Source organism: Nuphar pumila, chromosome 16 (assembly GCF_984573655.1).
Source record: "Nuphar pumila chromosome 16, dmNupPumi1.hap1.1, whole genome shotgun sequence".
NCBI classification, from domain to species: Eukaryota; Viridiplantae; Streptophyta; class Magnoliopsida; order Nymphaeales; family Nymphaeaceae; genus Nuphar; species Nuphar pumila.
Genome location: NC_143264.1, coordinates 78,457,845 through 78,582,840, shown reverse-complemented (window position 1 = coordinate 78,582,840; position 124,996 = coordinate 78,457,845). Strand labels below are relative to the sequence as shown.

General features: G+C 38.1%; 5 protein-coding genes and 1 pseudogene across 5 annotated transcripts; 4 read left to right on the top strand and 2 right to left on the bottom strand.

Annotated features, from left to right (window-relative positions):
- The first annotated feature begins 19,773 nt into the window (after window positions 1–19,773).
- LOC149813738 (GDSL esterase/lipase At5g33370-like) lies at window positions 19,774–23,515 on the top strand. The gene is made up of 5 exons (XM_089991925.1): window positions 19,774–20,008; window positions 20,194–20,321; window positions 20,474–20,716; window positions 20,876–21,128; window positions 23,292–23,515. The coding sequence occupies exons 1-5, from the start codon at window positions 19,774–19,776 to the stop codon at window positions 23,513–23,515; spliced, it is 1,083 nt and encodes a 360-aa protein (XP_089848051.1).
- A 45,643-nt stretch (window positions 23,516–69,158) lies between these two features.
- LOC149813737 (ABC transporter C family member 5-like) lies at window positions 69,159–83,266 on the top strand. Its single transcript, XM_089991194.1, has 11 exons — window positions 69,159–71,261; window positions 71,391–71,711; window positions 71,876–71,962; window positions 73,283–73,975; window positions 74,114–74,278; window positions 75,203–75,497; window positions 75,965–76,179; window positions 79,244–79,549; window positions 79,635–79,698; window positions 81,095–81,334; window positions 82,782–83,266. Exons 1-11 carry the CDS (start codon window positions 69,159–69,161, stop codon window positions 82,910–82,912), a joined length of 4,620 nt encoding a protein of 1,539 aa, XP_089847320.1. The 3' UTR covers window positions 82,913–83,266.
- Window positions 83,267–84,963: 1,697 nt separating this feature from the next.
- LOC149813736 (subtilisin-like protease SBT1.2 pseudogene) lies at window positions 84,964–87,315 on the bottom strand (annotated as a pseudogene).
- Window positions 87,316–95,639: 8,324 nt separating this feature from the next.
- Window positions 95,640–97,607, top strand: LOC149813735 (uncharacterized). Its single transcript, XM_089991193.1, has 2 exons — window positions 95,640–96,121; window positions 97,402–97,607. The coding sequence occupies exons 1-2, from the start codon at window positions 95,640–95,642 to the stop codon at window positions 97,553–97,555; spliced, it is 636 nt and encodes a 211-aa protein (XP_089847319.1). The 3' UTR covers window positions 97,556–97,607.
- A 499-nt stretch (window positions 97,608–98,106) lies between these two features.
- Window positions 98,107–104,361, bottom strand: GATB (GLU-ADT subunit B). The gene is made up of 8 exons (XM_089990990.1): window positions 103,725–104,361; window positions 102,859–103,068; window positions 101,230–101,370; window positions 100,921–101,124; window positions 100,622–100,819; window positions 100,300–100,368; window positions 98,567–98,683; window positions 98,107–98,474 (listed from the first exon to the last, which is right to left on the bottom strand). The coding sequence occupies exons 1-8, from the start codon at window positions 104,310–104,312 to the stop codon at window positions 98,394–98,396; spliced, it is 1,608 nt and encodes a 535-aa protein (XP_089847116.1). The 5' UTR covers window positions 104,313–104,361; the 3' UTR covers window positions 98,107–98,393.
- Window positions 104,362–117,307: 12,946 nt separating this feature from the next.
- On the top strand, window positions 117,308–124,431 carry LOC149813733 (bifunctional riboflavin kinase/FMN phosphatase-like). The gene is made up of 11 exons (XM_089991835.1): window positions 117,308–117,322; window positions 120,705–120,809; window positions 120,991–121,177; window positions 121,443–121,573; window positions 121,714–121,783; window positions 121,904–121,969; window positions 122,726–122,880; window positions 123,025–123,120; window positions 123,397–123,548; window positions 123,922–124,005; window positions 124,083–124,431. The coding sequence occupies exons 2-11, from the start codon at window positions 120,758–120,760 to the stop codon at window positions 124,224–124,226; spliced, it is 1,137 nt and encodes a 378-aa protein (XP_089847961.1). The 5' UTR covers window positions 117,308–117,322; window positions 120,705–120,757; the 3' UTR covers window positions 124,227–124,431.
- The last annotated feature ends 565 nt before the right edge of the window (window positions 124,432–124,996 follow it).

Below are 124,996 nucleotides of genomic sequence, written 5' to 3'. Positions count from 1 at the left end.
AAAAAGTATTATTTTATTATGTTTTGTTTATGTTATCCTTATAAAACCTAAGTATGGGTTCGCCCAATGGTTGTGAGTCCGGACCTGACTGGTGAAAGTCCAACCCGTTGACAGTCCTAACTGACATGAATGCAAATCAGCCTCACCAAGAGTGAAGGACCTTGGTCCTCAAGTCACGTTCAATTCTTGCAGCCAGGCTTGCAAATGACTCAACCCTGGCTCATGAAGGGTACGGTATCGGGTGGGCGACCCAAAGAAGCAAGAAGAGTCACAACAAAGAAGAAAATACACGCCAGGACGACTCGGAATTTCAAGACAATGCAAGTTGTTGTTTTTTTCTCACGTCTTCAATCAAGGGCTTCTTTTGCACAGAGAGAGAGAGAGAGCAGGCTTTGCCAAAACAAGACACCTCTAAATCAGCAATACGTCGGGTCGTTTTGTGCAGTAGAGACAGCACACTTGTACAATCCACAAATGTACAAAATGCATTGGCGTTAGAGCGTACGCAAACGCGGGACTCACGGACAGGGATTTGGTGTGTCCCGTGGATGCTAATTTGGCGTCTGCCGCATCTCCATTCCACCTCCCCACCCCATGGAACAGTGGTGGACGGACACTCTCAGACAAAAAAAAAATTTTTTTTTGGGGGAGGTGCGTAGACATCGATTCAAACGCATATCCGGGTCGTCCCAGTGGCAGCGAGCTTGGGGGAGAAGGTGCTGACCTCTTTGTTACAGGTTCAACTCCCACCAGGCGTGCAGGTGCCTTTAACTGGTGGGCTAAGGGCATGGATGTTGGTGACCCCACCCTAGGTTTACCTTGCAGTGGGGTGGGCTCATTAACTGAACCGAGTCGCGACAAGGGTTCAGAGAGAGAGAGAGATCAATTTATGCAAATGTGGATATTGGGTCGGGTACCCAATGAGATGGGCCCGGTTTGGGCTCCTTGTGTGGCAGGAATTCTGATAGTGCTTGGCCCTAGCCCAGCCCGGGTAGAAAATAGGCCCAGATTCAACTAGGGACAGATGACCGTGACAACAGAAGCCTGACCGAAGGGTTTGATCTGACCTGACCCAAACTCTACCTGATAAGACCGGGTAGAACCCAAATCCGACAAGAGGGGAGTTGGGGTTGCGGCGGGTCAGGTTGGTTTGGCTCCATGTCCACGCCTAAGTTTATGAGTGGCAAACTAGGAATACAGTTACACCTCTACTGGATCTGGTGGACAAAATGGGCCAAGCCCAAGTGTTTAGCATGCGGGGCAGAAACATCAGATGTGAGACTTTGTGTGGCTAGCTGTACTCATTGCTGGCTTTGAATCTCATCGGACCAATCACGTAGAAACTGGTATCCTGGCGTAGATCCGATCCAGCATCCAACATTTGATATCTGTCAAATTTGGGGATGTAAACAATTTAGATTCAGGTCAGATATTGCCAAAACCAGATCTGATTAATCGGATATTGACAAAATGAGTTCGGGTTCAGATTCTTCTTAGAATGGTGAAAAACTCATACCAAATCCAAATTTTTACATGTAATCGGCTTCAGATATCCATCCAATATGATTATCTGTCTGATTCTGCAGCAAAAAATTTAAACCATATCTGCATCCAATTATAATTGGATATGGTTTTGGCTTACCAAAACCTACTAAAACAGAGTCAGATTCAGTCGGATATTGGATAAAATTCTGATCCACTCACATCCCTACCCACATTATAAAAGGTTGGATCCGGGTTTGTTTTCAACCGTTTGGTATCTCTTGCGAGAGGACAGAAAAGGCTGGGATGGCTTCATTGGATCATCTTCACAAAACCATAGTCACAAATATTGTTGACACTCTAAAAATATCGTGGTTTTATCACAATATGTTTGAAAAATGGCAAAATCTTGATAAAGCTGAGATAATTTCAAGATATCATAATTTAATTATGGCATTGTTTTTTTTTCCATTTTTATATTGTTTCTTCTTGTTTTTATATGTTCTAATTATCCACAATTTGTACATTCCTCTTTTTTGAATTATTTTTTTTTCTGAAAAAATGGTAAGATTCTCCCTCACCAAGAAAACCCCAATACCGACATTCCGGACGGTGGTTAGAACCATACATGTGGACAATTTTGGGACCCTACCAAACTTGGTTCCTTTTGGAACAAGAAGACAGCTTTTATACCTTTATACAAAACTGAGACACAAGGGTTTCGCTCATCTGGTATGGGCGACTTATGAATGTCACACAAGTTCGAAACCCAGGGGTGGCATCCGTTGCTGCAAGATCGACACTCGGTGGTCAGGGGGACCTCAAGGGTTTTACAAACTGGAGGCGAGCCAATGTGCGGTCAGTAAAAATCTATTTATTACTGAATATATTTTTAAAATATTAAACAATATTAAAATATTATCAACGTATCATGATGTGTGGTGTCGTGTTGTGTCCCTGTAAAAAAACTAGAGCCAGTATTCTGTACAGAGGAAAATCTGATAAGCAACGCCTGACCTACCGAACATCAAGCATCACATTTTTGAGAAGCCACCGACGGTAAAGCACTATATTGGTACTGTTGAGGCCATAGGCCAATGTTCACCAATGATCTTGTGGGGCTAAGTCAGAACAATTCACTATCACTATATATATATATATATATATATATATATATATATATATATATATATATATATATATATATAGAGAGAGAGAGAGAGAGAGAGAGAGAGAGGTGCTTGCGATACATGCTTGATGGGTTTTTCAGAGTTTTTTTGTTTTATTTTTAAATTCTGCCCGTACAGATGCGATCTATGTACTCGATTTGATAAGGATCAGCTCTTGAAGTGTTCGATTTCAACACGGGGATGGGGTTTTATAGGGCTCAAAAAATCAATGGGGATGGGGTTTTATAGGGCTCAAAAAATCAATGGTCCAAAATCCTTGTAAAATTTTGAGGCTCTAAATATAATTTTTTTCATCTGTCTAACACATTTATGGCATCGAAACTGCAAAAAATACCGAAAGAGCAGAAAAACTCATCAAACACCTATCACAAGCACCAAATGTTCAAGCTCTCTCTCTCTCTCTCTCTATATATATATATATATATATATATATATATATATATATCCTTCTTAGAATCTAAAACCACCCATCCTTGAGATCTAATGGGAGCATGGTCTTGTCCCAACTCCCAAAAACTTTTTGAGGAAGAAAAGTCTTCCATGGTTCTATTTGTTCTGATTAAGACTTCTCACCCTACAAATATTAATAACACCAAAGTATCTTTAAAGTTTGAGATAATGATGACCAAGAATATAATTATCATTTCCAAACCATTGGCTAAAAGATTTGCTCCTGATTTGATACGAAGCTCAATGTTAGGTTGTACTTGGATGACAATTAAAACCCAAAATTCACTGGATTTCTGAATTCCCATCATTAACAAGAAAGATGAATCTTGAGGAAAACATTGGCTATTTTAAAAAGAGCAGTCAATACTATCCTATAGGCTATAGATATTAAAGCAAGCTGGTATTAGGCAACCCCCCACAGGTTATTATTCAACATACCACTGAGTTTTGAACCTGCAACGTCCCACCACAAGAGACATGCACTGACAGCTCCTACCAACCATGCGGAGCCCCCATTGGTAAACTTATGGTATTATTTTGCTTATATGTCTTTCCAGTTGTTTCATATTTTCTTTATTTATCGACATGCACTTAATAAATTTCTTTATTTTTGTAATTTTCACCCTTTTCATTTTTTTAGACATATCCAAAATCTCTAGAAACGAAGCTTTTAAATTCATGACTACATAAAACAAGATCTTCGACCTTACCTGCTAGCCAAACTTATTGGTTTTGGAATAATTCTTCATTATTAAACTACGGTGACAATTTTCTCATATTTTCTTTTCTTTTTTGGTTTAGAAAACATGGTTTTTTCATAACAAAGGCATGATCCAAAAGGCCAATTGTTAACATTTATTTATAAACAAAAGGTATAGATTGCTAGCAAATTAACTATATTGAACACATCTATGATATTAGATTGAGTCAAAAGAACTTGCACCTATGAGTTTCTAGATCCAATTTTATATACATGGATGTTCAGTTTTTTTTTTATAGGCAAGCTGGGGAAGGAAAAACCCATTAAAATATTGTACAAAATTTAATTTTAAGCATTTTTTTACAATTATTAAAAATAGCCGATTCAGGTTAGTATCGTATCAATTTCCTGCCGATACAATACGAATTGGCTGATTCACACTGATACTGACAATATTGCTCAGGGTGTCGGACGATGGCATTCTGCCAAAGTGGCAAACACGTTACAAATGCGTCCTACTTTGGCGAGACTACCATGTACCACTTTTAATGCATGATATGGGGCCCACAAAAGGCAGGAAAAGCTTGTCCCTATAAAAAAAAGTGCGTCCCCCAATTCAAACACACCCTTGGGTTAAAATTTGGAGCAACTCCAACTTCATGAAGTTGCATGTTATTAGGGGCTAGGGATAGAATGAGATGGCTAAAACAAGGTTTCATGTATGTATTGTATCGTAACCCGTATCGGTCGGGCCCATAGTTACACTGTATTGTATTCTAAATATATTGTAAAATTCAATTAAAAAATTACAAAAAATAAAAAAAAAAAACAGAAAAAATAGCAAAAAAATCTCAACACATTAAATATTGATGAATTTCAGAAAATACAATCATAAAATCACATATGATGCATTTATGTCTTGATATGAATGGCATGCATAAGACATTGAACCTTAAATAATCAAGATAATATACTATAAATGGCAATCTACGAAATGCAAACTATGAAAACTTATGCATATTAAATAACAATTCTAAGCTAATAAGTTACAAGATTCATAATAATGTGTGCTTACATAAAAAAACCCATTGTTTTTTAATGTTTACAAATTTTACATAACTAATTTTTTAAAATTTCAAACAAAAATGAATTAGATAACGTCAATCATTGAGTATCATCAACATCTTTTTTTTTTTGAAAAAAATCTCTCTAAAACACTCTTAAGCTCTTTAAGGATGAATATGAACTAGCCAGGAGCTTTTATATTTTCAAATAAAATAAAATAAAATAAGTGCATTTAAACTGCATTTATGGCATATCTTAAAATATGCTGAGTATTGTAATGTATCATAAGATACAAGGGCATATTGTAAGATACGGTGGTGTATCGTACGATACACACCCATATTTATCGTATTGAAACACCCCATAATAATGATAAGTATCGTACGATGCAGTGCCATACGGACAACCTTGGGCTAAATAGTTATATCTAAGTATTATAAATGAAGGGACTAGGGTTCAAATACAATCAAGTTATCACATGGCTTGACTATCAATGGAAAAGAAAGAAATCCTATCGACTATATGTACAATCTTGTTGAAAATTCTTAGGAAAAAGTTGTATTTACCCAATCTGACTTCAAATGTGTGTTAAACATGGTTTTGCTTGCCATCACACCTTGGATCATTTTCTTTTGATGTAAAAATAAAATTTTGTCATTAATTTTTGGTACATTGTATCCACTTGTTTTTTGAAACCTTTGAAAAACTTGTTTATATGTTGCAAACACATCATCAAACTTGATTTCAATTCTGTAAACCATGTAGACCACATCTTTAAAGGTTAAATCAACAAAAAATGTGAAAAAAATTTGCATTTTCTACTAAATTGTACGTATAAAGTTCTAGTAAATATGTGTCCCTTATCTATAAATTTAGAATATCACATGTTTTGTATGTTGGACATTATTATCGTATGTTAAGGTGGCGGGTAATACTCTTCACATACAAAATTAGAGCAGAGTGTGGGACATTTTTTTTTTGTCCATGAAAGATGGAAAAACCACCATCCAGATCAAAGACCTAATTGCACTAGGCTCAACTTGCTGTACTTACTGTCACCTTTCCGACAGTGTAAACCCATGACACACCCTTTGCCCCCAGGTAGTCTAGCCTGAGTAGGGATGGCAGTGGACAGGGGGAAAGCGGGGCCCCGCCCCACCCCGCCTCGCCCCGTTTGGACCGGGGATGAAGGGTATGAAATGGGGATGGAGGCGGGGACGAAGGTTAAAATCCATCCCCGTCCGGGGGTGGAGGCGGGGATGGATGTGCACTTTTCTCCGCCTCAACCCCGCCCCGACCACTTTTCCCCGCAATATCCCTGCCCTGCCTCATCCCCGTTTGAACCGGGGATGGAGGACATGAAACGGGGATGAAGGCGGGGGTGGAGGATAAAATCTTGAGGCGGGGCGGGGGTGGAGACCTTGTCTCCCGCCCCGCCCCACTGCCATCCCTAAGCCTGAGCAAGGGCTTATCCCTTGCCCTCATTAATGCAAGGGGTTTGACAGTCATGAGAATGGAACCCTAACCATCCGTCTAGTGGCTAAAGGCACCCTTCACTGTGCCAAACCCCTCGGGGGGCTCAAAGAGCGAGGAACTTTGTTCCTGTAATGCCCACCGAGGAGAGGTGGAACACAATAGACAGAAGGGACGCATACCATCACCGATAGGGCTTCGCCGTTTGTGCATCACATCATCATGATGTGGACCCCACAGAGAAGCTCCCTTTACCACAAAAACAGGGCTTTTTCTATGGCATGAAAACATGCCCCCAAATGTTAAGTAGCATTTTATGATCATTAATTTCCAAGTCCGAACTAGTTTTACATGTAGAACATACTGATATTATGAATGAGGTGGTGTAAGAACATTGGAGTCTGGAGATGAACCAACTCCATGAGGCTATAACATCCCAGGGGCTAACAATGGGCTTGAGACTAAAAACAATACATCTCCAACTAATTGGTAATCCAAGGCCTCAGCAGGGCTACTTAATTAAGTCCCATGTTGGTTCAATGGCTTAAAATAGGGATGGCAGTGGACCGGGGGAAATGGGGCCTCGCCCCGCCTCGTTCTATTTGGACCGGGGATAGACAACATGAAACTGGGATGGACTTATGCTTTCCCCCGCCTCGCCCTGCCCTATCCCCGTTCCGATCCCCGCACCCAGAGCCGTACCTGTGTTTTATGGGGCCTGAGGCGGAGGGAAAAAATGGGCCTCCTATTAATATTAGGAGTTCAGGGCCAGGGCCTCCGATTTTTTTTTTAAAGAATCAAAATAACAATAAAATTTGCATTCACATTAAACAAATATAATATTTCAAATATTTATATTATATTAAATAAAAATGTATAAAATATTTATATAAACTACCTAAACAATACTCATTGGCCTTAAAAATGGGCCCCTAATTTTTTTTTGGGCCGAGAGGCCCAAGCCTCATTGGCCTCTTTACAGGTCCGGCTCTGCCCGCACCGCCCCGTCCCCAATTCTTCTTTAGGGATGGCAATGAAACTAAAATGCAGGACATAAAACGGGGATGAAAGTTAAAATCAAAACTCGTGCAAGGATGGAGGGCAGAATTTTGAGATGGGGGCGGAGGTGGAGACCTTGTCCCCCGCCCTGGTCCCACTACCATCCCTACTTAGAAGGTTAAATGGCAAAACAAGGGCCACCATGACATGAAGTCTGATGCAGAGTTAAAAGTATAAATGAGAGAGAAAGAGAGAGCTGTTGACAATGGTTTAGTCAAATAAAACAATTAAAATGTCTTCAACAATTATTTCTTTGCCTGGAAAGTGAGAGTGCCTCCTTCAGGAGGGTAAAATTTATAGGTACTTTATTAGTGAAGGGTTAATACACTAATCTTCAATATTAAGCAATCATCCACAACGCATGAAGAAAAGTCATAACACAAAAGTTGGGCAGCTTTCTGTACTTTCACATAGTTTTTAATTTGGTCATGACAAAGTCGCGCCAAAGGAAAAATAATAAAGGAACAACATTATATAAGAAGGGGGCCTAATCTCATGACGTGGCCACATTAAGTAGTATTAAAACAATCCCTGGCATCCCTTCTCGACAAAGTCCTATTTGTCCCTTTTTATGTAGGAAATGAAAGGAGGCATCAGAATATGCTAAAAAAGAAAAAGGGAACGACATGGTCATGATTGAATCAAAGCCTAAGCATCTCTCTCTCTCTCTCTTTATATATATATATATATATATATATATATATACACACGCCTGTGCGTGTCTGCAAGTGCTTGGAAATATTTAAAAACAATTTATCTGTTTCAGACTATCAAGTTTTTCACTTTGTTTCACTGAAGTAATATCTTTTCGCCCTCTCTAAGTGTTGTATGTACTAAATGATAGATAACTTTTGTACATGCTTACTTTTGCTATAAAAAGTTTATGTATTCTTGCTCTCTGCCTTCTTTATCTTTATGTGATTGTATAGGCATATGCTTGTGTTATTGTGCCCATGCGTCGATCGAGTGACTGCTTGCATCATTCGCGATGCACTCTTGAGGCCAGCATTCAGTGTTGAGAAGCATCGAAGCCTTCGCTTTCAGCCCATGACAAAGTGATATCAGAGCCTTGTGGAGACTGAGAAAGAGATCTGATAGCCAGTGTCGAGCAATTACACAACAGTCGTTGATCATGTCTTTGAAGACGACCAAACCGCCTTTCAAGGGAACTCACAATCATAAGCAAAGGAAAAAATGCTTCGAGGAGTCAGGAATTCCTTTCGAAGAAGAGTTCGTGGTATATGATAGTATAGCAACTCTGATGAACAATATTGCCAAGCTGACGAATATTGTGATCAACATGGAGCAGTTGATTTGCGATGCAAACAATGCTTTTTTGATGCTTGATCACAAGATCTAATTTGTAGTGAAAGGTGTAGAAGACTCTCTAGATAGTCTTACCACCAAATTTGATGATCCATTGAAAAGATTTATCATTGAAAAATAGTCGAGGTCTGCAAGAAGAATGACCAGTTAGAGCGACAATTGAGAATTGTCTCAGCTCAAAGAAGTGCAACACATGAGAATAGGCCGTGTATCAAGTTGCCTAAGCTTGCGAAGTACAAGGGTACTCACAATTCGAAAGACCTAGATTAATGGATCAATACCTCGATGCTAATGGAGTCAAAGTTATCTAGGCATCATTCTCATACCAACCTAACCAAAAGACAACAAGGAACGATCCATGGTTAACTTCAACCATCTGATATTACCTCAACCTACACAACCGATGATACTCAGTGCAACCATGATCATCAATAATTCAATGATGACATTTGTACCACCATAAAACACAATGACTCTAAGCAAAGATCTTGCAAAGAATGTCACCATTTCATCCAAGAAACCACCATGCAGAAAGTTGAACTTACGTTTTTAGCAGCTCAAATTAAACAGACACATGCAGCTATAATCCAAAAAATATCTAAAAAACAAACAGGAATCGTCTATAAAAAAATTTGTGACAATGTAAACATATACTAACAACATAATCTTAGGTTGAATTTTATGGCTGGATCAATTACGCTTCACTGCTTAAGTTCTTAACCACACCTTGAGGTCAAATCCTACCTTCCTTATGATGCGATCAGGGGTGTAGCTAGGGGGGGGCAGGACTGGGCTGTAGCCCAGTCCTGCCTCCCCAAACAGTTAAAAATAAAATAAAATTTAAAAGCTCAGTCCTAGCCCTGCCCTGATTCCATATGAAATAGATTTTTATCCATTTTTTAGCCCAGCCCTGACTGGAGCAAATAGTTTGATTTGTCCATATGAAATAGATTTTTATTAATAATTGTAGCCATTTTTTATTTTATCTCAAAAAAAAAAAAATTTCGGGGGCGCCCGAACCCCCGACTATCACACAAATATTTTTTTTTGCGACACCCCTGTAAGCTCCCCCCCCCTCACATGAATCATAGCTACGTCCCTGGATACGATGTTGTGGTGGAGATGTTGGGAGTGGTCTTGTTATGATTGATTCATGAGACGATCTCAAGTGAGAATTGCATAAGCATTTCTTGCGAAAGAATGGTGAAATAATGGCACTTAACAAGTTGATGTCATTGAAACAAATCAAGTCAATTCAGGACTACATCAAGGCTTTCACCTCGTTGATGTAGGACATCAAGAATATGATTGATGGAGAACGCAAGTATCACTCATGCATGGACTACAAGGGTGGGCTGCTACGAAGCTTAATAAACAAGACCCTCCAAAAGAAACTGGTATTGTGCCATAGGGTGACCACTAAGCTAGTGGACCTACAGAATGCTTAAAGTTGGAATTATTCGATCATCCAAAGCACAAATTGGAGTGATCATGCTATTTTAAGCCATGCACTTGTGTGTTGACTATCGAGCGTTGAACAAATTGATCATCAAGAATAAATATCTGCTTCCTTTAATCAGCTTGGACAAACCCGAATCTTCTCGAAGTTAAGTACAAGCTATGTCGGACTAACGTCGTTGTTAATGTGTTGAGCCGAAAGGCGAAACTTGCAGCATTGCATGAAGGTGAAGGCAACACTAACCAACCAACGAGCGATTTTCTCGATCAGGTTTGAGAAGGATTGAGGAATGATCTGATGGCTCAACATCTTGTCACTTTAGTGAAGGAAGGAAAACCCCAAAGGCTCTGGTTGAAAGACGATTTGCTCTACACCATTGAGGACCATTTCTACATCCAGTGGTGGGGTACTTTGCTAAGGCACTTGATAAGAAGTGTCATGACACACATAGAGTTGGTCACTTAGAGCAACATAGGACATTGGTGTTATTGGAATGTGTATACTACTGATCGCAGATGTTCAATGATGTTGATGAATACGTGCTGACTTGCTTGATTTGTCAACAATACAGGGTTGTTAACCAAAGACCTACAAGATTGTTAGAGCCATTACCAGTGTTAAGTTGTCCGTGGGAGTGTGTCATCATGAACTTTATTGTTAGCTTGCCTATTGTAGAGGAGTGCAACTCAATTCTTATGGTTATGAATAAGTTTTTGAAGTATGTTATTTTCATACCTGCTCCTGCCACTTGCTCATCTACTGACAATGTGAAGCTGTTCGTGTGGCACGTAGTCAATCATTGAGAAATCCCATAGAGCATTGTTGGTGATCATGATGCTCGTTTTACTGAAAAATTTTGGTGGAAGGTATTCCACTTGATGGGAAAATACTTACACTTCAACACAAGTTTTCATCCTCAAACTGATAGATAGACCGGGTAAATTAATGACATCCTGGAAGAATATCTTTGGAACTTTGTTAGTGCCAACCAAAGAGATTTGGTGAATTTGCTTGATATCGCTCAATAGTGCTACAATATCCAAAATAGTGAGTCATCAGGTTACAATCCATTTGAAGTTGCAACAGAACAATAATGACATACTCCACACTATTTTACTGCTCGAGGACATGAGAAAGTGCCTTATTCATATCAGTTGCGGAGTTAACGAAAACATATTTGAACAAAGCGACGAAACACATGAAAAAATGGACGAACGAGAAACGTTGGCCAATAGATTTTCACATTGAAGATAAGGAATTGGTGAAGATTTTCTCTGAACACACAACTATCTTTCGAGGTCACCACAAAGGCCTCATTCGCAAATATGACGACCGCTTCACCATCACAAGGTGCATTGGGAGCATGGCATATAAGTTGGACTTACGAACAAACTTTCAAGTGCATCTAGTCTTTCACGTGTCTAACCTAAAGTCATTCCATGAAGACGAGTATGATCCATAATGAAGAAGCATACATCATGTGCTCCCATTCCACAACACACATTCAACAACTAACATAGCGAGCATAAAACCAAAAGTGATCCTCAACCACTCCAACAACTACATCGGCGAAGTAAAAAAGTATTTGGTGTAGTGAAAATGATTATTGGAGAGTGAAGCAAGTTAGGAGAAAGAATCTTACATAAGAAAGCATCAACTTGTGGAGGAGTGTTATGCCTGATTGATGTCGAAAGCAGTGCCAACTTAGGTGGGGCAGCATGTTATGGACCACCAAGTTTTTTAATTTCTTTTATTGATATAATACCTCTTTGCCCTCTCTAAGTGTTGTAATGGGCTTTGCCTTAAGATCCCCCGGGTACTAAGTGATAAAAAACCATTTGTACACACTTACTTCGTCCATAAGAAGTTTTTGCACTCTTGCCTTCTTGCATTCTTGTTCTCTGCATTATCTTAGTATGTTATTATATGCACACAAGCTTGTGTTACTGTGCCTATGCGTCGAGTGATTGTTTGCGCGTATTCGCATTACATTGAGTTCTTAGTGTATCAGGTCTATAGGCATATTAATGTTTTCTAACAGACACATATGCACAAGTTGGGGTATATGTGTTGTTTTACTTTTATGTACTCATTTATGTGCAACACTGTATCTCCATTAAGTTATGCATGATTGGTCTTGTTTCAATGACACCCCCGTTTCAGCAAAAAGAAGGAATACCCCTTGCTGTCCAAAAAGACATCAAGATATGGAGGGCTCCTCCATCTGAGCCTTCCAGATCATATATACCCTCTTTTCTGAGGCTTTAGAGAAACTGAATTTTTTTGAAGCAGGGAACAAAAATAAAAAAAATGCTTGAGATATTCAAGCATGTTCACATAAACCTCCTTATACTCGACGCCATCCAACAAGTACCTGCCTATGCAAAGTTTCTTAAAGAACTTTGCACCCAGAAAAAAAATCAAGATCGTTTCCCAAGAAGATCTTCTAGACTGAGCAGGTGAACTCGGTGTTTCGGCACCAAGCCCCACCTAAACTTAAGGATTCAGGGGCGCCAATCATCTCTTGTGTCATCGATAACATGACCATCGAGCGTGCTTTGCTCGATCTTGGGGCCAATGTATACATATTGTCGGGTTTCCTTTATGACATGTTTGAGATTAGGAATTTGAAACCCACCATGACGATCTTACAGTTGGCTGACAGGTCTACCAAGCTTCCCAAGGTATTCAGCTAGGCTAAAGCCATAATTGTATAAAATCACTACCTGCACCATGGCCCAAATCCAAGTTTAAGCCTGTGTTAGTACCCATAAGGCTAATAACTCAAACTTAAAATGATTGCCCATTCAGATAGCCATGACATGCATCATTTAAAAAGGAAACCTAGTCAAAGATAAAAAGACACTCATGCATACAGTTCGATCTCTGTAATGGTAAGCGCATGCATTTTTAACTGCTCATGCATATTTAATTGTTTATAGTTAAGTGAATGCTTTGATTGAGAGAACTTTATAAATGTATGTTTGAATACCCTTTGAATAATTCCCTACATGTATGCTTTGGTGTGCTTAATCATGTTTGGGTATGTGAATATCACATTAATTCATGTTTACTTATTTTAATTTATGTGTATTGAATAGCTCTGCCATACTTAGGACTTAATTATCTGACTCTTTTAAATTAAATATTTTCATATAGTGAATGGAGGACCAAGCAATGGCGGGAGGTTGCGACAGGGACCAAGCCAAGCCTTTTCCGCTTTTTGGATTATTTAGATTTTGAGCATTTACAAGTGCTCATGACTCTAATACTATTTTAAATTGAAAGGACTGTTATTATTTAAATTGATTGTGTAATAAATAATTATTAATTATGGATGTTTAATTTTTAAATTCGATGTATATTTAGAAAAAGATGTAATTTAGAAGTAATATATCAAAGTTTTTATTTTGTTTGAATTTTTGCTGTAATTTTATAAAACCATTTAAAAAAAAATCACAATTTTCGGGATAGAAAATTTGAGGTGTTACACTTTTACATGAAACTAGCACCGAGTCAAGTATTTTTGTTTCAATCAACCAATAAAATTGATTTTCTAAACATTTGATTAACATGGAAACAAACATATCAAAACCTCAAAAATGTGTTGAACAATTGCTCCACCCCTTATTTGGACCTTATTTTGTCTATGTTTTATGAAATTTAGATTGTCAAAAGGACTGTCAATGCATCCATGAGAGACAAAGGCTTATGTCACATAGATACAAACATAAAATATGTAGTAAAGCTATTTTCAAAATTTTACATTAAGAATAGTATAGAAGCACATATAAGGTGTCCATAAAATGCACGTCAAAAGGATTTGGAGGATGAAACATAGGAAAAAAATATTGCTTCATCAAAATACATAACAATGTCAAAAGCCAATGATAAGATAGTCATAATCTTTTTAATGACAGAATAAACTGAGAGTAGACATAGGACAACTATAACAACCACCATTGGATGAGTGAACAAACATACGCAGCAAGAAGTTCTAAATGAGAACATGTTACATTCCAATGTTGCAACAAAAAACAAGAATGAAGGAATTTTACCATAAACAACTCAAGTTGGGATAAATGTCATCAAGACAAACTTAAGATGAGAAATGTAGAAGCCAAAACAAAATGAGCACCAAGTCTAGTAAAGTTCTACAACCAAGAAATAGCAAAAGCTATCCCAAGATCAAGAACGGTAAACCATGAGATCCATGAACAATAGGCTACGAAAACTGCATAAAGTGACTCTATATTAGCTCTCTTAGTTCAATTAGCAATCATTCTTTTCCTTCCAAACCAATATCAACAAACAAGCATAGTTTAATCATGAAACCAACAAAATATAAAAGCGAAAATGTATCAGATAATCAAATCAAAGAGTGATCCTTCAATTCAAGTATCAGAAGAAAAAAACTTAGAGCTACAAACTATATGCAAAAATAACTTAAGACCAATATATGTCATCATATTTGGCATGATCAAGAGGATTCAACCAAATCAAACCAATGGTAAAAATAAGACAAACAACATTGAAGCAACAAAGGCTAAAAATAATAAGAGTGATCCATCAAATTTTATCAAAATTCAGAAATGGTCAACATTCATAAGACAATGGCAATAGCTCCACATAATATGGTTTTTTCAGCATAGAAAGGATCCAAAACACAAAGTCAAGTTAGTAGAAAAAGAGAAGGTTTCAAAAACACATATGACACATATGAAACTATCAAAGTGCACAAAACTTCCTCACGTGTCATAAATAACACTATCAGCTGCCTTGCTGTATATTTCTAAAAAAAGAACACACAAACTTCCTAGTATGAACAAGTGTCTAAAAACAAATGAAACATAGTAATGATAGGAAACAACCATAGTTTTAACTTTTTTTTTCAGGATGGAGACTGTCGACATGCCAATGACAAAGTAATTTTTTTTTTAAAATTTTATAGCAGTTCATAATAAGATATGTTATGAGAAGTGATCAACTAGTACAAATGAAATCCTACAAATACAAATACTTCAATGTTGCAAGATGAGTGTAGAGTAAATTCACTAATGAGAAGTATTGTACAAGAAGCAAATACAGATTGTCTACTATAAAAAAGGATTATCGATCATGTCATAGACAAGGAAGGTTCTAACATTGATTCACATCAAATACAGTTCCTACAAATACATGTATCTAATATAACTAGATAAAAAATATGATGAGAAGTACGAGACAAATAAAAATCCTATGACATATCTTGGAGCTTGGTGTTTTTTCACTCATCATCTCTGCCCTCTCTACATTTAAAATGTTTACTTTTCCTTCCAACAACTCCACTCTTGACTTAAGGGATTCCAACATATACACAACTCCACTCCTGTCAGAAGTAGTGGATGAAATGTAACTATTACTTTCTCTAGTATCATCTATTAAAATATTATTAAAAATTAAAATAATGATTGCATATGTCTGAGTCCCTAGAGACACACAGATAAAATGGTGTGTTCATATGTCACAAATTTTATGTTAGTTTAAGCATTGCAATTTAAAGCAAAACTCGAACATCTAAAATTGTATATTTTTTATACTATATATTTTTTTTTATATTTACACGGAGAAACCACCCACTCCTAGGATCAGAGACCTAGCAGCATTGACTACGCCTTGCATAATTATAATCACTATCTTGACAAGATAAAAATGTGTGGGCTTACCCCTTGCCTCCAGGAAGTTCGACATCCCTCTAGGGATGCACAATGAGCCGAGCTTAAACACAGGTCCAAGCTTTGTGGGATCAAGTCATTGAGCTCAATTAAGCTCGAAAAGCTTGATAAACCTCACATAAGGTATATATAAAATATATTTTCAAAGGAAAACGCAAAAGTTCAAATCTCACCTCCTGAAACATTTTTTTTTGCATGATAATCTAGCGAGCTTTTAATTTATGTAAATTTTTTTGGTCAACAATCACAACACACAGTGTGGCTTAATGATGCATCGTTTGTGCATTGTTTTGAGAGATAAAGGATTAAATCTCACATTTTCAAGTCCCTTTACTGGTAAATTTTATTTGGAACAATAGTCAAGCTTGGCTTGGCTAGAGCTTGAAACTGAACAAACTTTCAACAATGTAGTTCAAGCTTGTCTCCGAGCTCAAATTGAGCTTGAACCCATTTTGAAGTGAACCAAGTTTAAACAACCCAGGCGCTGCTCAAATTAGGCTGGTGTTTATGCTGTTTTTCTCAAGTCTCTAAAAATCCGCATGCGAGCAAGACATGATATGAGTAGGAATGGCAGTGGATCGGGGCAGAGGCGTGGGACAAGGTCTCCACCCCATCCCATCTCAAAAATTTTCCCTCCATCCCCACCTTCATCTACGTAAGGGTTTTGATTTTAACCTCCATCCCCATTTCATGTCCTCTATCCGGGGTCCAAATGGGGCAAGGCAGGGCAGGCCCCTGTTTCTCTCCGATCCATTGCCATCCCTAAAAGCATTTTAGTTATTTTATTAACGTGAATAGGGTACGGGGCGGAGCAAGGAGGGGTGGGGCAGGGGAAAACGTAAGTCCATCCCCCTCTCACGGGTTTTGATTTTAACCTTCATCCCGTTTCATGTGTGCCATCCCCGGTTCAAACGGGGTGGGGCCCTGTTTTCCCTCGTTCTACTTCCATCCCTAGATAGGAGGACCATCTTCTACTAAACCAAATATATATATATCACATCCGGTGGGTTAGAAGTGCATTTTTTTTAATTAACAATTTTCACTAGAGGGTTCTTAAACACACACACCAAGGCAACAAACATTATTCCAACACAAACACACTTTTATTTAAATGTATAGAAGAATTACCTTACCTAGTAGGATCCAAACACATTTAACTGTCAAATTTTTAATTATATGGACTAAAAAATTTGCACCAAAATAATAATAATAATAATAATAATAATAATAATAATAATAAAACAATGACAAGCACAAATAGTGCACATTAATGATTAAAATTTTATTAGGTCTTTTTATGTAAAAGAGATTATGGATCTATTATATAAGTTGTAGTTATGTATCAACTGCATATGAACATAGTTTACCTTATATATATACAGTAACAGGAAGGTGCATGATCCCTTTTAAACATGACCAAAACAAACTCGTGCCGAGCGTCCATCACGCGCTAGTTCATTTTGGTCATGTTCAAAAGTGATTATGTACGTACAAGTTTATATATATATATATATATATATATATATATATATATATATATATATGCAAAATGATACGTGCTAAATGAGATTTTCATTTTATTTTTAAATTCTGACTACACGGCTGTAATCAATGTAGTTGATTTTATAGGGATAAAAAAATCAACTACATTGGGTGGGTTTTTATAAGGTTCAAAAAATCAACAGTTCAAAATCTTTGTAAAATTTTGAGGCTTCAAATATCATTTTTTTCATAAAAAAACACATGATCTAGGTGTGAATTCCCCATAAATCAACCATTCTCAACACATTTATGGGGTTGGATGTGGGAAAAAAACACCTAAAGGTAGAAAAACCCACCTAGCATGTATCATTTTAGCGTATATCAATTTTACTCGTGCATGCTCAACCTGCCGTACCTACGGTCTCTGTTCATGTCAGCGTAAAACTCTCTCGTTTCCAACAATACAGTAACAATTCTCTCTTGGTCAAACCATTCTAGTGAAGCCTAATTAATAAGGAGAAAGAGACAGCTTAACGAGACGAGAGCAGATGAGGTGAAAGTGATTTGACATCTTCACGGTCCATTGCTTCCTCCCACAAGAACCTAATGGTCTTCGTGTACATTGTGGACGGTGAGGATGCCAAATCACTTTTAAAAGTGAATCGACAGATCACTTGATCTGCTCTCCAAAAGAGCAAAGGTGGGTTCAAGAAGTGGGAGCTCATTTTGGCAGATGGCAAATTGTACGTTTCCAGTATATTTATGGTGAGATGAAGGATTGGAAACATCTCTGACATGAGAAACATAAATTTAATGTTGGTAGGCTGAAATTTTAATGGTGTACCTTCTTGAATTTAATGACCGGAAAAATAATGTTGGGGTATGGAGTAGGGAAGAAATTATCAAAAAAAAAAAAAAAAGGTTAAGGAAGGCTACTCATAGTTAGCAGCATTTAGTTGAGGCATTTATAGGACCCCCAAATTTAGGGTTACTACTTGGTTTAGGGATGATTTTTGTTGCATGGTGGGGTTGTGTTTATTTTCTAGGGAGGGGGGAGTTGGATTCATCCACTCTTATTTAAAGTCCTACCTCACAAATTTATGTCACTGTCAGGGAAATGCTGTATCCATCTACCTTCAGTTTATGGACAACTTCATAAATGGAGAAGCATTGGAGAATATAGCAGGACGTCCATGGGTTTGGGTACATATGAAAGCAACTAGAGTTAGTCTCATGGTAGTAGGCAGTAGGCCAACACGGACAGAGACCCTAAGTACCGCAGGCTGAGCTAGCGCAGCTCGGCCTCTGAGCCCGGGGTCGGGGTCGATCCTAACCATCCAAATGAATTGTCACCCGAATTGGACGGCTAGGATTGACATATGATGCACAACATCATGTGTCATAGGATACTGCATGCCCTTATTTGGAGAGAACATGGGGTGTCAATGGATCGGGTTTACCCGGACCCGACCTGTACCAAGCCCTATCGGGTTCGGGTATGGTGATAAATAAGAAGAAGACATAATTAAGGCTCAAGTCTGGACCTGAAGGTTTGATTAATACATGGAGCCAGGTATAGTTTGTAAAATTTTATACTAGAGCTGGGCCCAACCTGAGTTCCCGATTAAGACCCATAATTTTCAATGTAAAACTCAAGTACAGACCCGAAAATTGGGGCTAAGTCTGGTTTCACCTGGTCGGAAACAAACCCCACCAGTTGAGACCCCCCTAGCTATATGATAGAGACTTGGGTTCATACAAAAACCTTGAAATGATTGCGGACACAAGACACATTGTAGTATCGCTTAAAATTGACCGTTGTTATTTTTGGAGAACTTTTTTTGTGATCTTGTTAAATCATTTTTGTGTCAAATGAACGAAATTAATTAAACAATTTCCTCTAGTGATACCCACCTCAAATTCCTTCCCCTCTTCATTTTGCGAGCCTAGCAAAATAATGATCTTGGATCCCAGATCCGATCTGAGATCCAGTGTTTGACAGATCTCGGATCTTGACGTGGGCATCGTGCCAGATCAGCACCCCCCCCCCCCCACGTGCCACGTCAGACAGCTGAAAATGTCAATTTCAAAACAGGACTTCAGGTAACTGTGTTTTCAGCTGCTACTGCCACATCGATCAAAGCCTGGATTGTGCCACGTGTTCACCTGGTTAGTTAGGTTTTGCCTTGTTCGAACCATCAAAGGATCAGCATATGATAGAAGCCCCATCATATGCCATATGACCTGATCCGCCACGTTAGACACTAGGGCACCGCTGTGTATAAATGACCCTTTTGCTGCATCCACTGAATACATGGGCAAGAGAGAAGCCATCATCCCTTAAGTCATCATAGCCTGAGCCTGTTAGCCACCATGTCTCCTACTCTGGCCTTCATTTCCTCTCTTCTAAGCCTAGCTCTAACCAATCTTCTCGTGCAAACGGAAGCACGCGCGTTCTTCGTGTTCGGCGATTCGATCGTCGACAACGGAAACAATGACTTCTTGGCTACCACCGCCCGTGCCGACTCACCCCCTTACGGCATCGACTACCCAACTCATAGGCCAACAGGCCGCTTCTCTAATGGCCTTAACATCCCTGACATTATCAGTGAGTATAACAATGGTTTCATTCAAGCCTGAAATTAACACTACCATTGAGCAGATCAGCATTAATGGCTTCACTTAGTCTGAACTTCTATTGCATTCTGTGATACATGCATGACACTAGCATATAACCTCTATTGCATTCTATGTGATGTATAAAACTAACAGTTATTATATGGCTCATGCTAGGTGAGAGCATAGGTGCAGAATCCACATTGCCCTATCTGAGCCCATTTCTTAGTGGAGAGAGGCTGCTTGTGGGTGCCAACTTTGCTTCTGCTGGAATTGGTATCCTCAACGATACTGGCTTCCAATTTGTAAGCTACTGCTAGATTCTGACCTCATTAGTCACACCATGATTGCAGTATTTTAAATGGATTTATATTAACCATCCAAAGGCTTTATTATTTCTGTCATATGGTAGTAGAACCAGATTACTTAACCCAAAGATTAAAATGTCAAAATGCAGATTACCATTATAAGGATCTACAAGCAATTGGAGTATTTTCAACAGTACCAACAAAGAGTGAGCGCCTTGATTGGGCCTGAAGAGATGCAGAGATTAGTGAACGGAGCACTGGTGCTAATCTCACTAGGTGGGAATGATTTTGTGAACAATTACTACTTAGTACCATTCTCTGCGAGGTCGCGCCAATTCGCGCTTCCGGACTATGTTGGCTATCTCATTGTCGAGTATAAGAAAGTGTTAGTGGTAATTAAGCTCCTTTTTCTTCATTTATTTTTTGTTTTGTTTTGTTTGAATGATGAGGAACTCACGAGGATTTAGCCCTAATTGGCAAAAGGTTAAAAAGAAGTTAAGGTTTATTGCATTTTGGTGAAGTATTTGAATGTTGGTACGTTGTGAGTGCAGAGATTGTATGAGCTTGGAGCAAGAAGAGTGATGGTGACAACCACTGGCCCACTAGGGTGTGTGCCTTCACAGCTAGCATTGAGAAGTAGGGATGGGAATTGTGATGTGGAGCTGCAGCGGGCTGCAAACATGTACAACCAACAGCTGGTGCAGATGCTGAGCCAACTCAACGGCCAGATTGGCTCGGACGTGTTCATCGCCGCAAACGCGTTCGACATGCACATGGATTTCATCGCTCAGCCACAAGCCTATGGTGAGTATATATGTTCATGTCTGCCTGCATGCGAGGGCGCCGCTCATGTGGTACTGGCGACTCGTGAATGTCACCATGTTAAAGGGACATCACAAATTCAAAAGCCATGGTTGTGAGTCCCAGGCCGAAGCGGGGTGTACCCCTTGGTGGGCAACAGAGATCTGAGGTTTTTACACTAATAACCTCAGAAGTTTTAAGCTATCAAGACAGTGACCATAAGTAGGGCAGGCAAAGCCAGCGCGGCTAGGTCTATGTTTCTGAGGATGGTTTCTCTATGTAAATAAATAAAAAAACTCACGAGCTTATAAAAAAAAAAGATAAAAATCATGTCAAACACTGATATAATCCTAAAAATATCATGGTATTTTAAAAATAAAGCCTGTTATGAGAAACATCATGATATTTACACCATCCAAAATGTTTTTAAATTTTTTAACATTGAATATATTTTTTCTTTCCTATTTTTTGTAGTTTTTTATATTTGATATTCATCGTGATTTTTTTGGGAGAAAAAAATAAAATGTTATACAGGATTTTCCCTTTTGCAAAGATTTGTGACATTGGTCTGTATCGATCGTTTTGCTTTTAACCTGATATGCTTTTAAAAAAAAACAAGCAAGCTGACTCACATGTGATGAACGGCATCCAGAACAGCATCAGTTTGCTTGTTTTTTTAACCGTTCATTCTTCGCACTCTACAGTGCGAAGAATGAACTGTTAAAAACAAAAGCAAGTTGTGCTACCCATCTACGCAGCAAGTTATTTATTCATGGTGTGGTGTTCTGGTCTCCGTTCACATCACATGGATGAACAGCATCGATCCTTTCTCAAATTTAACCCTCATTGAGGTATGGTCAGTGGGAACCCAGCCTACAATGCGTGTTCTCGGGAGAACATATAATTGGCTTTAAAAGAAAAAAACTCATAGTGGTGTACGTCATGTACTGTCCATGTTTAATTTTATTTTCAAATGATTCAGGTAGGATTGGTTCTCGCATGAAATCCGGAACTTTTCTAGATTCCTGGCTATGTCACGCGTGTCCCTAGTGACATGATGGGACAGGCCGACTCGGGCACAACATGTATGGCATTGTTTTATTTATTTAAATAATATTTTGTTATATATTAATTTTATTTCAATAAAAAGGCATTTTAATGTTAAAACATTCAAAAACAATTTTTATTGGTTAAAAATTAAAAAAAGTCGTGTCCCCATGTCTAATTTTTTTTGAAAAAAAATTCAAACTTTCAAGTCCAATATGAATCCCGTGTCTTCGGATCATTTTGACAATTCTTGGATTACATAACGTAGAAATGCCCCATATATTTCATGAGTGATTGGCTTTTTATGGTTTCCATTAGTGATGGCAGTAGACACAGGACAAAGTCTCCACCCCTGCCCCATCTAAAAATCCTACCCTCTATTCCTGTATGGGTTTTGATTTTAACCTCCATCCCCGTTTCATGTTCTCCATCCCCTGTCCAAATGGGGTGAGGCGGGGCGGTGCCCCATTTTCCCTTGGCCATCCCTAAAGAAGGATTGGGGACGGGACAGAACAGGGTGGGGGGAAAGCGTAAGTCCATCCCTGCATTCATCCCGTTTCATGTCCTCCATCCCCAGTCCAAACGGGGTGAGGCGGGGCAGCACTGTCATCCCTAGTTCCCATGTAAACGTTTGAAAACCTTTGGTTGGGACCTTACTGTCCATACCAGTTGCTTGATTCCATGTGCGTGTATGAGAGAGAGATGGGCTTGCCAACTATGCCGCAAAGACACCGATACTAATCCGTCAATGCTCCATAACAGTTCGCGACACGAGTGCACAGTTTTTTTGCAAAATAGGACACGAGGGCACGGATTGTTTACTATTGTATTGAATAGTTGTTTTGATATTTTAATATGTGACAAAAAGTATTAATAACCTTTAAAAAATTGTATCCACTAGGTGTCACGTGTCGTGTCATGACTCATGCCCATGTGACAGTGCAAAAAAAAAAAAAAAAGGTTATATTTCTTGACATCTTCCTTCCAGAAAAGGGAAAAATTCAAATTCTAACACGCTAAATGCAGGTATTCCGCATTGTTCGAACTTTAGAGTATTTAATGTTATGTGATCAATCTTGCTAATGCATTAATTGTATGGTATTGTTTTTTGGGTTTTAGGGTTTGTGACATCAAAGGTTGCTTGTTGCGGGCAGGGGCCATTCAATGGGTTGGGGTTATGCACTCCCTTGTCAAATTTGTGCCCTAACAGAGACATCTATGCATTTTGGGACGCCTTCCATCCAACTGAGAGGGCATGCAGGATCATTGTTAGCCGGTTCATGACCGGCTCTACAAGCTACATGTACCCCATGAACTTGAGTATCCTGCTTCAACTGGACTAATTAAGGCCTTTGGCATGCCTCATTCACAGTCACTCTACGTAAATCGATATGTAAGTGTGCGCACGTGTGTGTGCGTGCAGTATCTGTAGTGTGCATGTGTGTGGGTTCGTTGCAAGTGCATGCATCCGTGCATGAATTAGGGTTTTGTTGAAATTGGGGTTTACAGCCGTGCAATGTATTGTGGTGCACTTTGAGGATCGCCAAATAATTGTTTGTGTCATTCCATTCATGAGTGAAAAAGAAAAGGCCGATAGCCATGGCTGCCAGCATCATTACAAAGAAGCGAAAAAGAAAGAAAGAGGGAGAAGTTGAGGAAGCCGGCGATCTCAACCTTTGCAGCATGGGAGAAAGCTGGTAACCACCAGCTATCGATATCGCTCCAAAGAGAGAGAGAGAGAGAGAGAGAGAGAGAGAGAGAGAGAGAGACGACAACCTCAACCCCCTTGGTTGATTGAGTCGGCAGAACCGACTCAATCTAGGTGTAAACCAGACCGAGTCAAGTCTATCGAGATTCAACTGAGTTGGTCTTGGTGAGACCCAAACTGAACTAGCTAAAAAAAAGGCATCTTGGTCGATCAAACCGGTTTGGGCAGAACCAAACTGAGTCGGTCTGACCAAACCGGTCTGGGTGTGAACCCAAATCGAGTCAGTTTCAACTAAGACCGACCCGGTCCAGGTCAGTCCAGATCGCGTCTGGCCAACAAGTTCTTGAGCTCGTCTCAATTGATCGAATTCATCCAGACTAAATCAAATCAAGTCTAAGAGAGTTTCGAGTTCCTTGTTTGGGTCTAGATTAAACTGGATCAGACTGGGTCTGGATCTAGTTTGATTCAGTTAATCTGAATTGATCTAGGTTGAAACAGATCTAGACAAAACTAGGTTTGGATCCAGTCCAAATATGGATGTATTATTCTTGGATTCAGATCAGAACTGAATCTGAATGGATTAGCTTTGGATCTAGACTAAAAATGGGTCTGGATCAAGTTTATGATTAGTTGGATCTATTCTGGATCCATATCAGAAATAAATCTAGATTAAGCAGATCTGAGATGAATTTTAGAGATCCTAGATAGGTTTAATCCCAAACCCAGTTAGGTCTAGACCAGGTTTAGTATAAATAGTGTTCTAAACTCAAACCGAACCCAATCTGATTTGGGCTGAGTCAAGTCAAATCGTAGAAAGTTAAAATGACCAAATTATCCTTAAAAACTTGTCTTCATTAGAGGTGTCTTTATTGGACTTGCCTCTTATATAATCATCAAATGAGACCTTCTTGGACTTGCTTAATTTAGTGTTGGAATAAAGTAAAGATATATGCAGCAACGCTATAAAATATTAACTCAACAATGGAGTAAAATATTGAAAATCTTTAACACAAAGTAAAAACAAAAGGAGAGAGATTACACATCTCGTACAACCTCCAAGACCTCTATTTATAGCTAAAAAGGTAAACCTATAACTGTCACTTCCTCATTAATAGCCACTACTCATGACCCATTTATAACTTATGAATTACATAACTTACTCCTTAAGTTTAAGAACCACAACACAATCGTGGATTCTAAAACGTCTCTAACGCATATCCACTAACCCATGACTTATGGTTACCCATTCACGTAACCCCCTTTTGCATCATATTCTATCACTCCCCCTTGATGCAAAACTCGATACACCTAAAGTAGATCTGAATTTCACAAACTTTGAATAGCTAAGTGCTTTTGTAAATCCATCTGCAATTTGGTCATTTGTAGAGCAATATTTCATTGCTACAACTCCATCTGCAACAGCTTCTCTGATAAAATGATGACGTAACTCAATATGCTTGGTTCGTCCATGGAACACAGGATTCTTTGTCATGGCAATGGTTGCTTGATTGTCACAATAGAGTTCTGTTGCATTCGCTTGTTCTTGATGCAAGTCCGCCAAAATTCTTCTTATCCAAATTGCTTGACATACAGTTGCATTTGCAGCAACATACTCTGCTTCTGAAGATGAAAGTGCCACTGTTGCTTGCTTCTTTGACATCCATGACACGGCTCCTGATCCAAGATTAAAGATGAATCCACTTGTGCTTTTCCTGTCATCTACAAAACCAGCCCAATCACTGTCAGTAAAGCCAGTTAATTTAAACTCAGGATTTGATTTGTACCAAATCCCATAATTAGTGGTAGCTCGAATATAACGAAGGATCCGTTTTGCTGCTCCAAGTTGATGTATCGTTGGACATTGCATAAACCTTGAAATTAGGCCAACAGGAAATACGATATCTGGACGAGTCTGTGTAAGATACATTAGCCTTCCAACCAAACTTCTATACAACCGTTCATCAGCCTTCATAGTACCATCATGTACTGATAATTTCTCATTAGTATTCATGGGAGTGGAACACGGCTTGCATGACACCATGTTAAACTTCTCAAGTAAGTCTAAAGCATATTTTTCTTGAGAAATAAAAATACCATCAACACTTTGTTGAACTTGAAGTCCAAGAAAATAGTGTAACAACCCTAAATCTGACATTTCAAATTCATGCATCATGTCCTCTTTAAATTCTTCAAAAAGTGTACTTGACGAGCCTGTATAAATTATGTCATCTACATAAACACAGACAATAAGAAAGTCAGTACCTGATCCTTTTACATATAAAGTGTGCTCACTCTCACTTCTGTGAAATCCTCTTTGCATTAGATATGAGTCCAATCTACCATACCAAGCTCGTGGTGCCTGTTTAAGGCCATAAAGCGCCTTTTTCAACCTGTACACCTTCTCTTCCTTCTCTTTAACAATAAATCCTTGAGGCTGACAAACATATACCTCTTCTTCCAAGAACCCATTCAAAAATGCTGATTTTACATCAAATTGAAAAACTGACCATTTCATATGAGCTGCTAATGCCAAAATAATTCTAACAGTTTCAAAACGTGCAACAGGAGAAAAAGTTTCTGAAAAATCTACTCCAAATTCTTGAGCATACCCCTTAACGACTAACCTTGCTTTATATTTTTGCACGCTCCTATCTGCATTATATTTAACCTTGTAAACCCATTTCACACCAATAGCATTTTGACCTGTGGGTAAATCTACAAGTTCCCAGGTATCATTTTTCTGAATGGCTACCATTTCTTCTTCCATGGATTTTACCCATTCTTGTTTCTCACTAGCATCCTCGTAGCACATAGGTTCTTCAACCAACAAGGCAAAAGTACACGATTCATAAATCTCTTTTATGGATCTTACCTTTTTAGGTGGTTAGTCTATGTCCTCATTATCACCATTGTTTTGAGACATACTTGTTGAAGCTTCCAATGTCTTATCAGATGCAAGGGGAATGACCTCCATTTTTGACTTATCTGCATCTTGATTCCAAGTCCAAGAGCTTAATTCATCAAAAATAACATCACGACGAATGATTAAACTCTTAGATGTTGGATTATATAATCGATACCCCTTTGTTGTGTCACTATAACCAACAAAAATGCATTTTTCACTTTTCTTATCCATCTTGCTACGATCACTATAATCGATCAAGGAATAAGCAACACAACCAAAAATTCTTAAATTACTTACATTTGGCTTCCGCTGCCACCATGCCTCATATGGAGTCATGTTACGCACAACTTTTGTTGGAGATATATTGAGTAAATATACTGCTGTGTTCACGGCTTCAGCCCAAAATTCATTCGGGAGCTGTTTTTCAGTCAACATGCTCCTTGCCATTTCTACAACTGTACGGTTTTTCCGCTCAGCTACACCGTTTTGTTCTGGTGTTTTTCTTACTGTTAGCTGCCTTCGAATTCCATTCCTTTTGCAAAACTCTTCAAAATCATTAGACAAAAATTCTCCCCCTCTATCTGTGCGTAGACACTTTATGACATGCTCACTATCCTTTTCTGCAAAAGCCTTGAATTCTTGAAATTTTTAAATGCTTCTGATTTTTGAGAGAGAAAAAACACCCAACTTATGCGAGTAAAGTCATCAGTAAGCAATAAAAAATATCTACTATTATTTAAGGATGGAGTATTCATGGGACCACAAAGATCTGCATGAACTAACTCAAGAGGCTTTCTAGCTCTCCACGCCTTTCCGATGGGAAATGATAAACGATGTTGCTTCCCATATATGCACCCTTCACAAATTCCATCATTACACGTTATACTAGGCAATCCCAAAACCATGTTTTTGGTTCTTAGTATTTTTAGCCCATTATAATGTAAATGGCCATATCGTAAATGCCAAAGATGTGATGTCTCATCCTCTTTACCAATTAAGGCAACATCATTCACGTGTGTAAATTCAAGAGGGAACATTCTATTAGGTGCCATCTTGACTCTTATAAGAGGTTCAGTGTCCATTCTCCTTTTTCTAATTTCACATATTCCATCATAAAAGTTAAGTGCATACCCATTCTCAATTAATTATCCAACACTCAATAAATTGTATGATAAACCAGGTATATAATAAACATCATGAATCATTCTTTTATTACCTGATTTAACATCAACTTCAATAGTTCCCTTGCCTTCACTTTGTACCTCTTTGTTGTTTCCAAGACGAACATTCATTCTCATGGACTCATCAATATTGTAAAAAAGTCTTTTTTCACCTGTCATGTGGTTACTACACCCACTATCTAGAAACCACATATTATTAACCTTGGTTTCAAATTATGCAAGGAAAAGATTACCTTGTTCTTGTTCTTCAGCAACATTAACCTGCTTTTTTGATTTCTCCCAACACCTTGCTTCCACGTGCCCATACTTCTTGCAATAATGACATTGTTTGTCTTTATAATTTGGCCTTTGATTGCTTCCATTGTGCCGACCCATTTCAAATCTTCCACGACCACGTCCACGGTCACGATATCCTCCTCTACCTCTTCCTCTTCCTGGATATTTATTCTCTAAGGTACCTTCACCACTTGTTTGCTTGTTGGAAATTTCTACCTTGGCCTGAAATGCATGTACAATGCTTTTTTCGGTTGACCTGTTCAATCTAGCTTCATGTGCCAAAAGAGAACCCATTAATTCGTTAATCGAATAATTATTCATGTCCTTAGATTCCTCTATAGCTGTGACGACATGATCAAACTTTGGTGGCATGCTTCGTAGGATTTTTTCTACTACCTTTTTATCATCAATTATTTCTCCGAATGTTCTCATTTGATTTACAGTAGTAGACATTCTAGAAAAGAAATCTTGCATAGGCTCATTTTCTTTCATTAGCAGGGTCTCAAAATCTCTACGAAGTGTTTGGAGTTTTACAATAGTTACCTTACTATCTCCATGATAGGCTTCCTTCAAAATAGTCCATGCTTCATTCGACTTGGTGGCTGCCGCAATTCGAGGAAAAATACTTTCAGTCACGGCTTGCTGCAAAACGAGAAGAGCCTTGGCATCTCTCTTACGCAACTCCTTTACTTCACTTGCTGCCTTTTCTGTTGCTTTTGAGCTTTGTGTCTCTACAAAACTATTTTCAACTAGATCCCAAAGATCTTGAGAAATGAAAAACGTCTTCATCTTAATACTCCAAAATTCATAATTTTCTCCATTAAAAATAGGTACCAAGGCATGTGAGAGATTTATAGAGTTCAGATTTGTACCGTTAGACATCGTGAATTACAACACGTAATTACCAACCAACTTGAAGATCCAGCTTCGGCAATGATCTTCGCAATGCTCAAACACACCCAGCTTAATCGAACCTGGCTTTGATACCAAACTTGTTGGAATAAAGTAAAGATATATGCAGCAACACTATAAAATATTAACTCAACAATGGAGTAAAATATTGAAAATCTTAACACAAAGTAAAAACAAAAGGAGAGAGATTACACATCTCGTACAACCTCCAAGACCTCTATTTATAGCTAAAAAGGTAAACCTATAACTGTCACTTCCTCATTAATAGCCACTACTCATGACCCATTTATAACTTATGAATTACATAACTTACTCCTTAAGTTTAAGAACCACAACACAATCGTGGATTCTAAAACGTCTCTAACGCATACCCACTAACCCATGACTTATGGTTACCCATTCACGTAACCCCCTTTTGCATCATATTCTATCATTTAGACTCTAGGTCCCCTTGGAGTTCCAGAGTGGACCATCAAATGTGGGATGTTGGATTTGGAGGAGTTTGGATCACACATTCTAGATTTGGACCATTAGTCTTGACAACCCCCCGCAAGCACAACGGGGGTAGGTAAGACATTGAGCTTGAACCATAAGTAATTAAAGTGTTGAACTGCAAGGGGTTTGGTAAGGACACCTGCAATCTGATAATGAGTGAACACATGCTGGACCTGAAAAACAAGAGTTGCAACTTTGTCTTAGACAAAATGTAAATTAAGTTCAAAGTGCTTACTGCGACTGTGAAAGGTAGGATGTGGCAATATACATGGCGAACACATTATCACAGTAAATGGCCAAAGGATCCTTAATCTGATGGTCGAGTTCACTAAATATAGGTGGCGAAGCTACATGCACTCGGCGACAACATTAGTGACATAACAATATTCAATTTTGGTAATAGAGCAGAAAATAACTGATTATTTCTTGGAGCTCTAAGAGAAAAGATTGTGGCCAAGATACGATGGGTAACAGGAGGTGGACTTAGGATCATCAGGTGAACTGATTCAATCAGCGTTTGCAAAAAGAGAAAGTCGTGTAAAGGATTTTGAAAAAAATGAAGGCCATGCTGAATGGTGAACTTGAGGTATTGCAGTATGAGTTTGACGACAACCCAATGATCCATCATAGGTGCATGCATAAACTGACAAACCCTGTTGATCGTGAAGGAGACGTCTGAATGAGTGAGTGTGATATACTAAAGGGCACTAACAACGCTGTGATATATGGTAGGAATGTCAAGAGGTGTCCCAAAAAATATTGGCAGTCAGGTATCATCAACGTACATAAGAACATATAACCAAACAATACCACAAATTAGTATGAACAATGAAGGATGCGTGCACGAACTGCAAAAATCATGTGCACTAAGAGCCAGACTAAGCTTTCGAAACCATGCACGCCTGATGCAAACCATAAAGGGTCTTATGCAAGTGACAAACATAATCAGGATGTCAAGAATCATGAAAACAAAGAGGTTGGGCCATAAAGACAAATTCCTGAAGATCACCATTGAAGAAGGCACTACTAACATTAAGCTGGCATATGGGCCAGCTAAGACTCACCATGTAATGCCCTCAAAAATTTATCCTTAATTATTGTTCAAATATTGAAATTTTGACACCAAATTTTTTGATAAGTATAAGTAAATCAAATCTTATAATGCGAAAGCGATTTTTAAAAATGGTTAAAACTTTGGGGAGGGTTATACTAATGATAACAATCAAATCAAAATGTACGAGATATACACATTTCAAACCACGCACAATATAAGACTGAGATATGAAGAGTTTTAATTTCATTTCAAATCCGAGTATAAAAATATTAGTTCAGTCTCTACATGATCAAATACTTAAAACACAAATATCTGTCTACCACGATCGCAAGATAAGAGTGGACCCTTGAGGATGCAGCTCGACCTCTTTCACTCCAACAACTCATCATACTTTATCTGCATTACTTGTCCATTATAAAACAGGGCCAGACTCGCTAAAGTCTTGTAGAGCAATCCAAACTCAAACTTAGATAAAACATATCAAGCATTCAAAGATAAAAACATGATATATTTTTAACCAATTATCAAGTGACAAACAAAAGGAGACAACATCTCATAACTCATCCATTCAAGCATTTAAACATAAGGAATTTAAAAACATTCTATCACTTAATATTTCATTTAATATGAACTCACATCATAAAGCATAATTCATATGCATTCAAGACATACAAGTCATCACTTGAATATATACATGTATCTAAGACATTCATGTCATTCCATCATTTTCATATGCATTCATAATTCTTATAAACAATAGGTTAAATCATATTTGACCGTCCAATGTAAAACACACGTATGTACTTTTTAAGTAATTTTGTTAGATATTCATGATACACATCAATCATGATACACAGGTGTGATATATTGACTCAGACAATCATAATGTAATGAAACTATGTAGGCGTGAAGTGTCATTCACCTAATAAGTCAACCTAGTCATTTGTAGGCGTGATGCGTTATTTACCTATATACTAATATAAGCGTCACAATCATAACATCATATTAAGATCTAAAATCAATACGAATTTGATTCTCATATCTGAGTTTAGCATATAATCATGCTACAACAGAAAAGCCAAATCTATAGAATCATAATTGACGATCTCCATCAACTTAGAAAATCATCACAATTCATCATAACATTTTATTTAATCATATAAATATTCACATGACCACGTCGGATCGCCTGGTTTGAGAAATGTACAACCTCATAAGGAGTAACCGCTCTAGACAGATGATCTGCCTGGTTTTTGATAATGCACTTCCTCAAAGAAAATACCGTCTTCGCAGGCTACCTGCTATTGGACAATGCACTTTCTCACAGATACTTACCGCCCTAGCAGGATTACCTGATCTGGTCATATACGCCCTCATAAAAAATCCTTTGCAAACAGTTCCTCAACGAGTACCATATCAAGTAAAAATTATTGTCATACATACATCAATACAATTGACCACTCTCAGGGTTTATAGCCACCAACACGAGCACAATCATGTATAAAATTAAAATACATCGCATCACACATCATTTCATATAACATCTAAATCATAAAATTACATATTTAATTAATAAGGTTTCATGAACCATAGTTTACTATTGAACTTAAACATTTATCGCATGTATTCATAATTTTACATCACGTGACACTTAAATCATATCATATAGAAGAATATTATCATACACATCATATCATCACTACAAGAAACATTATATTTCATGAATTAAACCTTGAAGGATGCGTAAACAAACATGAGTTCTATGCATGTAAACATGAACATGCATATTTTATAATACGAAGCAACTAAACCTCAACATATGTAGCACCTACGTAGTTCGAGTTATGTACACAAGATTCAAGTCATATATACATTTTTTATCACATGAATCAATATATCACCTTAGATATAATTGCATAAGAAAGGTAAGTCAAAATCTCATTGACCATTCCATCGTACATCATATGAACATGTTTCTCAAGCAAACATGGCATACAAGTTCAAAATAATTTATAACATTCGCATGCATTCTTTTATGAAAGAATAAATGAGTTCATCATATGACAAGAGAATATATATAACATTCACAGTATACATCAAACACGACTTATACATATCCACAGTAGTTATATGTGCACCATGTATCAAATTCATACAAACACACAAAGCAAAATAGTATGTGCAAACCAAAATATGATGATACACATTGCGTACATATTATACATTCATAAGTGCACATGCATTCAAACCCACCGACAGGTGAGCCTACAACAAATACATTCCATATTTTGCTAACTACAATCATGACAAATATGATCTTCGAACTACAATCACAAGAGTCTGAGATATTCACAACTAAGTATAGTATATGAACATGAAAGTGTTGCATACTATACAATAAATTTATTGGATAATGCATTTGCACCACATACTTACCATAGGCATTTACCCAATTTGCATTTCGCATTGTATTGCATTTAATGCATATTGACTTATAACCGTTTTGATACTTACCATAAGTATCACATTTTTGAAATATCCTGCGCTTAAATCAGTTAAACATATATGACAACTTGTGCATACATAATAACCCTAGATATCCACAACTAAGTATGGTGTGTGCACGTAACTTGTATTTATAATTCATTTAAATATTTAGTGTAACATTGTGCTTACACAATTAGTGCCTAAACATGCTCTGTACAAGTTCAGTTAAGGTATCTTACCTTAATAATGTGAAGAACAATGAATCAAAACCTAAAGAACCAAAGGGTTTTGAAGTTCACAAAGACTGCTACCCAAGTAATACAACAAACCCTTCATTTGCGATCACAAATGCCAAAAACTCTAAAAATATTAATTATATCAAGATTAGCCAAAAATAACAAATTACCCTATAAACCATTAACAAGAGCCACATAATACACAAATTTTTTCTAATAATTTATAAACTCCATCAAAATATATTTAAATATATATAATATATATATATATATATAAGTAGTGATTTATAACCCAAAATAGTTCTATAAATACAAATTATGCCCTGATTAGCCAGAAATGAACAAATGAATATGTAATATATCAATAAATAAAATTCAAAAGCCAGAAATATATTTTTAATTTGGAGATAAAAAATGAGTTCTTTATTTATTAATAATCCTTAAAAATTATGGGTTTTACACACGACAATGATGAGAACAATGCAGATGGTTGGCAGTTTGATGACATGACTAAAGGTTTCAAGAAAATCAACACTTTTCTCTTGATGAAACCCTTTAGCCACAAGGCGCTCCTTATACCTCTTAAGTTTCCCGTCTACATGCCATTTGATCATGTAAACCCACCTGCAACAAACAATATTCTGACTAAGATACGGAGGAAACAATGTCCAAGTATGGTTATGACAAAGAGCCTAACATTCAATAGACATAGCTTGTTGCCATTTAGGTTTGAAAGAGGCTTGTTTGAAGCTACGAGGTTCAAGATCAAAAGTCAACTGAACAAGGACATAGGGAAGAAAGTGAGTAGTAAGGAAGGTGCGAGGTTTGAGGGTACCTTCTGTATAACCAAGTTGTGTGTACACAGAGGGGGAGGTGGTGACACTAGCCGTTCTGGAGAATAGAACTCAGGAGATGAAGGAGCCATCCCTGTCTGGGGAGGTAGGTGCCTCAATGACAAGCCCAGAAGGGGTAGATACAATGGTTAACTCAGGTATCAACTTGAGTGGAGGAGGAGCCGAAAGGAAAACAGACTAAGCGGTGGACAAGGAAATAGTCATCAGATTGGGTAAAGGTGAATCTTTGAATAAAAATTTATTTTCATCAAAGACTACATGATGCAAAATAATAGTTATCTTAATAGACAAATCCAAACAAATACAACGATGGTATGTAGGACTATAACTAAGGAAAATATGAAGTTTTGATTGATAATCAAGTTTATGAGTTTGATAAAGATGAAGGTTGGGAAAACAAATACTATAACGACTCCAACTCATACCCGTGAAAAAGTGATATTTTTTTAACAATTACAGAAACATTCCTAGACTCGGGGCCTTTACAGTTATAACACATCAAAAACCACATGGGATCTTATATTACCACCATCCAAACCAAACCAACTTTATTAATTAAATTAATATAATCAAGAAGACATGTGCAAAAGAATATAAATAAAGCAAAAGTGTGGAGCCACGCTGTCCCAAAAAGAGTCCGTCAAGTAGTTGTGTAGTCCTCGTAGCTCCTTGCAAAAGCATGCCCCTTCACTAAGTCTCATAGGCTGTAAAAACACAAAGTAGGGGTGTCAGAATAAAAGATCCTACGTGCAGGTTTCTCTAATGAAATAAATAAGCAAAAAAATACAAATAAGATTTATGCAACATTTTAGAGGAATGCAATTATGATAATTTTATAATTCAAATAGTTATTCAAGTAATATAGAATAATTGTTAAACAAGAGAGAACAATTATTATCAATAGAGAATATCATTTAAGCAATAAAGACATTTATCGTGCAATATGAAGCAAATATCATGCAATCACCAATACATCACAAGTAAGAAAATAAGTAAATATGCATGATCTAATGCATAACATGAATATGCATGATTTTAGTGCACATGTATGAATACATTATTATTTTTTATCAGAGTTTTTTTTATATGCATGTCCCAATTAAATGCATATAAACTTTAGTTTCTCTTTTTATTATTGCTGCCTGCGGATACTCAAAACATGTAAAAATTTCTGAGGTCAAGTTAGATCCTCAGTTATAGATTAACGCATAATTTGTATTTTATTACTAAGTTCTACACTCAGCCCTTGACCGATATAAAAAATCAACACCATCTATCAAAACATTAGAGATCAACATATAATGTCAGGACATTATGGAAATCAACATCCATTAATGCCACATTCTTGGTATACCAAAACAAAAATTGTGCTACACACCACCCACAGGTAATGTGACAAAATCTCTCTAAAATCTTGGCCGAGAGGTGAACCTCAATATCGGGTTTAGGGGTACTACAATGCTGATAGAGTCTTAGTATCCTCACGGCTCTCCAAAACTGCAAACTCCAGGATTTCCATACTAAAGAAGGGACATCGTGGAAGCGTAAATTACACTATTCTCTTTTTTTATTTTGTTATTAATTCAACTTCTTTATTTTGTAAATCAACATGCAAAATTAATAACACATGTCCGCAAATCAATATGTGAAGCTCATCACACGACCATAGCTCGTGGTAACATAGAACAATTCAACTAGAACAATAATATCAAATGCGATTTTTGCCATGCATAAACAATTAAACAAGGGGTAACACATGCTCAAAGCTCACACGACCTACGATGATCCATTTTTAATCATCGATGCATTTATATGCAAAAATCATGAATAACACACCACTATGCATTTATTTCACATGCTTCTCAATGTACGATTATATATGATAATTTAGGAATGTGCATAAGCAACAAATATTCATATGCATGTGTTTATATGATCATGCCAAATACATATTTCCATCCCTGAAACATTGTAATTGTACATACAAACACTCATGCAGATATGCATATGCCAAAACACAAATTTCCAAGTTTGCACATGCACATGTACATGTAAGTAACTTTGCATTTAAAGACCTTGATCATAAATAATCAAACAATTATAGGCATGCAAAAACTAAACTTTTATCATGCATAAAATCTCAACATTTATTATGAGCAAGTCTGAAAATACATACACCAAACAAAATTTTAATTGAGCCCAACTCAACACATTCAAGGTACATAAATCTGTACATCTGTTTTGCTAAAATTTGACATGCACCAACAAACACGACTGCATAACATGCATGTATAAGCATTTGTTTCATATGCGTAAAGCTAACGTTTCTGAAATTAACATGAGCATGATCATAACCATATACACATTATATATATATTATTCTGAACAATGTCCAACTGTTTTCATTACACAAATGGTCACATGCTGATCAAAACACAAAACACATGTTAAATTTCTAATTTCACCACCTGATATGACTATGCTTAAGCACAATAAACTATGGCAGTAACACAAACTCTTGAATAATTTTTTTTGATCCAATCAATAACAACATAACTTTTTTATTTTAAACATATTGTTTTCTTTTTTTTTTAGGCACATGGCCCAACCAAAGCAAGTTGGTTGGCTCTGTATCCTGCTAAACAACAACCAACCCAGCCAAAACTAGTTGGCTGAGACTAAACTCCAGCCAGCTAAGTTGGCTAAAAACTCAAACAATTTTTCTTTTTTGTTCTGTTTCCATAACACATAAACATTTTTTTTCCAAGTGTTTACCCAACCGACTGCTTGGCTGAGCTAGGTGGCCTGGCAGGTCAAGCCAGCTGAACAGGGTTCGGCTGCCTTGACAACCAGCCCCCTCCATAAAACTTTTATTTTATTTTAAAGCCCCCTCTGCCACTTGGACTGGGCCTGGCAGGTGCTACCAGGCTTGATCCTGTCCACTCGAGTGGCTCGCTGGTTGGGCCTGCCAGACCTGCACCAGCCCAGTCGAGTGGCTGGGCCTGGCAGGGGCTGCCATACTTACACTAGCCGAGCCACTCGAACCCAAAAAATTTATTTATATTTAAAATCCTTGCCAAATGTGCATGCATGAGCATGTTTTAAAAAAACTTAGGTACTCATATGCATGCACAATCAAACTCAATCATGCATGTACTAAATAAATTTACCATCAAGAAACATACATATGCTGATTTTTACATTCAAGATTTCACATAGATCTAAAAGAGCAAACTTAAGATGAAACATGCATAAATATATGTTGTTCAAACATGCGCATTAATCAAGAACAAAATTTCTGTCTTATCAAACAATAAGCATACACAAAAATATTTTTCGCTACATGTAGATCACATCATATTTTATTTTCTTTTTTCAAAACCTTAAAACACTAGATCTGCACATGTTAAATACATGGAAGATCGTTCCAGCTCTATGGATTGACAACAGAAACACATTAATTTCAACCATGAACCTTAGAGTAAATATTCAGATTTACTCTTTTTTCATGAGTTTTTATTAAAATCTTGCATTAAATTCAAATTCATGCTCTTTTTCTCATTTAAAATAAGAGAAAGACTAATACCTTGATCATAGATTGAGAGAAAACTAGAAATCTTGAGATGGCTTGAGGTAAAGAGAGCTCCCACTATGCTCTTCTTCTTCTTCCTCCTTCCCTTCTCTGTCTCTCTCTTTCTTAAATTTTTTTCTTGATCTTTTCATAGGCCATAAGGAGGGGTGACGGCCCCCCTCTCCCGCCCCTTCTAGATGGGCTGGAGAGAGAGCTCTCCCCTTTTGGGACTCTCTATTTTAACTTTTCAAAAACTTTAAAATTCCTTCTGTGTTGACTTTTCAAAGTTTCTATTAATTTTTTAAAAAGTCTTTTTTATTTTTGTAACTCTTTTAATCTCTTACCTCTCAACAATTTAAGGACTCTCTCAAAGAGTCCAATAAGTTAACAAAAAGTGAAATTCGAAATTAATTAAAATTAATTTAAATTAATTAAAAGTATTTATTTATTTAGTAATAATTAAATATTTAAAAACTTTCAAGGAGTACCTTATTCCTTTGGGAATATTTTTAACTCTAATTAACTTTAATTTAAATAAAAAAAATAAATTTAAGGCTGTATTTTTGTTGAGTATGGGTTTTAAATCTTTATCCAAACCCCAATTGAATCTTGGGCTGGATCAAATCTAAATTAATATGGGTCTTGGATAGAGTTCATATTTATATTAATTTGGATCATAAACATTAGATCTAGTCTGATCCAAATCCAGACTTGACCCGTCGCGACATTCCTTTTTTAAAAAAATATGATTTTTGAGCCAATTGTAGCCCAAATTCAAAAAAGTAAAATATCATAATACTCAAAATTTTGAGACGCATCCAACGATATATAACTCAAATTTTGTTTGAAAATAACCTAAATTTTGCTTAAATATAAAGGTTGAAAATAAAAATTGTTCTCACATTTCAAGTAGCTTGTTTAGACCTTGTCGATGAGACCTGAGCCAAGCCCAGACTCAAAAGCATCGGCTTAAAATTGAGAATCTACGAATTTTTCCTATATACTTAGCCATTTTTTCAAAAAATCTCAAAATGATAAAGTGTGAAAATACGTGATATTATAAACACAACCAAAAGTCTTGAAAAAAAGATAATTGGATTTCTTTTTTAAAAGAATTTCATGGGAAGTTTTATACTTAAGATTTAGAGTTGGTAAGTGATTCATGAGATAAATAGCAGTAAGAAATGCATAGGTTAAAAATAAGTAGGAACACTGAGTGGGTGATAAGAGAAAGGTTGAGTCTAACAATGTGTCTATGTTTGCATTCAACACCACCAATTTTGTTCCACAGTATAAGGACAAGACACATGATGTTGTATGCCACACTGAACCAAATAGGGAATAAGGCTTAGAAACTGATCACCTCCATCGGATTAGAAAAAACTTTATTTTTCAAACACTGGTATTTTAAGCCAGGCTCTTAAACTTTTGAAAGGATTTAAAAACATCAAATTTATGAGATATCAAATACATCCAAGTATATTTAGAAAATCCATCAACAAACACTATATAGTATCTCATGCCATTTTTTTCAGTAATTGGAATTGGTCATAGACATCAGAATAAACAAGTTTAAGAGGTTGCTTCACATGACTAACAAAAACAGAGAAGGGTAACTTATGTGATTTACCCATTTAACATGTCAAACAAACATATAATTTTTTTTTTTATAAAAGGTAAACCAAAGTGATTAATAACAAATCTAGCAATTCTAAAAGATGACGAGGATGATTATGCCACAGGTCAATTAACACACGTTCACCAACATTGACCTCCTTATTGTAATCATCAAATATAATTGAATAAAGACTATTTTTATTTGCTCCTCGATATAGCTTATGTCTGGTTTTACAATCCTTAACACAATAAAAATTTGGATGAAACTAAAAAATCACTCCATTGTCCTGTGTGAATCTTTGAATAGAAAACATTTAAGAATTTGCAAGAATTTATTGAAACATAACTATTTTCAGTATGAAAAATATTCAAACCTATACCGTTTACAACTTTCACAGTCATTGTTGCGGTGTTTATTATGAAGATTCAAAGAGTTTAAATCTGGTGTGACATGATGGGATGTGCCAGAGTTCGCGTACCAAGCATCATAATTTGCTGAATAGACATGTGGGGATCATTGCCAGGATAATTTTGCATGCAGGAGTAGGTCCTCTTGGCAGTGTGATCTAGCTTACACACGACCTGTTGACTGTTTCACTGGCCGGAATTCTGAAGCAGGTTATATGTTACCCCCCAACAGGGCATCTCATGCTCGGGGGTCCCAAAAAGCACCACGTATTTAAGCATGTGTGTCTCGTATTCCCATGTTTGTCAGCATTAATTAGCATTGGAGTTTGATGCGATTGCAAAGACTTAAGTACCCTCTCCTCCATTGTTTCCAAAAAAATGATGATTCTAGAAAAGGAGTGGTTGTAAAGACTTAAGTGCCCCAAAGATGATTATTTAAGACCCAGTCTCTGCATTGCAGGATTATCCGAGAAAGAAATCTCCCCTGGAGGAGGCCATGAACATCAACCCTCTCACACTCTCTCTCCCTTCTCTTTCTACTTCTATGCACATTCAGCAGAAGATCCTACATTGCTCCATCAAGCACCGACTGACCTGCACATTGACTGTTGTGGAGCCTGATTTAGAGTTTTTACCCTTATAGGAGGAGGATTTGGGGGCTCCGCCCAGCGTGGGTAGTATCATTCAACTAAATGAGTTGTGGATCCTGATTCAGAGTTTTTACCCTTACAGGAGAGGGGTCTGGGGGCTCCTCCCAGCGTGGGTAGCATCATTCAACTTGAAGAGTTGTGGAGCCTGATTCAGAGTTTTTACCCTTACAGAAGAGGGGTTTGAGGGCTCCTCTCAGCGTGGGTAACATCATTCAACTTGATGAGTTGTGGAGCTTGATTCCGGGTTTTTGCCCTTACAGAAGGAGGGTTTGGGGGCTCCTCCTAGCGTGGATAGCATCATTCAACTTGATGAGTTGTGGAGCCTGATTCAGAGTTTTTACCCTTATAGGAGAGGGGTTTGGGTGCTCCTCCCGGCGTGTGTAGCATCGTTCAACTTGATGAGTTGTGAAGCATGATTCATAGTTTTTGCCCTTACAGGAGGGTGGTTCAGGGGCTCCCCCTGGCGTGGGTCCCGCTGTGCGGTCAGCAAGCGGGGGTCCAGGAGGGGGGCCGCCTCTGGCGGGGGCTCGGGGGGCAGCGCCCCCCGAACCAAATTTTTTGGGGGCCTTGTATAATTTTTTTATTTCCCCCCCTCTTTTAACTATCGAAAAAGAGCAATAAAGCGTTTTGTTTAATCGTGGGGCTCATGTTTGCTTCGGTTGTTTCTTGCTCGAGGTTTTTGTAACACCCCTTCCCACGATTTTTCTATTTTTCTTTTTCTGTTTCTTTCCCATGATTTTTTCAATGACTCTTCTACATCGATTGTTAGTGTTATCGGGTCTCCAATGAGCCCCACAATGATTTATAGTGTTGTTCGGTCTTCCAACATCGATTTGTAGTATTGTTGGGCATTTCTACAGCGATTTGTAGTGCTTTCGGGTCTCCAATGAGCCCCACAACGATTTATATTGTTATCCAACCTTTCAACAATGATTTGTAGTATTGATAGACTTTACTACAACGATTTGTAGTGTTTTCGGGTCTCCAACAAGCCCCACAACGATTTATAGTATTATTCGGTCGTTTAACAACGATTTGTAGTATATTTTGCAAATCACTATAGCGATTTGTAGTATTTTTGGGTCTCCATCGAGCCCCTCAGCGATTTATAGTGTTGTTGGATCTCAATATAGCGATTTGTAGTGTCTTTCGCAAATCACTATAGCGATTTGTAGCGTTATTCAGTAAGCAAATCGTTGTAAATCGCTACCCGAATTAGGACAAACTTGTCAGAGTCATATCTCCCTAACCGGAGCTCATATTCCAAATCCGTAAAAAGTGGTGTCTTCGTTATTGAGTGTAGTTTATTTTTGGAAATTTTCAGTGATTTTTATGGTCATTTCATTTTTCATTTTAACTAAAAACCAGACCCCTATTATTGTATGTTGTGTAACCGAAAAACACTATAAATCGCTATACAAGGGGGACCCGCGCCGAGTGGGGGGGGGAGCCCCCGAAACCTCTTCCTGTAAGGGCAAAAACTCTAAATCGGATCGTCGGCTCACCATCATTTCGCCGGATCACCATCGGCGAAACGATTAAGGTTCGTTTCGTTGTGTAGACTTTGAAAAGTCAGCATCATCATCGACTTTCTGGATGGAGGACACATTTGTCCTTTTTTTGAACTGTTTGTTTTTTCTTTTTTGAATGAAGGACATTTTTGTCATTTTCTTAAATCGTCGTTTTATGAGAAGAATAGCAAGAAAGGGTACTTAAGTCTTTGCAACCACACCAGACTCCAATGCTAAGTGATGTCAATATACACAGGAATACGAGCCCCATGTACTTGTATACGTGGTGCTCATTCAGACCCCCAAACACAGACGTAGGATTCAGTGAATCATCGGGGGAGAACATACACCACCCTCCCCCCTAATTCTGCTGGTTACCACAACATTGGTTACCTTGGCCTGCAAACTGCTGAAAACATCCTCCTCTATTACTGCGGTTTCTTCCTCTGCCGCCACGGTTCTGAATACCACATTGATTTCCTCTATTATTATTGTAAAAATTATATTTCTGCGTAAAGTTTGCCTCCATAGGCTCTATTTTTCTTCATTGTCAAGGAGTTGTGTTTTCTCAGATAATAATAAATGATGCAGCTCATTAATAGAAATAGTCTCAATACGAGTAGAAACTGAAGAGACTTTGAGGATGTACACCACCATGTCCTTATCATTGACCAATTTGCCGACCATGACTAGCTGATGGTCGATCGATCTAACCTTCTGGATATAGTCTTCGACAGACCTATCACCCTTTCACATGGTCTGCAAATATTGGCTCTTTAACTGCATGACCTTAGATCGAGAATGGGTAGCATACCCTTCTCACAAAACTCTTCATACCTCTAAATAGGATCTCAAACCAAGCACTCTTGTTTACTATCTCTTTTCTCTCTTATCAACGTATGATAGGGGTGGCGTTTTATTTATCGAAGAGATTACAGACAAGTTGTTAACTTGTTTCCTCTCTTAGAGAAACTTTGATTACACGAGAACTCTTGTATGAGCTTATCAAAAAGGGAAAGATTACAAACAGAAGACTTATCTTCATTATAGGTGTTGGTATTGGACTTGCCTCTTATATTCTCATCAAAGGAAACCTCATTAGACTTGCTTAATTTAGACTGTAGATCCTTCTGGAGTTCCTGCATTGACCAGCAAATGTGGCGCGTTGGGTTTGGATCACGCATTTTGGATTTGGACCATTAGTCTTGACAGTGTGCAAGTCTTGATTTATGAGATTTGGCTGACTTAGCCGTATGCACTTGTAATGTTGCAGCCTACAATGTGCAAATGAGATTCACTTTCTAAATCGCATGAGAACTCGAATCTTATGAGGTCTCATTTGCAAAGAGTTGCTTTTAAGGGTGCTATGCACAACTCACTTTTTAAGTTTGGTTGCTTTTGGGGTGCTGTGCAAATGAGATTCACTTTCTAAATCTCACGAGAACTGGAATCTCATGAGATCCAACCAAACGTACCCTAAGGAGATAGCATTTGTTTGAGGGATCATTTTTTCTTATCACATTCTCAAATATAAGGACAACCGTTTCCTCACATTTGCAAACGTGAAATTTTGGTTTTCTTGAGAACTGATTCTTGGAGGGATGTAAACAAATATGCCCTTAATTTGGAAGATCATGCATAGAGCTTTAAAAGCATTTCAACCCAGAGGAATAAAAGGATGCATGCCCTCTTAAGTCCTAACAAGTGCTGCCAACGGATGGATATCCAACTCGTCAGGGTGTTACAAAATCGGCCTGAATAACTGGTTGCTGGGTTAGGGTTTTGTCTAGTCAAGAAAATGAAATCCCAAATCCAGATCCATATAATTTAAAGAGCTTACTTTCACTGAAAATACATATAAAACACTTGGTCAAGTTGGGTCGAGTAGAATATCCTACAAAAATCATAACCCAAACTCAACTGAAAAATTACTTGGGTTGGGTTCGAGTCAACCCAAATAATATTGAGGTCAGCCTTTTTTTATACATACCTGGGAATTCAGATTCAGGTTCAGGTACCTGAGACAAACCCAACACATTGATAGGCTTATTCTTAACTCGCAATGAACAACAACTAGGGATGGCAGTGGACCACGGTGGGGACGGGGGACAAGGTATCCACCCCTGCCCCGTCTCAAAATTTTGCCCTCCATCCCTGCAGAAATTTTGATTTTAACCTCCATCCCAGTCCAAACAGGGCGAGACAGGGTGGGGCGCCATTTCTCTCCACTGCCATCCCTAATAGGCATTTTAGATATTTTACTAGGATCGGGGGCGGGGCAGGGGAAAGCGTAAAGTGTAAGTTCATCCTCACCTTCATCCCTGCACGGGTTTTGATTTTAACCTTCATCCCCGCCTCCATTCCAGTTTCACGTCCTCTATCCTGGCCCAAACGGGGCGGGGGCGGGACCCCGTTTCCCCCGGTCCACTGCCATCCCTAACTAAAACTACTTTGTCCCATTGCCCAACCCATTACAAGTACAACGAGATGCATTAGTGGAGTTTTTTATTTACTTTTTTAATAAAGAGCATGGGGCATGCTCATTTTCAATATATATGTTTGGTGCTATTGAAAACATGAAACTATTGAGTATAATTCACCTTTTTTTTCATATATTTTAGATTTTTTCTATAAATCAAGCCTTATTAAGGTTGTTTTAGTATAAAACCAGAATCATGTGATCATGACATGTAAGCAAGTTTCTCAAGGACTTCAAAAATCAATGGCTACAATGCACTAAAATTTTAGTGCTCAAAAAATAATATTTTTAGATTAAGATTCAATTCTTGGAATATTTTTTTGAAGAAAATTATAATTTTTTTATAAGAGTTGAAAATTTAGTATGATTGTGACCCATGTAAAATCTTACATACATTTTGGAATAACATGATCCAAGCAGCCCAACTAGTGCATGTGCAAACAAAAGCACCACCACAACAAATTTGTGCATGTGCCATAGTAGCCTAACTTTTCCTCATCCATTCCTCGAGATGTGCTCTCATCGGCAAATTGTGATTAATCGGCAAAAGAATCGGTCAACCTCGTCATTTGAACTCAACAAATTGTGATTAATCAGAAAAAAAATCATGATTAATCGACAAATTAAAGAATAGGTCAACCTCGCTATTTGAACTCCTTAACAAATTGTGATTAATCAGAAAAAAATCATGATTAATAGACAAATTAAAGAATCGGTCAACCTCGTCGTTGGAACTCCTCTCCAAATTGCAAATAACCGCCAACAACCCTTAATAGAGATTGTTTTGAACTAAGAAAAATGGTTAATATAGAAACAAATTATATATCAAGAAAAATGTAAATAAATATGAAGCTTTTACCAACAGGGGCTCCACGTGGTTGGTATGAGCTACCAGTGCACGTCTTTTTTGTGGTAGGACGTTCCAGGTTCAAAACCCAGTGGTACGTTGAATAACTGGTGGGGGCCTGCCTAACCCCAGATTCAGACTAGAATGCAAAATCACAACACTGAATCTCATCCCATTGGCTGCTGATTAAAAAAAAGAAAAAACAACCATTAACTAGTCAAATTGTATATCCCTAATCGAATCTGGCTAAAGTCGGATATGTGACCCAAACCCATACCAATTACACCTTTATTTTTTGTTGGATAAAGCTAGTCCACGATAATGTATTAGAGTGATGAGAGTATCAAATCTTAGGGTCTTAGGATCTTGAATCTGAATTGGATGTTCTCTCGTCATGCCCGAGTTGCGAATCTCAAGGATCTTAACGGGTTTAGATTTGGATTGGATATCCGAATATGAATCCGTTTAGTCGGATTTCATAAGGTATATCACATCTACTTGATAATAGTTTTTGGATTTGGTTAGAGTTTATAATCGAATCTAAATCATGTCCAAGTCCAAACCTGAATATGAGTCACATCCAAATATGAAAACATGTATAATGCATATTTGATTTGGTTATAGCTTATCAGTTTAGCATTCGGTAATGACTTCTTTCATTCAGATCCTGATTTGATTAGAACAGATTCGATTACGTAAAATTCAATAACGCCTACATCTGGACCGAATTTTGACCCATTTACATCCCTAGTTAGGATTGATATATAGATTTACAGGTGAAAGTTGGCAGTATCTCACAAAAGGGTTGCTTAAACTCAACATAACCTCCAACCTCAGTGGATCCTTATGCATATGAGGACCCATGAAAGGATCCAACCTGATTAGACTGGTTTGCACTTCCCTTTTTAGGGGATAAATATGAGACAAATCTGTCCCAACATTGGGGGATTTTTTGCTTTGAAGGGCGAAAATGGTGAATCAGTACTGATTAAATTCGTTTGTACATTTGGCTCAGCAGCACTAACAGATCGGATACAGGATGGATAGTGTTAGATCCGAATCTGGATCCAAAATGAAGACAATAGATCCAAATCCGATACTGGATCCAAATCATGTCTGATAAGGTATGAACTCAATGGATACAGTAAAACCGATTAAAAAAAAAGCTTTTTTATATGAAAAAAAATACAAATCAGATCATATCTGATTTAGATCCGACCTAAAACACCGATTTGAATCGGGTCTAAATCTTACCAAGCAAACTCAACTCTGATATGACGCACGATCTTGTTTTAAGGATATGGATCTAAAAATAACATGTCAAATTTGGTCAGATATACGATTATACCCAATCCATTTGCACCCCTAATTTGGAACAACCAATAGGGATGGCAGTGGACCAGGGCGGGGACGGGGGGACAAGGTCTCTACCCCCACCCCATCTCAAAATTCTGCCCTTTATCCCTGCCTCCATCTCTACAAGGATTTTGATTTTAACCACCATCCCCGCCTCCATCATCGTTTCATGTCCTCCATCCCCGGTCCAAATGGGGCAAGGCAGGGTGGGACCCCATTTCTCTTCGGTCCATTGCCATCTCTAAAGGAGAGGAAGATTTACTAACGGGGATCGAGGACTGGGCAGGGCGAGGCAAGGTGGGGTGGGGGAAAGCGTAAGTCCATCTCTGAATGGGTTTTCATTTTAACCTCCATCCCGACCTCCATCCCCATTTTGTGTCCTCTACCCCCAGTCTGAACAGGGCAAGGCAGGCCGTATATAGGATTGTACCCAACAGCAATACAACCTGTACAACCATACCACTACAATATATTTCTCTCTAGGAAAAATATACGGTGGTTCTAAACTATGATAGCATATGATGGTAAACACTTTTGTTTTGAAAGGAAAGTTGAGGTTAGGCATGGGGATGGCAGTGGACAGGGGCGGGGGCAGGGGACAAGGTCTCCATCCCTACCCCATCTCAAAATCCGGACCTCTATCCCCGCCTCCATCCTTGCACGAGTTTGAATTTTAACCTCCATCCCCATTTCATGTCCTCCATCCCCGGTCCAAACGGGAAGAGGTAGGGCGGAACCCCATTTTCCGTCGTTCCATTGCCATCTCTAAAGAAGGATTGAGGATGGGGCAAGGTGGGGATCAGTAAGGGAACAGGGTGGAGGAAGGCGTAAGTCCATCCCTGCACGGGTTTTGATTTTAACCTTCATCCCTGCCTCCATCCTTGTTTCATGTCTTTCATCCCCGGTCTAAATGGGGAGAGGCGGGGCTGGACCCCGTTTCCCCCTTGTCCACTGCCATCCCTAGTTAGGCAGACCCCTACCAGTTATGCAACTATACAATTGGGTTTTGAACCACCAACCTCCCAAAACAAGGTGACATGCACTAGCTGCTTCTACCAGAAAAACTGAGCCCCGGGGTTATGGTACACACTCTTGTTGGGATAGACGTAGCCAATAAATAGTAAATCTAAACCTATAGATGTATGTAACATGATTTATTTAGTATATTAAAAGGATTTATTATGTTTAATACATGATTGCATTTTAAGATGGTGAAAATCATTGGCTCACCATTCATGAAAATAAGGGAGGTTTAAAAACAGTATAAAACATCACATGAGGCAACTTTGACACATGAAAATAATAAATATAATATGCTCAACATGATCCAATTTTTAGATTTTGTTTTTGGAGCTTAGATCTATTTAAATCAAGTGTGCCAATGGTATGATACCACCATTGAAGCCCTTATATATATATTCACTAAAATATGAGAACTAGAAGTATGGGCATTTTCAATACATTTTTTGCAAATCCAACCATGTCGATGTGCTTGGCAGGGTGAATTTGCTAAGAATCAACCATTGGATAGTGTATTTTTGATGAAAAGATGTGATTTTTGAATGTTTGAATATTTATGAAGGTTATGAGTCATTGATTTTTAAAGACTTAAAAAAGCTCACATATGCATCAAAATCATATGTTTCACACGTTTTTATAAAACCAAATATCTAGATCACATCAGTACCTTTAGATCAAGAAAAAAAAACAAAAAATTCATGAAAATCACAGCTCACAGGTTAGTTCTCATATTCAAGGGATTCTCTCTCTCTTTATATATATATATATATATATATATATATATATATATATATATATATATAGAAAAGTGGTAGTTGTGCAACCCTTCCTTGGGTGCAAAGTTACTTTCGGGATTCCGCTGGCCATCCATCGCAGGGTGTGATGAATGGGTAGTGCAAAAAATGCAAAAAAGAGAGTTTTTCTGCATTGAAAAGAAAATAGCGGCACATTCCTAGCACTGCTAAAGCCTTAAAGGATGCACTCATTCTTTTTTAAAAATAACTTAGTGTTAGCAAGCATTGGCAGGGTGTAACATTCATAGCTACTCTCTCTCTCTCTCTCTCTCTCTCTTTCTCTCTCTCTCTCTCTCTATATATATATATATATATCACTAGAATATGAGAACAATAAATATGGATATTTTCAACACTTTTTTTTGCAAATCCAACCATGTGGATGCGCTTGGCATGATGAATTTGCTAAGAATCAACCATTGGATAAAAATATGATTTTTGAATGCTTGAATATTTATGAAGAATATGAGCCATTGATTTTAAAGCCTTAAAATTTTTTTATTTATGCATCAAAATCATGATTCAAGAGGGTGTTTTTATAAAACCAAGCATGTAGATCACATACATGTGTGTGTGTGTGTGTGTGTGTGTAATGCGTTGGTGCTGCCCCTTTTCTCGTTCTGCCTTGTTTGTCTTATTTTGCATTTTTTAATGTTTTTTCTCATATCTAACACCATATATGTGATCTATAGGCTTTGTTTAGTGAGAATCCACTTTTAGATCACCGAAATCTGACCTGTATACAAGGATTTTCAGTGATCCAAATTCAATGGCTATGAAGCCATCAATTTTTTTGTGTTGTAAAATCATATTTTTTCGTAAAAAAAAAATGATCCAAAAGCTTATTCCCACAAAATAACGCATGCTAAATACATCCAACGGTTCATATCTATCATAAAATACTTTGAACTATGGAGCCTAATAGAGCAGAACCAGAGAAGTGGGTCCAATATGTTCAGTTCTATCTCTCTATATGTAACGACTCCAACTCATACCCCTTAAAAGAATGATTTTTTTTTAAACCATTGCGGAAATATTTCCAAAGACCCGGGGCCGTTACTGTTTCACTCTCAATTGGATAACCAAACACACCACAAGAGATCGTACATTTATCACCTCAAACCATAACAACTCATTATTTAATAATTAAGAAAAAAAGAGTATTTAAACAATAATTGCATGAGATGTATCAGTGTTATTTAAATGATATAAAAGTAAATAAAGAAAAACTAAACCATGTTGTCCCTTTATAAAACTGTCTAGCAAAAGTGTGACACTCGTAGCTCTCCCAGAAGCTAGTCGCTTCACTGATCTCCTGTAGCTATAAAAAACACATAAGTAGGGGTGTCAGAACCGAAATCCTGAGTACAAGTACCTCTAATGAAACAAATGAGCATAAAGAATACAGATAGAATTTCATGCATAATTTAGAGAAAATACATTTATGACAAATTTATAATTTAGGTAAGCATGTAATTAATATGAAACAATTGCTAAACAAGAAGAAACATCCTATATCACAGGAAACATTAATCAAGCATTAAAGATATGCTATTATGCGAAAGAAAACACATATCACACATTCATCCATATATTATAAGTAAACATGTATGATCTAGTGCATATCAAGAATATGCATGGTTTCAGTGCAATGCATGAGTAAATTATTATCTCTTATTAGAATTTTTTTCCATATGCATGTCCCTATTAAATACACACAATTTAAGTTCTTCTTTTTAATTATCGTTGTCCGCGGATATACCAAATGAGTAAAATTCCTGAGGTCAAGTTAGGTTCACAGGTTAGCTTAATATACAATTTGTATTTTATTACTGGATTTCAAACTTAGCCATCGACCGAAACAACCTTCAAAATATTAGACCACCCATCTAATATTAGGGACACCAGGGACCATCCATCCACAAGTGTCATTTTTCTTGGTATACCAAAATAACAGCTGTGTCTATACACCACCCCTAAGTAAAGTGACAGACTCTTCCTAAAACCATGGCCATGAGAAAGAACCTCAATATCGAGTTCAGGAGTAACAATAATGCACACGAAGTTTTTGTATCCTCGCAGTCCCTCAAAACTGAAACTCTAAGATTCTCATTCTTCTGATGAAAGATCTCAGAATGTATATTACATTGTTCTTTTATTTTTATTTGATTATTATTATCCTATTTCTTTAATTTACAATTCAACATGCAAACAAAGGTAAATGCTCGCATATTCCTCTACGAGAACCATCACGGGACCACCACCCGCAAAAAAACATAGAACAATGCAAAATACTAATGTGATTTTTGTGATGCATTAAAAAAAATAAAGAAGGAGCAACCCAGAGCTCAGGGCCTACCCGACCCACAATGACTCATTTCGATCATCAATGCACCATATGCAAAAACCATAACATGTGCAATATATGAAATGATGTCTACATACCTTCAATTGCACATTCATATATTTATACCAATTTAACCAATTAACAATGTGAATGAAATATAACCTTCATATGCATGGTTTCAAAGATTCATGTGCAAGAGTTCACGTATTCATGCCAAAATGCATGTTGTCATTCATTGATTAATTCTATTATAATATATGATCACCCATGTAAGTCGGTTCAAGCAATAGATCATTAGTTTCATGATTGCTCATGCCCATGAAAACAACTATGGAACGACATCTTCAGGCAAGCATAATATATCCACCCTAAGCGAGTTGGCATTCCGTTCTGCTGCATGCAGAAAAGGGGTCACAAATAACCAACATTCAGAAAATCACATGTCAAGCTGAATAGTTTTTTTTTGTCAGTTTATAATTTGTATATTTTTTTGTATCAGGCCAGCCAACAAAAGGTTGAGCTTGATATGAGGTGCCATGGCCTGACAGGCCAGCTGAACCTAGTTCGACTGGGCTGTCAGCCAGCCCACAGACATATACACATGACCAGCCGACTAGCAGTCGGCTGGGATTTTAAAGTCCCTGCCAAAAACACCCTGCACAGGCCAAACTTGTGTAGGTCTACTGGGGACTGACATGCCAGTCGAGTATGACTCGGTTGGGCTGCCTATCAGCCAAGCATTAGCCTATCAAAACCTCTTTTTTTTTTTTCATGTCACAGGCATTCTTTCATTCATGAACCATCCCCATTAAACATGTGAGCCTCCATGTCATTATGTATATGCAAAACATACCTATCACCTGTATGCTCATACAATAAAAAAAAAATCATGTAATTACACCTTGAATTATACCCGTCATTCTCATATCCAACAAGTAGAAACTTCAAGCTTAGTACGCATAAGACCAATGTTATAATCATAAACAAGTCTTATGCAAAAATGACAATTCTGGAAATCAGATCAAAGTATTGAACACATTCATTTTATGTGGATACTTGCACTTGAAACAACCTAAAATAATACATTGTTGAAGATTATCATGTCAAGTCAAAACATGTGGAAGACAAAAAAATCAAAATCTCAGCATGTATTAGAATCAAAACACATACAGTAACACAAAAAAATCTGGAAGTTTATGAGATGGTCCAACACACCCAGTATAAATTTTTTTTAAATATATGTGACCTAGTCGACTGGGTCAATCATCAGCCAACCCGACCCAGTCCGGCTGGGGCTGACTGCCCAAAGGCTCAACCGACTGCAAGTCGGCTGGAGCCCACAATTTTAAAAACAAACTCTTTTTTTTTTGAAAGGTTTACACCCAGCAGACCCAGTCGACTGGGGTCCCAAACAGGCCAAGCTGACCTTGGTCGACTGGGTCAGGATCTTGTCGAACCTAGGCCAGGCCTGGCAGTGGACTGCCAGGCCAGTCCCAGTCTTGCCCAAGAGCTGGACTGGGCCTGGTAGGTCCCTGCCAGCTCGGGCTAGCTGAGCCAACCCATCCCATCGAGTGGGCCTATCAGCCCATGCACGGGCCCAACCTGGGCCTGTGTATGGACTGTCAGGGCCTGACAGCCCAGAACTCCCCCCCAAAAAAATATTTTTCTTTTGAAGATGCTCCCAGCAACCTATATTGTAGGTGAGGTCTTCTAGATGGCATGTCTGAAAAGAGTTTTGATTGCCATTATAGTAATGAACAACCTCCTTTCAATGTTATGGGGATTGACATATGCAAACTAAATCTGTTTGCAGAGAGCACTCGACCCACAATTGACGCATTAGCTATTTTTTTTTATATTACTCACAATCTATCATAACTAAATACATAAGAAAACACAAAAATAAAACCTAGCATGGATCGTAAACACCATTTAGAGATACTTCATTGTACAAACTTTAATAAAAATTACATACATAAAAAAAACTCGTTTCATCATATGTTCATATGTGTCTAAAAGATCTGTAACGTGGATCATCCATGAAGATCGATATCATCATAATGTAGACCCCTAACAAACTATTTTTTTGTCATAAAAGAAATTTTGTTTTAGCACAAAAATAGACATGTACATAAATTTTAATTTAAAAACGTATAAAAAGGACCCTCAATGCACCCATGGAAGAGGATCCATGAAGCCTCTTTCATGTACGTAGGGGTATTCATTCATATTTTCTCATATTATATGGATTTTCAGCAAAATATCACATGAAAATCTCACCCATATTCAATACTTCGTTCGATTCAAGAGAGGTGACTTGTACCTTATTGATAATCAAAAGAAAAAAGTGGACTAAGGTGCAAAAACATGGGTGGTGTTGGAGAAGATGCTCTTCCTCCTCTTCTTCCTTCTCTTTTCTCTCTTTTTCTCTCTCCCCTTTTCCCCTCTTTCTTTCTTTTCTTTCTTCCCCTTCTCTCTCTTTTTTTTTGTTTTAAAGAAAGAGAGTTTCAAAAAATGGAACTCTCTCTCAAGTTTCCAAGTTTTTTCAAAAATTTCTCTTTATTGACTTTTTTCACATTTGGTATTTTTTTAACTTTCCAATTCTTTTAAAAGTGTCTCTCTTAACCTCTCTTAAGTAAGAATAAAGACTATTTTTTAAGAAGTCCTACTGAGCCCTAAAATAAAATTCAAAATTTATATAATATAATATAATATAATTAATTAATTATTAAATGTTAATTAATTAAAATTATCTAAATACTTTCAAAAATAGTCAAATTAACCCAAAAGGCTTCTTAATCTTATTAAACTCTAAATTATAGTTTTTATTGAATTTAAAGCTAGAAAAATGTTGGGCTTAGATTTGGATTTAGATTCAGATTCAAGATCCAAATCCAATTCTAAAAACCTAAATAGTTTTTGGATTGGACCATATCCAGATTAATATGGTCTTGATTAGAGTCTATATTCATATTAATTTAGATCAAATCTATTGAATCCAATCTGATCCAAATTCAGAGCTAGTTCGACAGATTGCTTAATTTTTGAAAAAATATGATTTTTGGGAAAACTATAGCCCGAATGAAAGAAAATAAAATATCATTGTACTCAGAATTCTAAGATGCATCGAACGACATATTACATGAATATCAAATTATGAATTTTGCCTGAAAATAACTCAAATTTTGCTCGAATTTTGCTTAAATTTAAAAGTCAAAAATAAACTTTTTATCTCGCTTCGATTGGCTCGTTGCAACCTTGTCGATGGGACCTTGGTCAAATCTAGACTAAAAAATATCAATTTAAAATCGAGGCTCAAATGATTTTTCTCCCAAACTTAACCAAATTTTTGAAAATAACTAAATACGAAAATACATGATATTACAATATATATGTATATGTATATAAAAAAAATATCATATTACCATAGCAAAGCGGTGCACTGATTGGATTTCATGGCAGAGCTGGCAGCCATTACTGATGTTGTGTCACAGGTGGCAATCACTTCTTCCCTTACTAAAAGTAAAGTAGTCCACCTACACTCCTGTTCTGAGACATTGTCTTATAATATGGAAAGTTAAGTTCATGGTTCCATTGTGGTACACGCAAATCCCCAATTGACTATATTTGTGTGTCCCAAGTTCTTTCCATCAATTACCACAGAGGTGGTATCCCATGAGGTAAGCCGGGTCCTGTGCCAAGCTGAAGGCCCAAGTTCGAATCCCTATATCATATGGGGCTTAAGAGATATCTGGTAGGGGTCTAACCAACCCCAGCTTGCCAGTAAAAAAAAAAAGTACTTTCCTTCTGATATTTGTCTACTGAACAGAGCAAGTGTGCTTGTTTAAATGATGATGGCACATTCAGAATCAATGTTGCTAAAATCGGTTTACTTGGTGAATCAGTTTTTTAAGAAAATAATAAAATTGATCCAAATTGAATTGTCATATCATTTCAAAGATTAAAGTTTCAATTTTATTTAATAAAATTTTTAATATCCAAGTGAATTGATTCAGGATAGATCTAGTCTATGCTGATTCGAATGAAAGGGCTGTTTTTTTGAAGAGGGCCGAATCGGCTTTATATTGTTTCTATAAAGGGCCAATTTGAACTGAATTGACTGCTTAAGATCGATTTTAACATTGTTCAAAATAAGGTAGGGCTCTGCTCATTTGGTAGGAGGGACTAGTGAATGTCACCAAGTCGACAGCACACGGCAAGTTCGAAACTCATGAGAAGCATCTCTTGTCGCAAGGTGAAATCTGAACTCTCTAGTAGTCAGGAGGACCTCAAGGGTTTTAGGAGGCCAGCCAATGTGTGGTGGGTGATTGGAGAGGTTTTTCTTGGCCTTGCTAATATATATATATATATATATATATATATTGACATTAGGACCACATTGTGACTAGGTTGAACTCTTAAATCTTTGGAAGTTTGTGTGACAACTCCTTTCCCATCTATTTTTGCATTAAAAAAACGACCAATAATTTTATGATTTGACATATAATAAGTATACTTCAATAGTGTAAAAAGTTTTACGTTTTAAAATGAAGAACAGGAAACCATTTTAGAGATGAGAGACATAGTTGGACTGGCTAAGCTTGTCATACTTACAGTCACTTTCTCAACTGTGTAAAGCCATGAAACAGTTATTACCCATAGATGGAGGGAAGCATATCAGGTCATGCTGAAAATGAGCGTTTTTGCTCATGCTGACATCGTGGCCGTCCGATTTGCATTTTAAAAAGCTCAAAAGTCAACAAAACCACGTGGCGTTCATCCAAAATGCAAACAGACGGTCACGATGTCCGCATGATAAAAAACGCTCATTTTCAGCATGACCTGATCTGCTTCCCTCAGGGAGTCGCCCAGCTTTAGCTGTGCAACGGCTTATCCCTTACCCTCAATGCAAGGATGCATGGGGATGCATGGGGTTTGACACTTTCTTTTTGAAAGACAAGCTGGGTTAGGCAGACTCTTATCAGCTGTAGAACTATACCATTGAGTTTTGTACCTGCAACGTCCTGCACTAGCTTAGCCCCTGTCCCATCTCTTCAATGGGAAAATTGTATGGTGGACATTTTTCTCTATACCATTTTCTTTTTTCAAAATCCGTTGCCAAACTATGAAGCTTGACAAGCATTTTTTTTTGGAGAATGGTCTCTCTCTCAACAAAGGCCAAAAAAAAGAAGACAGAGATACAAACTGGGGACTCCATGTAGTTGGTAGGAGCTGTCAGTGCACGTCTCCTTGTGATGGGACGTTTTATATAATATTTTTTTCTCACTTTCAAATGTGGCCTTAGAGATACTCACCATCTAAAAAATAATGTCATTTGGAAATAACACAAGCTGATTTCCTAGCTAGGCTATGGGTTTAAAGAAAAACAAGTCTTGACAGCTAAGATAAGACATGCAATATATAATAATAATTATTATTATTATTTTTTTTTACAATAGATAGAAACAACCTGTTTGGTTTGGACGTTCCGCTAAGGCCAAAAGGTGCCACGTTCGTTGTGGTATGAAGTTGTCAGTGGTGGGACGTTGCAGGTTCAAAACCCCAGTGGTATAGTACGTTCAATAATAACTGATGGGTCTGCCTAACCTCAGCTTGCCTTTCAAAAAAAAAAAATATTTTGGTGTCTGCAGCGTAAAACTTATAAAGTACCCCTTAAACTTTGGCCACCCAACAAAGGATGCACATGTCCAAAGGGTATTGGCGTAGTGGGGTGGGGGCCTTGGCTGCAACACTGCCTGTCAAGGTTTGATTCTCATGGGTGTTGCCCATCTGTGCAAGCCAATGTGTTAACATAAACTCCGAGAGAAAGGGTCTTAGCCTTAGAGTTTTAAGCTGCCAGCACAATGACCATAGGTATGACAGGGTGAACCAGTACGACCAGGTGTTCGTGCCGGATGCAGTTTCTTGGGGTTATAAAAAAGAAGAAGGATGCACACCCAAGATATCAAACCCTTGACATAGTTGAACTTGAAGACTTAAGCTGATCCACCTGGTTGGGTGTGTGAAGGCCTTACAAGTCGGTGGTGTTACATGAATACAGCCAACAAAGTGGCCCCCATGTCTGATCAAGCAACCTGTTCCTATCAGCTTGATGGATTCACAGTGTTGGTTCTAGGTCTAGGATTAGGTTGAACTTGGCTCTATCCAAAGTTCCAAGCCACTGACGACCATGGATCTTATTATCAGAATCTAAGACACGCTTTAAAGTGATTTTTTATTTACTAAAGTTGTCGATGAAAGTAGCTTTATGCACAAAAATTTTCAGTATAATAGTCACTTAAAACCAATGTTATAGGAATCGTTTCAAATCAGCACCTCACTGATTTAATTGCAAATCAGCCCGAATCAGTTTTCTTTTATATTTGTTAGCAATTACATTGTTTAAGCATTAATCGTATGTTTATAATTGATTGGACCTATAGGGCATCTTGTACTTTGTTTCTGTATTTTCTTGTTTTAGATAAAATTTCTGATTTTTCTATATTTTATTTTTAAAAATCAGTTTCTAAAATAGACCCATTCAAGCCGAATCGATTCAACCTGATTTTCTGAATCTTTTTGAAAACTAATTCAATTTTTCTTTTGGATTTATAACCCGAAGCCGACATGAAGACCTGGTCGCATTGGCTCAGCCTGTCATACCTATGATCATGGTGTTGACAGCGTAAAACTCTGAGGCTAGGGCCCCTGCCCCGGGGCCTACGCTACACATTGGCTTGTGCAGAGAGACGACACTCATGAGAATTGAACCTTGACACCCCAACATTGCTTACTCAAGCATTTCCATTGGATGGCCTTAAAAATTGATACTGATTTTAATTTCGTGAAGATTTTGTATGGCTCAACCAAGTTTACTTTTTAACTCTTACATGACTTAGTTGTGGGGCCATTGTCATCTTTTCCAAACTTTTAAACTGGTCAATAGAGTGAGTGAAGTAACCAAAAAATCCTTATTATGAGGTGTAACTGTGATAAGCTTCACATTGGAAACGTGTGGATTGTACAATATATTCCATCACATCCAAGTAGGTGTAGTGTACATCTCTAACTTCTTACCAAATCAAGTTATATTAATCAATTAAAAATAGCAGAAATATCTTCTTATCCTTGGTTACTAAAATGGAAAGTAGGTGCAAGAAGTAGGGATACAAACAGATCGGATCCAGATCTGCTAAATACGTAGGAAAGTCGGATCCAGATTAGGTAGGAACAGCAAAAAATCATGAAAGTGGCATACTGGATTGGATACGTTTGCATTCCTAGCAAGAAACTGTGTGAAGCGAAAACAGGAAATGAGTGTTGGAATGTTGAAGCATGATGAGTAAATTCTTTACAAAGTGTTGTGGAAGCTTGTGGAAAGTGATATAGGAAACATAAGGGCAAGTTTGGAAGTGAGAAAGATGTAGGATCATACCCAACTCGATGGCACCCCTAGTTAAAACTAATAAAAAGCATGCATTACCTTTATATTCATCAACTTTGCATAGGCACAAGGTCCATTTGAGCACCCTCCTATAGCTGATTCTCGCGTATTCTTTCTCACAAGGTAGAGAAATTTAGAAGTTATAAGCAGTTGGATAGGTCATTATGTAGGGATGAATTCAGGCAGAATATGGGTCTAGACCATCTGATAACCAACTGGTCCATGTGACCCATATGTGACCTACATCTAAACAGGAAGGACCCCAAGAATTTGTTAAAGCAACCTTCAGTACATTATTACAATTTCTTCTGCTTTTCACTTAATGAATCTAGCTAGGGCATGTTTGGATGTAGGGAAATCAGCTGGAAAAATCCCACCTAGTTAAAAAGAAAAAAAGGGAAAAAAAAAAACACCCAACTGCTTCAAATGGTGGCCAAAATGTTTCTCCAAGCCCCATTTACGCCACTTGTCTCTGAAAATAAGCTTATCCACCCAATAATGTTTCCAATGTGCAGCAAACATTGAAAAAAAAATCATATGATTATTCTTCATAGGAAAAATGCATATAGAAACCATTTATTGGTAGATGAGGTCATTTCTTCTATGTTAATCAGTTGTGTCTATTAGGCCTTCCATGTTACAAAACTGAAAACCATACGAGCAAAAGCTGTGATGATTTTCACAAATTCACTTCCTGTAATTGTGCCAAAGTCCCTAACCGGCAAACTTTGTATTTTGCTTAATAAGTTTAATGTTTTCAGAAATTATTGCAGTTGATTTATAGACGCTTTTTGCCTGCAACCAAACATGTGAAGAAGCAGAGGGACCTCTTGTTAGCTGAGAAAGGTTTTGGAGAATAAAATGCTAAGGAGGAATAAACAGCTCTTTTTTTTTTTAAAGGCGGGTTTGGCAGACCCATTTAAGAATTAAATGTAACAATGTGGTATACAAAATAACCCTTATAATAGAGGGTGTCAATCTTGTGGGTGATCCTTCCAAGATTTGGTCATCCCCCCCTCTAGCTAGCTTTGCTAAATTTCTAGCAAAAAAATGTAAGATTTACAATAGTTATATTTGCTTCTTTACCCTGTTAAAACTGTACAAAATTTTCACCAACTCACTTTTGTCTTCCTATCTTTTTGCGGGCCCACCAGATCTTAGGATGCAATGGTCATGACTGAATTTTTTGGCTCCAATATGTGAGACCTTCTAGAGCCATTATGTTAGTGTTTCATTGCCATCCATGTCTGTATTTCACATATTAGGTTCAGTGTTATCTTTTTATTGTAGTTTCTGCAGTCACTTTTGTGTATATTTAAGCCCTGCCCAATAGCCCACCAGGCCAGGCTGTGCCAGTTTGATGGTGCTTTTTTTCCCAGATCAAGTGGACCCATTTGGATGAAACCCAAATCTAGTCTAACACATCCCCAGCAACTAATGCTGCCAATGTGTATTTCGACCTGAATATTATTCAGGTCGACCCGAATCTGACCTGAGTAATATGTGGGTTGGGTATGAGATTTACTTTTGGCTGGATATCCAACAGACCCCGCAGACCCAAGTATTTTATATGTATTTTTAATGAAAATATGTATGTTAAATACCTTTAAATTATATGGCTCAGGTTTGAGATTCATTTTATTGATTGTGATATAATCTACCCGATTGTTTGATGTTTGAGGGTTTGGGTAATTCACGATGCGATACCTACCCGAACTGTTGATAGCAGTAACAGCAACCTAAAACTTGGATGGCAACATCGCAAGTTGACAAAGAACTAGGGCAAATAACTCCTTCCTATAAAACAACAAAGAAAATTTGTGATGAAGTATCTGCAAACCGTCAGAAAACATTTGAATCATGTCAGATGATAAGATTTTGAGTCTCTGATAATCAAGTGGATAACAATTCTTTCAATCAAAAGAAAGAGCCAATTCTATTAGGGGCGGTGGGTTGGACACAAATGCACCTACATTTTACTTTTATATACAAACATGTAGAGTAAAAACTCAAAAATTTACCGGCACAAAAAATGGCCTTGGAATTAAAAAAAAAAAGCAAATCAAAACTCTAACTCCTACAAAGATCATACATTATGTATTTACTATAATTGATAAAAAAAACTTGATATTATAACCAAAATCAAATCATGTAAATATTCATGAATTCATGCTTAATGGTAACTAAAAAAACCAAAAAATAAAAAACCATAACTAAACATTTATGTCATTATAAAAAACCAAATCAAAACCCTAATTCCTACAAACATCATAAGTTATGAATTTATGCTAATTGATAAAAAAAACCTTAATATTCTAACCAAAATCAAATCATGCAATATTCATGAATTCATGCCTAATGATATTAGAAAAAAAACAAAAACATAAACACACCCTAAAATCATAACTACATATTTATGCCATTCTAAAAAATCCAAAATCAATACCCTAATTACTATAAATATGAATTTGTGCTAATTGATAGAAAAAACCCTAATGTTCTAACCAAAATCAAATCATGCAATATTGATTAATTCATGCCTAATGGTAATTTAAAAAATACACTGAAAAACCTAAAAACATAACTAAACATTTATGTTATTCTAAAAAAGCAAATCAAAACCTTAGTTTCTGCAAACATCATAAATTACACATTTTGTTAACTGATAAAAAATGCCTAATATTCTAACCAAAGTGAAATCACATAATATTCATGGATTAATGCTTAATGGTAATTAAAACATACAAAAATCCCCTAAAACCATAAATTAGACATTTATGTCATTCTAAAAGAACCAAATTAAAACCTTAATCTTAACAGACACTGTTCATAGATATGCTAATTGAAAAAAAATAAAACCCCTAATTAAATATTTATGTTATTTAAAAAACCAAAATAAAAGGCTTAAATCCTAACAAAAATCAAATTTAAGGGTTGATAATCAAAATCAAACATTCATTAATTGGATCATGCTTAATGATAATTTAAAAGAAAAGAACACAAAAAACCTTAAAACCCTAATTACATATTTATGTCATTTAGAAAAATCCAAATCAATAACTTAAATCTTAAAAAAAAATCATAGATTTATGCCAATTAGAAAAAAAAAACCTAATAATGTAACCAAAATCAAGCATTTATATTCATGCAAAATGCTAATTAAAAAAAAAAACACAAAAAAAAACTAAAACCCTAATGAAAATTCCATGTTGTGGAAGCTTGTGGAAAGCCATATAGAAAACATAAGAGAAACTAATATAATAGCAGAAGTGAAAATGGATAGAAAACAACATGGAAACAAGTAAGATTTGAATATAGGACTTATTATAGTGAAAATCAATATAAAAAAATAAATGAATTTGTATATATAAGAGAAAGCAACATGAAAGCAATCAACAAACAATCAAAAAGTGAATGGGAAGTGTGCTTCTCATTATGCAGGAAAAAGCGTTTCTCATTGTTTTTTTTTTTTTGACAATTAGCGTCTCACTGTTAAAAAGCCTGTTTCCCCACGTTTCCCCTTTTTTGACCCTAATATTTCCCTATGTTTATAGTCCCTAGCTCTACTTTGTTGCTTGTCCTAATGATGGGACACGTATGAAAAGTTAAGATCACTAAGGATGTCAACGGGGCGGACTTTCAACAGACCCAAATCCAACTCTAAGGTACTGGAAATGCATGGGTCTAGACCTAGGGCCGACCGGATCTATAATAAGAAAAACCATACTCAAATCCCATAAGAATTACATAAACCAAACTGAGTTCATACTCGACACACACACACACACACATATATATATATAATGTTTTGATATTGATAATTTGCAAAATCTTAATCAGAATCAGGGTTGAAACAGGGCTATTGGCTCCATATGCTATTCATACCTCATGAATTCAGCTGTAATAGCTAATCGGACTCCTTCCCAACTTTTTCACGAACCCTCACCCACCATGTACAAGAGACTCAATGTCTTAAAGCCTCTCTCTTTTCTTCTTTTTCTTTTAGTTTTTCTCCCATAAAAGATTCTCTTTCATATAATCTTCTAATTTTTTTTTTGAGTTTATAACTCGTAGAAACAACACTCAGCATTAAGTCCTGGTCAGCCTTACTATACCTACAATCATAGTGCCCGCTGCATAAAACTCCAAGGCTAAGACCCCTACCCCCGGGGCTTATGCTACACATTGGCTTGCATAGAGGGACAACACCCATGAGGATCGAACCTTGACTATCCGTCTAACAGCTACCATAACTCTCTTGTTAACACTCTTGGGGCATACAAGCTTTCAATTACTAGCACTTTTGCAGGTTCCCAAAATACCTTGTAAACCCTCAATACTTTGAGGTTTCCTCGAGACATAGGAAAGGAACTCCCAATGTTGTCAATATATTGTTACCAAACACTCTCTATAAAATCCGGGTCAGGATCGGATCATACCCAACTCGATGGCACGCCTAGTCAAAACTAATAAAAAAGAATGCATTACCTTTATATTCATTAACTTTGCATAAGCACAAGGCCCCAACATTTGAGCACACTCCTCTAACTGATTCTCGCGCATTATTTCTCACAAAGTAGAGGAATTTAGAAGTTATGAACAGTTGGATTGATCATTATGTAGGGTTGAATTCAGGCAGCCAACTGGTCCATGTGACCCATATCCGACCCACATCTAAACAGGAAGGACCCCAAGTATTTGTTAAAGCAACCTTCAGTACGCTATTACATTTTCTTCTGCTTTTCACTTAATGAATCTAGGTCTGCTTGGATGTAGGGAAATCAGCAGGGAAAATCCCACTAGTTAAAAAGAAAAAAAAAGGAAATGGCCAAAAATTTCATTTTGGACGGGTTTTTTCTCCAAGCTCCATTTACACCACTTGCCTATGAAAATAAGGTTATCCACCCAATAATGTTTCTCCTGTGCAACAAACATTGGAAAATTTTTCACATGAATATTCTTTAATAGTTGATTTATAGACGCTTTTTGCCGGCAACCAAACGTGGAGAGGCAGAGAGACCTCTTGTTAGCTGAGAAAGGTTTTGGAGAATAGAATGCCAAGGAGGAATAAACATGTACTGCCAACCAAGTTGGCAAGATCTTAGGATGCAGTGGTCATGACTATATATGAACATTTGGCTCCAATCTGTGAGAACCTTCTAGAGCAATTATGTTAGTGATTCATGTCTGTATTTCACATATTAGGTTGTTCAGAGTGTTTATCTTTTTATTGTAGTTTCTGCAGTCACTTTTGTGTACATTTAGGCCCTGCCCAAATCTAGCCTAACATATCCACAACAACTAAGGCTGCCAATGTGTATGTCGACTTGAATATTATTCAGGTCGACCTGAGTAATATGTGGGTTGGGTATGAGATTTAATTCTGCCTGGATATGCAACTGACCCGGTAGACCCAAGTATTTTATATGTATTTTTAATGAAAATATGTATGTTAAATACCTTCAAATTATTATATGGCTCAAGTTTGGGATTCATTTTCTTGATGTGATAAATCTACCCAATCGATTGTTGCTTGAGGGTTTGGGTAATTCACGATGCGACATGTACCCGACCTGTTGACAGCCCTAAAAGCAACTTAAAACTTAAAAGGCAACGTGGCAAGTTGACAAAAAAAAACTAGGCAAATTCATAAGCTTTGATATACGGATTGTAACTCCTTCCTATTCTGCAAAGCTCGAAAAATATTTGAATCATCTCACATCATAAGATTTTGAGTGACTCTTATAATAAGTTCTTTCAGTCGAAAGAAAAAAGCCAATTCTATAGAGGCCGAGTCAGGTCTCTAGACTAGGCTGAACCCAAATGCACCTACAATTTACTTTTATATATATATATATATATAAAATAAAAATTCTAAATTATATGGGTATAAAAATGCACCTAGATTTAAAAAATCAAATTATAACCCTAACTCCTAAAAAGATCATGAATTATGTATTTACGCTAATTGATAAAAAAATGTTAAGACTATAACACTACAAGAAAATCGTGGATTAGCGACGGCCTCTATCCATCGCTAATCCGTCACTAAGCCGTCGCTAAACTGTTTAGCGACGGATTAGCGATGGATAGAGACCATCGCGAATTTTTGCTCGCTAATTAGCGAAAAAAATTATCTGTCGTTAATTCCGTCGCTAATTTGCGACAGATTAGCGACGGACATTATCCGTCGCTAAATTAAAAAAAAAAAAATAAAAAAAAATTGATCCTTGTCGGGCGGTATTCCGGCAGCACTAAGCCGGACTTATACCGCACCCGACAGGCATTGCATGCACATAACGATCGCTCTGCCTCATCGCGAACCGGCGTCGCCGTCCTCCATGAACTGGCACCGTCATCTTCCGTGAACCGGCGTCGCCGTCATTCTCCGTGGACCAGCGTCATCGTCCTCCATGAACCGGCGCCAACGTCCTCCAGCGATCGCCGACCGTCCTCCGCCGTCACCGTCCTCCGTGAATCGACGTTGTTGTCCTCCGTGAACCGGCGCCGACATCATCCAGCGATTGCCGACCGTCCTCCGACGTCGCTGTCCTCCGGCGTCGCCGTCCTCCGTGAATCGGCATTGTCGTCCTCCGTGAACCGGCGCCGACGTCCTCCAGCGATCGCCGACTGTCCTCCGGCATCACCGTCCTCCACTCTCATGTACATGCTCTCCAATAAGCTCTCCGACGTCGCTCGGTTTAAATCGAGCGCGGTCGATTTAAATTTCAAACAGGGAGAGAGGGAAAATTTCGCGCTCGGTTTAAATCGAAAATTAGCGACGGATTAGCGACGGAAATTTTCCGTCGCTAATTAGCGACGGATTAGCGACGGAAAAATTCCCTCGCTAAATCCCTCGCTAAAATGTTTTTCTTGTATTGAGAATTAGCGACGAAATACTTGTTGTCGTTAATTCGTCGCTAATTAGCGACGGATTAGCGATGAAACAACTTTCATCGCTAATCCGTCGCTACTTAGCGACAGATTCATTAAGAAAGTTTTCTCTAGCTAATCTGTCGCTAATTTGCGACGGAAAAAATCCGTCACAAATTTCCGTCTCTAATTAACATTTTCTTGTAGTGTAACCAAAATCATATCATGCATTATTCATGGATTCATGCGTAATGGTAATCTACAAAAACCAAAAATCATAATTAAATATTTATGTCATTCTAGAAACTAAATCAAAACCCTTATTCATATAAACATCATAATTTATGAATTTATGCTAATTAATAAAAAAAACTTTAATATTCTAACAAAAAATCAAATCACACAATATTCATGAATTCATGCCTAATGATAATTAAAAAAAACAAAAAACAAAGAAAACACTAATACTATAACTAAACATTTATTCCATTCTAAATATTGAAAATCAATACCCTGATTACTACAAATATCATAAATTATGTATTTGTGTTAATTAATAGAAAAACCTAATGTTCTAACCAAAACCAAATCATGTAATATTCATTAATTTATGCCTAATGGTAATTAAAAAATACACAAAAAACTAAAAACATAACTAAACATTTATGTTATTCTAAAAAAAAACCAAAACCTTAGTTTCAACAAACATCATAAATTATGCATTTATGTTAACCGGTAAAAAATGTTTAATATTTTAACCAAAATCAAATCACATAATATTCATGGATTAATGCTCAATGGTAATTTATCAAACATATAAAAAAAACTTCTTAAATCATAAACTAAACATCTATGTCATTCTAAAAAAACTAAATCAAAACTCTAAATCCTAACAAACACCATTTATAGATATCCTAATTGAAAAAAACAAAACAAAACCCTTAATTAAATATTTATGTCATTTAAAAAACCAAAATAAAAAGCTTAAATCCTAACAAAAATCAAATTTAGGGTTGATAATCAAAATCAAGCATTCATTAATTGAATCATGCTTAATGATAATTGAAAAAAAAACATAAAAAACCCTCACACCCTAATTACACATTCATGTCATTTGAAAAAATCCAAATCAATAACTTAAATCTTAAAAAAAAAATTCATAGATTTATTCCAATTAAAAAAAATTAAAACCCCTAATATTATAACCAAAATCAAACATTTATATTCATGATTTAATTAAAATTTTATGTTATTTAAAAAATAAATAAATAGATAACCTAAGCCCCTAAATACATTATGCTAATTGAAAGTAAAAAAAAAACTTAAAACCCTAATTAAAATTTTGTGCTATTTAAAAAATTACTAAATAAAAAACCTAAACTCCTAAATACATTATATGCTAATTGAAATTGAAAAAAGCAAAACCCTTAAAATCAAAACCCTATTTGGCATTTCAGAAAAAAAAATGAAAACAAAGAGACATAGCCACTAGGCCAAGGGGGTACACTAGAGAGGTCGCCAGACGACAGACGTCATAGAGTGACAAAGTTGAGAGAGAGAGAGAGAGAGAGAGAGAGACCTCAAGGCAGCGGCTTGCTCACCGTTGTTGGTGTTACCGGATGACAGGTGGCCCATCAAAGTAGAGTGAGGTGTCCAACAATAGGGGAGAGAGAGAGAGAGAGAGAGAGAATTTGGGGTTGAGGAGTGGAGTGGGACAATGATGAATCCCGTAAAAAAAGGTTGGGTCGTGGAGTGCCCACCTTGACCAGACCTTACACAGGGTTAGGGTGGATACTAACCACACTATTGGGTGGGCACCGGCCACCCTGACCCAAACTGCTATTGGAAAAATTTTCTGGTGCTGACATTGGTCCCAATGTGGATCTTTTATTTTTTTGCCTACTGAGCATCTCATGCACTTTTGATGTTTTTGGTAGAAAAGAAGTTGGAACATAGCACATAATTAGCATATGATGTTGTAAGGGTAAATGCCACTTTGTTAGGACATCTGTTAATATGGCCAAGAGAAAAGTAGGCATGTTGATAGGAATCTGTTCTCATGAGAAGATCTAAATCATTATTCACACCAACTTGGATCTTTTACTAAGGCAAATTGAATGCCTAGGATCACATTCTGGGATCTTATCTTATATTTTTGCTCATCCTAACCCTACTTTGTGTTGATAATCTTATGCATAAGTGCTTTCTCAACTAGGCAGAAGTTTCCTTTCCCAGTGTCTCTTTAGATAGCACAGGCATAAACAGCAACACTTTTGGCAATGCACATCACATACATTCTTTATTCATATGTCACAGGGACACACCATTTTGGCTGTGGTGACAAGAGCAGACATGGATTGGTATGACCATATGTTTAATAAATTTATTCCGAAAAAAACACTTTTAAATATCAAAATATCAAAAAATAGTTTTTATTTATTTTTTATTTTTAATTTTTTTATGTTTTTGTGTCCCATTCTTGAAAACAAATAGAACCCACATCCTGTGTTGTGTCTGCCAATCTTTGTGACAGGTTTGTTCATCTTCGTGGAGAAATGAATCAATTCACTTGCATAATTTTTAGCAATTGGCATTAGTAGTCCCATTTTGTAAGCACCAAATGGATGCTCATGTCTCATGTTTCATTGGAGATGAACCGGTTCCCAACCATAGGATGATCCCCTTCTCATATCATCATTATATGAAAACAAAAATATATGAGAGAGAGTTTTGGAAATTTTCCATATAAAAATAAAAATAATATATTCCAGAGAGAGAGAGGGGGAATAGAAAGAAAATTTGACTACCTAAGAAAAAGACAGTGATAGTGGAATAGTGGATGACACTTTGAAAAGAATACTACTTACCCTACAAAGGACTGAAGGTTTTCATGACATTACACTAAATCTGCCAAACTCCTTCTTAAAGCATAAGAGAACAAAGTAAAAAAAATAAACACCCATAAAGCAATAAAGTAAGGGCCGTAAAAGAAAGATGAGTTTATGACAATTTCAATATATTATCTATGCAACAGACAACATTCTCTATCATCATCAGACCATCTCAACACCTTATATTCTTCTTCATGTGCACGGTGACACCATCCTCTTCACATCAAAGGCTATAAATAACACTAAAAGCAAACGAGTTCAAGCAGTGCTTTCCTGATCAGAGCGCTGAACCCAAAAAGTTAGGTTTTTGAGATCCACCAATGCCCATTATCGACAAAGGCAATAAATAAGAATTAACCCATTTTGTTTTCTTACGTAGAACGTAAAAAATCAGAACTCCCCATCTTTCTTGAACCAAAATTAAGGTGGTCTCATTGCCTGGTTCCTCTTCCCATGTAACCCATTTCTTCCATCTCTTGAGTAAATCAGAAAACTATCACACAGGCAGCGAGCTCCACAAATTTATCGTTTTTTCTCGGTAAAGATCATCAGAAATCGCAAAACCAAGACCACCCACTTCTTATTTCTCGATTCTAAGGACAACCACCTTCCTCTTTTCGCCGATAATCTCAGGAATAAACGCAGAGAAGCGTCGCCATTTTGCAGAAAACTACTGCACCTCGGCAGTCGGTACCGGCTCGAATTCCCTTGCCTTCCAAATCATCTCTCTCTCTACTGCGTCTTTTTGTTTATATAGTCATATTGCTCTTTGTCTTGTACTGTAGAGAGGCAGAAAACAACATGCGGCTCTCATGAACTCTTTGTCTTGTACGTCTATATCGCTCTCTTCAGCAAGATGTCCACGAACTCTTTCATCTAGAGACCCTCCTAATTTATTTTGGGTTCTCTCAGTGGTTGCCAAATTGCGCATTCGCTTTGTGTATGTCCGCCCTTCTCTCTTAGAAACGCAACATTTGGTGATATATGTAATTATTGGTGTTTAATTCGGTTAAGGAGAATCTGTATAAGTCTGCAGAGGACTCCCATCTTTCCAGTTTGGTTCTAGAGTAATGGGGTTGTTGGGTTTCCTGGGTTTTGCTGGTTCCCTAATCTCACGTTGTTCGGCTGCTGCACTGCCCAATCTGGGTACGTTTCCGGATGATGGTTCCATATTTGGTTTCTTCAAAAACCTGCCGGTTTTGGAAAGGATCGCTGTTTCGATCCATTTGGTGATGTTTGTGCTCCTATTCTTCTCGTTGTCGTCTCGCCGGATCCTCACTTGCATTGGCCGTGTCCCGTTCTTTAAGCGACGTCGTGCCCATTCGAGTCCCGGAGGCGGGAGCGGTGATTCATTGAAGATTGAGATTGGTAATTCCTTTAAGATCACTCTTTTATGTTGTGGGTACGTTCTTTTTCTGCAATTGTTGGTGATTGCATTCGAGGCGATGTACTGGGATGTGAATTTTTGTGGTTGGTCTGCTCTTTGCTTGTCCTGCATTCAGGCTCTTGCATGGTTTGTTCTGAGCTTCTGTGTGTTTCACTGCAAATTGAGGGGTTCGGAGAAACTCCCTGTTTTAGTTAGATTATGGTGGCTCTTATCATTCATAGTCTGCATTTGCACTGTTTATGTGGATGCGAGAGGGTTCATTGATGGTTCGTTGAGGTTGAATTCGCATGTCTTAGAGAATATCAGCGCCACCCCGGCGCTGGCATTCCTCTGTTTCATTTCATGCCGTGGGAATTCCGGCATTCAGTTAGCCAGTTCAGATTTGCAAGAGCCATTGTTGAGTGAGGAGCCTGGTTGCTTGAAGGTTACTCCTTACGAGGAAGCTGGATTGTTCAGCTTGGCCACGTTGTCGTGGCTGGATCCTCTTCTGTCAAGCGGTGCAAAGAGGCCTCTTGAGCTCAAGGATGTTCCTCTTTTAGCTCCCAGGGATCGTCCCAAGACTTCTTATAAGATGTTGAACGGCAATTGGGAGAGGCTGAAATCCAATGATTCTTCGAAGCAACCATCATTGGCTTTGGCCATCTTCAGGTCATTTTGGAAGGAGGCTGTCTGCAATGCTGTATTTGCAGGTCTTAACACAATTGTTTCTTATGTTGGGCCTTATATGATCAGTTACTTTGTTGACTATTTGGGAGGAAATATAGCATTTCCTCATGAGGGATACATTCTCGCTTCGATATTTTTTGTTGCTAAACTCGTAGAGACGATAACAACGCGACAGTGGTACCTTGGAGTTGATATCTTAGGAATGCATGTGAGATCTGCTCTCACAGCAATGGTGTATCGCAAAGGACTCCGACTCTCAAATACAGCCAGGCAAAGTCATACAAGTGGAGAGATTGTGAATTATATGGCAGTTGATGTGCAAAGGATTGGTGACTATTCCTGGTATCTTCATGATATATGGATGCTACCTCTGCAAATCGTGCTTGCATTAGCAATTTTATACAAGAATGTTGGCATTGCATCAGTTGCTACACTGGGTGCCACCATAATCTCCATTCTTGTTACTGTTCCTTTTGCACAGATGCAAGAGAATTATCAAGATAGGATGATGGCAGCTAAGGACGACCGCATGCGGAAAACTTCAGAGTGCTTGCGGAATATGAGAATCCTTAAGTTGCAGGCTTGGGAGGATCGATACCAAGAAGTGCTTGAAGGCATGAGGAAGGTTGAGTTTAGATGGATTCAGAAGTCTCTCTATTCACAGGCTCTTGTTACATTCATCTTTTGGGCTTCACCTATTTTTGTTGCTGTTGTCACTTTTGCAACCTCTGTACTGCTGGGTGATCAGCTCACAGCAGGAGAAGTTCTATCTGCACTTGCGACTTTCCGCATCCTTCAGGAACCTCTTAGAAATTTTCCAGACTTGGTCTCCATGATGGCACAGACCAAGGTATCTTTGGATCGAATTTCAGGTTTCTTACTGGAGGAGGAACTGCAAGCAGATGCTACAATAGATGTCCCAAAAGGTCTCACTAACATAGCCATAGAAATCCGAAATGCTGAATTTTGCTGGGATCCATCCTCTTCCAAGCCAACACTGTCAATAATACAGATGAAGGCGGAGAAAGGAATGAGAGTGGCAGTCTGTGGCGTGGTTGGCTCTGGGAAATCAAGCTTCCTTTCTTGTATCCTTGGAGAGATTCCCAAGATTTCTGGTGATGTATGTTAAGATCTCCCTTTTATTCCTTTAAGTTGCATCAAAATTTCCATATGATACTCGTCTTGTGTTTCATTTTTTTCAAAGCTTCGTTTTTCTAACATTCGGTGTTCTAATTTTGTGTACGGACAGGTACAGATAAGTGGTTCCGCAGCTTATGTTTCTCAGTCAGCCTGGATCCAGTCTGGAACCATAGAGGAGAACATTCTTTTCGGTAGCCCAATGGACAAATCTAGGTACAAGAATGTCATTCATGCCTGCACCCTGAAAAAGGATCTGAAACTTTTCTCGCATGAAGATCAGACCATAATTGGTGACAGAGGCATAAATCTTAGCGGTGGTCAGAAACAAAGAGTGCAGCTTGCAAGAGCACTCTATCAAGATGCAGACATATATTTGCTTGATGACCCCTTCAGTGCAGTTGATGCACATACAGGGTCAGAATTGTTCAAGGCTAGTACAAAGATGTTATCGTTATTTGCAGTTATTTTTCATTTTTATTTTCAAAATGCAGCTAGGATAGCTGAAGCTGTACATGCTCTTGATTTCTACAAATCCTCCCATTTTTATCTACTGGTTGAGAACTCACCTTTCAAAGTGTATAATATGTATTTCAGGAATACATATTGACAGCATTAGCATCTAAGACTGTGATCTATGTCACTCATCAAGTAGAGTTTTTGCCAGCCGCTGATTTAATTCTGGTATGGAGTTTATCTCTGTTCAGTTTGTTAGTTACTCACTTGGTTGACTCCTTTTGCATGTTGTGATGTGCTTGTGACCTTAGCCATTTTTCTTTCTTCTTGCTGTAGTGTTGTTGATGCATGGTTCATCATGAAGTCTTTGTTAGGTGCAATATCTGGCATCATGAGATGTTCTAACTGCTACATAGTTTATGGAATGGAAAAAAGACTGCTTCTCATTTGCCTTTGTTCTTTATTTGTGACCTCTACAAGGTAGATAGGATTGAAGGCTGTCCCTTGTGCTTGATATTGCCTACTTTCATTTTCTGCCAATGTTGTTTATTTGCACCTAAATAGTGGTGGACATCGGGCCGGGATTGGGATGCAAAAAAAGCAGCCCAGACCTGATTAAGGTTGGGCCTGGCAGAATTAACTAAACGGGCTTGAATCTGGCCCAGTCCAATATGCAAACACACAGAGCCTAACCAGTTTATTGGTCGGGGCTAAAGGGCCCAATCCAACTCAAACCTAATTATAAATGGGCCAAGGTTTTGTTTCCTAGGCTGGGGTCAGGCCCTTACGGGTTTGTAATGGGCTGGCCTGATGTCCACTCCTGCTCTTAAACTACTTGAAATTAATTTATTGTTCCAACATGTTGTGGAGTCTGCCTGCTTTTTGTGAATTCATGTTTGTAATTGTGCATATTTAGATTTACCTGTTCATAGGCATTAGATATGAATTGAGAAGCTGTTTCTTATTCTTGATCTTGACTGAAAATGTATGGACATTTCATTAGCTGATCTTCCATTGTTTTAATACCATGTGAAAAATAAGAGCTTTGTAAGGGCTTGTGTATTCTTGTTGACAGGAGTATACACATAAAATATAAACCACTATATGCAATTTGTCACAAGAAAATAAAAGAAAGGATTTAACCTGCCCTTGTGCATAAACGTAAGGACATTAAAAAATAGAAAATGTGGTGTGAAAATATGTACATATTGTACAACAGTACAAGGCAGGACAGACTTTTACTTGTGCAGTATTTAAACAATAGGAAGTTAGAAACCCATCATGCAGTAACTGATGTAAGATAACTGGAAAAAACATGACTTTCTTTGCTATTGCACTTAATAGGAAGTTAGAAGCCTACCATGCAGTAGCTGATGTAAGATAAACCTTACAACTGTCAGTCTCACTTGTCTCGACTTGCATCCATGTTGATCAAAAGTTCCTCTTGTTTGTGTTCCTATGTCTCAATCATATTCTTGGTTTTTCAAAATTGATCTTCTTAATTATATATATAAAAGTTTAGCTTTTTATATATGTTTTTCTTGCCAGGTTCTTAAAGAAGGCCAGATAATTCAGTCAGGGAAGTATGAAGACCTTCTACAAGCTGGAACTGATTTTGATGCCTTAGTTTCTGCACATCATGAAGCAATTGAATCTCTAGATATTCCAGAATCTGCTGCAGATGATCCTGTTGAGACAATGCCTGATGAAGATCCAGTTATGTATAACGGAGATTGTGAATCAGCAACAAGCAATATTGATCATATGCAAAGACAAAATTCAGAGAATGATTCTTCTGATAAGAAAGCAAACAAGGAAAAGAAGAAAGCAAAGCGCATGAGAAAGAACCAGCTTGTTCAGGAAGAAGAAAGGGAGAGAGGAAGAGTTAGCTTAAAAGTGTACTTGTCATATATGACTGCAGCATATAAAGGTGCGTTGATACCTTTGATCATCCTTGCCCAGACAACATTTCAAGTGCTCCAAATTGCAAGCAATTGGTGGATGGCCTGGGCAAATCCACAAACTGCAGGAGATAAGCCCAAGGCAAGCAACACCATTCTACTTGTTGTCTACATGTCCCTTGCTTTTGGAAGCTCTTTCTTTGTATTTTTGAGAGCTGTTCTTGTAGCTACCTTTGGTCTGGAAGCTGCACAGAAGTTGTTCGTGAAAATGCTTATGAGCATCTTCAGAGCACCAATGTCTTTCTTTGATTCTACTCCAGCTGGACGTATCTTGAATCGTGTAAGTTGTGAGCTTTCATTTCTGGCAGTAGAAATTTTCTTAGCCTTTCCTAATTATCAGATTCAACAATTGAGCATAACACATGAGCATTCTTATTTTTATCACAACTTTCATTATAAGTTATATATAAACCATCAGGTATCTGTGGACCAAAGCGTTGTTGATCTAGATATTCCTTTCAGACTTGGTGGCTTTGCATCCACAACAATACAGCTTCTTGGCATAGTTGGTGTCATGTCTAAAGTAACTTGGCAAGTCCTGCTTCTGATAATCCCAATGGCAATAGCGTGCTTATGGATGCAGGTATTTAGCCTTTGTGTGCTTCTTCAGAGTTTATATAATCTGAATATCTATTGGATAAACCACTCGACCCACACACATGCCCATGCATGTTCGCAGTACAATACTCGTAGAGCGGTTAGGGAAAACCACCGTAATTTGATTGGTAGCAAAGAGGGGGTTCAGTTGCTTAAATTTGAGAAACTATTTGGTTTTATAAACACACATACACCAGCTGAAGTGCTATACGTGGAACTAATAAGACAGTAAGATGTATAACATTGTATTAAGTGACTTAAGCACAAAACAGAGGAAATGTTTGGGTCGATTTAGCTTCATGGTTCCTGCTACTAGTGGCCATGTTTCAGAACTTTGGTCTTGGAGATTTCTTGGTAGGATAATGTCTTAGGGCATTATAAAAGTTTTTTCTTGGAAAAATCTTGGCAAAATTTACAAAAAGGAAAAAATGAAGAAAGAAATTTGACTACCTTACTACAAAACAATGTTGAGAATCTTGAGATGATCATTTGGTCTTACCAGATCATGATAATGTTGCAATGAATTTGATACAATTTTTTTCGGAAATATTGAGATAATTTTGCAGTCTTTTTTTATTCCCATATTCTGAAGTAGCACCAAAGGTATGAATTTGCTAAATCTATTCAAACAAAGACACTTGTCAAAAACATGTCCAGCATGCTACTATGGACACGACTGCACATTAGTGTCATTTTCGGTCTCTCCATGGATCAAGAACCATAGATTGTATTAGTAAATACTTCCAGATGTTGGAAAATCAGCTTACACGTGTGCATGTCCATGTTCATGCACATGTTAGCATGTAAATCACCTCCCCTAGTTGTAGTTGCAGAGACCATTAATGGATACTTGTTACATTTTTTGTGTTATATTCTTGAGATATGTCCTAAGCTTCACGGTTTTCTGCAGAAATACTACATGGCTTCATCAAGAGAACTAGTTCGCCTTGTCAGCATTCAGAAGTCTCCTGTCATTCATCTCTTTGCAGAGTCTATTGCTGGAGCTGCTACAATTAGAGGATTTGGGCAAGAGAAACGGTTCTTGAAGAGGAACTTGTACCTGCTTGATTGTTTTGCTCGCCCATTTTTTTGCAGCATTGCTGCCATTGAATGGCTTTGCTTTCGCATGGAGATGCTATCAACCTTTGTATTTGCATTTTGCATGGCTCTACTTGTAAGCTTTCCGCATGGAAGTATTGACCCAAGTAAGTGGCTTTTATTTAACAGAATGTTTTCTTATTTTCTTTGAGGGTTTATCTTCCCTGTTTTCTGACAGAAAGAAAGTACTTTTTTCTTTTGGCCTCTATCGCAGGAAAACTAGAAACTTATAGCTGCAATTATTTCATGATTGAAATATGTGACATCATTCTTAGAAAGTGTTTTTTTTTCCTGTCACAGGAAATTAATACCTGATAGTTGCAATTTTTTCATTTTTGAAATATTCCACACCATCCTTATCTAAGGATTTACTAGTTCACTCCCTATTTTCCTATTGAAAATTTCTATTAGTATTTGTTTATTTAATGTTGCTGCATGATTATAATATAAATCTCTTAAAATTGTATGAAGCTGAAAATGTTCCTCATCAAGAGTAGTTTAACTGTTTCCTAGATCAAAAGATACATATTGAATACTATTTTTCTGTTTGTGCTTGCTTTTTTTCTTTGTTCAGGCATGGCAGGGCTTGCAGTTACATATGGTCTAAATTTGAATGCACGTTTGTCAAGATGGATTTTGAGCTTTTGTAAATTGGAAAATAAAATTATTTCCATTGAACGGATTCATCAGTACTGCCAAATTACAGCTGAGGCACCAGCTGTCATTGAGAATTCTCGGCCTCCACCTTTTTGGCCAGACAAGGGAATGACTGAGCTTATTAATCTCAAGGTATTTAGTTCAAATATTTTCTTTCCTTATTTCCCTTTCTTGATCTTTCATTGATGGATTAAGTTATTCCAATGTTTTGGTTTCCCATGTTACTAGCATCTCAAAAGCATTTGGACCTTAAAGCTGATCAGGTTTTATGGGAGAAGCCCAGTTATTGTATCTCTTATTTCATGCCCAACCATGATCAATGAGCAAAACATGAAAATACATTGGGAAGGTTGGTCTCCCAGTCTGTAGCACGTGCTGGCTCTTAACTGGGTGGTGCATCACAGCATGCTGCACATGACTAACAATCGCTTTGGGTGCCACCACTTCAATTCGTTCGCTTTAACTGTTAGGGATGTAATCTTATCTATGTAATAAATGCTGAACAATACAACAAAACAACAACAACAACTACGCCTTCATCCCAAAACAATTGGGGTCAGCGATATGAACCAAAAAAGAAATTCATTTTGGGTCTTCCACATGAATCCTTTTCCTCCAATCATTTCTATCCAACGCCATGTCCTCGGTGAGGTTCAAAGCATTCATATCCTTTCCTATCATCTCCATCCAAGTCTTCCTAGGCCTACCCCGACCTCTTTTAACTAATATATTTTCCCATTTCTCCAACCTTCTAACTGGAGCATCATTAGGCCTTCGCCGAATATGTCCAAACCACCGTAAACGATTCTCTCGCATCTTATTTTCAATGGGTGCAACACCTACCTTCTTACGTATCTCTTCGTTCCGAATCTTATCTTTTATTGTATTTCCACACATCCATCTAAGCATCCGCATCTCAGCTACACTCATTTTTTGAATATGATGTCTCTTGGCAGCCCAACATTCCGTACCATATAGTAAAGCGGGTCTAATAGTCGTCCTATAAAACTTTCCCTTCAACCGCAATGGCATTCTACGATCGCACAGCACTCCAGTAGCACTTTTCCATTTCATCCACCCAACCTTTATCCTATGATTTACATCTCCATCAATTTCTCTATACTTTTGAATGATGGATCCCAAATATTTGAAATAATCATTCACCGGTATATCTTGCTCACCAAGCTTCACTACACTCCCATCACTACTTCGTTGCTTACTAAACCGACATTCCATATATTCAGTCTTACTCTTACTCAACTTAAAACCTCTAGCTTCCAATGTCTGTCTCCATAATTCTAACTTAGCATTAACCCCAGCTCTAGACTCATCAATCAAAACAATATCATCAGCAAACAACATACACCACGGTACATTTTCTTGAATTGATCTCGTAAGCTCATCCATCACTATCGCAAATAGGAAAGGGCTTAAAGCAGATCCTTGATGTAACCCAACCGTTATCGGAAAATTGGTTGTCACCCCTCCACAAGTGCGGACATTGGTTACTACTCCTTCATACATATCTTTAATTATACTAATGTACTTGAGAGAAACACCTTTCTTCATCATTGTCCACCAGAGAACGTCCCTAGGTACTCTATCGTATGCCTTCTCTAAATCAATAAAAACCATATGCAAATCTTTGTTCCTCTCTCTATATCTTTCAATAAGTTGTCTAAGAAGATGTATAGCTTCCATAGTTGATCTTCCAGGCATAAAACCAAATTGATTCTCCGATATCATGACAACCTTCCTCAACCTAGACTCAATCACCCTCTCCCAAAGTTTCATAGTATGACTCATGAGTTTTATACCACGATAGTTTGTGCAATCTTGTATATCACCCTTATTCTTATATAAAGGCACCAAAGTACTCTTCCTCCACTCATTAGGCATCTTATTTGTTCGCCAAATCAAGTTAAAAAGATTTGTCAACCATTCTAAACCTTTCTCTCCCAAGCATTTCCAAGCCTCGATAGGTATACCATCTGGGCCAACTGCCCTTCTTGATTTCATTTTCTTCAAAGCCTCTGCAATTTCTTTCTTTTGAATCTTGCGCATGAAGTCACAATTTATCTCATGAAAAGGAATGGAGAAGTCTCCAAGATCTTGAGCATGACTATCATTAAATAGCTTATCAAAATAATCTTTCCATCTCTCCTTAATCTCCTCATCTTTGACTAAAACCCTTTGCGTTTCATCTTTGATACATCTAACCATACCCAAATCCTTCGATTTCCTATCTCTCATCTTTGCAAGCCTATAAATATCCTTCTCGCCTTCTTTGGTATCCAACTTGTCATAAACCTCCTTATATACCTTAGCCCTCGCGTTTCGAACAACTTTTTTAGCTTCCTTCTTTGCTATCATATACTTCTCCAAATTCTCATTATCACGACTCTTACTTAGATTTCTATAACACTCTCTTTTAACCTTAATAGCTAATTTGACATCCTCGTTCCACCATGATGTATCCTTACCTAGTGGTGCACCGCCTTTAGACTCACCCAATACCTCCTTAGCTACTTTTCTCATACCACCCGCTATCTTATTCCACATTGATTCTGAATCCTCCTCGAGACACCAATCAACTTCCTTAACTACCTGCTCTACAAACATTCCTTGTTTAGCTCCTTTCAGTGCCCACCACTTAATTCTAGGATCTATCCTATGTCTATCCCTTTTGCGGCATTGTCTAATTCTAAGATCTAAAATTAAGACTCTATGTTGTGTAGCTACACTTTCTCCTGGTATAACCTTACAATCGATGCAACAACCCCTATCTCTCTTTCTAAGTAGGAAAAAATCTATCTGACTCGTATTAACCCCACTTTTAAATGTTACTATCTAAAATATTTGCTCATATCTGGCAACCTTAATCCAAATTTATCTTGATGACTGATTTTTATTATATAAACAGTTCTGTATCTAGGTCATTTTCTCTTAGTTTCATTTGTATGTTGAATGGATTATTGGTTAGCTGTTATGTTTCTGAAACTTTTAAGTACCATGTCAATTCTCTCTACTTTCTATGGAAAAATCTTTTCCTGTTCCTGTGTTCATTTTGCACTTCAAATAACACACCTACACTTACTCTATTTAAAAACAGTGGTGAAATTGAATACTATGCTTTATTCATATTTTTTTCCCTTGATTACTGAATGCATTCCTGTTAATAACTTAATATTTATAGGTTTGCTACAAGGAAAATCTTCCAATGGTCCTTCATGGGATAAGCTGCAAGTTTCCTGGTGGAAAAAATATAGGAATTGTTGGTCGTACGGGGAGTGGTAAATCTACTCTGATACAGGCATTATTTCGTTTGATTGAACCAGCAGAAGGAAAGATTATCATAGATGGCATTGACATTTCTACCATCGGCCTTCATGATCTTCGTTCCCGTCTTAGCATCATTCCTCAAGATCCAACTTTATTTGAAGGAACCATTAGAGGAAACCTTGATCCACTTGAGGAGCATACTGACTACCAAGTTTGGCAGGTTAAGATCAATCAATTAGATCACTTTTGATAAATTATGTTCAAGTATTTGTTGTTCTCTGACCTGATCCTTATGCTGCCTGTAGGCTTTAGATAAGTGTCAGCTTGGAGATATAATACGCCAAAAAGATCAGAAACTTGAGTGTCCAGGTATTTTCAATAATCAACATGCTTAAATACATATATGCATGTGCATATATAGCTTCCCAATAATAAACTCAATTTCAATATTAGACACAATTCCCAGAAACTAGAAAATTGCCTAGTTTAAATTCAATTATCTTTCAACAGAAAAAAAATGATGCCAATAACCAGTGTGATTTTTTTAAAGCAAATGGGTGGCATATACATGCTTTCACTTTATTACAATAGGCAGGAAAAACCATACATAGTAATGGAAAGCAAGACAAATTTCTGTTTTTTGTCATGCTACTGTAGCCAATGCAAAGCTGTGCGGCTTCTCCTTGTCTGCTGACACCCACTTTTGGAGAAAGATAAATTGAGGATGATGGGGGTAAGCCTCTCCTTTCTAGATGTAATTAGTAAAAAGAAAAGATCAAAACAGAACCCTACTCGTTCCTTTCCTCTGTTTATGAAAAGCCACAACTTTTACCATTGGGCCATGTACCAACTTTTGCACAAGTGAGATGCTAACCTTTGGTTGATCTTATGTGGCTATTACACACACGCACACGCACACGCACACGCACACGCACACGCACACGCACACGCACACGCACACGCACACGCACACGCACACGCACACGCACACGCACACGCACACACATACGCACACACACACACATATGAGTATGAGTATGTGTGCATCTACACCTAGTGGCTGTCAGGTTTTCCATTAGGTCCATCAGATGGGTGGGAGTTCAATTCTTTTACCCCATGGTTTAACAGTAGATGGTTTCATGTTAAGATAACACTATCTGCTTGTTGATGTGTTGCATGCACTGACCTTAAGGAACCACTGTCTACTAAGCATCAAATTTCGTGTCTACCTCATATCCTGTAAACATTAGATTTTGCTATGCAAATGGGTACTTAATATGCCTGCTTGGCCATTATTGACCCTAGTACTTCGGGGTGCCAGTATTGGCCATAGGATGCATCTTGAGTTCTGCCACATTTATTTACTACATCGTATATAATATACAGTATATGACTATCTATTTTACATTTATTAAATTATTTTCTTCATATTTTAATAAGGATCTTTATTTATAATCTTAAGATACACACCACAATGGAACAAGGTATACCACTATACCTCTTACTCTTATTTTGGAAACGCCTGTGTGCCACATTCTTATGCATGTACCCATGTGACATAGCTCTTTTAGTGCATTAAATATATTGTGAACATTTATGCCTGGAAGACATGTATAAGAAAGTGGTGCATTGCAATGCTCCTTTATTTCCTTTTAAGTGAAATAAATGCACGTTGAAAGTGGGTGTATTTAGTGCACCCCATTGATTTTGTGAAAAATTCCACTGTCGATTGTGAAATACATGTATACACATGTTTGACATGCAGTTGTAGAGAATGGGGACAACTGGAGTGTTGGACAAAGGCAGCTTGTATCCTTGGGCAGAGCTTTGCTGAAGCAGGCTAGGATTTTAGTGCTTGATGAAGCAACCGCATCTGTTGACACAGCAACAGATAACTTGATTCAGAGGATCATCCGGACAGAGTTCAGGGACTGCACTGTCTTGACCATTGCACATCGTATTCCAACAGTGATTGACAGTGATATGGTTCTGGTTCTATGTGATGGTAATCATATATGCTTGGATTAGGAAAAGATAAAGTTGAGACCGCTATAAGTGTAGATATTTGCTAAATTAGACACAAGCACTTGAAATTCTTTTATGAGTTTATGGATCTCCAACCTCTGTGTCATTTGCATGAATCATGACTATCAGTTTACTGGTATAAAGGCTGCTGTTAGATCGTTCTTGTTCAAGTCCTTGTTGGATAATAAACATTAAAGCTCCTGACATGTTTTTTCTTCTTTTCTTTCTTCAGTACTTAATATCCTTTTCTATTTTATGTAGTGGCATAGATGAAATTTTAACAACATATAAAGAAATTAGATCTGTTGTCTCTTAATTATATGCATGTATTGCTTTTGATAATTGAAAAATCTACTACTACAGTCAGAATCTGAGAGTGGGCCTTTTTGTCATTGAAAATATTCTTTAGTATCCCTGGTTATTTTACTTTTTTTTTAATATAATCCTGGAGTTATTTTGCTTGATGTATCTTAAAATTCAACCTTGGTGTTCTGTATTTAAAATTTAATCGAGGCTTAATTGGTCTATCAGAATGATGTAGAAATCTTTTTTTTTGGAAGTAAAGGAAATTTTGTATGACTATGCAACAGCATGACATGGCTCCAAAAATCCAGGAACATTCTTATATATCTAGCAGTTCCATCTGGATACAATTTTGTGAAAGTCTTTTGGAGATTTGAGCAATGCTGATAAAAAGGTGGCATATTGATTGTTTGGGATAGGTCTTTCAACTGTTTCTTATTTCGAAGGATGCCACTTTTGTCTGCCTAGAGAAACTGGGTCATTGATATGGTTGTTTACTCCCTGCAATACCTTAGTAGGTTTGTAATGCTGGTAACTCTTCTGGTCCTTGAAACAGATCACTGGCTTCTAATATTTTAGGATGTCTTTTTGTTGGTTACACAAGTTCCCTTTAGATATTCAAGATTGCTGTCACAAACAGTTTCACTTAATGTGGTGTTGTCTGGCGTATCATTGGTGATGTTAAATCACCGCTTCCTCTTAGTATGTAATACAAAAATCATTCGGATCTGTGATGCCAATCTATCATGTTTTTTTATTCAGGTTCCCACTGTTAATCAAATTTTTTGAACTATGAAATTGGTTGTTTAGAAACACACTAGCATTATACCTGACAATTCTGAGAGTTGCTTCTGGATATTGAAAATGCCTGTTTGAATTTTGTACAACTCTTATTCGTCCACTGTTTTAGCTTTCCTGAACTAAAAACATGTCTGACAATTCTGAAGCCTTTTTAAGCTTGCATGTTTTAAGCATAAACAAAGCATTTGTTAGTTTAATTTGAACTAATATGATTCAAAAACCAGCATGTTATCTGGTAATATGCCTGTACTACATATTAGATAATTAATTGTTATCTGTTCTCTGCACTATGGTTGATGCTCAGTCTTGACTGTTGGTCTCAGGTAGAGTTGCAGAGTTTGACAGTCCGCTACGGCTGTTGGAGGACAAGTCATCTATGTTTTTCAAGCTAGTCTCTGAGTACTCAACTCGATCTGGTAGTGTCTCAGACTTGAGTGGTTTGGCTAATTCATGAAACCAGAGATGAAACCATCACGTGCATGATTCTTTGTGCAACTGGAGTTGATGAAGACAGCAAATTGGCACTTACAGAATGGGACAGGATCGTAGCCTGTACAGAGCACTAACCTTCCTTGCACAAAGAAGGTGAAAAATGGTGGGTCTGACCGTTCTTAATTTTCTGTGGATGAGCGGGCACCATTCTTTCTCGCATAAAGTGGAGAGCTGTGCATAGATGGATCGTTGTGTGTATCAGAGTTGAACTGAGCCCCCAAAGGGAAAATCTAGAATAATGTCATCTGGTCACAGACCTTTGTTGTTTCTTTTGCTGTTTGTGCATTTTGCACGAGAGTACACATCGTTTTTAAAGGCATTTTTGATTAGTTTCTTGTCCTGTCTCCATTGAACGTTTTTATCCCCTCTGTGCAGAGGCATCATGTTCCTGATTCTGTCTCTTTTCTGGGCCCGTAGGAAAGCCTGTTTTAGCCTTCTTGGTTAAGATTCGATGTTGGTTTTGACTTATAACCTAATTGTGAGCAATCTGGCTCTACCCCTCTATCAAGTAGCCTCTACACATATGAACCACCTGTTGAGATATCCTAAGGAACAGAATTTGTTGACTTGGCTTGATTTGATCATGCTACCTTAAACAAGCATGAGAGAGAGAGAGGTGAACCAATACCATCGGCTAATGTAAATTATAGAACAAGTATGAAGATTCTGGACAAATAAAAAAAAAAGTTGAAAGACAGTTGACTGGTGAATTAAAAAAAAAAAACGGTTCAATAATTCAAAATCCAGAAATAATTAGTGTTGAGCTTTATTTAGAATTGATGTGTTTATGACAATCCTACCATTTGCCCATGAGGGTTCCGCTCACCTGGTAGGGGCAGCTCGTTAACGTCCCCAAGCTGAAGGGATGTCATGAGTTTGAAACCTAAGGTGCGCATCCTTGCCATGAGGTAGAAGTTGGGTGTATTCCCTAATGATCAAGGAAGACCTGAGGTTTTGACACCAATAAGATCGTGAGTCAGTTTTCCACAGTGATTAAAAAAAATCCCACCATTTGGTTATCAGGAATGTTTACCATCGAGTTAAATCTGAATTCAAATATCATTAATTTATTTAGAAAAAGATTCTAATTATTAATAAGAGTGCAGTACTACTGATTTGAACTCATAGTAGCCCTTCAATGTTGCATCCTGCATTCTGCTGACTTCCTGTAAATTGTATATGAGTAGGAGCTCAAGCAATATTTATACTAATACAGTTCTAAAAAATTTGGTGTCAAGCACAAACAGTACCTTCATGGTATTCAAAATTTCTGAACAGCTTTATGTTTTTATACTGTTAATGTAGAAAACTGGGTCAATTTGGATATTGCACTCGGATCCATAAACTGGTTCCTTAAATCAGTTGGGCTTGTGATCATGCACAGTTCGAGTATAGTCCACTAGGTCGTCCTAGTTGAGTCTAATGAGGGGCAGACTTGAGTCCAGATTTTTGACTGGAATTGTGGCATGGAAAGAAAATCTTGGCAATGTGAGTGTAATGGAATTGGGTTGGTCAGGGTCCAATAGTGACCTGACCTATTTTGGTTGGGTCTGGATCTTGCATAGAGTGGATGACCAATGGAGTCAACAGTTCTAGGTTTAACTCTGCCAGTTTAATCAGGTCAGCTACACCCAGGATCGGGTCCAGGTCTGCGATTGCAGTATAACAATGGGTCAGTTCATCTCTACCCAGCCCACTTTGACCCAAAGTATGGTCCACAAGGACCATAAAATGCATTGAAGACTTTTCATCTGCATTCATGATCTGCACTGGGAAACTGAGGACTATTTTCATCTGCATTCATTCTTCTTCAGTGAAAGAAGTTACATTATAGTCTTCCCATTTCTCATGTCATACCAGCTAAAAAAAGGCAACAGAAAGAACAAAGGAAAAGAGGAATTAAAAAAACCTTAAACTCTAAAGATCCAAGTCATTACTTCCTATAGTCCTTCCCCACCAACACCAAGTTGCAACACATAAAAGTACTATAGAAGTAGAAGTATCATCAAATCTCTACCCTACCCAAGTCACAGAAATTGGGCTTCTCACCTTATAAGGACCATGGTGATCATGTACCCAAGTCAAGGAACCTTCTTTATACAACTTCTCTCCCTTGCCAAATATGTTCAGTCTGGAGACAAACCACACCTTGTAACTCAAGCTTTGATCCAAATGTTCAAAAGTGAGAGTCTGTGGCCTTACTCTTACTTCCACTCCTTTTGGTTCTTTCACCTCTACACTATAAGTAGAGTTTGGGAGACCAACATTCCTGAGCCTCCTATACAACATCACCACCCTTGTGTTCTTAGTCCCCATATTGAACATCACAGACATGGAGGGGTAATTAAGTCCCATGCCCTTGTTCTCCTTCAGCGCTTCTCTGCAAGTCACATTCTTATGAGTGATGGTGAATATCTCAGTCCTATCATAGCCCAAGCTACAAAGATGGAGAATGTAGTCTTCGGGCTCTATGTCGTAAACTAGCCCCGGATCGATAGCTCTCAACGGGTTCACATTCCCTGCCCCAATTGCAAAAACTCCTCCGGCAATAGGCCTACTATGTTTATTCAGTAGGTCGGCTGTGGTCATTAGTGCAGACTTAATTGCAGCAGGACTCCATGAGCGGTGAACTGATTTTATCAGTGCAGCAATGCCACTTATATGTGGGCATGCCATTGATGTCCCAGACAAGACTGTGAAGTTCACCATCCTCCGGTCCTCTGCTAAGCCACTTGGGCCGAGATTCTCAGGCCAGGCAGCCACAATGTTTGCTCCCGGAGCGAGAATGTCTGGTTTCAGGATTGACGGGTTTGTTAGACTTGGCCCCCTTGCAGAGAAGGTAGCAACAGAAGGAGAATTGGAGCTCCCATACTTGGTTCCTCCAAACAAGATCCTTGCTGTTGGGCGCCTTGATGACTTGATGTAGCTCTTGAGTACAAGGGACTCCTCGTAACCGACCAAAGTAGCCGGCAAGACATGGACATCAATGGAATCCTCCTCACCGTTCACTGCGGCATTCGCGAGGATCATGGCGGCAGCACCGGCCTCCTTTACCACCTCGCCTTTCATGGCCCTCCCGATCACTCCGCGGTCACAGACTACCATCTTCCCACTTACTAGAGCTCTAGAGAGTGTGTTGTTGAAGCAGAACTCTGAACCTTCTTTCCCGCCATTTTGGTACACCAATTCAAAATCTTTCCCGCCAAACCTGTCCCTGTGCTTCCCAGTATTGTAACGGTCGAATTGGTTTCCTGGGTACAAAGATTCACCATACAGGTAATGGCCATTCCCCAACCTTATGATGGCCGGGAATCTACGGTCCATGGTGCTCGCACCCACCGTCGTAATCCACGGTGCCTCATTGGCGACAGTTCCTGGTGCTGGGCCATTGTTTCCGGCAGCACAACTGACAAAGATCCCTCTCTCGGCTGCCCGAAACGCGCCGATAGCAATGCTATCATCATAAAGCGGCACCGGAAAACCCCCTAATGAGAGGGAGAGAACGTCCACGCCATCTCTGATGGCATCATCGATTCCGGCCAGAATGTCTGAGCTATAGCACCCACTGAACCAGCACACCTTGTACATGGCTAGGTGTGCCCCTGGAGCCATCCCCCGGGCATCGCCGGCCGCATTGCCCAGCACATTGGCTCCGGCCACCACGGCCCCAGCAGCAGTCGAGGATGTGTGTGTTCCATGGCCGTGGGAATCTCTCGGAGATGCGTATTCCTGTCCTAAATCCATCGGCATTCCCTCCAGTGGTGACATATGGTGGCCACGGCTGTAGAACCGGGCGCCGATGAGCTTCTGGTTGCAGCTCTTGGGACTGAAGCTCTCCCCTCCTTGGCAGATGCCTTTCCATCTCTTAGGCACAGGCGGCATTCCATGGTCATCGAAACTTGGGCTCTCCGGCCAAATTCCGGTGTCAAGAACACCAATTATGCTTCCCTCGGCAAATTTCAACACCGGTCTAATGCCCAGGGATGCCGAGAAATGGCTTAGTCCCAAGAATTTGTACGAATAAGTCGTCTGCAACGGTATCAAACAGTCAGGATGGATGTTGATCACACCCTTAGCAGCTCGAAGAACTAATGTTTCTTCTTCAGTAAGCCGAGCTGCAAAGCCATCAATGGCAGTATGGTACGAATAGAGAAGACCGGAGCTCGAACCGTTGCCGGACGCCGATTCGAGAAAGGATTGGTGCCATTGGAGCTTGGTCTGGAAGCCTGAGTCCTCCATAGCAGATGGGTGAAGATGAACAATGTAAGTTTGAAGGTTGGTAGCATGAGAACAAGTAACATGACCAATGAGGAAAACAAAGAAAACGATAAAGAACCATTGGACGATTGAAATTTGGGTGCCCATTGAGAGAAACAATGATATTTTTCAGTTGGGTGTGCTTAGATTGAGTGGTAGTGATGGTGGTGTCCATTATGGGATGTTGGTGGTGGTATTTGAGGGGGTTGAGAATTTGAATGATGGGAGGAGAAGAAGCAAAGCAAAGAAGAATTACAAGGTAGAGAAGAAACTCGTGAGTTTGAAGCTCTCTTGGTCATCACGAGTATTAGTTGGGGAGGGAGCTTCTGTTGTTTGGTTGTATAATTAGAGTGGAGTTTTCTTGAAGGGGTTTATCGGAGCATAAGGAAGGGAGCAGCAGCAATCCTCACGAGATCCATCACTGTGAGTTACTGCATTACAGTGAAATTTATATAGGCAACACGCTCCTCACATTCCATCAGAGAATCTTGGATATGACATCAATGAATTTATATGGAGTGCATTTATTGAGGTTTCTCCCCTTCTTGTCGTAAATAAGCTACTTTACGTCATGCAGATTAGGGGTGTCAACGGATAGGGTTTATCCAGACCCGACCCGGACCAAACCCTATAGGGTCAGGGTATGGTGACAAATAAGAAGATCCGATTAAGACCTGGGTCGGGGGACCCGGAAGTTTGTTTAATACATGGATCCAGGTATAGTTTGTGAAATTTTATACCAGGCCGGGTCCTGACCCAAGTTTCAATTAAGACCCATGTAAAAATGACAAAAAATATTATTTTATCGGGTCTAGTTCATGTAGTTCTTATCTAGTCCGGGTATGGTTTCTCTTATAGTAGACCCAAAAATCTGATCTAAGTCTGGTTCCACCTGTGTCCAAACCAAACCTAACCCAACCCGTTGACACCCCTAATGCAGATGCAATTAGGGTTGTCAGTGGGTCGGATTTGTACCGGGTGTACGATCCGACCTGAACCTGAATTCTCCCCTAGGGGCAAATATGCATGCCAAGTTTGAGTTATGATTTTTGTTGGGTTCCCAACTCGATTCTGCTTTTTTGCCACCTGATCGGAGTGTTTTATATGTAGTTTTAGTAAAAGTAAACTTGTAAAATTATGTGGATTCAGGTTTGAGATTTCATTTTTATAACCTAATATAACCAGAGAACATGACAATTTGTTATTTGGGTGGATTTGGATACACCTTGATGGATTGGCTACCTGATTCATTAACACCCTAGGTGGAATTTGGATCAGGTGCAATCACATTGCACAAAGTGAATGTGCCAATGCACCTGACTACCACCCATCAGCTGTTGGGCCCCACAGCTCACAGGCTTGCTAGAAAAATGAGTGGTGGTCAGTCGCAGCAGCACATGCATTTGGTGCAATGTGATTGCACCTGATCCAGCCTCCCCTACCTTCTCGGGTTGCAAACCTGAAAAGATCAGGTGCAATATGATTGTACAGATATTTGTGCATTAAGCATCCGATCACCCTCCATCATGGGGCCAGGGCCTGTCAGTTGTGGGGCCAGGGCCTGATGGTGGGCAATCAGGTGCTTAATGCACAAATTTTGTACCATGTGATTGCACCTGATCCAGGCTCGATGCAAGCCGATATGACCCGATTTTAGGATTCATTTTTTTTGGTTCTCTGCAACACTAAAAGAAGAAAATATGTAAGTAGCCATGCAGATGCAGGTTAGGCCCTCTTAGAAATGTATTATTATTATTATTATTACTTTAAATTTTCACCAACACCCAAATGTGAATTAAACCCTGATCAGAATAAGATCCGATGGCGTTTGGATTGAATTGGGAATGCATGTGGTAGTACTGTATGGGGTACAACAAAACCAAAATATATCATGTTTTGTATGTGAAAACTGCAATGGATCAGATTAGATCTGGTTCTGAACATAGATCCAATTTGAAACAATGATACGAATATGAGCCGGATAAACTTTCGGTTCTTGTTTCAAGAATGAGTATTCGGGATTAGAGTGTCAGGTTCAGATTGAAGGTCAGAACAAACCCGATCCATTTGCATCCCTCCTTCAAGAGGTGGCTTCACTGGACAAGAATGGGATATGGATAACTTTCTCCATTCATGGCTCGTGTAGCATTTAGCCACTCAGTGAGAATGCTTGTGTGCAGGGTGAGGTGAAATTGGATCAATTCTATTAAACCTATGATCCGAAACAGATTTTTTTTTTTTTTTGATAATTCAAGAGAAAAACACCTCCATCAACGACTGCACATTGGCTGGCCTTTGATTGGTAAAACCCTTGAAGTCCCCCTGCCCGCCGTCGAGTACAGCCAGCTGGAGGCAAGGGATGCCATTGGTGGGTTTCGAACTTATGACATCCCATCAATTTGGTGACAATTACAAGTCACCCAACCAAATGAGCGGATCCCTTGTGGGCTCCGGAACTCATATTTTTCTTGGACGCATATCTGAAAATAAGATCGGTCTGTGTAGTTGAATAGGATCCAGATTTATGTGGTTGGACCTTTCAGATTCAGATTTGGATTTGGATTTGGGTCAATTTTCATTTTTTTTTTCATATCAACATTCGTGGAATCGCAGGACAGATTAAATCAAATCTGTTTATATTTGTACAGGTAAGATGCTTGTTTCAGCCATTTTTTTTACTGCATCTGGTATCACCATGTGAAATTTTGATCCAGATTCATGCGGTACTTGTTTCAACCATTTTTTTACGCATCTGGTATCACCATATGAAATTTTGGTCCAGATTCAGATCTACCTCATCATATCTCATCAGGATTTGGGTTTGGATTTGGACTTATTGTTCATAATACAGAATTGGATTTGGATCACACATTATCCAATCCATACTAAATCCTTTTGCACTAGTGACAGTGACCAAGTAATGCAACGCACTGCAGATGCGGCCTAACCCAGAAAAAGGACAGGACAAAAGAATGAATATCCAATTTAAAGTGGGCAATGGGCCAGGCAGCCCACGGCCGGCCCAGCCCAGCCCGCCATGGGCTGGGCCTGGGCCTTTAAATTTGGCCCGAACTGGGCAGGCTGATAATGGCCTGGCCTGGCCCGATGGGTTTTCGGTATTTTTTCAAAAATCTGACTGCACCAATGCGATCTATATGCTTGTTTTTATAGGAATCAGTTCTTATAGCATTTGATCCCTACATGGTTAGGTTTTTATAACATTTTAAAAATCAACGGCTTACAATTTTCAGAATTTTTTGAGGCTCCAAATATCATTTTTCCATCCAGAATGCATTATCCAAGTGTCGATTTCTAGTAATTCAATCGTGTTGAACTCATCTATGGGCCCATTTAGCAGTTTCTCATCTCTCTCTCTCATGGCCGGGCCGTAGGCTGAAGGTTTTTTGAATGGTCCAACCTGAACTGGGCCTAGGCCCAGCCCGGCATTTGAAGGGGTCCGGGCTTTGGCCCGGCTGGCCTAGTCAATGGCCTGGTCCATTCCAATTTAGAGTTGAAAATGGGTTGGATTCAAAGAACTTATGACCCAATTCTAATTCATGCTTTTCAGATATGTACCAGATAATATGGTCCATATGCATAATCACGTTTGGATTGATGCTATCTGGTTGGATCTTTTGTGGTGTTACCATGAGTAGATCCAATCTGGATGCTGGTCTTCCATTTGAGATCGATCCAACGCATGATAAGGACCCAAACTTAACCCCAGATCTGACCTGATCCACCCCTTAATTCGAACCCCCGATTTTATGAATTCTTGGTGGAGAACATTGTAAACTCAAGAAAATACGTACACATAACAGACGATGGGAACAATTTGCAAACAATCAATATAAAAATATTGGAACTACCTCTTTTGAAAATCAAAGTCATAAGAGAAAAATGGTAGGATAATCAACTGTTTAAAGCTGTTTTGAAACCAAATTAAGCCACTTGGTTGCATTTTTTTTTGAAAGCCCTTATGGGGCCCATCAGTAAAAGACACCTGCACACCCGGTGAGAATCGAACCTGGGACGAAGGGGTCAGCACCTTTTTCCCAATCCTGCTACCACTGGTTGCATTTTGAAACCAAAAGTCACATAATTAATTGTTGAGGTGCAGTTTTTGTGTGTAATAAACAAAAGGGTCTTTTACAAATTTGTCCCTATGTTTTGTCATTTTTGCAAATTGGTCCTCACCTTTTCCACCATTATTGCAAAATGGTCCTTCTGTCATATGGCAATGGACCGGGGCCGGGGTAGGGGACAAGGTCTCCACCCCCTGTCCCGTTTTAAAATTTCACCTTTTATTGGGGTTTTGATTTTAACCTCCATGCCTGCATCCATCCTTGCTTCATGTCTTCCATCCCCAGTCAAAATGGGGGTGAGGTGGGGCAGGGCCTCGTTTCCTCTTGGTCCACTGTCATCCTTAAAGAGTATTTTAGTATTTTACTAATGGAGATCGGGGACGGGGTGAGGCAGAGCAAGACGGGGCAGGGCAGAGCCGTACCTGTGTTTTATGGGGCCTGAGGCGGAGGAAAAAAATGAGCCCCCTATTAATAGTAGGAGTTCGGGGCAGCGCCTCCTAATTTTTTTTAAAGATTCAAAATAACAATAAAATTTGCATTCACATTAAACAAATATAATATTCAAAATATTTATATTATATTAAATAAAAAAGTATAAAATATTTATATAAACTACCTAAACAATGGGCCCCTAAATTTTTTTGGGCCCAGGGGCTTGAGGCCCAAGCCTCATTGGCCTCTTTACAGGTCCGGCTTTGGGGCAGGGGAAATCATAAATCCATCCCCGCCTCCATCCCCACAAGGGTTTTGATTTTAACCTCCATCCTGCCTCCATCTCCATTTCATATCCTGCATCCCCAGTCCAAATGGGGTTAAGCCCCGTTTCCCCCGGTTCACTGCCATCCCTATTCTGTAAATAGCTACTAGTTTGACCATCACCAAAATGTCCCTCATCAAATAGTTGTTAATTTATTATTTTTTTACAAAATAATCCCTACTTTATTCATATTTTACAAATTGATCTTTTGTATGGGCAAAACTGTCAATCTGTCTGCCCTTCAATAGTTACCGTCGTGGAAGCTAACTGCTGTTAGCTTCGATGACTGATTTGCGAAGGTTATTGAAAAGGCAGGGACTGATTTGTAAAATAGCATATAAGGCAGGAATATTTTGTAAATCGGCGACCAATTTGCAAAAAGAAAAAAAAAACCTAAACAAAGAACAAGCAAAAGCCTTGTCATGTTTAGATTAAGGTGGTAGCATTTTGTTAATTTAATACAGCTTTTGATGCTGACATAAGTATCATCTGTTAGTGGCCTAATTAATATATTAGGTATACAATAAACTTATCAAAACTTTCCCTTCTTTGCACATTGATATATACAAGTAAAAAACAGCACTCTTAATGGCCTGCCTTGAAACAAAAGGTCATGAATCGGCCACATCTCCCATCATAATTTTGTATTTAGGTTGTTTAAAAAATACATTAGGCATTCCCTCAAAAAGAAAAGAAAAAAGAAGTATATTAGGTATACTATAAGTTATGAAAACTTTGATTATTTCTCTTTGCACACTGATAGCAAGTGAAGAACAACTTTCTTGTGGTCCTTCAAACAAAAACAAAAGGCCATGAATCGGCCACATCTCCCATCATATTTTTGTATTCTTTCCATTGTCATTCACAAATTCTCTATGACCCACCTTCAAGCAATCAAAACCTAAAGCCCCGGCTGACCCATTACCTACTAAAGAGCCTGCTGCTTTGGCCATGTAGCAAGGGATGTGCACCCCGGGTATCGAACTCTCAACATCCTTCAGCTTGAACGCTATAAGCTGAGCGCATCAGGTGCACTCACACTGTACACCAAAAGTGTGTCACTGTACCTGACCTCCCTCCATCTCACTGACAGGCTGCACCAAGAGATGGAGGGCAGTCAGGTGCAGCGTCACACTTTTGGTATGCAATGTGACGCACATGATCTGCCGTCCTCCTTTAAGCTGATCTACCTAAGGCAGGTAAACAAGCCTCTGTGGGCTCATAGTTTGATTTTTTTATAATCTCAATGTTGGTTAAAGCCTTTGAATTCCCGAAGAACACGTAATCAAGAACGTATTTATTTCACGTATGGATGACCCTCGGACTTCCACAACCATCTCTCATATCATTAGTCTCTCTCTCTCTCTCTATCTATATATATATCATTAGTTAGAGGTTGATGATTAACATAACTATGGCTCTCAAGAGGTCGCACACTGACCATCAACACAACTATAACTCTTCAGAAAATCACACACTTGGCTACAGGTTGGTTGTTTTTCATCAGAAACATGTGAGATTCAAGTTGATTTTCTGACAGAAGAATACAAAAGAAAAGATATAGAAGGAAAAGAAACACCAACATAGGCAAGTCTGAATCTTGGCTTTCTTCTAAGTGTAGCTTCTTGGTTGGAGACGCACGGGGTCTGGGTCCAAGTAGTGGGTGAAGGCGGAAGGCGGTGATAGGTGCTAACCCCACATTTCACAGAGTACTCAGGCCACACAAAACACAGACAATCGGTGAAGTGTGTAGCAATTTTCTGTATAAAGAAAAACACAAAAATCGCTATGCAGGCTGCGATTTTCTGTGTTTTGTGTGGCCCAATTACTTTACAAAGTGCTCGGGCCCGATCACTGGATCTGCTCAGTACATTCCGAGTTCGAACCGCAGCGTGTGAGTTTGTGCACAAGTTGAAACTGGGTGTACCTCCAGAGTCAGAGAGGACCTCAAGGGTTTTACCAGTGTTCCCCTTGGCTTCGAAAAAAAAGCGTAGCCTTTTTGTTTTGTTTTTCAGTGAGTGATGTTTTGGGGTAGCCAATGGAATTAATGCTATGATCATGGTGTTATTTGAGCGTGGTTCCTTATATTGTGGAGTTTTTATAGGTGTCATCATGCTTTCTTGGGTGCAATCTATAGCCTACATTAAACTGTTATTGCTTCTCGTGACTCAAAGACAGGAAGGAAGGAAGAATAAGAAAACATGGAGATAGCTTGCTCTGCAACCAAGTGGCAAAGAAAACACGAATGTAGTCCAAGTCTGGTTCTTTAGCAGTCGTCTTTTCGTTGGACTCCTCTTCCTTTTTTTTCTGATCTCTGTGATTTTATGTACTCTTGTTTGTTTTTTAACCTCTTAGATTCATAGAGTATTTTAGTATCATTCTCTTTTAACATTTTATTGAAGTTGTTTGTCGTGTTCTTGGTGTTTCGAGAAGTGTACTTACTACTAAATATAATATGTTGTCTATCTTCAGCATCTACTCAAGAAGCTGTAATACAATAAACTTTCAAGGAAGAAAGAAAAAAAAGGCTTAATTCTCCTTATATATCATCCCCATACACAATTATTTCTCTTCATCTGCACCTTTCATTCCATTCCTTGAATAAAACAGAATAGAGGTGCGGCATAAGTTTTGGATGAAGATTAGGGTTATGTTGATCATTATATCATCGTCTCTTTGGAATTTGCGGGATATCCAATCTGCCACTAGCCGAACAATCCGAGCTGGAAGTATTCAAACTCATATAATTTCTGTGGCGAGCTGAGTGAGTTCGAGTTGGCTTGTTTACAGAAAAAATACATTGTTTGGGAGCTAGAAACAATAGGACCATAAAAAAAATAGTTTGTTTCAGAGCTGGAGGAAATAAGATTTTATCTCTAATCCAAATGATTCAATCATTTGTTCTACACTATATTAAATGTTTTAAAAACACAGTCGAGAGGTCACATTAGGTGATCCTTTTAAAACACAGATTTTGGGGTCACTGATGTCATCATTACACAAAGATGAAGGATATCGGACGGTGGACTGTTAATCATAAAAAAAAGTGTTTTGAATAACACCTAATCCAATCTCATTTGGATTGAGAGTCTGAGACCTGGAGTTGCCTAAATTAGTCCCTGAGTTTTTGAACCGGTCAGGATCGACGGGCCAATTACCCTATGCAAGCAAACCCGAACTTTTTTTTCCTACAATCAGAAATTCTCGAAAAATAATAGAGCCTAAGCATTTGAAACGAAGGTAGGCTAAGTTTAGGATGACCATCAATCAAATTTCCCAGAAAAAGGTTTGAACGCTAAGACCCTTATTATAGCCAACAGCACCACTACGTACCACCGTCCTTGGAGAATTTGAGAGGTGGGGATAACGGATTTCCGGTAACCCCAAGCAAGGAAAGAGAGAGAATCCCAACCGCACGCCTAAACAGAGAAGGGTAAGAGCTGTATCAACGAGGACTCACACAACCCACAAGCCCCATAAGAGGAAACGACGAGGCCTACTTTGGTTCGGGCAGGAAGAACCATTGGTGGCGGCGGTGGCGGCGGCGGTGGAAGGCGATCACCGGTCATCGTCCAAGAGGGGGAGTCGGGATGCGACAGGCGGCGGTGGCGCCAACGCCTCCTCCACTGCCGATGGTGGTGGTGGATGGTGGTGGCGGGGAGGAGGCCACGCCGAGGAAGGTGATGGTGGTGGCGGACGCCACGAGGGAGTCCATGGGGGCCCTCGAGTGGGCCCTCTCCCACGCCCTTGTTGACAGGGACGAAGTCCTGCTCCTCCACGTCGCCCCGCCATCCACGTGGCGGAATACGCTCTCGGCGTTCCTCCGGTGGCCCCCACCAACTCCAGCCGATTCCCCCGCCGCCGGTAGTGGCGGTGGTGGTGGTGGTGGGGAGAAGGATTTCTTGGAAACCATGAGGGCGGCCTGCGAGGCGAGGCTGCCCAAGCTGAGGGTGGGGATCGAGACGGTGAGGATGGACGTGGACGGAAAGGGCCCCACTGTCCTCGCGCAGGCCATGGCCCACTCGTCCGACCTCCTGGTCGTCGGTCAACGCCGGATCAACTTCTCACAAGGGTGGGTCTCTCTCTCTCTCTCTGCTTGGGTCTGCATAGTCTGTAAAGGGTTCGGGTCAATAATGATCCGGATCCGATCATATAACTAATAACGGGGTTCTGGTTTTTTTAGGTCACGAAATTAGAATCTCAAACCCCAATCCGCTTAATTTTTAAATATTATTTTATAAAAATATACATAAAATATTCGGGTTGGTTCGGTTACCGTGCAAAAATTATGACCCAAATCTGGGCCACATATTGCCCGGGGTTTGAGTCGACCCAAACATTATTTAGTTCCGTATTTTCAATGCCCGTACCTGAGAAATTCGGTTCAGGCCAGGTTGAGTACCCAACTGGACCCATTGATAGCCCTAGATCTGCATCCCAACCGTGTCTTGTGACAGAATCGAACCAAGTTGTGTTGGTACCAGCCAAGTCTAGCTTGTTTAGTCAAAGCTCAGTCAAACGGATGGGTTTGATGACAGCATAATCGGTGGATCTTATTCGGCTCAGTAAGTCAAACATGACTCAAGACAGTCAAGCTGGAAATGGGTGAGCCATGGTTGAATATTCTTGTGGGTGGTGAATAAAATATCAAAAAAATTTTACTAGTCAAACATGAATCAGACAGTCAAGTTGGAAATAATCTTGTGGGTGGTGGAAAAAAGAAAAACCGAAAAATGGTACCAGTTTGTTACATAGCATAGTTCAACAACGATGATCACATCATGAACATAATCCTTCCTTTCAATTTCAGACCATAGTTATCGGAAGAGCCTCCCTAAGGGGGGAAGTATGCTTCTGAAATGGGAAGCACAATGTATGAGGAGGGAAACTCGCTTTTTAGTTTTGAGAAACACAATTCCCACTCGCATCCTTTCGTTTCTCACTTGTTTCCCCTTCACTTCTCTCTTATTTTTTCTTGCTTCTCTTTTGTTTCTTATGTTTATGTTATTATTTATTTTTTCGCTTCCCACTCATTTTCCTCTAGTTTATTTCATGTTTCTTTTTTTGAGAATCATGTTGATCTAGTTTATTTCATGCTCTTTTTTTTGCTTCTCACACTTTAACAATCGCGCTTCATGTTTCATATTACTTTTTAACACTCTTTCCCACTTTCGCTTCACGGATAGCTTCCCTAATCCATTTTGCTTTTTGGTAATTATGTTCCATACTATGTAACAAAATAGTCTTATTTTAAAGAGTAGAACTTTTTTTTATCGACTTAAAATACATTTATTTTAAAAAACTGTAGGATGAATTTATGTATGTATTTCTAAGTTTTTTCTTTTGTTGCAGGTGTAGGCTAATTGGGTCTAACCGAGTGGTCGACACAGCTGAGTATTGCATCGAGAACTGCAAGTGCATGTGTGTAGGAGTTCAAAGGAATGTGCAGAGCACAGGTTACCTTCTCAACACCAAGAAACACAAGAATTTTTGGCACCTTGCTTAAAGCACTCTGATTCCTTATTGCCATGACTTGGCCCCATGGAATCCAGAGGGGTAAATATACATATTATCAGCTTGGCTCTGTTCCCTTCCAATGCATAAATACTAAGACAAACATCTACACTCTTAGTCACAACATCATACTCTATATTTCCGAACATGCACACCAAGTAAATCCATCCCTTTGCTTCTTTTCTTTCTTATTCTAATAAAGGCAATTGATTTGTTATATTATCCTCTTTTGAAGAAGCTAAGAATGAAAAGTGATTCCCCACTTACCAGGGGGGAAGGGGCTCCGCTTGTCTGGTAGGAGCAGCTAGTGACCTTGGGACGTTGCAAGTTCAAATCCCAATGGTATTGTTGTATAACTGGTAGGGGTCTGCCTAACCCCAGCTTGCCTTTAAAAAAAAAAGTGATTCCCCACTTAAAAGGCCACCACCCCCAGTTTGGACTTGGACTGTACCAAAGTCCTTTAGGCTGAAATACAAACTCTTTGTAATGCATTACAACATTATCATGATGAGAGAGAGAGAGAGACCTGCTTCAACATTTAAATTAATAAATAAATGATTAATACTCATGGATTTTGACAATGTGCGACTACAAGAAAGCACCAAGAAATTTCAGTTTATAGATCACAAAATGACACCATTGCGAAATCACATAATGCCTCTCTTTTATACAAAAACTGGTACAGATAAAAAAGGAAAAGAAGAATACAATTTTATACAGCAAAAGGGACTACCATTAAGGGAGTCATAGTCCATATTGCACCTGCGAGCCTTTTTCCAAATAAGAAGGCCACGGAAAACATCCAGCAGTATTGGACATTGAGAAGTTGATTAGTCCTTGGCATTCAGTTTCCCCAAAAGGATCTTGTTTAACATAGCAGGGTTGGCCTTCCCCTTTGATTCCTTCATCACCTGAAATAGAATGCACAAACTCATCCATGAACCATATCCAAAGTATCAAGAAACCTGGCAGTGCCACATCTCAAACAACCCGCTTTCATTACCTGACCAGCAAAAAATCCTTGCAATTTTTTCTTGCCACTACGATACTGTTCGAGCTGCTTAGGATTCTCTGCTAACACTTTGTCCACCATCGATTCAATCTTCACTGGATCTACTATCTGGGGTTCACATGTCAAGTGTTTGTTACATTACAATGTGAAAAGACTATGGGGTTGATATTAACAATGATATTATGAAAACACCACAGAACTGATATTAACATCAGAGGCTTTGAACTCAATAAGCAACCATGTATATCAGCATTTTAAGGAGGCCAAAGAAGACTAGCAAAACGGCAAAAGCATGTGAGATTTTATCAGGGTAGAATAGGAAATTGCTGCTGACTGATAATAATAAAATGATGTTCACTGTTTTGGTGTAAGTAAATTGCATCAAGCAAGTTTATACAGAGTTGTGGTTGATTTCCCAGCTCTCTTAAACACTCATTTCCATGCATATCAAATCTCAGCTAATATCAGAAGAGGAAAGGATGCATTCAAGCTCCAGTTTAGAAGTTCCCTAAACTTTGTAGCGAAAGGTCACTGTTGAAGTTCTCCCAGTAAATGCTTGGCAGAGCCTTTTCTTGGAATAGTTCAAAATTACTTTTTTCTCTTTTGAACGAGAACTCTTTTCAGTAACCAAGAAAAAAATGAAGTCCAAGAAGCTAGGAAAAACTAGAAACCAAATTAAAATGGGAGGAACTGTGCTAATTTCTTCTACAAGAAATACAAATTCAAAGAATTACTCTCAATATTCAAGTTTGTGATGGAAACTACTAAAACCTTCATGTTGGTCAAATGCATCCAAATTTTGCAGTAAATTCCAGAGTACTGACATGTTGACTCAGGATAGATAGAACCAACCAAGTCATTTTGCCAGCACAATTAAGGTCATGTATTGGATTTGTTACAAAAGGCAAAAGGGATTTTGAAGAAAAATTTTCAGAGTTTTACAGGTCTGTCAGGACTTATTTTTCAATATCACAACCAGGTCGAGGAATCATTTTTCATTTTCAACACGCCTGCAACATTTGTTATAATGTAACAAAACACCCAGAGCCATAATTCCTGGAATGACACTATGATAGCTTATTCCAAATGCATCAACAAAATATTAAAAAATTGATTATTATGGAGACAAGTCTTCAGCTAAAATGTAAAGTCAGGAGACTGAACAAAGCTGACACCTTTTGGAGCCTTCCACACATAGGTTCAACAATGTCATCAGAAAAAAAAATGGATGGGTTCTGAGTTCTGTCAAATCATGAATATTGGATTTTTAGAATTGTACTACATATGATATGAATAAACACAGAAGAGATCCATCAATATAAGCAAGAGATCTCAACTATAAAAAATGATAACAGGCATAGACCAAAACCATTTTTTCTTAGATATCCTCATCATCCATTAGCCATTGCCAAACTTTTTGTGTCTGTCATCTTATGCATCATCAGCTGATTTTGCTGGCTGTAATGTTTAACAGTGATCATTTAACAAAAAAATTTTGAGTGCCTAGAATAAACATATTATTCCATATGTCTCTCGAGGATATTTGGGAAAGAAAATACAGAAGCTCAAAATGAAATTTTGCAGGAAGAATAAACCAACAACCGATCTACACAACAGGCGAGAGCAATATGATAAGTTTCATATTAATCAGAAAATTCAATTTACATGCTTATTACAGATTTCAAATTCAAGCGATGAAACAACCAACACCACAAATTACTTACCTGAACAAGGTCTTTTTCTTCAATCACTGCCTTCACAGTTCCCCCTTTTGCTATCAACTCAAACAATATCTGCAGAAAAATAAATAAGCACCACTCAATAAAAATTGCTCAACTACTATCCATTGTTACATGAATGAATATCGTTGAGCTTTTCATACATAAATTTTTTATTAGCAACTACTCATATAATACTAATAAGATTGTAGAACAACTGTCAGAAACAAAGTAAAACAAAAAACTGTCACTTTGAACAAGACATGACAAGCTGAATGACAAAATTGAAGTTCTAAAATGAGAAAATCATTAATATTTCACAATTCACCTCCTTCCCAATCTTTCCACTGATTGTACCATCTTTGATGGAAGCTATTAGTTCAGCCAGTTCTTGAGGTGTTAATTTGATCACGTTTATTGATAACTTTTCATTTTTTAAATAGGCAGCTATGTCACCCATGATCCAGTTAGCAGCTAGTTTCACATCAGCACCCTTTGCAATAGTGGCATCAAAAAAATCTGCAACCTGAGACATTCAGTGAAAATGGAATCCTGTCACAGCTGATACAACAGCATCACAAACATATAGTAAAAAGAGAAAACCCATAACCAGTCATCTGCAATTACATTGATATCATTTGCCAAGAAGAGGACATCCTGCATGCTAAGACCCATTTGTTCATATCGTCTTCGCTTTGCATCTGGAAGTTCTGGGAGTCCAGAGCGAAGCATATTCACATACTCCTCTGTGAGGACTACCTCTGGGAGGTCAGGTTCAGGAAAATATCGATAATCAGCCAGTCCCTCCTTTATCCTCATAGTTATTGTTTTCTGGAAAAAAAAATTGAGACAGAGGGATAACACACATTATAAAAAGGATGACAAAAATGAGTCCAAGAAAAAGAAAAGGCACTAGATACACTATGGACAATAAACCTGAGAGCCTTCTTCCCAGAGTCGAGTTTCTTGTATAATTTGATCATCTTGGCCCTCATTGTGGAGTGAAACTTGCCTGGAAATCTCAAACTCAATTGCCCTTTGCATGGCTGAGAATGAGTTCATATTCTTGATCTCCACCTACACAGAAGAAGAAAAAAGAATTGAGTTTCATAAAAATTTCTAATATCAAAAATAAATAAATAACCTGTGTCACCCATGCCAGTGAAAACCTGCATATAGGATATATTCCCTGTCAGGCCAAGACAAAGAGAAATCATGTGAAAAACATGTGGTCCCTATGCCATAACTAAGCAAGGATTGATGCTACTTGGTTCAAATAATTGGCCAATCATATCAAGTAGTATGAAACACAATACAAGGTTTATGTCCAGACACATAAATACCTAGCCAAAGCATTTTAGATCAATTCAGAGCATAGTCACAAATATCGGTATCGGCTATATCTCGGAGAGGCTATTTCTCGCAATATTTTAGGTTTGGTGATAAATCTCAGGGCTTAAAAAATATAAAAAATATAAAAAATAACAAAAATAAGTAACAAAATATCATGTTTAGACAAAAAATACATAAATAATAAAAGAAATATGTAAAATAAAGAAGAAAAACATATTTAAAATGGAAAAGATAAATAAAAACAGTAAAACTAATTGATAATATTGTGATAATATCACAAGAATATCGTGATAATATCACAATATTATCAAATTGGTGATATTTTCAAAATATCGTTGATATCTGTGACTATGATTCAGAGTAAAGCGTTATGCAGAAGATTTCACGATAAACACAAAGATGAAATAGAGCTGACCAACAGAGAACTAGTGGCTCAATGACGGAACAAGACAAGCTTGTCAAGAACTCATGGACTATCTCTCAAAAAATCCAACTGCTGAGGACACTACTATAGGCAATTGAAGGATATAAGGTTATTGATAAGGTCAGGCTATAAGCTCTTCTCAGTGTAACTATCATGGCCTCCAAGTATTGAGAATGCACGAAAATTTCTATAATTTGACAATCACTGGCTCTTGGAACTCAGAGATCAGACTGAGAAAGTTAGTGGGGAAAAACTAAAGGTTCAGTATTGAACTTAATCTCCTTGTTTCACTTTGATCAGTATTATGATCGAGATTCTCAGATTGATCTCTGAGTTAACAAAAGCCAGTGATTGCCAAAGTGAAACAGGGAGATTAAGTTCAACACCGAACCTTTAGTTTTTTCCCACTAACTTTTTCATGGATCGCATGTACAACCTGTTCATATACTTCAAGGAGCATTTATTTGATCAATATCAGATGAAATGCAGCACAGGAGGCTAAATTTCGATTCATCTATAAATATTATTCCAATGAAGCAAGTTGTAGACCTCTATCTTCTGTGGTAAATTATACCACGCATATGCTTTACATTTCAATTTGTACTCAAACAAAATTTTTCGCTTGCCACAGCCATGAACCCCATCCAGGCCTAGAACAAAATTCACTAGTCACAACCAAGAAGATCACAAACTGTTCATGTTATGGACTGGCTGTTTCAGATTCTCTGCATAAAGGTAATTTGTAAACAAAAGAAGAGAAAGAAAGCTCTGTGATAACCGTCATTCACCTTTGTTCCAAAATTTGCCTGCCCCTTTGGCCGGACAGAGACATTCACATCACACCGCAGTGAACCTTCCTGCATATTTCCATTGCTCACTCCTAGATATCGGACCAGTCTCTGTATTTCTGCTGCATACTCTGCAGCATCCAAGCCGCTCCTCATGTCAGGCTCAGAAACAATCTCAAGCAAAGGGACCCCAGCTCTGTTCAAGTCCACCTGAACCGAAAGGCATAATCTTTTTTAACAGAATACAAGGCTAATTAACTATTTTTATATGAAACATGCTACACTAATTAGATTTTGTCCAATAGAAGCTGAAAAACCAATAGCGGATGAAGAAAGAAGCGACCATCCATACAGGAGAAAACGTATATATTAATCATATGAGAGAGATTCAAACTGACATCTTATCAAGGGAAGGGTAATTCAAATGTTAATAATAATAAACGAATCGCTGAATAATAGTAATTAACAAAAAGTACACCAACTAGACAATATAAGTCATCAACATAGACAGATGAGTCCATAAAAAACAATCCCTTCCAATCAAAAGATTAAATCACAACATCACATTCACCACTCTCCGAACAGTAGAAAGTAGCAACACATGAACCAACAAAATGATGGTTATGTTTAAAAAGAAAATGAAACTCAAAAACCTTGATAGACCCAGAAAAAGAATTTTTAACCAAAACCAACCATCCAAAAACCCGTCTATAACCCAAAGTAAAGCTTAATTCACATAGCAACAATTACAAGATACCAACAAAATTTTTAACCAAAACCAACTTGGGGGAACTCTCAAACACAACAGTTACAATCATGAGTGAAATCATTACAGAGAACTAGAAGTTACAAATTTTCACCAATACCTGTGAATACCCACCACTGGCAGAATGAATCAACTTTCCAGCATCCTCTTCCATATGGACCCTAGTGATACCAAACCTCTTGTGTCCACCTCCAAACTCAACAGGCAGGTCCACGTCAATGAACCCAAGACTAGCAATTGGGACATCAAACTGAGAAATCTGATATCCTTTTGGCAAGTCAGGGTAAAAATACTGCTTCCTATCAAACTTTGATCTTAGGGAGAGTTTGCAATTGAGGGCAAGGCCTAATTTGACGGCAAATTCAATGACCTTTGAGTTGAGGACAGGGAGGCAGCCGGGGAGGCCCATGCAGATGGGGCAGATGTGGGTGTTGGGTGGTGAACCATAGTGGTAGGGGCAGCTACAGAATGCCTTGGTGAGGGTGGAGAGTTGGACGTGGGTCTCTATTCCAATGACGGCCTCATAATCTTCTTGAAGGGGTTTTGATAAGGTGGGGCTCTCGGTTTGAAGAGAAGCACAAGTTCTGGTGAGGGAGAGAGGCAGTGGAGGGAGAAGGGCGGCTTTGGGCTTGGAGAAGAAAGAGTTGGGGAACTTGGGTGCTCTCAATAGGATGGAGAAAGAAGCCATTCATGGGATGTCTCTCTCTCTCTCTCTCTCTCTCTGCTAGTTGAGTGTCTCTATTCAGATATAATCCGTCTCGGAGGGATTAGGTTCTTTGTTTCTACGCTACATTGAACGCTACGGTACAGGTGGGCGTTGGGCCGTTTGCTAATGGATCGGGAGTAGGGTGTCAATGGATCGGGTTTGACCCGGATCCTACCCGTAACAAACCTATAGGGTTAGTTTTTGGTGATAAAAAAGTGTCCGATTAGGAACCGGGAATGATCCTATTAGTACATGGACCCAGGTTTGGTTTGTGAAATTTCATATTAGACTGGGGTTCGATCCGAGTTCAGTTTAAGACTCATGATTTTTCAATACAAAACAGATAAAAAAATATTATTTTATCGTTCATGTAATCCTTATAGGTCCTGGGTATGTTTTTTTTATAGCAGACTCAATAGAACCCTATCCGGACACAGTGCCAGCACCTCGAAAAAGACAGATTCGGGTTTGAACTCACCTAAGTCCGAACCAGATCCGACTAGTTGACATCCCTAGTCAGGAGCTTGGTTAAATTGTGACGAGACTGAGTTAAACAAGCTGAACTCGAACTAGTTTGTTAAAAAAAATACATTTTTAACATTAAAAATAATAAAAATAGGAATTTAAACCTTCAAACTAAGCTCAAATACATTTTTTCAAAGCTGTGAGCAATAAAAATTTAACTCTAAACTTATTCCTTGCAAGCCCAACAATTCAACCATTGGAACTCTATGGTAAAAAATATATGTAAAATATATTGATCAGTAGCGGCTCTCCTCATTCCCAGTCCAACTTAAAATTAGGGCTAGTAATGTCAGATGGATTCTTCAACTTAAGTTTGTTTTATATCCTTTTATACACTATTTTTAATGAGAGACTACAAATTCTTGTGTTTTATTTTTAGTGTGTTCATGTGAAATAATTTTTTTTTAAGGGAGATGTGATAGTTTTTTAGAGGGTGTTAACGTGACATAGCTTAAAAGTTTGTTCAAGCGTGTAAGAGAATTTTTATAATTTGTTCTTTGCTTTTTATAATATGTTCTTAGTAACTTCCAATATAATCTAAACTCTAAAACCTTCAATGCTTGGGTTAGAATAAGGCTCTTTGATGTGGCAGTCTAGGTTCAAATCCTATGGCCGTCACCCCCCTGCATAAGCTGAACCCTGGGGTCGAGGGGTTAAGCCCTTAGAGTTTTACGTTGACAGGACACTGATCGTAAGTATGGCAGGCTGAGCCAGCGTGGCTAAGTCTCTGCACCTAGGTTGGTTTCTTCGAGTAAAAATAAAAAAAATAGCTAGATGGTTAGGTTTGCACTATCATAATCAAAGGGTATTGGGTTATCTTTAATGTTTAAAAAAATGCCACAAGACCTACAAGCGCTTCACTCATTTGGTAGGGGTGACTTGTGAATGTCACAAAGTTGACGAGACTTCACTAGTTCAAAACTCATAGGGGCATCCTTTGCCACAAGGTCAAAGTTTTACCAAATAGAGGCTAGCCAATGCGTGGTCGGGTGATCGAGGGGTTGCCCTTAGCCTAGCAAAAACATAAAAAAACAAAAATGTGCTATAAATATTAGTATAGATGTATCACACTGACCCTACTCTCATGCCGTGGAGAGACTGGATAGATACTTGCATCAGCCAAGTTGGAGCTTACCGAATACTAATTAGGATCAAACACATTTGATAAGTAGGAAAAGGCTAATACAAATCATCTCACATTTCTAAACTTGACAAACCTAATCCAAATAAAACAGTTATAATAAAGTACTTGGGCCACACAACACAAAATTGTGATTGTTGCAAAAAAAAAAATCTTTTTTAGGAGAAAGAGAAAAACTCTCGCAAGGTCCACTTGACCTTTTGAAAAAGATTTTGAAAATTTACTTACCTCCATTTTTAGAAAATGCAGAAAAATTAGAGAGACAGAGCTCGCTCGTCGGTACGAGGTTCAACTATTCCTGACGCCTTTACCAGAGGTAATCAAACCAATGATTGAATTTATGCCTCTGCTTTGCCTAAATTTGCCTAAGAAATTATTCTAAGTCCTAAATGCACATTGAATCAGGCTTGTGCTATGAATTTGAACTTGAAAAATATGTATGCTTTTGGAAGTATTTCAAAAAATTAGATTTTCTAAGTGATTTTGAAATAGATTAAAAAATATCCTTTTAAGAAATGACTTTGAAGTTCATAAGTCAATTTTGAATTAAGAATTGAGAATTTGAAATGAATTTGAATTGAAATTTCAAAGTTCTGAATTTGAAGTTTAAAATCGAAATTGAAGTTTTAAGTTTGTTTTTGAAATGGGATTTGAAATTGAATTTTGGATTTGAAGATGATAAAATGAAAATGAAAAGGTTTTGAAATTGAATTCAAAGTCAATTTTCAAAATCTGAATTGATTGAAAATCGAAATTGGAGTTTATTTTTGAATTGAGGATTGAACTTAGAAATCAAACTTGGAAATTTTAAATTATATTTGAAATTTTAGGATTTGAAGTTAAAAATTAGAATTGGGTTTGAATTTGAAATTGAACTTTGATTTGAGAGTTTGATAACCAACGTGGCCACCACAAATACCTTCATGGGCTTCTTGGACAACTTTCATAGCTTCATCTTTGTCTAAGCATCTGGCGTACTCATAATTGAATCCACGACTGTAAAGGACATCAACAAGGATGAAATATCGAGTAGACATGCGTTGGATTGCTTGTCTCTCCTTTTTTAGAATTTCTGGTGGAAAATCGTCGGTTTCAATAAAATCCTTGATGTCTTGATGCCAAGGTTTCTTCATTTGCTCGGCCTGGTTTATTTATATGGCTGAAATGAAGGCAGGTTGATCAAGTCTGCCGACTTTAAAAGACCGACAAGATTCACCTCCTTTGAAAGACATGATGGAGCCCAAGCTGGCCAAGTCGTCGACTATCTAGTTGTATTCCCTTTTGAAGTTACATTGATTTATATCATTGATTTATTCATGATTTGTTCTTTACTAAGTTTGTACATTGTGTGGCTTTGTTTGTGAACGAATTGTTCTCGGACAATACTGGATGTTGTAGAGGCTCTCCCATACAATATGAACGATACAATTTATATATAACGATTTGTATATGTGAAGGCTAGATGAGAAAATGATTTTCACTAATTGTATAAACACTGAGTTCACATACAATTTCTGATTTTCATACCCGATTTTCACTAACTACGATTTATACATGCGAATGATACATATTACAAAGATTTATACATGTGAAAGATACATTATTAAATAGAGTTATGTTTTTAATACATGTGAAAGATACAATTATATTTTTGTGGCTCACGATTCATGAAAATGACTTCATCTAAAAACCCTTTCTTAATAAGACCATCTAGTGTATAAGCATATTCACCTCCTATTTTGTTAAACTATTAACAAATCTGACAATATGGAAATTGGGTCATGCAAAGAGGCATGACAACTAACTTTATAGTAAAACTTAAACAGAATTCGCACGTGATTCCTGTGTTCCATAGCTCGCTTTCGAATTCATCTGAGTCTGTCATGAAATAGAACAATATAAGACACTACATTAAGTTTCACAAGAAATGCAAACATCCTCCCAACATTGATTACATACCAAAAGACTTGTAAAACTAAAGTTATCATTCCGAAAAAAATGGACGAGAGGATTGAAAATTACAATGTTGGAAATTACGTCTGTAGGGTATTGCTGCATGTTGGAAATTACACAAGTTGGATATTGCTTCACGTAATACAATTTACATGTGAAGCAATATAATGTCTTACATACCTATTCATGTGAAGGGCTTGGTTGCTTTTTCTTAGAGGTTGGTTATTTCTTAGACCTTTTCTTGCGAACCAATTCTAGTCCACCTTTGTCCTCCGATGACTGGGATAAGAGGCATGTTTTCTTTTGATACCCTTCGCTAGGTGAATTTTTGCCACTTTGTAATGTAAGGACAATACAATCATTTTTCGATTCTCATTTTTAAAGTAGTGAGATCAATCCAAAAATAATATCATACGCAAGCTCATTACACCAGTCACATGGCATTGGCTTGAGTGGAGCCGATGCAATGCCACCACACATGATTGGTTATTATGATATTGCTTATGTCCCTTCACCATTTTAACAAGATGGACCACACTAATTTGGAGTCTCTAAGGGCATGAGTTCATATCTCAATGGTTCTTGTAGCATATCCATCCAAATTCGACCTACCCATTTTACAGACCTACTCATCCAATGAAATGCAGTTAGCTCGAAGCGGTAGATCGAGGCTCAGATGAAGATAGGAAAATGGTCAACCCTAAACCTTGTCCGGTTTCTTTCCTGCCAATAAGAAACAATGTCTGAACTAGTGCGAATCCAATTGGGTGGTGTTGGAGACAATAAATGGATCTGATTCAAGTGGGCAAGCATGTGGTTTGGTTTGGCCAAATTAAACTGGATCATCACCATTGACTATTTAGGGCAACTTTGTCATTTAAGAAGGTCAAATATATATTTGTTTAGCTTATGTGAAGCTTTCTTGTGCAGCGGAGCATGTAAAACAATTTTGATAGTAATGTCCAAACCAGTGGTGTAGCTAGGATTCATGTGGGGGGGGGGGGGGGGGGGGGGCAAACATGGGTGTAGAAAAAAAAATTGTGTGATAGTCGGGTGTTCGGGGCCAGCGCCCCAAAATTTTTTTTTTGAGATAAATAAAAAATGGCTACAATTATTAATAAAAATCTATTTCATATGGATAAATCAAACTATTTGCTGCAGTCAGGGTTGGGCTAGGCTAGGACTGGGCTACAAAAATGGATAAAAAACTATTTTATATGGAATCAGGGTTGGGCTAGTACTCGGCTTTAAAAAAAAATTAACTGTTTCTGAAGGCAGGACTAGGCTACAACCTAGTCCTGCCCCCCCCCCCCCCCCCCCCCAACTCCGCCTCTGGTCCAAACCAAGTACGAAAATTAAATAAAACAAGGTACAAACTGGGGAACGCTCCTTGTGGTGGAGCCTTTGATATTGATGTGGCAGTTTAATTTAGACTTTTGCATATGTTCACCGTGACCAGCTGAAGCGTGAAATATAGCCAACCACTCAGTGCAAAGCCAAGCTAAAGGCATTGGAAACATTGACATATATTTGAGAAAACTTGCTAAATAAAACATGTTAAATGGTTTTTTTTCCAGCTTTTCTGATGCTTTTTTTGCGATTCCCACCTTATGGATGTGTTTAGCATGGTTGATACCTAGGGATCAACATATGGATTGTGTTTTTTTTTATGAAAAACACTTGAAGATTTACAAAGACTTTGCAACATCGATTGTTTGACACTTATAAGAGCCTACCCATGTGCTAGAATTGAATAGTTCAGGAGAGCTGATATCTATAAAATCGAGTACTTAGATCACATATTGTAGACACCCCAATTTTGACCAAGTCATTTCATATGACTAAAATCTAATATTTTCATCATATTCTAAAATAATGCTAACTTCAACATCATTTTATCCTTCAAAATGACATCATTTTAACTTTTGAGCCAAAAATAGATTAAACTAGCGAATCTTAGCTTTCAAACAAGCAAAAAATCAAGCCAATCTGACACTAAAATCAAAAGTTACGATAAAAACAAGTCTAGTCTCTAACGACACATGAATTGTCATTAGCAGACTTTGAATTATCGTTACCAAACCTTAAAGTGTTGTTAACAACTGACCTGAACAAACATTCTCATAATGACACATGGATTGTTGTCAACCTATAAATCGAATCTGTGATGTATCGTCAGCCTAACAACAAATGGATTGTTATTAGTAGTAAGTGTCGTTAGTATGATATGTCATTTGTAATATGTGTCGTTAGCGGTTCATTTTGTCAAAAAACATGTGTCATTTAAGGATAAGCCCCAAGAACTCTATCTCTACCTTACAAACTCATGAGATAGGATTCAATGAACTTAACCCCATTCCTAGAGTCCCAAATAAGCTTTGTACTTATGTTTTCCCTAATCCTTAGGCTAGAAAATCATTGATGAATCATAAAGAGACCACCTAGACCCCAACCAATCGGATTCCACCATTTCACTTTCATACATATCTGGATTTCTGAATATCGGATACCAAAGAACGATGCATGTATCAGTCAAAAAATCTATAAATAGGGTCTGGTCTTTCCGATTTCACATGACACTTGAGATTTAAAAGTGCTCTTATACTGCAGAAATTCCTACTTGACCTAGCCTTCTAACACCTAGCATAATAGCCTTATTTAAGTAGGTCTAGCCTAGCTAAGACTACCTAACCTAGCTTAGGACTTAAATCCTTTATCTCATCCAACCTTTTGGAGTATGAACCTAGTTTGAGTGCTACTCGAGTTCCATCATGCTTGTCATAATCGTAAGAAATGGTGACCTAAGCTCGAGGTGAGATTCAGTCACTTTTACATATTTTATTTCATTATTTAAAAACATGATTTTTTTTAACCTTGGTATATTTATTTGTGTTTCATATTTTTATCGAGCCTTGGTGGTGGCTCACATTATCAAACTCATTTTCTTTCTAGGACCTGCGTATGACATACGACCAATCGCAAGTTAAAGCCCAACATTGAAAATTTAGAGCTTCTGGTACAGCTGATCCCCTGCTTGATGGAAAAAGAAAGATGCACAACTTGAAGAGCAGACCCCATATCTATCTCTAATATCAAATTTGGATCCAATTTTTAAATCCAAAACTATTTTTTGAATAACCCTCTTTTTGGTTTTCAAAATTTGGGGATCTATAACTCTTAGATATCAAAATCAACATCCTTGAGATTTTTGGGTTGCGATATCAGTTTTTATCAATTTTTTTTAGTATTTTTGGATATTAGATCCCCCTAGATCCAAAATCCAATTACGTTTCATTTTTATCTTAACCTTGATATGTTGGCAAGACCATATCTGCCCATAGGTCGTATCACTATATTCTAGGAGTTGTTGGAAAATAGATGACTGACTCTACGATTATTATTTTTGGTAAGAATTCAAATTCTGCCTCTAATGCCTCCGAAAACATGTGAAAATCGAGAAAAATTAAGTTTTCTGTTTGTTTTTTGCTCACCTATTTCTATTTTTTGGGTCATATCTCAGTACTTTGGTATCTAAAATCAACACTTTTACAGTCGTTGGAAGGCTGAGATATAAAATTCTTCTGTTTTGAGTCAGAAATAAAAACCCCCATAGGGTTATCATTTATAAGTTGTAAAACTAAAGCAAAATTCTAGTATGCAGACGGTAGTAACCATAGAGTCTATCTTTCGGAAGCCATTTTTCTCTAACCGCTTATTGGATTAGGGTGATTCTGGTGGCATTGGAAAGCTAACTTTCCAACTGCTCATTTTACTTATTTTTTTGGTTTTTGGAACTGATAGTTGGAAAATAGCTTAGAACAATCATAATCTACAACGTTCACTTCTGACTTGTTGAAGATGGTGTTTACGCTTCGGCACAACTTCTCAGGAGTGTCAAGGGAAGCATGATTTTCACCTCCGTTGTTCGTTGCCATTTTCTTCGACTCGTCTTCATGAGCTGCAACGGACTGATAGGGAATTAACTGCATGTTTACAAGTAACTCCCTTGATGTTTTTCTCATGCATACATAGGCTTCTTCACTTTTCGGTGCCAAATTTGCAACATACATAAATGACCTACACAGTTGTTGTTAAGGAAAGGATGTGTGACACTTCTCATCAACACCAGATTAACTGACATTATCTGTATCCAGCAGTTCAATCTTTATTTGTCTTCTCCATCTTCGCATTAAATATGACTCAGGTATTTCTCGTATCTTCTCTTCATTAAGTGCCTTTAATGCATGACGACATAAAATACCTTTGAATTCATACTTTTTGCATGTACATTCAATTGTTTCATTGTCAACATTGTACGTGACATGTGCTTCTTGCCTTTTTGATGCTCTTCTCTCTCCCATACAATATGGTATTTGTGCATATTCTTGGTTTGCACATGTCCTTCTATGTTGCAATTCATGATCTGTATAACTTCTTTCTTAATCTATTCAAATACAGTTAGTGTATACAGATCTGCAGATCATATCAATATTTTCATGCCCAAAGTTACATGGTGTGTATTGAAGTATTTAACATCTTGTTCAAGTTCATTCTGTCTAAGACCCTCTATAAATAATTCATATTGTTCCATAAAACGAAACATTGTTAAACATGAATACAAGGTTTTCTTCAGTGTGGCATGCATAGACTCTGCTCTTTGTGTGTTTATCACACCTGCACAAAAGTATTGTCTTCCATATGCCAATGTCCACTTCTCTTTTTCTGCATATAAATTTTTTATCCACAGATAATCTTCAAGGTTGTATATCTGAATCATTTCCTCCCAATCAAACATAAAGATGATCTTGTCTACGCTCTCAAGTGCACACCTAGTAAACTTTTTGTCAAACCATGTGTTCTGATTAAATATGTGTCCTATGTTCTTTGATGCATTTTGAAAGATATGCCACAAACATAGGCGATGATGTGTATTTGGCCACACATAAAGCAATGCAGCCGCAATTGCGTGATCACCATCTGCAAGTACAACTTCAAGTTGTTTTCCATTCGTTGTCTGTGTAAATATTCTAAACAATCACTTAAAGCTTTTCTTGGTCTGGTCGTACAAAAAAGTGTTGCCTAATATACAACTCTGTGAGTGATGGTTCACTCCGACAAACTACACAAATGACCACTGTTCAGTATTAATCTTCACTGTCGTATAAAAAACAAGCATATCATTGAAGCACTCATAATCTACTCTTGACTTTGAATCTACCCAAAACATGTTCACAGCATATCCATCTTCATCCAGTTTCATTGCACTAAAGAAACCAGGGTCAATGCTTGATTTCTTCTGTAAGTAATCAACCAAAGAACATATTTCTTCATTCTTTATGTTATCTATTTTCTTTCTTCTCAAGTGGTTTCTTAGATCCATAGGTGTGAATGACACATTCTTGCAACCACCATCTATGTGCGCGAATAAATTGCATGTCTTCCTTGGTGCAATGCCGACGTTATCGGCTATTTCAGCAATTGCAACATGCACTTCAGTTACTTTACGATATGACCTTAACATAGGACTCATATGTGAAGCTGCTAATTCATAGTTATGATCACTGATTAAAGTACGAATTACATATTTTCCATTCAGAAGTCTTCTTAACACCATTATCGCTGGACATCCACATCTTGATTCTAGCATGCTCCTTGTGGGATTTTCACTTGACTTCTTTCAACCTTCCTTAGAACAAACATATGTCTTTCTCACTACGACACCCTCTGCATTTTTTGACCAAGAATACCTTCTAACACTGAAGCCAAATTTTAAGGCATAATCATTGTAAAATTTATATGCAGCATCCTCATTATTAAATTGCATTCCTTCTACGAGAACAGAGTCAGGTGTACCATTATATACATTACCAGTGCCTGCACCTTTATCAAGTGTACTATCACGATCGTCTACCTCATTATCGAATTGCATTTCTTCTGCTGAAACATTCAAGTCAAGAGTGAATTCAATGCCTGTACTCTTGTTATCATGTGCATCATTAGTGCACATGTCCACTTCTTCAGGTGCATCATTAGTACAGATGTTCACTTCTTCATATCTTTCAAATGATTGAGATAGATCATCTTCATTACAACCAGATGATAACCTCACCACTGTTATAAGCAAGATATCAATTTGTGTTAGCAAACACATACATTTACTATAATTTATTCAAGATGCATATAACAATAGATACTGATAAGGTTAAGCAAGTCAAAGAAATGATTGAATGAATCACAGTATAAAAGCAACAACAAATTGTTATTTACTTATACTATGCATCGAGTTGTTATTTACCATGCCAATAAAAAAAATGATTTGTCGTATCTTTTATTGGTGACAATAGCGATTTAATTATATCTACGATGCTGTGAAGCGATTTCAATAGAAATCGCTAACAGAGCAGTGATTTGAATACGAAAATCGCCACCGCAAGCGCATAACAATGTATTTCTGCACACACACGTTTTAAAAGTCTTTCTACAAATATCTTACAAATCGATACTAGAAAACACATAATATCTTACAAATCGATATATATCGCAAAATATATTACAAATCGATACAAAAATTCAGCATAATAGCTTACAAATCGATATTAACAAACAAAAAAATATCTCACAAATCGGTAGTATGTTACTACAACCTCAATTTGTGATACATTGCATATACTGAGTGAATGGAGGATAACTGATGGGGTAGAGGCCCTTCCTCGCATCTGTAAACAAACATTCTTGTCAACATGTCACAGCGTCTTACAAATATCGTTAAGTTTCCAACCATCGAAAGGACAAGATCCACCTGCAATAACAAAATAATGCTTTAATGGCACTCATGACAACATACATTCTTCAATGATAGCATGATGACATGGAAAGGTACTCACGATGCCTTAATGACACTTGTTGGAATGTTTGTGCATCATTGCTTTCTTTCATAATGCCTAACGACAAAGAAAAAGAAGGCAAGACTGTAAAAAGAGATGGCCGACAAATGCCCTATGACACTCATCAATGATCGAACCAGTCGATCACGAACCCGAGAATGTTTTGTAACACAAGGCAGGAATGAGAAGGCGACAATGTGTTGTAACACAAGCTAAAAACCAAGGCGGGAACCTCAACTCGAGACAACGACAAAGGCTGCTACTCCGGTGACAAAGTTTGCATCGTCAAAGGGAGCTCCTGTTACAGCAAATGGTGCAAAAGTTTACTGTTTAGGGCGAAAATGAAACGTTTGGACTTTGAAGAGTTAACATCATCCTCGACTTTCTGGATGAAGGACATTTTTGTCCTTTTTTTGAACCATCGTTTTCTTTTTTTGAATGGAGGATATTTTTTGTCATTTTCTCGAACCGTCGTTTCATGGTGAGAATAGCAGAAAAGGGTACTTATATCTTTGCAACCGCACCAGACTCTGATGCTAAGTGATGTTGACACACACGGGAATACGAGCCCTATGTGCTTATATACATGGCGCTCATTGGGACCCCCAAACACGCACTGTAGCTAACAACCGTCTTCGGAGGAGAACACACACCACCCTCCCCACTTCCACTTAAAATTCCTTCCAATTCTGGGCATGAAATTATTGAAAGTGCACATAATCTTGTTAAATTTCTTGCCTGAGATAAACTAATCCCTTTGAAATCAATACAACTCCCTATAGTCAGTCCCTGCTCCGCGCATCCAACGGTTGTTAGCAACCGCGTTCCAAACGGCCGCGGCATCCCCCGTGACCAAACAACCCCTTAATGTACAAATTACATGGAACCATTTGCGTCGGGCATAAAAAAAAAAGGTCAAGTACAAGAAAATTCAGGTCTATTTTTTAACCCAAGAAGTGATTCATTTTTAAGATGGGTCTAGATTTCAGACCTCTTCGATCTTTCAAGATCAGGTTGAGTCAAGTTTAATCAGTTCAAGACACCAGTTAATTTCGCATGTACCCGACCCAGCTAGACCACTAAGCATATGGGAATACCAGTGGAATTGATGCTAACAATATCCGCACCGTTAAGCATGTGGGAATACCCGCGGAATTGATGCTAAGAATATCTGCACCGATAATCATATGGGAATACCAGTGGAGTTGATGCTAAGAATATCTCAGATGAGAAATTCCCATCTTACGATCTCTTTATTCCTTTGTTTGCTTTCTATACTTTTAGTTTATATTCACCCACTACCCTACCCAGACCCAGATCCAGACCCAGACCCACACCCACGCCTCGGCTCGCTTCAAAATGACTGTTCAAGCTCGGCTCCAGCCCAAAGCCGAGCTTGAACGACACTGTCTGATAGTTGTCTGCGGTGAAGGGTTTTTGAGAAGCTGGGATTCGATCCCCGACCTCCCCAAAAGTTGCACAAATGACCCACACTAGATCATTTGTTTTGTTTACTGTTGCCCAGAAAAAAATACAAATATTAAAAATCCCCTTGATTGTCATACAGCGAGAAAGTATAACGGTATTCGAACTCAGCACCTTTTGAATTTGAGGCTAACACCCTACCCATTAAGGTAACAATGACCTGCCAACACGACAGGGTTAACCCTTTTAATAAACGGGTCAGGTCAGGTAAACGGGTTGGCGGGTTAGCGGTTAGGTTGGCAGGTCGAGTTCGGGTAAACTGGTTGGCAGGTCGGGTACGAGTAAAGGGCGGGTTGGGGTCGGGTAAACGGGTTGGCGGACGGGTCGGGTTCGGGTAAACGAGTTGACCCAACCGCCTAACCCGTTTATTAAACGGATCAACTGGGTTGGCGGGTTGGCATACCCCTAACACGAACCTGATCCGTTTAATAAACGAGTTAGGCAGATTGACTTGTTTACGACACAAACCCGTTTAAGCCAAACCCGAACCCGGCTAAGAAGCGGGTTGGCGAGTCATGTCAGATTTTGCCACCCCTACCCTGGATCAACCAAGTTAAGCTTAAGGATAAGAGAAAACCAGGAGTGAGTCAATGACTTTGTTTACAAAAACAAGATGCTAGACCATTTGAATGAATCGAAATATATAAAACCCAAGTGGTAAGATCATCTTTAAAATTTCCCTCTCCATTGTTCTCCTCAATTTATATGAAGAGTATGCCAGCCGAATCTCACATGTTCCGGACAGGACAGATCAGGTCATATTGTATATAACTGATCCTTGGTTATATTCAGTTCCCACTGCCATACACAAGATAACTTGATCCGCTGTCTGTTCTTGCTCAGCCAAAGTCAACAAAGCATAAGACCCCACTGGGCCTAACCACCTTCCAAGCATTAGAATCTGTCCTCCATAGATGTTAACAAGGGCCTCCGATTTGCATTTATTAAGTACCAAACAAGCATTCCAAGAAGTTGCATGAGAAGCCTTCACTGCTTTGATTCAGGTACTTCTCTATTCCCAATATAAAAGTTTTCATGTTAACCTTACTGGATTCTCAATTTTCTATTCCTTCTTGTTATTTTTATTGGTTAACTGCAAGAAACCAAGATAGAAGGTTGTGATCTTTTCATCTTCTATTCATTTATTATAAAATTTTTAACTCCAATCGTGTGGAAGTTGTTTATGTTGTGGTTATTTATGAAATCAGATTGTTTTTTTTCCTTTTATTGTTTTTCGATTGTAACCCAAAGAATCACACCTGGGCGCGGAGACATAGTCGCCGTCCGAACGGCATAAAACTCCAAGGCTAGGGCCCTCGCCCCCAGTGCCCATGCCAGATCAGGTTGGCTGTTTCATAGTCCATGTTAATATGCTTTATACTTTCACATCCAAGTATAAATCCGAAGCGAGTTCAAATCTGATTACATGCATGAGGGATATCTTATCAGCTATTTAAGCTTAGTGGGATACTATTTTAGTTTTTTTTTTAATCCAAAACTAGTTCCAAACTCAACTGGGTCATAACCCATTAGGTCAGATTTAGTAATGCCTGCATTCAGACCTAATCTGACCTGTTACATCCCTAGGCCTAAAGAGTTGCAATATGATTGCACAAAAATTGTGCATTAAGCTAGCTATCAGGAGCTTAATGTACAAATTTTGTGCAATCATATTGCACCCAATCCGGACTCAGCCTGTGAAAAGATCAGGTGCAATATGATTGCACAAAAGTTTGTGCATTAAGCACCTGCCTGATAGCCCTCCATCAGGTATTGGGCCCCACATCTGACAGGCCCTATCCCCAAGAGTTGCTTAATGCACAATTTTTGTGCAATCATATTGCACCTGATCTTTTTACAGGCATTTATTACATCACCTTGTGTTGGGACGTTGCAAGTTCAAATCTATATGGTTGTATAACCCAGCTTTTCCTGTCAAAAAAAAAAAAAGTGTGGGACAAACCAGCCCCACAGCAGGAAGCTCTGGAAGAGGTATTTGCCAACCTTGCTTTACAATGGGATAAAACCTTGAACTGCCTTATAAACTCTTCAATTGCCTCTTGAACACCTATTCCAAACAGAAATTGTGAGCAGAGTTTGATCCAACTTTTATATTCCAATTTCTCAACTCCTATCTAAAACTAAAATGACCCAAGTTAACGAGACTTGGTCTTCCATTTCTTCAGAAGGATATGTTTTAAAACCCAAATTCTCAACTCTTATCCCAACTACCAGTTCTCAAACAGGACCTATATAGCTATAACGATCAGACAAGATCCGATAGTATGTATATGTTGGATCCTTATGAGGTACGGTTTTAATCTGATTCAGGATTCGATATAAGCTTTATAAATCTGAGACCAAATCTGATTATCTTCCGAAAGATCCGACCCATTTACATCCCTGATTAGGCATCCAGCCTATCGAGAACCAACTACTGTACCAAGTCCACCCTTCCCAAAGCATTGCCTCTCCATCTTTCTCCATATTAAACCTCTGGATGTCAATGTGTCAGATTTGACCTCGACCCTACTTGTACCAAACCCTAGAGCATCAGGGTTTGGTGATAAACAAGGAGGTCCAATTAGAATTCGGGTCAGAATCAAAGGGTCCAATTAATATATGAAGTTGGTTTTGGTTTGTGAAATTTTATACAAGACCTGGGCCAGACCCGAGTTCTGACTAAGATCCTCAAATTTTCAATGTAAAAAGGATAAAAAATATTATTTTAGAGTATGATCCATGTAATCCTTATAAGACCCGGGTATGATTTCTCTTATGGTGGGTCTGATTGAACACGGGTTTAAACCCGGTCCCAGCATCTCAAATCAGATCTGGGTTTGGTCCCACATGAGTCCGAACCAAACCCGATCCGTTGACACCCTTACATCCAGCCTATCGATGTGCACCAACCATTGTACCAAGTCCACGCTTCCCAAAGGCATTGCCTCTCCATCTTTCTCCATAGTACCGTTCATTTATCCGCACCCTAATCTAACTAGGGACCCCTGGCAAGCTTCAACTCACAATCAACCCTACAAAAAGCTGGTCATCCTATGTGCTCTGTATTATTCACCTCCTTCAATGGCATGAAACAAAACCCTGAAATCAACTAGTAAATACAGACTCGTGCCTACAGATTGAGTGTATTGAAGTTTGGTTTTTCTAAGATTCTAGAACCAACAGGTCAAGAAGAAGGTGTGTGTGTGTGTGTGTGTGTGGGGGGGGGTGTGCGGAGGGGGGGTTAAACTTGAATGTATTGCCGTGGGCCCCACCTTTTCTCCTCATGGTTGGCCCTGTTTCCCGGAACCGTTATTGCTCCTGCTGCGAATTCTGCGAGACCTTTTCTTCATGGTGGTAACGCTTGTGCGTGCTTCTTCTCGCTTCTCTGCCTTGGATGCTTTTTCTCCTTTACTCTCTCTCTCTCTATCTCTGTTGAGTTTGTTATGGGATATTAGTTTGTATGTCTTATTGAAATTTGTTTAATTGGGTATGTGAGAATTTGATGGGAACTTCAATGAATTGACGAGAACAAGCGGCTTTGTAGTGGTTGATCGATCTTGGGTACACTTTCGAATTATTTCATATCACTAACTACGCAATTCTGAACTGGTAGGGGTCTGCCTAACCCCAGCTTGTCAATCCAAAAAAACTACGCAATTGTGTGGAAATTTTGAAGGTTTTTTTTGTGGCGAGTTTCTTGGGAGTTCTGCATGCAATTCGATTGGATAGATAGAAGGAATTGGTTGTAAATTTGTGGTGGTTTTGGTTTCCTTGTCATTTGATCGAATGGTTCAATCTGATCATTTGTTTTTAAAGAACGTTAGGACTCTTAGTTCTGAAAACATTAATCAATACTGCGTATATTTTTTTGTGGTACCAAATTAACGAGTTGGGTCACAAATATCCATGTAACATTATTGAAATGCTTTTTCATATAACTGCGTAGATGGAATTTGAAAATGGTACACTAAGAAATCTTGAAAATGTTCATCGATGGTATGGAAAACTATGCTGAATCAGTTGAATGCCACTATGAATTTTCAGCAGCGCAAGAAAATACCTCTATCTGATCGTCAAACTGTTATATTTTCCATCTGCATATTATGTCGCGATTATATTGAAACATGTTAACATATGTTTATGAAAACATAAGGTCCTGCTTGATGTCCTTGGAACAGTAGCTAAAGGATTTATAAAATGTGTTGTGTGCATCTTGAATCATCAGAACTAGTTTCTTTCTGGGTATTGTCGCGCTAAACTCAGGATGAATTGGTTCGTAAAACTTGAGTTGGGCCCAAAGTGCTTGGGTTGCAACAGAAATATTTGTATATATTTTCTGTAACATAAGGTATTCTTGTTCTGAGCTTGTATTATATGTTACAGTTACATGGGCGTCTTTGTCAAATAACCTTTCTGAAGCCACAAAAGTGACGGCCATGACGCCTTCAATAAGGAGACTTGTTTCATGTGTTATTCTCGATTTAGACGGTACTCTTATAAACACTGGTACATGAGCCTTCCTATCTGCCACTATTGTGAAAAAGCTGCTTTGCAATTTGTTTAATAGTTTGCAATACTTTATACTAAACAGATGTATATCTTTTTAGTGGTTTTAAGAATGGTTTATCAATGCACTTGCCCGTTTCAAACACATTCTTGCCCTTTGCAGAAGGAATTGTGGATGATGTATTGAGAGTATTTTTGTTTAAGTATGGAAAGAAATGGGATGGCAGAGGAGTACTAAATAGGATAGGGAAGACACAAATGGAAGCTGCAGCTGCCATTATAGAAGACTATGGACTTCCCTGCAGTGCAGAAGAATTCATGGCTGAAATTGCCCCATTTTATGCTGACTGGTATGATTCATTCATTTCATTGTTTATTGCAATCTCTTCTTTTGGTTGATGACTGCATTTAAAAAAAATGAAGGAATGGCAAATATTGGGTGGCCATCCGGTCATATCATCATGTGTATTACATTGGAATTGGAATTTGAATTTGAAAATTGTTTCAAATGTCACAAGATCTTATTATTTGCTATTGTTATTCGCAGCCATCATGAAACTGAGTGAAGAATTTGTTGTCTGCTTTGATAGCTCACTTGGCTTTTGAATCTTTCAGTTGGTCGAAAATAAGTGCATTTCCAGGTGCTGACCGTCTTATCAAACATTTGCATAATCACGGTGTGAAGATTGCATTAGCTTCAAACTCCTCTAAGGCCAGCATAGAACAGAAGATATCATATCATTGTGGTATGTCTCGTTTGCTAACCATGATCATTTTAGTTGGAGTTTCCTAATAGAAGAAGTGCTGATTGCATTCAAACACGATTCTATTATCAATATTTGTTAGTTTAGTTTTCGTTTTTTTCTTCATATTTGTCTGCATACAGGATGGAAAGAGTCCTTTTCTGTCATCATCGGTGGTGATGAAGTGCAAGAGGCAAAACCATCACCTGAAATGTGAGTCTCATGTTACAAAAGATTAACCATTTTTTTTTATGTTTATGTTGGTTAAATAATTCACGTATTAAAAATTTATTATTTTCAGCATCTAACTTTCAAGGTGGCTTGCTTTCTTAGATTTCTCAAAGCTGCTAAAAGATTGAATGCTGATCCTTCCAGCTGCCTGGTTGTTGAAGATTCACTGTAAGAAATCCCTTACCATGTATGGTGATAAATCCAACTTCATTATTGTAAGAACCAGGCTCATTATTACAAGGAACAGTTTGAAAACCACATTGGAGAAATGTATGCATTTTTTTAGGGATATTGATTGATGCCCATTCTGGTGTTAAAATTTCCTGTATATACTTGCCAACAGTGAGAGCATAACAGCGTTTAATGGAATAGCTGATATCAGTGTAAAACCTTGAGAACATCTATGATTATATTTTGTCATGTTGCTAATTCATTTAGAGGTCCACTTCCATAAATTGGATGATGATTGATGTGATTTTTCTAGAATTGTAGAGTGAAATATGCATTGCTTTCATGAGGTGATAAATCACTGATTTTCCAACAGCCTGAAACTGTTGCTTATAACATTTCCATGAATTATACAACTTTGCATATTTGTAGAAATATCATGGATTTGTCTTTTTAATAAGGTGATTAGTTTTCACTCTACCATCAATCCTCAATGGACAATTTTTATCTTGTGAATAGCAAGATGTATGATGATGTCATCTCTGCCTTGCCAATCACTAATTGCTCAATAAGGAGGTTATTACTTTGTTCTTTTTCCCAATTATGATCCCCTTAAATTTATGAAATTTCAAAAATAACTGATGTGTATACTATTTTCTATAAAAGATTCTATGCATCGCTGGTTCAGAATTAATCTGTTGTATCCCTATTTGGGCTTGTAACCCAAAATTGATGCCTGATCACCATTTTCCTCAGGCCAGGTATTACAGCTGGTAAGGCCGCTGGAATGGAGGTTGTTGCTGTCCCTTCTATTCCAAATCAAACCCATCTTTACAGCTCTGCAGATGAGGTCATCAATTCTCTGCTGGATTTGCATCTTGAGAAGTGGGGCTTACCACCGTTTGAGGATTGTATGCATTTAGTACCTTCAGTAGACCTTGTTTTTCTTCTCCCGAAAAATTGGTCTTTTCTATTTCATTGTGCTTCTTCCTGGCAATAGTGAATGTTATTATGGATTTTTTTTTGAAGCAAATTATTTTGGATTTCAAATACAGGGGTTAAAGGTACTTTACCTATTGAGCCCTGGTACATTGGAGGTCCTGTTATTAAAGGCTATGGTCGTGGCTCAAAAGTTCTAGGAATTCCTACAGGTAAGTTGAGAAGATATAGAACATCTGTATTGCATGAAATTGTTTGCATACATGAGTCCTTATCAGAATCAGGATAATGTAATCTCTAGTTTACTGCACAAATTGTATGACAGGACCATTATGATGTTTTGGGGTATTTGAGGCATGTTGTGTCATAGTCTCGTCAGGAGCAATTTGTTTAAAAGGAAGTTGTACAATCGTGCATATGGACTTTTTACTGTTTTTGCAGCTAATATATCACCAGATGCTTATGGTCTTTTTATTTTTTTTTTGCAGCAAATATATCTCCAGATGGCTTTTTGAATATTCTTTCACTGCACGCCTCAGGGGTGTATTTTGGCTGGGCTGGACTCTCTACTCGGGGTATTTATAAGATGGTGATGAGCATTGGTTGGAACCCATACTTTAACAATGCTGAAAAGACTCTTGTAAGTATTTAGTTGGTTTGATAACATTCATGATAAGGATTAAGTGTTGACAGTGACAGCTAAGAAAACTCATGGTTTCTCTCATCTCCTAGACCAATTAATATGCTTAAAATAGCTAGCTATTTGGCTTATAAAGAAATTTCGATGGAGCCTCTATGGTTTCTTGCAGCTGCTTTCCCAACCTTAGCCTTACTCCATGTATTTTCTGGCAGTCCTTTAGCTAAACTTGGAGTCCAGCAACCCGTGTTCCTTCTTGCTATTGAATCAGATGACCTAGGAATATATAACCATGTTCTTGAAAATGGCAGTTTATAATCCAACTCAACTGTAAGAGGGTCAAAATCTTCTTTTGTCTAAGAATATACCGTTTCAGGAACCCTGGCTGCTTCATGATTTTAATGAGGATTTCTATGGCGAAGAGCTTCGTCTTGCTATCGTTGGCTACATCAGACCTCAGGTAGTGTTCTCCCAATCTGAATTTTTTCTGACTGCATTTTGAGATTCTAAACCATTTTCTTCCATGACTACTGTCAGACGAATTTCCCTTCACTCAATGACCTGATTGAGAGAATTAATGAGGACAGAAGGATCGCAGAGAAAGCCCTTGACCTACCCTTGTATTCAGGCTACAAAGACGCACCATATCTGATAACTCCTCTCTCAGAGCATGATCAATGAAACCATGTGATACAATTGTTCTAGGAAAAATTTGAAGCTTTGGTTACCATTTCCTCCCAAACTTGTAGACTCTCTTAGAAAACTTTTTTCAAAAAATGCAAATGTGGCATGCATTTTGGTTGTATGATTTCCTCAGAGACCATGCTTTTGTTCAAGCATGAGTCAAAACATTTTCTAGGTGAATAATGGTTTATGTTTGTAAGAACTTTCTATAGTATGTACACTGGAATGGATTAAAAGCTCAGGTGATAGGAGAGCGGATCAGGTGACCATAGAAATCATGCTCGACCACACGATAGCCAATGGGGCCAGACCATGTCATCAGCTCCATGCTTTTGGGGCCTCGGGTCATATGCTCTCGCGCGATTGATGTGAGGTGGGTCAGGTGGTCAAGCTTGCTCCGATCACCTGTCCCAGCTGATAGAGATGTTGAATTTGGAACATTTAAGGACAGGCTGATACTCCAAGTTGTTCACAGGCCATGTTGAACCTACCAGCACCTCATTTGGTCATATGCATGCCAATCCCTATGCTAAAGCCACAAAGGGCCGCATCGCCAGATGAGATCAGGTCATATTGTATATAACCGGTTGTCGTATATATTAAATCCCCACCGCGAGCATCTCACATGATGGAGATGTGTGTGGGCCCCACTCTTGCAGTTCCCAAGTGAGATGTGTGGTGATGAATGGTAGATGCAGGTCGGTCCTCCACCTTAAGCACTCATCTTCGAGTGCCTTAACCACTTCACCTATGCTGACCAATAGTAT

Coding starts and splice junctions, on each gene's coding strand:
- LOC149813738 (XM_089991925.1), top strand. CDS start 19,774: ATGTCTCCTACTCTGGCCTTCATTTCCTCTCTTCTAAGCCTAGCTCTA. Junction 20,009..20,193: donor TAACATCCCTGACATTATCA/GTGAGTATAACA, acceptor GGCTCATGCTAG/GTGAGAGCATAGGTGCAGAA. Junction 21,129..23,291: donor CGCTCAGCCACAAGCCTATG/GTGAGTATATAT, acceptor TTTGGGTTTTAG/GGTTTGTGACATCAAAGGTT.
- LOC149813737 (XM_089991194.1), top strand. CDS start 69,159: ATGGGGTTGTTGGGTTTCCTGGGTTTTGCTGGTTCCCTAATCTCACGT. Junction 71,262..71,390: donor TTCCCAAGATTTCTGGTGAT/GTATGTTAAGAT, acceptor GTGTACGGACAG/GTACAGATAAGTGGTTCCGC. Junction 73,976..74,113: donor CTGGACGTATCTTGAATCGT/GTAAGTTGTGAG, acceptor ATAAACCATCAG/GTATCTGTGGACCAAAGCGT.
- LOC149813735 (XM_089991193.1), top strand. CDS start 95,640: ATGCGACAGGCGGCGGTGGCGCCAACGCCTCCTCCACTGCCGATGGTG. Junction 96,122..97,401: donor CGGATCAACTTCTCACAAGG/GTGGGTCTCTCT, acceptor CTTTTGTTGCAG/GTGTAGGCTAATTGGGTCTA.
- GATB (XM_089990990.1), bottom strand. CDS start 104,312: ATGGCTTCTTTCTCCATCCTATTGAGAGCACCCAAGTTCCCCAACTCT. Junction 101,371..102,858: donor AGGCAAATTTTGGAACAAAG/GTGAATGACGGT, acceptor TCTTCTGTGTAG/GTGGAGATCAAGAATATGAA. Junction 100,369..100,621: donor GTGGAAAGATTGGGAAGGAG/GTGAATTGTGAA, acceptor ATTTTTCTGCAG/ATATTGTTTGAGTTGATAGC.
- LOC149813733 (XM_089991835.1), top strand. CDS start 120,758: ATGACGCCTTCAATAAGGAGACTTGTTTCATGTGTTATTCTCGATTTA. Junction 121,574..121,713: donor GAAGATATCATATCATTGTG/GTATGTCTCGTT, acceptor GTCTGCATACAG/GATGGAAAGAGTCCTTTTCT. Junction 121,784..121,903: donor GCAAAACCATCACCTGAAAT/GTGAGTCTCATG, acceptor TTGCTTTCTTAG/ATTTCTCAAAGCTGCTAAAA.